A 143471-nucleotide genomic window follows, 5' to 3' on the forward strand; every position below is an offset into this window, starting at 1 on the left:
TTTCCTTACTACTGATTTTTCTGTATTTTACACTGTAAAATAGAATCTTTCCACAATTTTAGTTTTTCAGTAACTGTTTTTATCAATTTTTAACTGCATAGTTTATGTTGTACAGCCACAATAGAACATAGTGCTCTTTTCAGTTGACTATAGGGATCATGTACTAGGTACATAACTCACACTTAGCTGTTTTCTCACCTTTGACCTTACTGGGTTTGTTAATGGTGATAATATTGATCCAAATACTAGTAATAGTATACTACTCATTGGAAGGAGTTTAGTGATTTTTACTGGTAGGTTTTTCACCCTTTCCTCACCTCTTTTCCCTCAGGTCTTGCCTTGAGGGAGTAGAGGGGGGCAGAGTAACGGCCCGATCCGGCGGGGGAGAATGCAGCCCGTTCAGGCGGTTCTCCCTGACCTCTGTCCTCCTCGACTTACTCTTCTCTTCCCCTTTTCTTTTTTATGTGTAATCCTTAATAATCCCTTGAGTTTCATACCCTTAATGCTTGTTCTTGCCTAACACCTAAATTCACTGGGTGTTTTAATGCCTAAACTTAAAAATTTGGCTTATTGTATTTTGGGCTTGATGCCTAAAACCTAAAATTATTGAGTTTGTGTTTGATTAATAATTTTTTATATAATATTTTTAATATATATTTGTTTATATACTTTTTATCTTTCAATTTATGGCCTACCCTGATGTCTTACCCTAAACCTAAGGTCTCAGGGTTATTGCCTAAAACCTAAATTCACTGGGTGTTTTAATGCCTAAACTTAAAAGTTTGGCTTATTGTATTTTGGGGCTTGATGCCTAAAAACCTAAAATTATTGAGTTTGTGTCTGATTAATAATTTTTATATAATTTTCTTAATATATATTTGTTTATATAGTGATAAATGGCCGAAACACTCAATGACCCAGAGGTCCACTACTGATGATGTGTCTACTCCTTTAATGTTTAATCTCTAACCATTCAATATTTCATATTAAATGTTTACCATTTATGGTTCAACTATAGGCGTTTTTAACTTAATTTTGCTTCAATCCTGAGCTATTCTTCAATTTCATGTTTTCGACTGCTGTTCTTCTTTTCCTCACTACTGATTTTTCTGTATTTTACACTGGGAAATAGAATCTTTCCACAATTTTAGTCTTTCAGTAACCAGCCTTTCAGGACTTATCTTACAGTGGGATTAGGACCTCAGCATTTATTTAGTAAGTTAGCTTGTTTGAAGGAGAGCTTATACAGCCTTAGCATGTTATACAACTCTGACTTTAGCTCTTTATTATTATTATTATTATTATTACTATTATTACTACTATTTCCTCTGCTTGGGTGCGTCCAAGGACATGAGAGCTGCGGACGGCGTGCGACGGCCAGTGCATTACCTTTGACTTTCCAGTTTCAACCACTCAGTCGCTGGACGAGTTGGGGAGAGTCACCGAGAGAGAAAAATTGCCTAACCCTACCCTAACCCAATTGCATAAAGATATTCAGGGTTAAAAAGAGACAATATTAAAAATGTTAAAATGTCTGTTTTGACTAAAAACATAAAATATTAAATTAGTTAAGTTTAAAAAATTTTCTTAAAAACATAATAGTTTTAGTTATGTGTGCACGTTCTATGGTTCGCACACAGGATTCACATTAGTGATTTCATATTTAAAACAAACCATTCCTTTAAAAGATAAAAAGAAAAAAAGAAAAAAAAGGGGGCGGGTATAAATACAGCTGCACAGCAGCTCCGCTTCATTTCTGCTCTGACCTACGAAGAGACAACATATCCCTGGGGCTCTGCAGATCAGCTCATACGGTGCGCAGAAACCTGAAGAAGACCTGTATAGGTCGAAACGTCGTTTTGAGCGCACCTCTCACACATTGTTAAAAGGAATTTTTTTTAAAAAATTTTTGGAAAAAAAAGCATAAAAAAATTTAAAAATTTAAAAAAAGAAAAAAATATATAAAATTAAAAAAATATAAAAACGCGAAGAAGTGCATTAACAAAATACGTTTTTTTTCCTTTTGGAAAAGACTGCTTCCCCTTTGGGAAACACTACCTTGGTTTAACACCTTTCATTTAATTTGGCATAACAAATTTTAGTTCATTTACACACATATATATTATTTTTCTTAAAAAAAACAAGCTTTAGTTTACGTATTGTTTCCCCATTTGGGAAACCCTCCCTTAGTTGTTGGTTTTAATAATTTATAAAAACAAAAAAGCTTTAACCCACTTCATGGGAGACGAATGGACTACGGTCCGCTATGGTGGCGGACGACAAAGAGGCCGTCAACCAAACAAAAGTCGTTGGCGCGGGGGACCTGACGGGTTGATGGACAGTGCACCTCCCTTCTCCTACGGGAGGAGGAATCAGTTCCCCTATCCTAACCCTAAATTTTACTTTAATCTAACCCCAGCCGTGATCCTTACCCTAACCCTAAGTCCATGGGATTCTTGCCTAACCCTAATTGTTACAACCCTAAACAAATTCAGCCTTATCCTAAAAGAAAATTTTTAATAATTTAAACTACATGAAAAACATTAAAATTCCTAAAATTTAAAATCACGAACATTAAAAACCACAATTACATTTAAGGGAATAAAATTTGTATAGTTAAAAAAGAATATGCTTTAAAAATCACAATTACATAAAGATATTCAGGGTTAAAAAGGGAAAATATTAAAAATGTTTAAAATGTCTGATTTGACTAAAAACATAAAATATTAAATTAGTTAAAAAAGAACATGCTTTAAAAATCACAATTGCATAAAGATATTCAGGGTTAAAAAGAGACAATATTAAAAATGTTAAAATGTCTGTTTTGACTAAAAACATAAAATATTAAATTAGTTAAGTTTAAAAAATTTTCTTAAAAACATAATAGTTTTAGTTATGTGTGCACGTTCTATGGTTCGCACACAGGATTCACATTAGTGATTTCATATTTAAAACAAACCATTCCTTTAAAAGATAAAAAGAAAAAAAGAAAAAAAAGGGGGCGGGTATAAATACAGCTGCACAGCAGCTCCGCTTCATTTCTGCTCTGACCTACGAAGAGACAACATATCCCTGGGGCTCTGCAGATCAGCTCATACGGTGCGCAGAAACCTGAAGAAGACCTGTATAGGTCGAAACGTCGTTTTGAGCGCACCTCTCACACATTGTTAAAAGGAATTTTTTTTAAAAAATTTTTGAAAAAAAAGCATAAAAAAATTTAAAAATTTAAAAAAAGAAAAAAAATATATAAAATTAAAAAAATATAAAAACGCGAAGAAGTGCATTAACAAAATACGTTTTTTTTCCTTTTGGAAAAGACTGCTTCCCCTTTGGGAAACACTACCTTGGTTTAACACCTTTCATTTAATTTGGCATAACAAATTTTAGTTCATTTACACACATATATATTATTTTTCTTAAAAAAAACAAGCTTTAGTTTACGTATTGTTTCCCCATTTGGGAAACCCTCCCTTAGTTGTTGGTTTTAATAATTTATAAAAACAAAAAAGCTTTAACCCACTTCATGGGAGACGAATGGACTACGGTCCGCTATGGTGGCGGACGACAAAGAGGCCGTCAACCAAACAAAAGTCGTTGGCGCGGGGGACCTGACGGGTTGATGGACAGTGCACCTCCCTTCTCCTACGGGAGGAGGAATCAGTTCCCCTATCCTAACCCTAACCCTAACCCTAACCCCCTTGGCTTTGCGGCGGGTGGAGGCCCCTCCTGGCTTCATCCGATTCCTGGAATTACCTGCACGATCTTTGCCTGGTTCCTGGGCCCTTGCTCGCTCCCTGATGTGGTATTAGGATTGTGTTATTGTGTACCTTCCACCTGGGTCTAACATACGGAGATGAGCTCTTGAGTGACATGCGTCGGCCCGTGCCTTGCCTTTGACTCCCTACACCAAACTTTTTCGGTCATTAGACTGAATTAGGGGGATGTCATCGTGACACTAAACTCACCCTAACCCTAACCCTAACCCTGCAGTATCATAGGAGGGTTAAATTAAAATTATTTTTTGGTTTGGAGGAGAACTCCACTTACCAGCCTTTCGCTGCTAGATCCAACTGGTCACCTTCCATGAGGGATCTGCCTCCTGAAGTCCAAATTCTGATCAACAGGGACCTGAATTTTTTCAAACAGAAACCCAAATTAGACACATTGGAACCCAATTTGACCCCAGCTGAAATTTCAGCATTGGATGAACTCAGACGGCATCCAGAAATTGTGCTGAAACCAGCAGATAAAGGGAGAGCAATAGTCATCCTGGATAAGCAACAATATTTGTGGGAATGTGCCTGACAATTATCTGATTCAAATTATAACCACAAATTGGAAAAGCCTATCTACCCGGATACAATTCCTGTGATTGATCAGATTATCACTAAATTGTGGAAGAAAAAATTCATTTCGGCTAAGCAAAAAGAATATTGAGCCCCATTACTCCCAGACCTAGATACTTTTACATTCTTCCAAAAATTCATAAGGAACCAGTTAAATGGAGTATTCCTTATAAAATCCCCCCGGGTAGACCCATAGTCTCAGATTGCGGCAGTGAGACTTATGGCACGGCTGAATTTATAGATTATTTAAATCCCCTGTCTAAAAAGCACCAAAGCTATGTTAAAGATACATACCACTTTATTGACATTATCAAAAAGGTCCAAATTCCTGGGCATTCCATCCTGTTCACACTTGATGTGGACAGCTTATACACAAATATTGTGACTGTAGAAGGATTAAATGCAGTCCGGGATGTCTTTTTGAAATACCCTGATGAAGGGCGACCAGATGCTGCACTGCTCCAGCTGCTGGAGATTAACCTCCGCAGGAATGACTTCCTGTGGAATGGTGAGTGGTACCTTCAGGTTAAGGGGACAGCAATGGGGAAGCGATTTGCGCCCTCTTATGCAAACATTTTCATGGCTGCCTGGGAGACTGAAGCCCTGGAAGCATGCCTTAAAAAACTTGAACTTTATTTTAGATATCTGGATGATATCTGGGGTGTTTGGACTCACTCAGAGGAGGACTTTCAACCTTTCTTACACACACTAAATAATATCAATGCCTCCATCAAACTTAAATCGACCACGAGCGTTACAGCAGTGGATTTTTTGGATACCACCACTTATAAAGGCCCTAAATTTGGCACCACCGGAATATTGGACATAAAAGTATTTTTCAAACCCACTGATACACATGCCTTATTACACAAAACGAGTTATCACCCTAAGCACACTTTTTCCGGCATAGTTAAATCCCAAGTGCTTAGATTTTACAAAATATGTACACAACACTCTGATTTTTGTGAGGCAGTCAGAGTGTTGTTCTTTGCTTTGTCCAGCAGAGGCTACCAGAGGTCTTTTCTGAGGAGATGTTTAAAGAGCCTGCCTGAGTTTCCAACTAAACAAGAGAGGGAGGGCCCCCTGCTCCCCTTTCTGGCTACTTTCTCCCCCAAGAACCTGGAACTGTCCAGGGTTCTGAAAAAGAACTTTGCACAGTTCCAATCTAGCAGTGGAAGGCTGACCACGCTGAGGGTCATGCCTGCTTTCCGGAGAAACAACAACTTACAGGATGTGTTGGTTCATGCAAAAATAGATAGGGCCTTCTCCACATCCTTTTGCACACAGCACTTTTCAATTAGTGACTTTTAAACAAAAAAAGTGGCTACAATACCCAGTCAATCAGAAAGTTTATTTAGTTCCCCATCTAGGTGGGATGGAAACGCATAATTGTGTGTTTTTGTTGTCCTGTGCTTGTTGTGCTTTTCGTTTTGTGGGGGAGTCTGCCAACACACTGTATGGCAGACTTTTATTATTTCAATTAAATGTAATTCGACAACAACCTAAAAAACCACACCTTTTTGTAGAAAAACATTTTATTTCACACGGTTGGGAGGCAGCTCAGGTTATGCTTCTCCAGCACCATCCTGCCTGGACCAGGGGACAGCGCACCAAGGCTGCTAGGACCTGAAGGGCCAAGCTGGGGCTGACTCACCTTTAGTGATCTCACCTCTTGACCCTGCTGACCTGGGGATCTACCGACTAACTGAGTAGGGCCCATGCACTGATTTCTATCCTTAGGGTGGGGATCATTATTCTATTGTTGCCTCTAAATAACAAAAAAAGTGTTAATTCCATATTCATTTACACATCGCCCAATTCAATTCAGTTTATTTTGGTTCAATTCTGTTACAGTATGGTCCAGAACAGAAAATATTCCCTACAAAACATCTGTTTAGTCTCTTGGTTTCATTAAGGATGCGTGGAAGTTTTTTCGGCATCTCTTCAGATGATCATGGTTGAGTTTCTGCATTATAGTCATTTCTGTTAATGTCCCTGCTTCAGCTGCTATAGAATATTTCTTTTCTTGGGTTAGGGTTCTGAATCACTCAGGCCTATTTGTCTTCTCATGATTTTTGTATTATACCCTCCTGCAGTAAACCATAACACGGCGTTTATTTGTGTGTACTGATCAACCAACATCTGACAGCTTTCACTAAGAAACATGCTGACAGGATTTCCTCTTATCTTGGGGTATTCTTTGGTAAAACTGTTGACCACACGGAGGAAGAATCAATGGATGAGGAGGACTTGGGTTCAGAAGAGGAAGAAATGATGATGCACTGATTGATCGAACATTCCTCAATGCCCGCTCCAGAAATAGAAGAACAGTATAAGGGGTTGCAAAATGATCAACGTGATGATTTGGTAAAGCATAAAGCTGAAATGAATGAAGAATTAGAAGTGGAAAACCTTTTAGAAGTAAGAGGAAGATTAAACTGATGAGGAAGAACCTGTAGAAGAATATTTCTAGTCAAAATAGTGATATTGTGAATGTTTCATCCTGCAAACTGATGCATCCCATTGGGGTCTGGGAGCAGTACTTCTTCCAGGTCTAGAAAGTGAACGTCATCCTGTTGCTTATGTAACATAGTTAAAATGGTTCAGGTTAAATTCTGCTAAAATGCACCATCTGCTGGTCAAAGGTTATACTGCATTCACTCGGAGAGAGCAAGGTATTATGGGTAATCATCAAAGCCATGAGGATTTCTGACGAGGTGACACGTCTCTGCTATGTCATCCTGGGTTCCCTTAATTTTTGGTTCTATTATGACTGAGTCTGGTGAGTTAGATACACTTCTGAACATTAATGCAGACTAACATTACTGTTATATCTGCCCTTATTAAATATTTGAGGCAGCCTGTAACCCTGCAGATCAGGCCTTTCAGCCAATCAGTGAGCTGTTCTTTCTCTGATGTAACTAAAACTGACATTACAGCAAATGACTGTTGGTGGAACCAAGAGGTTTTTGAAAACCAATTTATTAATCTCTATGTGCTCTACATCTGCAGTATTTCAGCACAAAGGTTTGAATTATTACTGGACTCCTGAAAACCAAAAGACTTAAGTTCTGTGGTTTTTAAATTTTTCACTCAGAATCTGGTCCACCAGAGTCCTCTGTCTCACCTATGGTCTGTGATGAATCAAAACATTAATAAATATCATTAATTAAATACCACAGACCACTGATAGGTCTCACCTTAGTCACCCTTGCTGCAGCTGCAGACCCTGATCTCCTTTAACTTTTCTTCTTGAGTCAGCCGAGAGATGACTGATAACTGATGGATGTTAATAATCCTCCACAGCCGGTTGTGATGACAGGTTTTGTCCAGCAGGAGGAAACAGATATCAGAAGGCTGGGCTGAATTACAGTGAGGGATGCTGGGAGGATAAGAATAGGAAGAAGAGGAGGAGATGATGTAAGCAGAAGCAGCAGAGATGCTAACAGTGGAGTGACAGATGAACCCACAGTGACGGAGCCCAGCATATCGCGCACAGACCCAGCATCTACAGGCTGGCAGGGGAGGCAGCTGGAAGAAGGCTGATGCAGCACACATACACACACGCACATATACACACACACTGTGAGCTGCAGTGGAGCTAGCTTCTGACAGCATTATGCACAGGAGGCTGATCAGCACAAACAACGATGTTGCCTCCAAAACATCCTGATGCACGGTAAGTTCTGCATCTTTCTGCTGCTGATGTTGATAGCTGATCCTGATCCCATAGAAACAATCAGCCTGTCACTGTATCACCTGCCCTTCATCAAACAGATGGATCAGGAAGTCTCTGCAGAGTATGAATAAGTATAAATATGGTGACCCTACACAGATACAGCTGAGAAATCAGAGATACTACTACACACATACAGCAACTGAGATAACTGAGATATTAGAAATATTACTGACATACACAAACTGAAAAACTACACAAACACTACAGAGACAATACACTACACACATGCTATACAGATGTTTTACACTTTCTACACTATTACTATAGACATTTCTAGAGAGGCACTACAGCTGAGATACTACAAATATTACTTACAGTATTCACAAACTGAGCTACTCTACATACTACAATAATAGGGAAATGCAGATGAAATAGGGGAGAATTATTATTTGATTCCCAGCAGATTTGATCTCTCACAAAGACATATACTCTGTTATTTTATGTTAGGTTTACTGGAACAGAGACAGAATAAAAACACCCAAAAAGAAAAACATGAAAGTTAGGTTAAAAATGTATTTGTATTTTATGGAATAAAAAAAGTATTTTATCCTCAAACAAAATGTGACTGATTCCTCAACTCTTGTTGGCAGCAGAGGCCAGCCTTTTATTGTTGTTGGTCACCAGGTTTGCAGACATCTCTGGAGGGATTTTGGTCTGCTCCTTCTTACAGAAACGCTCCATATCCTGAAGACTTAGGTTTCTTGTAGTTTCAGCTCCCTCTACAGATTTTATAAGGAATTGGGGTCCAGAGATTGGCCAGACCACTCCAGGACCATATAGTGATTCTTCTTAAACCACTCCTTTGTCCCTTTATGGGTTGTTGTCATGCAGGAAGACCCATCCTGAACCAATCTTCAGTTTTCTGAGTGAGGTGTTTTCATCCAGGATTTTAAGATACATGGCCTGGTACATTATTCCCTCAATGCAGTGTAAAGTTCTATTTCCAAGCTTGATAGTAGAGATGGTAGAGATAGTAGAGATCCTTTGGTTCATATTCAGCAATTCTCTACCTCCATCCCCAGTGACTCAACTTGATGTTTAAGAGCTCAGTTATGCTCTTATCTTACCAAATCCTAGTCTCCCAATCTTTCTCAAAATCATCCAGGTGTTTATTAGCAAGCTTCGGACAGGCCTGTACATGTAGCAATGTTCGTCATGGTGACTATGGTTCCAACTGTTTTGAGGTCTTTAACGAGCTCATTCCATGTACTGCTGACTTCATCTTTCAAAGAATCAACATGACAACACAAGATGAAATCTTGGATGAAGCTGCAGAATAAGGGTGTTTCACTACTTCCGTTTTTTAATCAGCAGTGGTCTCTTTCTTCCCATGGTAAAATGGTAAGTGTAAATGGACTGCACTTGTGACACGCTTTTTCAAGTCCCGAGAGACCCCAAAGCACTTCACACTACAATCAGTCATCCACCCATTCACACACTGACAGTGGTGAGCTACAGTGTAGTCACAGCTGCCCTGGGGCACACTGACAGAAGTAAGGCTGCCAAAAGGCGCTACCGAGCCTTCTGACCACCATCAGCAGGCAAGGCGGGTTAAATGTCTTGCCCAAGGGTACAACAACTGAGACAGACAGAACGGGGGTTCAAACTGGCGACCTATCGGTTACAGGACAAATTCCTACCACTTGCCGACACCATCACCCCGGTAGTGTAATCTATTCCTGCATTGACCAGGTCTGCAACCTTGTGCCTGACTTCATTTGACCCATCTCTGGTCTTGCCCATGGTGGTGCAGAGATCAGACTACAACAGGTGGATTCTGTCACTGCTGTCTTGTATGCACATTACGAGTTGGGTACTTTCTTAAAAGTACTCAGCTCGTAGGGAATCAAATGCTAGTTTTATTCTATCAAATGCAAATCAGAGAATACTGCTATTTAAATATTTTTTTCCTGAAATTTTTGTTTGTTTTGTCATTCTCTCTTAAATTATACCAACCATAAAAGACCTGTAAGTTCGTTATAAGTTAAGAGAAGATCACATAATTTCCCTCACAATATCAGAAATATCCTTGAAACTATACATAAAACCTGATGAGCTACAGCACACAAATTACAGGCACATCTACACAGACATTGCAATGACACAATGCCTCATGCTGTAGTTCCTGGGTTTGTGTCTACACAGGCGCAGATGTAGTCAGAATTCAGGTTGACATTTAGCTGGAGGAGGGTGCGGAGCCAGCAGGTGTTGGTTATGTCAAAACGAGGAGTAGGAGGACGAGGGAAGGCAGAGCGACCAGATGCTATGGCAACACTTCAAGCAGCAAATGAGGAACTGAGAGCAAAACTAATGGAGATTCAGATTGAACTCCAGCAGGAAAAAAACAAGGTAAGGACTACAAATTCACAGTGACTGAATTGACTTTTTAGTAAATATTGTATTTGTGGTTAATTGGTGCCACATATTGGCAAGGGTTTGCAAGATGGTGGCATTGCATGTGGCTTGCCATCTGCCTCTGCCAATTTTGTTTGCGATAGTGCTTTTGCTGACTATTTTTGTGGAAAATGTCAGCTCCTTGCTGGTGTATGAATGCCAACAAAGGTCCAAACAGTATTGGACCTTTGTTTTGCTGCTCAGAACTTAAGAACAAACATCTGCATGTTCCCCAGTACTTCCAGAAGTACCAGTGCACCTGCTTAGAGCATCAGCTCCATCTGCCTGGAGGTGTCAGCAGAGATGCTGGGTCAAACGAAGTAGCCAGCAGGTAAAGTTAAAAACCTGTGTGACACTTACTGGGGGGATCACCCTCATTGAACACTGCTTCTCTGTCTCCTGGTGTTCGCTGAAGCCAGTTGGCATCTACCTGGTCCCCGTCGCTGGATTTAATGATCGTATGGAAATCTCTTTTGACGTTGCTGCCCCCATCTTTGGGGGCCTGACTCTGTGTCTACCTGTGACACCTTTCCTCCAGAGGGGCAACGTCCAAGCTTCTGCTGGCAACAATTTAATGCTCACCTTCTACAGATGATCCACATGGCCCTGTCTTTCAGTGTTTAACCCTTTCTCTCTCCTAGACATGGCTACTGACTGAGCTTCTACTGTGACTAACTCTATGTGCTCTCTTTCAGACTCTAACCTTGAAAACTGGATCAGAGTTTATCTGTTCTTTCTTTCTAGATGAAACGACTAAAGGAGCTACATCCATTAACATTTACTTTTCCTTCCCATAGAAAGGACTCCTGGATCAGTGCTTCTTTGTTCTCTTTGTGTCTCTGCTCTGTTCTCTCAAACCCCCAGTCGGTTGTGGCAGATGGCTGCTCATACTGAGCCTGGTTCTGGTTCTGTTGGAGGTTTCTTCCTGTTAAAAGGGAGTTTTTCCTCTCCACTGTCGCTACATGCATGCTCAGTATGAGGGATTGCTGCAAAGTCAACGCCAGTGACTGTCCACTGTCTCTACATGCTCATCCAGGAGGAGTGAATGCTGCAAGTCACTGACTGGATGCAATCTGCTGGGTTTCCTTAGATAGAAAAACTTTTTATCCAATTTGAATAAATAACTGAATCTGACTGCACTGTTCAATTGTTAGGATTAATTGGAATGTATGAACCTGACTGTTGTGAAGTGCCTTGAGACGACATGTGTTGTGAATTGGCGCTATATAAATAAAACTGAATTGAATTGAATCTTTGTAAACACGGAGCAAGTCCTTGGAACTTCGGCCACTGGCCTCCTGAGCGATTAACATTCTTCTGGCTCCACCAGGTGAGCCGTCTGGAGAGGGAGAAGAGTCAGGAGCTGAAGGCAGAGCATAACCGTACAACTGTCACCCTGACGGAGCTGAAGACCAAACTCCATGAAGAGAAGCAGAAAGAGCTGGCAGTTACCAGGGAGACATTGCTACGGCAACATGAGATGGAGTTAATGAGGGTCATTAAGATCAAAGATGGAGAAATCCAACGTCTGAATGGACTGGTCCAAAATCTGAGGGACGGATCCACAGAAAAGGTGATCACTGACTGATCATCAAGACATTTTGACTTCCATCCCTTACAACCATTTGTCATCCATCCAACCACCTAGCTATCCTTCCATCCATCCATCCACATCCATCCATCCATCCATCCAGCTATCCATCCTGAACGCATCACCTGCATCATTTGGAAGATTTGATTAATTGAATTAAACAATAAACACAGCAGCAACAAAGTAATGTATATTTTAAAGATACATTACGAACCTGATAGAAAAAACATCATATATTCTGAAAAATCGCTTTAACCCCTGCAGCCGTCAACAGTTGATAATTAAGTATAACAATATATTAGACTCACCAGTGACGTTCACTTCTTGAAGTGGAAGGAAGCTCAGCGGTCCTTCATGTGTGCAAACCTCTCTATGACCTTGCTGTTAAAGTCAAATAATCCATGTATAAGTTCATTTTCAATGGACAGCACTGCCAGGGAATTCAGTCTTTGCTGTCCCAATGTATTGCTGCTGTCCCATTGTATTGCGTGTAAATGTTTTTATCCTTTTTAGAGTGGAGAAGTTTCTCTCAGATTCAGTGCTTGTCATTGGTGTTGTGATGATTTGGATATGTTATTGTTGGGGCCATCCATTTGGTCGCAGCTCAAACGACGTCGCAGCTCTGACGTCACTGGAAGTATAAACCGGCTGAGATGCAGAGTCTCGGTGCCATTTCCGCCTGTCGCAGGACAGCGTATAGGAGGCGCATTTCAGGTGAGACGAGCTCGTAGGCGAACTTTTGCTCCACAAGGCAATTCCCGGAAGAGCTTGAAGGCTGGAAATCTGTCTGATACTGTTATGATTTGGGGTTGTTTGGTTTTTGGTTTCTGGTTTTTTCCTTATGTTTTTCACTGCTCCAGTCTTTTATCATGTCTCTGTTTATTATTTTCCTAGTCATGCTTTAGTTTTTGTCTTCTAGTTCATGTGCAGTCAAGTTTAGTTTTTGGATCTGGTTATGCTTTCGTTTCATGTTTTTCTAGTTATGTTTCTATTAGTTTGTTTCCTTGGATTTGCGTTCTGTTCAAGCCATGTTTTGCTCCAGTCACGTTTTGTTCTGTCAATTAAGTTTATTCGGTTCACCTGCACCATGTTAATCAGTTTTGTGTTCCACCTGTACCATGCTCCATTTAAACACACCTTGTTCAGTTAATCATCTCGGAAACATTTTTCATTTTCATGCTCATGTCCTGCTGTTCACACGAAGCCTGTCTTGCCAAGCCTGCCCATGTCTGTTTTTGCCGTCACCTCCTGTGAGTGAGTTTTTTTGTTATTAAATATTTTTCCACTTAAGATCATGCTGCCTCCTAGTCTGCATTCTGGGTTCGTCCACTGCTCAAGCCGTAACAGAATGTTTCCGCCAACCACGAACCCAGCGGACACGCACAAGGCAGATATCTTGGATCACTGGGTTGAATGGCAGAAGGAGGAGGCTATGAGGAATCTGCCGACCAACCTGGAGGTTGTGCCCTCTCCACTTTTCCTGGAGGAGATGGAACTCGCACCTTCTGGTCCTGGGTCTGGCCACGATGCGGTGGACCTCTTTACCTTCCTGTCTCGGGAGGCGGAGAAGTCGTTGCGCCGTTCTGCGGGGCTGTCAGTGCCGCAGTCGGCTTATGATGGATCCAGGTTGGCGATTCCAGTTCCAGGGATAGGTCCCCTTCGTCGCCTTTCTCCACTTGCTCCCCTGGCTGCGCACTCTGGTCCGGCAGTGAAGCCCTCGCCCTCCTCTCGCCGCAAGAAACGCCGGCGTGGAGCACCTTCCTGTGGTTTGGCTGGGGAGGAAGTGGTTTCCCAGCAAGCCTACGTGAGCGCTGCGGCAAGTAAGCCCGCATCTTCGCCTGCCACAGCATTGTCTCCCAGGCTCGCTGCACCTCCGCCCATGCCGTCTGCGCTCGCTCCAGCCCGGTGTTCTGAGGCAACACCTAACGAGCTGGAGCAGCGTTTGAGGTTCTACGCACGACAGATAAAGAGCTTCAGGAAGACCAGCCTCATGTATTCCTCTCCTGAGTTGATGGACAGAATCAAGCAGATGGAGAGGGATTATGAGGCTGCAGTAAGGCAGTTTTACTGCCGTCCACCTCCTTCCACGCCAGGACTCCAGGGAGCTGCTGCTGCTGCAGAGCAGCCCACTTCAGGTCTCCAGGAAGCTGCTGCAGAGCAGCCCACACCAGGTCCACAGCCAGGTTTACAGCCTGACACACCACAGCCACAGCCTGACACACCACAGCCTGACTCCAGGCCAGACACACGTCGCAGAGGAAGTCGTAAAAGGGACGCCCCGGCTCAAGTCATCGGGGGCCCCGGCGACGCCTCAGCTCACGTCACTGAGGGTGTCTGCGACGCCTCAGCTCCTGTTCCTAGCCTGCAGGGGTTCAGTGAGGAACTGGTCCTTGTTCTGGCTTCAGAACCCTGCGACGAGGGGTTCGAGGAGGAAGCGCCGCTGGACCCTGTTCCTGAGGGATTTAAGGAACGTTTTATCCTCGTTCTGGCCTTTGAACCCAGAGATGAGGGTTCGGCAGGCTCTGCTTCAGCCTCTGCTCACGTCACTGTTGGGTCCGGCTGACGCCTCAGCTCACGCCACTGAGGGTCCGGCCGACGCTTCTGCTCATGCCACTGAGGGTCCGGCCGACGCCTCTGCTCATGCCACTGAGGGTCCGGCCGACGCCTCTGCTCATGCCACTGAGGGTCCGGCCGACGCTTCTGCTCAGGCCACTGAGGGTCCGGCCGACGCCTCAGCTCACGCCACTGAGGGTCCGGCCGACGCCTCAGCTCACGCCACTGAGGGTCCGGCCGACGCCTCAGCTCACGCCACTGAGGGTCCGGCCGACGCCTCAGCTCACGCCACTGAGGGTCCGGCCGACGCCTCAGCTCACGCCACTGAGGGTCCGGCCGACGCCTCAGCCTCTGCCTCTGAGGGTTCGCCAGGCTCCACACCTCTGGAGTTCCACAGAGCTTCTGGGAGGTCCTCTACTCTGCTCAGTCGGCCTCCACGTCTTTGGTGCAGGCCTGGTCGCCCGCCGGAACTCTGTGCCCGTTGGGGACGACCTCCGGGTCGCCCGCCGGAACTCTGTGCCCGCTGGGGACGACCTCCTGGTCGCCCGCCGGAACTCTGTGCCCGCTGGGGACGACCTCCTGGTCGCCCGCCGGAACTCTGTTTTTGTTTCTGGGTTAGGGTTAGGATTTGCGTTCTGTTCAAGCCATGTTTTGCTCCAGTCACGTTTTGTTCTGTCAATTAAGTTTATTCGGTTCACCTGCACCATGTTAATCAGTTTTGTGTTCCACCTGTACCATGCTCCATTTAAACACACCTTGTTCAGTTAGTCATCGCGGAAACATTTTTCATTTTCATGCTCATGTCCTGCTGTTCACACGAAGCCTGTCTTGCCAAGCCTGCCCATGTCTGTTTTTGCCGTCACCTCCTGTGAGTGAGTTTTTTTGTTATTAAATATTTTTTCATTTAACATCATGCTGCCTCCTAGTCTGCATTCTGGGTTCGTCTATTGCTCAAGCCGTAACAGATACGAGAAGATCAGAGGATTTATTTGCCGATTGAAGACCACGCCACAATCTGCGCAGGTGAAAAACCTACAGAGGTTCTATGTCCAAGGAGAAGAGTTTCCTCCTTGTGTATGCAGTCGACTAAACAGTTCTTCATCTTTTCCCCTCGTGGACGGATGAGAAGTTACCGTTTTTTTTTCTTAATTCGATCACGGACGCATGATCCCCCCTCCTTTTCTTCAGACCTGATCCATCCTCAACCGGTGGAGAGAAGAAATCAACTTCAAAGTAATTTCGTTCTTTTCATATTAAACCGGATAGGTGCATTTAGAGGTCTGGGCAGGAGGAGGCAGTTAAGGTGTAGGATCACCTGTAGTTAATCTAAGGTATTAACTTGTTGCATGCAATACTGATTGAATTATGTTTTGCTGAGCTGTATTTTTATTTGCTGTGCAAGCACTGCGGAATCGTGGTTAATGTTTTGTCCGGCTGTTCCCAAATCAGCCAGGAGTTAGAAGTTGGACTTTTAAAAGTTTTTCATTCAAGGCAGCTGCGGTCTGGGCCTCGCCCAACCACTCTTTGTTGCAGTTTTATTGCTGGAGATTTTCCACTGGGTTCCCGCCTCAGAGTTTATGACCCTTTGTCAAGATTTGGGGCGATCAGACATCAACACGACAGGATGATTTCTTTCCATTTAACCCAAATTACACATTTTGTCCATAAAACTATGGGTTTGATCTTCATAGACACTAAATGCATATATATATTTTTCTTTTATTATCATTGTTAAGTAGTCATTTTTATTCCCTTTGTGTAGAACGGTGCTTGTTAGTTAGGTGAAGGTTTTGGACCAGAATAATGGTATATCAGGATTATTTGGCTTCAATAAATCTTCATATATATAATTAAGAGAAGCGTATGGGTTTATTTCATGCAAGAATGATTTATCTGTCAAAACAAGGTCGAAGTTCCTCCACCTTCGGTGAAGTGATTGAATAAACAGTGACAGTTGGTGGTTTTGGTTAATAATTTGTAATTATTAAAGAGCTTTGAGCCCATAATCACAACACCAGAGGATATCTCTGATTTCTATTCGTAAGTGATGATTTTTGGTTAAGAAATTAATATTTTTCAAATTATTATTTAAAATTATGATTCTTGATGAATATTAATTAATCAATAATCATATTCCTTACATTATGATTTGGGGTTGTTTGGTTTTTGGTTTCTGGGTTTTTGTTGGTCTTATTCACAGTTCAAGTTTTGAATCATGTTTCTGTTTGTTTTCCTGGTCATGCTTTTGTTTTGTCGTCTTGTTCATGTTTTGTCAAGTTTGGTTTTCGGATCTGGTTATCCTTTTGCTTCATGTGTTTCTAGTTTGTATTCAAGAGTCTCTGTTCTTGCTCCAACCACTTTCTATTCTGTCTATTCTATCTTTATCCGATTCACCTGCTTCAAACTAATCTGTCTCCTAGCTCCACCTGGTTTACTTTCCATATATACACTCCTGTTCCGTTGTTCTTCGCGGAAACATTATTCTGATAATACTCCTGTCCTGTAGTCACGCCACGCCTGTCTCGCGAGCCTGGCCATGTCTGTTTTTGCCTGTTCTGCCTGCCCGTTTGTTTTGTTCCTGCCTCTTTTGAGAGTGAGTTTTTGTTAATTAAATTGTTTTACTTACCGACATGCTGCCTTCTGGTCTGCATTCTGGGGTACTATATTTCGCAAGCCATAACAGAATGTTTCTGCCAACCATGGACCCCGCGGACACGCAGAAGGCAGACGTCTTGGATCGCTGGGTTCAGCATCAGAAGGAGGAGGCTATGAGGAATCTGCCGCCCGACCTGGAGGTTGTGCCCTCTCCACTTCTGTTGGAGGAGATGGAGCTCGCACCTGCTGGTCCTGGGTCTGGTCGCGATGCGGTGGACCTCTTTACTTTCCTGTCTCGGGAGGCGGAGAAGTCACTGCGCCGTGCTGCAGGGCTGTCAGTGCCGCAGTCGGCTTATGATGGATCCAGGTTGGCGATTCCATGTCCGGGGACAGGTCCCCTTTGTCGTTCTCCGCATGCTCCCCTGGCTGCGCATTTTGGTCTGGCAGTGAAGCCCGCGCCCTCCTCCCGCCGCAAAAAACGCCGGCGTGGAGCACCTTCCTGTGGTTCGGCTGGCGAGGAAGTGGTTTCCCAGCCAGCCTACGTGAGGGCTGCGGCAAGTAAGCCCGCATCTTCGTCTGCCACAGCACTGTCTGCCAGGCACTCTGCACCTCCACCCATACAGTCTGTGCTCGCTCCAGCCCGGTGTTCTGAAGCAACACCTGACGAGCTGGAGCAGCACTTGAGGTTTCACGCACGACAGATAAAGAGCTTCAGGAAGACCAGCCTCATGTATTCCTCTCCTGAGCTGATGGACAGAATCAAGCAGATGGAGAGGGATTATGAGACTGCCGTAAGGCAGTTTTACTGCCGTCCACCTCCTTCCACGCCAGGACTCCAGGGAGCTGCTGCTGCTGCAGAGCACCCCACGCCAGGACCACAGCCTGACACACCACAGCCTGACTCCAGGCCAGACACACCGCAGCCTGACTCCAGGCCAGACACACCACAGCCTGGGATAAGTCAGCCTCAACCCCCTCCACACGGCGCAGAGGACGTCGTAAGAGGGACGCCCTGGCTCAAGTCATCGGGGGCCCCAGCGACTCCTCTACCCATGCCACTGAGGGTCTCGGTGACGCCTCAGCCTCTGCTCATGCCACTCAGGGTCTCGGCGATGCCTCAGCTCCTGCAAACGCCACTGAGGGTCTCGGCAACGCCTCAGCTCCTGCTTACGACACTGAGGGTCTTGGCGACGCCTCAGCCTCTGCTCACGCCACTGAGTGTCTCGGCGATGCCTCAGCCTCTGCTCACGCCACTGAGGGTCTCGGCGACGCTTCAGCCTCTGCGCACGCCACTGAGTGTCTCGGCGACGCCTCAGCCTCTGCTCACGCCACTGAGGGTCTCGGCGACGCTTCAGCCTCTGCGCACGCCACTGAGGCTGTCTGCGACGCCTCAGCCCCTGTTCCTAGTCTGCAGGGGTTCAGTGAGGAACTGGTCCTCGTTCTGGCCTCTGAGCCCTGCGACGAGGGGTTCGAGGAGGGAGCGCCACTGAACCCTGTCTCTGAGTGGTTCAATGAGCAGTTTGTCCTTGTTCTGGCTTCTGAACCCAGAGACGAGGGGTTCGAGGAGGAAGCGCTGCCGGACCCAGTTCCTGAGGGGTTCAAGGAACAGTTTGTCTTTGTCCTGGTGTCTGAACCCAGATCTGAGGGTTCACCAGGCTCTGCCTCAGCTTCCGAGGGTTCGCCTGGCTCTGCTTCAGCCTCCGAGGATTCGCCAGGCTCCACGCCTCCGGAGTTCCACAGAGTTTCTGGGGGGTCCTCTGCTCTGCTCGGTCGGCCTCCTGACCAACCTGCGGGTTCCAGTCACAGGAGGCCGCCATGGTCTGTACGCTTCTGTCGGCCTCCACGTCTTTGTCGTAGGTCTCCACGCCTTTGCCGTCGAATGGCCAGAACTCTGTGGTGCAAGTCCTGTCGCCCTCCTGAACTCTGCCTGCTGGAGACGACCTCATGGTCGCCCGCCGGAACTCTGTGCCTGCTGGGGACGACCTCCTGGTCGCCCGCTGGAACTTTGTTTTTGTTTTTGGCCCTCCTACCGAGGCCCTCACCGCCCACCCTGGTCGGGTTGTCTTTTGTTTGGACTCTTGTGGGCGTCTGGTATCCGCCCTTAAGGGGGGGGGGGGGGGTTCTGTTATGATTTGGGGTTGTTTGGTTTTTGGTTTCTGGGTTTTTGTTGGTCTTATTCACAGTTCAAGTTTTGAATCATGTTTCTGTTTGTTTTCCTGGTCATGCTTTTGTTTTGTTGTCTTGTTCATGTTTTGTCAAGTTTGGTTTTCGGATCTGTTTATGCTTTTGCTTCATGTTTCTCTAGTTTGTATTCAAGAGTCTCTGTTCTTGCTCCAGCCACTTTCTATTCTGTCTGTTAATTATCTTTATCCCGTTCACCTGCTTCAAACTAATCTGTCTCCTAGCTCAACCTGGTTTACTTTCCATATATACACTCCTGTTCAGTTGTTCTTCATGGAAACATTATTCTGATAATACTCTTGTCCTGTAGTCACGGGTTAGGGTTAGGGTTAGGCCTGTCTCGCCAGCCTGGCCATGTCTGTTTTTGTCTGTTCTGCCTGCCCGTTTGTTTTGTTCCTGCCTCTTTTGAGAGTGAGTTTTTGTTAATTACATTTTTTTACTTACCGACATCATCACCCTCTTCATTCTGGGGTCCTATATTTCACAAGCCGTAACAGGAGAAGTGTCATGGTTTCAGATAAGGCCTCTTGGAGGTTGTTTTCATTAATGGACTTTAATAAAAGTGCGGTGTTGTCTTTGCCGAGTTCACTGTGCTGGTATAGGGACATCAACTCGGTTTTCAGCTTTGCCTTATTTGTTATTGGCCATAGTTTAATGGTACATTCCAGTTCAGCCTCTGGAAATGACTGCATAAACTTGGAGAAAAGGGTGCAATCAATGAGTTTTGCTGCCGTCAAATGGTCACTCTTAGTGAACCTCTCCTCCACTTGACTCATCACAGTGTCGCAGGTCTCTTTCATGACTGTAGCCGTGTTGGTTTTCCTCCTCTTACTTTCTTCTGGATTACTTTCTTGCACAATCACATCAGCTCGTTCCCTAAGACATCCTACATTTTTGTTGAAGGTTTTCATCGCGTGGTTGATGCCAGCTGCATCAATGTCCCGTTTTTGCAGTACACTGTAAAAAAATTTCACTTTTGGCATGAGCTTGGAAAAAAACTGCAAGAAGTGAAGGAACTTTGGTTCCTGCAGGTGTACAGACAGACCATAGGCCTCACTGATGGTCACCCTGTCCCATCCCTCTGTTGTGCGAATGTGTTCCAAACACTTCTTAATCTCCTGACGGCATTCCCACACAGCATTAACAGTTCTGCTTTTGAAATTCCACCGCGTGGCTGGAGGTCTGGGGATGCGGCTATCTGATGTTTCGGCAAGAGCAGCTGTTCTCTTGGGTGAACAAGAGAAAAAGGTGGCGAAAGCTGATAGATCAGCAAAAAACACTTTTAATTCAGAAATCCTTGCTGAGCAGATTTGTTGAAGTGTTAAGTTTAACTGATGCGCGTAACAGTGCACAAAATGCACGTTTGGATATCGCTCCTTCACAAGAGTCTGAACTACACGCACACCTCCGCTCATTACTGCAGCCCCATCATATGTTTGCACTATGAGCTTGTCAGTCAGCTTCAGAGGCTCAAGAGATGAAAATATGGCATTTGATAAACCAGCAGCCGTTTTGTCTTTCACCTCAATAAATTCCCAAAACCTTTCTGTCACTGTGCCATTTACCATATAGCGCAGCACAATGACCATTTGTGATTTACAAGGCATCGGTTGTCTCATCTGCCTGCACAGCAACAACAGGGTGCATTTGGCACCTGCCAAAAAACCTCATCCTTGTAAACACTGTACATACAATCTAAAAGTTCATTTTGAATGAAGGGATGAGAATCATAATGGCTCCTGAGTCTGGAGTCTCCCTCGCACATCATCTCAAATATGCATCTAATAATGTCTACGCAGGGCACTCTCACACTTTCTGGCAGGTTTTATACAGGTTATAATTCGGCTGAGAACATACCTGTTTTCTTCAGTCTGTCGGTTATGTTGTTCAATGCCACGTTGATATGCACTGTCAAGCTGCGATGCAACATTCGTTGTCCCTAGTAAAGCTAACTTGATACCATTATCCAAATGTGATGCACCACTTTCGTGTTTTACCAGCTTTTCTGACTGATGTTTTAAATCTTTAAATCCGGTTGGCATCCAGACAGTTTCCCCTCCAAAGAGAAGACAAGAAAAGCACAACAGGGATTTGTTCAAAATGCTAGACGTTAGCCACGTTTTCCTTTTGAACCACTCCTGGTTAAAGGATCTTGTTTTATCTTTACCTTCTTGAAAAATGGTAAAGTCATCCGGTGGATGTGGTCCCAAACGTTTCATTTCCAATTTCTCCTCCAATGACAAGGTGCGAAATTGAACGGTCGTTAAGTAGTCCACACGATTCATCATTAGTAGCCTACTGTATGTATAATTCGTATCAGTCCCTCATTAGCTAAAGTACAGCTGTCACAAAGGGCATGCCCGCCCTTTTGTATCAACCAATGGGAACACTTCAGGGCCCCTGGCTGCCAGGCCCTACTTATGAAATTAAAGTGCACGTTGAGCACGCGCAACAGTTTGTCCAGCTCATAACAGTGCACATAAAGGGCCAACTCTGCTGTGCCACACCGAGCAAAATCTGGCGAGCAGCATGGGCACAGAGACAAATTCACACACTACTACACTATTACCTTGTCTGATTTATAAAAGAAATTATAAAAATGTAAATCTTATATCTAATTAATAAAAAAAAACATACAGGGGATGGACAATAAAACTGAAACACCTGGTTTTAGACCACAATAATTTATTAGTATGGTGTAGGGCCTCCTTTTGCGGCCAATACAGCATCAATTCGTCTTGGGAATGATATATACAAGTCCTGCACAGTGGTCAGAGGGATTTTAAGCCATTCTTCTTGCAGGATAGTGGCCAGATCACTACGTGATACTGGTGGAGGAAAACGTTTCCTGACTCGCTCCTCCAAAACACCCCAAAGTGGCTCAATAATATTTAGATCTGGTGACTGTGCAGGCCATGGGAGATGTTCAACTTCACTTTCATGTTCATCAAACCAATCTTTCACCAGTCTTGCTGTGTGTATTGGTGCATTGTCATCCTGATACACGGCACCGCCTTCAGGATACAATGTTTGAACCATTTGATGCACATGGTCCTCAAGAATGGTTTGGTAGTCCTTGGCAGTGACGCGCCCATCTAGCACAAGTATTGGGCCAAGAGAATGCCATGATATGGCAGCCCAAACCATCACTGATCCACCCCCATGCTTCACTCTGGGCATGCAACAGTCTGGGTGTTACGGTTCTTTGGGGCTTCTCCACACCGTAACTCTCTCGGATGTGGGGAAAACAGTAAAGGTGGACTCATCAGAGAACAATACATGTTTGACATTGTCCACAGCCCAAGATTTGCGCTCCTTGAACCATTGAAACTGACGTTTGGCATTGGCATGAGTGACCAGAGGTTTGGCTATAGCAGCCCGGCCGTGTATACAGGTCCTTCTCAAAATATTAGCATATTGTGATAAAGTTCATTATTTTCCATAATGTCATGATGAAAATTTTACATTCATATATTTTAGATTCATTGCACACTAACTGAAATATTTCAGGTCTTTTATTGTCTTAATACAGATGATTTTGGCATACAGCTCATGAAAACCCAAAATTCCTATCTCACAAAATTAGCATATCATTAAAAGGGTCTCTAAACGAGCTATGAACCTAATCATCTGAATCAACAAGTTAACTCTAAACACCTGCAAAAGATTCCTGAGGCCTTTAAAACTCCCAGCCTGGTTCATCACTCAAAACCCCAATCATGGGTAAGACTGCCGACCTGACTGCTGTCCAGAAGGCCACTATTGACACCCTCAAGCAAGAGGGTAAGACACAGAAAGACATTTCTGAACGAATAGGTTGTTCCCAGAGTGCTGTATCAAGGCACCTCAGTGGGAAGTCTGTGGGAAGGAAAAAGTGTGGCAGAAAACGCTGCACAACGAGAAGAGGTGACCGGACCCTGAGGAAGATTGTGGAGAAGGGCCGATTCCAGACCTTGGGGGACCTGCGGAAGCAGTGGACTGAGTCTGGAGTAGAAACATCCAGAGCCACCGTGCACAGGCGTGTGCAGGAAATGGGCTACAGGTGCCGCATTTCCCAGGTCAAGCCACTTTTGAACCAGAAACAGCGGCAGAAGCGCCTGACCTGGGCTACAGAGAAGCAGCACTGGACTGTTGCTCAGTCGTCCAAAGTACTTTTTTCGGATAAAAGCAAATTCTGCATGTCATTTGGAAATCAAGGTGCCAGAGTCTGGAGGAAGACTGGGGAGAAGGAAATGCCAAAATGCCAGAGGTCCAGTGTCAAGTACCCACAGTCAGTGATGGTCTGGGGTGCCGTGTCAGCTGCTGGTGTTGGTCCACTGTGTTTTATCAAGGGCAGGGTCAATGCAGCTAGCTATCAGGAGATTTTGGAGCACTTCATGCTTCCATCTGCTGAAAAGCTTTATGGAGATGAAGATTTCATTTTTCAGCACGACCTGGCACCTGCTCACAGTGCCAAAACCACTGGTAAATGGTTTACTGACCATGGTATCACTGTGCTCAATTGGCCTGCCAACTCTCCTGACCTGAACCCCATAGAGAATCTGTGGGATATTGTGAAGAGAACGTTGAGAGACTCAAGACCCAACACTCTGGATGAGCTAAAGGCCGCTATCGAAGCATCCTGGGCCTCCATAAGACCTCAGCAGTGCCACAGGCTGATTGCCTCCATGCCACGCCGCATTGAAGCAGTCATTTCTGCAAAAGGATTCCCGACCAAGTATTGATTGCATAACTGTACATGATTATTTGAAGGTTGACGTTTTTTGTATTAAAAACACTTTTCTTTTATTGGTCGGATGAAATATGCTAATTTTGTGAGATAGGAATTTTGGGTTTTCATGAGCTGTATGCCAAAATCATCCGTATTAAGACAATAAAAGACCTGAAATATTTCAGTTAGTGTGCAATGAATCTAAAATATATGAATGTTCAATTTTCATCATTACATTATGGAAAATAATGAACTTTATCACAATATGCTAATATTTTGAGAAGGACCTGTATTGACCCTGTGGAGCTCCCAACGGACAGTTCTGGTGGAAACAGGAGAGTTGAGGTGCACATTTAATTCTGCCGTGATTTGGGCAGCCGTGGTTTTATGTTTTTTGGATACATTTCGGGTTAGCACCCGAACATCCCTTTCAGACAGCTTCCTCTTGCGTCCACAGTTAATCCTGTTGGATGTGGTTCGTCCTTCTTGGTGGTATGCTGACATTACCCTGGATACCGTGGCTCTTGATACATCACAAAGACTTGCTGTCTTGGTCACAAATGCGCCAGCAAGACGTGCACCAACAATTTGTCCTCTTTTGAACTCTGGTATGTCACCCATAATGTTGTGTGCATTTCAATATTTTGAGCAAAACTGTGCTCTTACCCTGCTAATTGAACCTTCACACTCTGCTCTTACTGATGCAATGTGCAATCAATGAAGACTGGCTACCAGGCTGGTCCAATTTAGCCATGAAACCTCCCACACTAAAATGACAGGTGTTTCACTTTCATTGTCCACCCCCTGTATATCTTGTTCAAAACAGCACCCACTGGTGGGGCCATGCCCCACGGACAGCAGTTTCATTTAGCAGCAACTTATAGCTTAGGAATCAGCATTATCAGCCAAACATGGTGTTCGGACATAATTCATCCACCATTAACCCCATCTGTCTTGTGGTTGTTTTCCTTCAGCTGAACTGGTGTCTATTTCTGCTGTTCTGTAACAGTTCCCATAATTTGTCCAAAACAGTCCATCTGACCAAGTTATGAACAGTTCAACAGTTACAAACAACATGGCTTTGAAGGTCGGGCTGAAGTAGTATCCTCTCCATTAGTTTCAGAGTGGCAATGGTGATTATCGAGATATGAGATTGTGATTGGTTGTGGTTGTTTCAGAATAATTTCTGATGGACTTCTCTGTGCAGGTGAGGAGCACCTTGATGGGGGAGGTGGAGGAGGCAAGGAGGAACTGGGAGGCGGAGCGCTGTCGCCTCCAGCAGGAGGTTCAGGAGGTGCGAGGATCAAAGAAGCATGCAGAGGAAGCCCTGGTATTGGCCCAGCAGGCCTGCCAGGCCCGTGCAGCTGAGCTCCGATCAGCTCATCACCAGCACCAGGAGGAGCTCAACAGAACCAAGAGAGACTGTGAGAGGGAGATCCGCCGACTGGTAGGAGGCGCTTTGTCACAAACACAACTGTTCACAAACTGACAGGATTGGTAGAATTAAACCTTTGACAATATACCACAGACCATTAGCTAAGTTACCTAAGGAATTATTTTCATTAAACATACTGAGTAACTCTGAGAAATACATTCCCAGTCATGATCATTTAAGCTTCATTTATCTGCTGATGTTTCTCCAGGTATTCTAACACATGAAGAAATCCAAATTATCCAATAGCGCTGCAGCTGTTAGTTTGCACAACTTTCCTCTGAAGGGTAATTATAGATCACTTTTCTGATCCACTGGATCCCAATAATGAGAATTCTGTTCAGTTTTAGAGTACAGAGCTGTGGGATAAACGCAGAACATGACTGGAAGACAGGAGCATACAGAGGATGGAGCTGGGCGTTTCTGTGATTCATCACACACAGACTGGTACTGCACTGCAACGAAGAGCAACAATCCAGCTCCACCAACATCCCATTAGATAGTGTTCAGAAAAGTCCTTGTGATCACTGCAGAAGCTCTGATTTCATCTAGGCAGGAGAGAAAATGGACATTAACTGGAAGTGAAACAGCTGATTCAGGTTCATTTAAGTCCTAAGAGTCTTAAGATCTTCAGTTTCAGAATCCAGGAATCAGTTTTGTCAGCGATATCCTGCCAGGTTCTGGTCCAGCTGCCCTTGGCATTTTATTTTTTCTTGACCTGTATTTACACAAGGTTTAGATGGTTCACACTCAAAGTTTTGGAACTGACATTTATCAAACAAAAATCATTTTACTTATTTTCTAGATTGTGCTTTGTAATAGGAGGTTGAAGTTCTAATCAAAAAGAGCAGAAGACAGTCAGGTTCCCATCCTCAAAATGGTCCGGTTTTCCAGCTGGACACACTCAGGATTTACACCTGGAATCAACCTGGTTCACCCAGCAGGAAACGGATTTTACAGCTGAATGATGTTTTCTTTCATTTTAATGATTTAACGACATCCAGCAGCCTGCATGCACTCATCACTGACCAGTTTTAATTCAAGAAAATTTAACTTCATGACCCCTCCCACCTGTTGGTTACCATGCCCTCATGGTTCTGTCTGAATGACCCACCACCACCTTTCACTCTTCCCCGATGTACCTCTCTGCTACCTGTCTGATGACGTGGACATACCTTACTAACCCCCCTCCACCTGTCTCCCTGTCTCTCACCCGTGTGCAGATGGATGAGATAAAGCTGAAGGACAGAGCAGTCAGTGTTTTGGATAAAGCTTTGGGGCTGCAGGCTGGACATGCCCACCGCCTCCAGTTGCAGACTCAGGCTGCTGAACAACAGATCGCTGCCATGAGAGATGCACAGAGGGTGGGGCTAAACCATCCTGCTTCTAACTCCACCCCTAACAATGCTCCTTTCATTGTAAGCCCTGCCCTTTTCCTGCTTCTTCAAAATGCATGTAAAGTCTCAGAAACGAGTTGATGGGATATCCTTTTTCTGCCCCCTAGTGGCGACATCCTTGTCATATTTTTTTTTATTTTCCTACAATACCACTACAGCAACTGATTAGCTGGGGTCAAAATCTTAAAATGCAAACACATTGAAAAGATGTCCATAGTGTTGAAAAATGTCTGTTTTTTATTTATTTTAATTGGTTTTCATATACTTTCATTGAAATGTAAACGAAACAGAGAAGAGCAGATTAGGGAAAAAAAGGTGCATTAGTTTGAAAAGTGTTATTAAAATGATTACAGGTTAAGTGACATACTCAATGAAGAGGGAAGGGGGGAATCTGTACAGCTATCATTTTTCTAATGTTTTTCCCCTTTTGAGGAAGCATGTATCCATGCAAAGGTCCATCTCTCCATAACATTTATTTCCTTTAAAATTCTGAGCCAGTTTCGTTTTTCAACCATTTTAAGATTGTTTTACTTCCTGCCAATGAAATCTGTTGCCGATTTCTAACTGGTTTCTTTCACTGTAATGGCAGATAAATTTCCTCGAAGTCTAGTACTAAATTTATCTTCACTATGTGTATAATTTTATTCACCACCTCTGAGTAGTATGTATGAACTCCAGGACAGTCCCTAAATATATGAAAATGGTCTGCTGTAGTGGTTCCACCCATTCTTCAGTAATCACCAGGGTCCAGGTTGCCTCACTGACAGCTCTTAATTTTCTAAGTTATTAAATCCCTAACGATGTTCTTCCTTATAAATTCCTTCCACGCCCCTGAGCTGAATGTGGTACATTCTGTGATACATACCCAGTCTTCATCTGAGAAATAAAGCTTAGAGATTAATTTCCTTCTAATTTTACCATTATATGGACTTATTAATAAGATCGTTGTTTCTTTTCTTCTTCCAAAGGTATAATGGCTTTTTGATACTAATGCCTAAATTGAATGTACCTAAAAATGCTGATGTCTCGATTTTCAGCGATCAGCTGGTAGAACAGTGAGGCTGCGCCCTTAGCCACTAACAGTTGATCGCCCCAAATCTCCAACAAAGGGTCATAAAAATCTGAGGTGAGATCACAGTGGAAAAACTCCAGTAATAAATCTGGGACAAAGGAGTGGTCAGGCCATGAGGCCCAAACCGCAACTGCAGTCTGCTTTGAATGAAAAACTTCTAAAAAGTCCAACTTTAACTCCTGGCTAATGTGGGATCAGCCGGATCAGCACTCACACAGCGAATCAAAACAGCTCAGCATAAAACACTTCAATCAGTATTGCATGCAACAAGTTAATACCTTGGATTAACTACTGGTGATTCTAAATCACCTAAACTATGCCTCACTTCTAAATCTATTCGATTTAACAGGGAAAAGAACCGAATTACTTTGACGTGGATTTCTACTTTTGTCCGGCTTGAAGTAGGTCTGAAGAAAACATGAGGGGGCTGGAGGGTCACGCGTCCGTGATCACTAAAAACGGTCAGCTTCTCCTCCATCCAGAACGGGGAAAATATAAGGAACCGTTGTAGTCGACTGAACAACACAAGGAGGAAAACTTGGCTCCTTGGAAACACCTCTGTGGGTTTTCACCTGCACTGGAGTGTCGGCGTGGTCTTCAGTCAGTTATGAATCTTCTGACCTTCTTGTATCAGACAGAATTCCAGCTTTGAAGCTCTTCTGGGAATGGCCACATGGAGGAAAAGTTAACTTGCCTGCTAGCTTCTGTCTCTCCAGATATGCACCTCTGCTGCGTTGTCCCATGAGACATGCTGGAAATGGCGGCGAAAACGTAGCCTGGGCAGGGCTAAACTCTGACGAACTCATACCTGTCTATGTCGTTCAATGAGGAAAAACAAAAATACATTCACATCATCACATTCTTTTGGTCATCAGCTTTGATAACCCTGAGACAAAGTGAAACAACAATAAAGGAAACAAAAATATCAAGATAACCAAATAATGGGGTCATAGCTTAGTCATGTATTTCCAGTCAGGCATGGGAATTAGCCTGTATCATTTGCACAGGTGGCCTATGAACAATGGTAAAACAAATGTGAGGGAGTCAATCCTGTTTTGTAACAGACGACACAGTGCGTTATCTTAAAACCAACATCTAAGACGGGTTTAGGTTTAAACACATTAGCTCCTTCAAATGATGATGGGATTTAACATAACTCATGTCTTTAAACCATCTAGTTGGGGAAAGGAAAAAAAACAACTATTGAATAGCAGTACTTAGGCTATAAGCCAGGTGTATTTGTGGAGGCTGCAAGATGTCTGCTGTGGTGGACTTTAGGATTTTCTCTACTAAATCCAGCAGAACCAGGCCAGTAGGTATCCGTGCCTCGATGGGGCTGTCTACAGATGAACCAACCTCTCTTAATAAGATTTTGCATTAAATCCCTGGCAGCGTGTGTGTCCATGAAATCATTCCTAATCACTTCTGTGCAGTGCATGCAGAGTGTTAATGGCAAAGTAGCGTGCAAACTTACATTTGAACACTGTGTCCTGGAGTTCGATGTAGAACTTCATCTGGTTCAGCAAAAGAGCAGCAGCTGGGATGACAGTGTCATTTGGTACTGACAAGAATTCAACCCATTTAATGAAGCTGCATGTCACAGTTCGGAGGAATTTGTTACTTCCTGCTTGTTTTGGAGCTGGTTTGACCCAGTTGGTCTGAAGGTGTACCAAAAGTAGTGTAACCCCCTTTCGCTGAAGCGGAGGTTGACTGAGTGGTTGGGATGGCTGGAACTGCCAGCAGGCTAAGCATCCTGGGATGTAGACCAGTCATGTAGGTGTCCATGACTGGCTCTGACGAGGGCCTGAGCTTTGCCAGAGGTTCTTTGGGCTCCTCTGAGCTAGTAACCTGTGTTGAGGTAAAATAATTCTATTACTATAACATCCAACCTCAACTTCACCCAGTCCGGGTGTCGTGAGAAAGAACAGAGAGAGCAGGAAATTAAGATTAACACAAGTTTAATTTGATATATAAATCCAATGATTTCCAATGCATACTTGAATACAAAAGAATAGAGATTACCTAAGGCCTTAGGGAGAGACTCGGATCAGCAAAGCTAGGCTGTATTCACCAAGTGGTCTTTCTCATTATCAGTGTTAAAGCTTTTTATACTGTTGAGGTAAAATAATTCTACCAGATATAATAATACGGCCACAACCTTACCAAGTACATAATCTAATTCAGTACCTCCATGTCTTTCAATGCATGAATCTGATGTTTCAGTCATTTTCCAGAGTAGATGACGACGGCTGCGGAAATTAGGACTGGAAGGGTGCTCACCACTCAGGAAACATCACACCACAAGAATATAATTATTCCCACAAGTGTCATTATTAAACCTCCCCCACATTTCCATCTCCAACTAACATCCCAAAAATGCATCACCATTTTTATTCTTTGTACCAGATGAATACCACTTACCCAGGAGCTTATAACCTGCTTATAACCTGGGATTTACTCAAGAATGTTGATTGAATATCATACATCAGATACATAAAACAACAATAGCATAAACAATGATCCAAAGATTAATCAACAGAGAAAGAAACACTACATTCAATGATCACATAATCAGAATCAAGAGTCACATATAATCCTGATTCCCAGTCCTGAATTTAGCTGTTGATTAGTTGAATGTAATTCAATTCAATTCAGTTTTATTTATATAGCGCCAATTCACAACACATGTCGTCTCAAGGCACTTCACAACAGTCAGGTACATACATTCCAATTAATCGTAACCATTGAACAGTGCAGTCGGAGTCAGCTTTTTATTCAAATTGGATAAAATGTTTTTCTATTTAAGGAAACCCAGCAGATTGCATCCAGTCAGTGACTTGCAGCATTCACTCCTCCTGGATGAGCATGTAGAGACAGTGGACAGTCACTGGCGTTGACTTTGCAGCAATCCCTCATACTGAGCATGCATGTAGCGACAGTGGAGAGGAAAAACTCCCTTTTAACAGGAAGAAACCTCCAACAGAACCAGAACCAGGCTCAGTATGAGCAGCCATCTGCCACAACCGACTGGGGGTTTGAGAGAACAGAGCAGAGACACAAAGAGAACAAAGAAGGACTGATTCAAGAGTACTTTCTATGGGAAGGAAAAGTAAATGTTAATGGATGTAGCTCCTTTAGTCGTTTCATCTAGAAAGAAAGAACAGATAAACTCTGAGCCAGTTTTCAAGGTTAGAGTCTGAAAGAGAGAACATAGAGTTAGTTACAGTAGAAGCTCAGTCAGTAGCCATGTCTAGGAGAGAGAAAGGGTTAAACACTAAAAGACAGGGCCATGTGGATCATCTGTAGAAGGTGAGCATTAAGTTGTTGGTAGCAGAAGCTTGGAGGATGCACGTCTCCAGAAAAGTGTCACAGGTAGACACAGAGTCAGGCCAGGTGTAGCTTCTAGGAAGAGAAAAGAGAGAGAACATAAAGTTTAAAAATTGAAATACCAGCAAAAAATGCACAATTGGAGAGTAGTGTGAGAATGTTGCGAAGAGGGTGAAAGTGGTCGTTATGTCCTCCAGCAGCCTAAGCCTATAGCAGCATAACTACAGAGATAGTTTCATTTCAGATTATTTAGTTAAACGGCGCTTATTTACAACAATGTCGTCTCAAAGCACCCCACAAAGGGTCCCACTGATGGTCATTGTTATACTAAAAACCACAAGGATTGAGATACCTCTCTCTGTCAGACTGATTATAACCATTGGAAAAGAGAAGGGGTCATACAAGTAGCAGAAATGGAGGGTGTGTTTGCACCTCAACCATAACTGAGCCGATTTAGGCTAAACCTGACTCCCCCTTACTCCAACCAACAGGGAGGGAAGAAGGTGGAGGTAAAAAATAAGGAAGATAGCTCAGGATAAACTAAGCCACTCTAACTATAAGCTTTATCAAAAAGGAAAGTTTTAAGCCTAGCCTTAAAAGTAGACAGGGTGTCTGCCTCACAGACTAAAACTGGGAGCTGGTTCCACAGGAGAGGAGCCTGATAACTAAAGGATCTGCCTCCCATTCTACTTCTAGAGACTCTAGGAACCACCAGTAAACCTGCAGTCTGAGAACAAAGTGCTCTGTTAGGAACATATGGACCAATCAGATCTCTGATGTATGATGGAGCTAGATCATTAAGGGCTTTATATGTGAGGAGGAGAATTTTAAATTCTATTCTGGATTTAACAGGGAGCCAATGAAGGGAAGCTAAAATAGGAGAAATATGATCTCTCTTTTTAATTTTCATCAGAACTCTTGCTGCAGCATTTTGAATCAGCTAAAGGCTTTTGACTGCATTTTGTGGACATCCTGATAGTAACGAATTACAATAGTCCTGAATATCCATCCACACAGACCAATCGGTATCTATATGCTCTTGCTGTGGATACCATGTCTGTGTAGGCAGGTTGGGTGTAGTTTTTAAACTTACCTGGAAATGGATGCACAGCAGGTTTTGGATTAAATTGTCCACAAATGCAACAGTTCCTGATCTTCTCTCTCACCATATCTTTTAAATATGGGTGCCACCATTGTTCCAGGTTGATAAGCATCTGTGGAATACCTACATGTGCCTTTCCATGTGCCTCTTCCGAAATGTGTTCTCTCATGTTTGGTGGCATCACAATTGTACCCTCAGGGCCTTTCCACAAGCCATCTTCTTCTTTTGCACTTTTTCTCTTCCACACAGTAAGTTCTTCAGGGGAGACCCCCTTTTGTTGTTTAATTTTTTCCAAAGTTGGATGTTCAAAGGTTTCAGCTTCAACACTTACTAAATTGTAGCTGAATGTATAACCCTGCATTTCCCTTTGCAGTCATACTGTTTGAGAAATCCTGACCTCTACACTTGATTACAGCTATCCTTTTAGGCAACAACAAAGCTTCTGCCAAAAATCTCATTTCATTTTCATGTTTGATCCACATCTCATCCATTGTTTCAAATCAACATGTACAGATCCTGTTACATAAGCAGAATCAGTAAAGATATTTACATCCTGGCCTTCTGTCAGCCTCAAGGCTTCAATTACTGCCACCAGTTCAGCTCTTTGTGCTGACTGAGCTCCAGACAGTCTCTCTGCATTTAACTGTGTGAATCCCTGCCGTGAATGCTCCACCACTGCATAAGCAGCTGTAAGGCCATTCATGTCATGTTTAAAACAGCATCCATCCGTAAAAATGTTGCGGACACTGTTTCCAGCCAGTGGTTGTGATTCCAGATCTGGCCTGACTTTCTCCTCTTTCTCAACCAGGGCCACACAGTCATGTGGTTCCCCCGTTCCCATTTGCTCAGCCATGTTTACCCCTTCATGTGTAAAAGTTAGATTTGGGGCCTGCAAAACCCTGCTAAGGTGCTGTTGTCATAATGTAGTTAGATTGAAATTTTCTGAGTTTACATATGCGACCACACTGAGTGATGTTAATACAGTGAGTGGGTAGCCCATAACAATATGTGCAGTTTTTTGAATAGCTTTCTCAACACCTGCTGCATGACGAGTGCAAAAAGGATGTCTTATTTCCATGTTATTTAGCATGCAGCTAACATACTGAAGCACCTGTCTGTGTCCCCCTTTCTTCTGAAACAACACAGCGTTCACGACAGTGGCCGTTACAGAAACATCCAAGTAAAAAGGCAGACAATACTCTGGGAGTGCCAATTGGGCAGCAGATGACAGCAGCTGTTTAAGTGTAATGAACACCTCCTCTGCTTCTGTGGTCCAGTTCAGTGTTGCATTAGGTTTCTCAGACCCTGCTCTTTTACCAAAAATCTCAGCGGCGTTGTCAAACCAGTGTAAATCAGGGATGCAGTGCTCAGCTAGAGGGAGGCAGAAGAAAGCGTTAGCAAGATTTATACATGTGAACCAACACTGTGAGGGGTCCAGTGATGCCAATGCAACATGTGGATTTGGAACAGTTAGTGTTGGTGTTTTCAGAACTCTGTTAATGGATCTTAAATCGTGAGCCATTCTGTATTTACCAGTACCTTTCTTTACTACCGGCAGAATGGGGGTGTTCCAGGCAGACTGGCAGGGTTCTAACACTCCTGCTCTTAACAGCCCCTCAATGGTGTCAGCAATTCCGGCCTCTGCAACAGTACAGTGTGGGTACTGGTTTTGCCAGATGGGCAGACATCCTGCAACATAAATTACACAGGGGCCATGTTCACATCCAACATCAGTGGGTCCTTGAGCCCATAGATGTGATGGACAACTGGATAAAACAGCCTCAGCCAGAGGGTGATCAGTTAATTCTCTGCCATGTTCTCTAGATAGCTACCGATGTTCTAGCACGGCAGAGTCAGAGGCAGTAACTGCAATACAGTAAGTGTTAGTGGAGGGAGAAAAAGAAAGGGCTGGGACAGCAGTAGGTTGCCAATCAGTAGCTGCAAGGCAACGTTTAACAATTCCTCCCAGTTCTTTAGCCTGATGATTTGGGTGCAAGGCTAGAGATATGTGAGGTACAGCTTCATCAGACATTTCATACCATATCTGTTGTTCAGGTTGGAGGTCAACAGCAGTAGCAACACCTTCAGTTGTAGCATAGATGTTTTTAGAAGAAATGGTCCATATTTTCCCCTCTAAATATTCCTCAAACTGTTCCTGATACCATTCGGTTGGATTTCTGTCGTAAAACAAAGTCACATGTGGTGGGTCGGGCGTTGGGCCGTAAGGAGCAAGGGCCTGAATCCAGGGCTTCCAGAGGAGGAAACTGGGCATCACCCCAGCACTAGAATGGGTTTCAGGCTCCCAATATATGTCCACACAATGCTCCTCTACAGACTGCAGTAAATACTGATGTGCTTCAGGGCCATCCGCTGCATGCAGTGTGGTTCCATCTGGAAAAGTCACAACCAAACCATCCATGGAACATAGTATTGTTGCTCCCAATGCAATCAAAATGTCTCTGCCGAGTAGATTCATTTGTGTGTCAGGCAAAACAACAAATGAATGCAACAGTTTTTGTTTTCTAACCATAGTGTGAAGAGGTGTAGACACAGGCAGAGTCTGTTTAACCCCAGAGAATCCCATCAGGCGACATTTGCCGAATGGCTCCCCCTCTCTCTACCCCTCTATCTTGTCTGCCTACTGTCAAAAAATAAAAATAAAGAAAAAATATCTTTAAAATCTCCTAATGCTAAAGTTACTCCGACTGACAATCTAACTCATTTAGCCATGGTCATGCGTCATCAGATAATTCAGGCAGTTTGTCTACCAGAAGCTGGACATCTCCCAGGACAAACGGTTTGTATTTATATCTGCCCTGTCCTGCACCGATCAGGGGGTAACTTCCTGCCGTCCCGCTACGACTACGCAGAGAGTAACGGGGTGATGATTGGTATTGGGCTTCATCTACACTTTCCTCCTCAGACCCATCATTAAGTTTATCTCATCCTGTTGTTTTTGATTACTGTTTGCTCTGTCCAGTAACTGTTCTGCACCCTTAAAGGCTTCAGTCAGCTGGTCCTGTAACAGCCTTGAAGCCTCCATACGGCGCTGGGCTTCTAATCGCATTCCTTCCACCTGCTCCGTGGTTTTTCTAATATTTGCCTCTTCAGGGGTTTCTTGTAATTCCCCTTTTAGCTGAGCATTAATACACACAATACACGGTATTCTCGTGCTGGTTGATAGTGACGATAGAGTGACGTATTTCCGTGATCCTTTCGTACTCCTCTTGTGATTCTCTCGGTGATCTAAACGGCAGTGAAGATGGATTTACTTCACTCGCAGTGGATTCAATTCTAGGACGCCCTTGAATCTTCTATTGACCACTGAAACTGTCCTTCTTCAATATTTAATAAGAGATGAAGAGTTTGTCGTGCTAGAATCAGAAGATGGATTATTAGGGTTGATGTACTGAGGTGGAGGCGGCACCTTTGGAACGGTATTCATGGCCTCGGTTCTTTCTTCATTTTTCATCAAACGGTGTCTGTGTTTAGTCCCTTGCCACACGAGCAAAAGCTGCATTAAACACTTACAATTTTTCTCCGCTTTTTCCCCGATGCAACACACCCACTCTATCCTTTACTGCGTTTGCTTGTTCCCTCTGTTGCACCTGTAGTTGTATGGCCCTAGGGGTTTTGGCTGTGTTATATCTACCCCCTTCACTTTGACAGCATTTTCCAGACATTCTTTCACTTTATTAACATCGTGTGAATCTGTTGCAATTGCAAATACGTTGCAATTCATCTATTTGTTCTGCAAGGGGTTTCCAACCATTTCCCCTGTCATCATTCTCAAACTCCCTGTAAAACTCCCCCTCCATATGAATATTTGATAACTGCAGCACAAAACCAATCAGTTTTCGAATCACAATGCTTGTTTCCTCAAGATTTCACACAGCTTGTCCAATGATGTCACCTCTCACACGCAGCCACACACGCATACACACATGCAACAAGAAGAGAAAAGGGAAATAAAAAGAAAGCAAAGCAGACAGTTGAAACCCTACGGTTACCGGCAACAAAGAGAAAGGTTCTCAGTTAACTGAGTGTAACATTTAGGTCCTGACCAAGGAAGTTACTCCTGACCTCAACGGCCAGACATTCTAATTGCTAGTCAACCCCGGCGGGACAAACCGTCCTATTTACTGCATCCTGTTCGAGGTGAGAGGAACCTCCAGGTGAGCCAACCTGTTTCCTGAGTCCAAACGTCCCCAACTAAACTATATCCACGTTTTGGGTGAGCCAAATCCCGGGTGTGGAACTCTCAGCACAATCCACAACCCACATCTGGCAGAAGTGGGGGCTAGGCTAACGACCAGCTCTGGGCACAGAGTTTTTTATCCTAACCGCTCTTCTAAACCGCCTCCGCGCGGCCCTTTAAATATACCTCAGGTTCATCACATCATACAGCGGGGAAACCGCCAAGCGAAAACCACTTACGTTCGTCCCCCTTGGTGATGTGATCTCCTTCGGTTGTGCTCATGACATCCGGGTCACGGCACCAAATTGTTGAGGTAAAATAATTCTACCAGATATAATAATACAGCCTCAACCTCACCCAGTCTGGATGTCGTGAGAAAGAACAGATGAAGAGCAGGAAATTAAGATTAACACAAGTTTAATTTGGTAAATAAGTCCAATGGTTTTCAATGCATAATTAAATACAAAAATAATGGTATAAAGAAAGAAAGATTACCTAAGGCCTTAGGGAGAGACTCGGAGATCAGCAAAGCTTAGGCTGTATTCACCAAGTGGTCTGTTTGACCACCAGTTTTAAAGGTTTTTATACTCTCAATGAACTTCAAAGCTGACTGTTGAAACCTCCCCTCCAAGAATTATTTACGAAGTCTGTGTCGCCGCTGTAAATTAGCCAACCCCCATGGGAGTACTTTATTATCTATACCATGCCCAACAGCTGGCATTTACTGCTTACAGCTGCAAGCAAACAGGGACCTAACTGGTCCTTCAAAGAAATTGACAAAAGACTAAATGAAGAAAACAAAAATGGGAGTGGCACAGGAGTGGGAGTCGTTCTAAATGGGAGTGGGATGGGAGTGGGAGTCAATTTACCAGGAGTGGGACGGGACAGAATTTTTTTCGTTATGCTGGCCTGGGATTGGGATGGGACAAGACATTTTTCTGTGGGAGCGGGATGGGACAGGAGAGAAAATCCACTCCCGTGTCACCCTCTACTTCTCTTGGCTGCTTTGATCTCCTTTGTTAGTTTGTTCCTGGCCTGCCTGTACCGCGCCCAATCTCCATTGCTGTGAGCTTCTTCCTTTTCCCTGTGCAGATTCCTGAGGTGTGGAGTAAACCATGGCTTGTTATTCCCAAAGTTGAGGCATCATAACACCACAGAACATGTGCCATGGGCTGAACCATACAAAAAATCTGATCCTCTGCCTTCATTATCTTACCATCCACTGACTGTTCGTTCTTGTCTTAAACTGTAAAGTTAAAAGGTCATGTGATCATATGATCGACCAATGAAAACCACCCTAATCACCAATCCTTCTTTAAACGGTGAAGACCTTCAATTTGACCTTCAAACACCAAATATTCTTCTATTTAATTGTCTGAACAGCTCAGCTTACTGTGGTATTTGTTCCCTAGCTTTTTGAAGTATGTATTGATCCTCTGGTCTTCTGTTGTGTGTAGTCTCAGGATGATCGAGATACTCGGAGGTTTCAGCTAAAGATTGCTGAGCTAAGTGCAGTCATCAGGAAACTGGAAGATAGAAACTCTCTGCTGTCTGAAGAACGTAATGAACTGGTAAAGATACTCTACCCACCAGAACCTGTCCATTTAAACCTGGTCACATTTTCCTTTCTTAAGCTGATTTCAGGTTTTGGAACTTTGATACGGCTTCATGATTTTTGCATTTATTTAGAAAATATTTTTGTCCTCTTCAGTTAAAGCGTCTGAGGGAAACAGAAAGTCAGTTTCTTCCTCTTCTGGATAAAAACAAACGTCTGAGCAGGAAAAACGAAGAGCTGGCTCTCTCCCTGCGTCGCCTGGATAACAAACTTCGCTTTGTGACCCAGGAGAACTTGGAGATGGCAACTATGGTAGCTATGATAACCACACATTACAACACACATTCTTCCCATTGAACCAGTTAAATAATACGATTTTAAAAAGAATTATCCAGCTGCAGAACAAGCACCAGAGTTCAGTTACTGTGTCCCATCAGCAGGTGTCCGGGTTCACCCAGTAAACCCAAACAGATCAAGATCATGGTCTCCTCAGCTCACAGTCATTGCTCAGAAATAAGGAAAAACATACAAATGATCCACACTTTAAAATGTTTCAGGTCCCCTGAACAAATGAGCACTGATCCACAGTTCTGTGCTGAAAAACCAACAGGACTGCCAATGACATGGTCGGTAACTGCAGAGTCTCTTTGTCTGTCTACAGAGGAGACCCAGTTCACTAAACGACTTGGACCGAAGCCACTCCACAAGTTATCATGGTTACAACCAAGATGAGAGAGAGATGGACTTTCTACGCTTACAGGTGGTGGAGCAGCAACATATCATTGATGACCTCTCCAAGGTACAACAAATACTAAAGTGCTACTGGAACTGCAGCTAGGACAAGCTTCCAGTCTGCCTCTGGTATCATACCGGTTTAAAATCTCAACTTTTCAGGCTCTAGACACGGCAGGTTATGTAAAGAATGTTATTGTACGTATTCTACATCAACTAGTACTACACCACCTGTGAGGTACTTTTTGTGTCATCCATGTAAAATCCCAGCTGTGATATCCAGTAAACTGATGAGCATTAGAACCAGAACACTGAAGATGAAGCAATGCTGTTTGGTTTGTTTTTAGGAGCGAGACTGGTTACTGAGGTACAGACGTCAGGAACCAGTGAGAAGGAGGAGAACCTTCAGAGCATGCAGGGTGAGAAAACTGCAACAACACCTGTGTTTGGTATTTTGTACTCACCACACGAAGCTTCTTCTGGCACTACCAGAACCACACGAGGAGGGGTGACTGTGGCGATGGCGGCAGGGGTCCGTCTTGTAACTGGTGGGTTGCCGATTCAAGCTCACGCTTTGTCCGTCTCAGTTGTTGTGTCCTTGGGCAAGACACTTCACCCGCCTTGCACACAGTTAACATAGCATCTCACTGTGTCGAGATCAAGTTGCAATAACTCCCACTGTTTTGGCTTTGAGCTGCAGTGCATCATGTGCGTTTGTGTCTGTAGGTCATAGAGACATTTTATGGTTATGATGAAGAGACGTCGATGGATTCTGATGGATCATCTTTGTCCTTCCACACCGACAGAACTCCAGACACTGAACCTGAAGAGGTAAACATACAGAACTTAAACCCAGATCTGTAACCTTAAACCCAGATCTGATTCAAACTCTTTTGGTAGAATATCTTAATGATCTCAGGAATATCAACCACATTTCTTCAGGTCCTAATGGTAACTCTCCATCGGAGAGATTCAGAGACCCAGAAACCAAGAGACTCAAAGTCTTTAAGGCGATAAGACTCAAACATGAAGACACTAAGGGCCTGATCTTCAAAAAGTTTGCGTGTACTAAACCACACACAAACCTATTTGCGTCCACAAAGCTGATCTACAAACGACGTGGTAATCGAATTACATGTGCAAAATCAGCAGAACAGTGGGCGCAAACGTTTAGCGTGTCTGCCTTCATGAATATGCAGAACACATGATAATGACCCAAACGTGCAAATGTATAGGAGGAGGATATGCAAATGTAATCCTTTACCACCCGCAATGCGATTTTCCAGACCTGAAAGGGATTCCGGACACAATTTTAGTGTGCAGCTTTAGCACGTTTGAAATTCAGGTGCTAACTGGGATGCAAAAATGTCTGCTGTCTTTGGCCAGAAGGAGGCACTGATAAAATGAAAGATGTGGATTAAGAATCTTCTGTACTTGTGCCAACAGATTCGGGTTGGAAAAAATAAAAATAGATGAGAATAGAGGATTCTATGTAGGATTAGCTAAGCTCTGATTTGGAGCCAATCACAAACAGAAGCAATGATATAGAAACTCCTTGAAACACTTTTTCTTGCATCTTGATCATTTCAGCGTAACATGTCAGTGAGATCTGCTGAACACGCACAAAGATCGTGGCAACATTGCAACATGGCAAACATTAATGATCAAGCGTGCACAGCCTGTTAACTGTAATCGCATATCATGCAAAAGACCCACTGTGCATAGATGTTGATAATATAATTAATAGGAAATAAATACTGCTGGCCCTCTCTAGCCAAGACCTACAGCATGCGCTGTGGCGGTTCGCAGCCGAGTGTGAAGCGGCTGGGATGAAGATCAGCTCCTCCAAGTCCGAGGCCATGGTACTCAACCGGAAAAGGGGTTCCTGCCTCAAGTGGAGGAGTTTAAGTATCTTGGGGTCTTGTTCACGAGAGGGGGAAAAATGGAGCGGGAGATCGACAGACGGATTGGTGCGGCTGCCACAGTAATGGGGGCGCTGTGCCGGTCCGTTGTGGTGAAAAGAGAACGATCTTTGGGTCATGACTGAAAGAACGAGATCCCGGATACAAGCGGCGGAAATGAGCTTCCTCCGTAGGGTGGCTGGGCACTCCCTTAGAGATAGGGTGAGGAGCTCGGCCATCCGGGAGGGGCTCGGAGTAGAGCCGCTGCTCCTCCACAGCAAGGTGCCTTGGGCATCTATACCGGATGCCTCCTGGACGCCTTCCTCGAGAGGTGTTCCAGGCATGTCCCACCGGGAGGAGGTCCAGGACACACTCGAGGGACTATGTCTCTCGGCTGGCCTGGGAACGCCTTGTACTCCCCCCGGAGGAACTGGAGGAGGTGTTTGGGGAGAGGGACGTCTGGGCGTTTCTGCTGAGTCTGCTGCCCCCGTGACCCGTTCCCGGATAAGCGGAAGACGTCGAGTACGAGGAAATAAATACAGACATAGTGCAGATTAAATCCTTAATTTGCAAACTAGATGCTAAAATTACTTCTTAGCAGATTATAAAGCATAATTTGAAGGCAGCGTTTCCATGTGGTGAAAAAGAGAAAGTATGCTTTAACCTTGTCAATGTCATTTTCAACACAGTTTTGACCCACATACAGAAAACACCCAGAAGTAACGTTTTAACGTGTTTTATTGTCAGCAAAGTAATAAGCCACGAGAACTGGAAACTCCATCTGTACGGTTACGTTGTCCGATGAGCTAACCCCTCCCTCCTACTTCCCTATGTCTAAAGGGATTGCTCAGTCCAGCTCTCCATCCAACGAGTCCAGACTTCCCTAAACCTGAAAGGTCTTACTAAGCAGGTTTACTGAAAGTTCTGTTTAAGCTGGTGTCGGGAAATGACTCGCCTAACCTCTGACAGCCTTCATCCAAAAGTCTCGCCCTTCTTCAACTGGAGGTCCGGGCAACCGAGTAGCCTCTCGCAGTCATCCACACCTTCGACAGTCACTTTTGTTCACGGCTGCTCATTCCCTAATTTACAACTGGCTCTTGGTATATTGTCTAGGTTAATTTTAGTGGCTCAGCATGAGCCCCAAGGGCGCCGTTTTAACAAACTTGACTAAGGCAACCTATGAAAACCTCCTAAAATATCTTAGCACCAGGCAACAAGACTTTTTTACCACCAATGAAAAACCAACAATACGGTGACTCAAATAATTGAATGTCCCCGATTTAACTAGAATTTTATATGCCTTCTTTAATTAGTAACGCTTTTGCAGGGGTCAGTAACAGCTTAAATTCAGCAACACAAAATAATTTCAATAATAGAAATGAATCAATCAACTCAACCTGTCTTTCCCTGATGCTGAAACTAGTAGGTTTGAAGAGGCTTTGAAGAAGGAGGCTCATCCATGCACCTGATGGAGACGGTTCTTCTGGTAACAACGAGTGATTTCTTGAAGGGAATACAACTTAATCTTCAGTTTTCTTCCTTTAAGTGGCAGGTACTGATGCTCCAGGCTTTGATAGTTAAACAGGATCTTTGTTGTCATATGTCTCCGAAGACAGTAGTTTCCAGAGGCTGAAGAGTTGAAGGAAACCCGGAGACATAAATGAGGTTGATTCAGGACTTCCAGAAGCCTGAAACTTTGAGCAATCAGCTGTTCACCGATCAAGTTCACTTCTGTTGTCTGGATAAAAAGGCTTTAGATGAAATCAGATTCTTAATCTTGAGGCACAGTCCTTTCTGGGCCCACGGGTTGATCCTCTTTTTAATGCAGTCGATCAGCTGGGTTGTGTCTCTGTCCCTTTTCCATCTGAGCTTCTTTTCTCCATCTGATCTTGTTCGATGGTCTTCTGCGAGGAAACAACAGTTCCCTCCTTCAGCATTGCCTTTATAGTGCCGATGCTTTCACCTGTCTGCCCCTTGTTAGGCTTCTCAGTTATTGCGCAACCTACTCTGCTCAGCTTCTTAGTTATTGCTCAATACTTAGTCATGGTCATCGTGACTTTCTGGTTCTTGTTTTTCGGCCTTGGAGAAGCCGGTAATAGCCACGCAGCTGGCTGTAGACTCATCCTTCCTTCCTTGCGTTGGTCTTCAAAAAGATTCTGTCAGCAGGCAGCTGGCTCTCGTCACTCCCAGTCATCCTACAGTTTTTTCCCTAATCTGCTCAGTTTTAAACTTTACACAGTATTACACATTCCATTCTCAGCTTTCAGCATTTACTTTTAAACACAGTTACAAAACCATCACTTCATTCTTTTTATTCATGCTTCACAGCTGATCAACATTATATCTCTCTCATTTATAGCTGATTTTACTTTAATTATCAGTTCTTAACCATATTTCAATCATACATCTTTTAACTTGATATCAAAGATTATTAATTTCATTTAATACTTGTAAAAGAATATAAAATCATCATACATCATTTCTTTGGATATACTTGTTTATATTTTTGCAAAAGATAAGACATATAACATGTGGCAGATAATACGTGGCTCCACACAGGCCTCTCCAGTCTCTCAGCTCCAGAATATGAGAACATGCTTGTTTCACTCCTCACTGCTTCAACTGGGTGTTTTAATAATTATTGCATGGATTACACATAAGGATATAAGGATATTCATTGTAATTTTTATGGAGTTAACTGTGAGCAGTTATTACATGTTGCATGGAAAGATCTCACCTTATTTTGACAACGGGAAGAAAGGAGAAAGGACTGGTGAATAAACAAACAATATATAGTAACTGATTTTGCTGATCTGAGAAATGGCTTACTAAATTGCTGTCGCTTGAACCACCAGGGGTAGAGGGATTCACAGTCTTAGCTTGTGAAGTGGGGTTGTCCAGTTGTCCTCTCAGTTGCTGGTTAGGTGCAAACCAGTTGAAGCACAGGTGCCGATGTTTGCGAATGAGGGAGGAACAGGGTACGCTTATGCCTTGGTCCTGGGGTAGAAGGAAGCAAGAAGCCGCCAGCTTGATCCGTGTCCAAAAGGTACAGACGGTAGGCAGAGAAATCCACAAGAAGGTTGATCCAGTACTCAGTAGATGATTATCCAGATTGTTCAGAGAACCTCCGGAATGAAGTCAGGACTCAGCAAAGTAAACAAAGCCTCAGGCAAAAACCTGCGAGGGAACAAATTCAAAAGTTACTAAGAGCACATGAAACGAAGCAAAAATCAGGAGAGGCTGAGCTTGTTACCACTAAGGCAAACACTCTGGCATCAAAGTGCTGCCAGCTTCCCGCTTAAGTACTCCTCCATGTAATCAGTAGATAGGTCACACCTGTCATCCAGCGCACCTGAGAACTTCCGGCACACTGAAGCCATGAAAACAAGTACACCATACACACACACACACAGACTCTGACAGTCACTAAACTAACAGCAACGCTAAACACATTGCATTATTGACAGTAACATTATGTCATTGCAGAGCAATCGGAGCTGGATCAGTTTGATTGTTTTTTAAATGTGAACATATTCCATGGGAGGGTTTTGTTTATACAGTAAAAAAAACTAAACCAAAAAAACAATTTAAACAATCAAACACGCTGTGTATCGTTAAAATATTGGCAAAAGGAACAAAATGAATTTAGTAAAATCATTGGAAAATAATTTATTTTTATGTACATAAATGTTCGATTTAAATTCTTTGCAGGACAGTTATGTGACATTATGTTTTAAAATTAGCAAAACTATAATATACTGATTGCCAACTCCTACAACAAATTATTTTTATGTTGCTAATATTACACAGAACCCGGTGAGTCTCCGAAAATAACTTAAAGATCAGGGAGGCAAACCTGAAATAAATGAATTGACAGACATGTTTGTTATATTGTTAATATTGGCCAATTTGTTGCAAGTTACGTTGAGCAAGAGAGGAGAAATAATTGGTCAAGAAGATCACATGCAACACGCCCATTTATTGCACGTGGAATTAATTTATAGTACAGGCAAATTAGCACGTGATTTTTGGGATCTTTGAAGATCAGGCCCTGTTACTCCATATAACCATACCAGATCAACAAACCAAGAAACAGATTTACATTTTGTAACTGGTCTGACTGGTTTTTCTGATTGTTGGTTTCAGACTTGTGTACGTGAGGAGGCAGAACTTCGATACCGTCAGCTTACTCAGGAGTATCAGGCTCTGCAGCGAGCATACGCTCTGCTGGCTGAGACATGTGGAGGAAACTACGATGCTGAGAAGGAGATCAAGGTGAGCTGGCCATTGAACAAGGCAGCAGTAGAGTGTTGAATTCCCTGTGACCACACTTAGGGTGATGGTTCTGTCCCATATATTTCAGACCAGAGAGCAGCTGCTGAATGAAATCAGTCGATATCAGAGCAGAGTGGCAGATCTGGAGTCAGCGCTGAAACATCAAGGATTGGTAACAGAAACCACAGGAACTCAGAGGGATATTAAGGTCATGATATGAGACACAGATTAGTCAGGGGGTCAAGTGCTTACCATCAGGTAGTGGGGTGGGGGAGGGATCTAAATCCTTTATTTCTTAGCTGAACTGAGTTTTCATTGGTTATAAATGTTAGCCCCCTGAGGAAGTCGATATTGATTAAATGAATAATGAGACACTGGTTTCACAGTACAACATAGTTTAAATAACCATGGTTCCTGCCTCTGTTTCTGCTGTTTGAGGTGTTTTCATGACTTCGCAGGTCATATAAACCATACAGAGATATCCCTGTTCTCCTTTAATTCTGTGATTAAGAGGGAAAAGCTCCAGAGCTTCTCCAGGAAGGTGGTTTAGAACCCATCACAGCAGTCATTGGGTGACAGGTGGGGAATGCCCTGCTCAAGTCCTGGGTCCGTCCTCAAAACCCAGAACCTTTCCCCTCCTTCAGAAATAGAAACAAATGATGCTGGCTATTTGCACAGGAAGGGTCAGTGTTTAGTATCATTGGGTCATTATAGCAGATAAAATGACCCACAGTCTGACATAAACTTAAATGTGCTACTTCTAATTATCAGAAAGAGGGAGAGGATAATTAATAACATTAGCTGATCCTGGAATGAGCAGGAAAAAAAACAGCGGAACATGGTGGAACGTGTCTGTTTGAACCTGAGAACATGCCTAGATATGAACTGCTGTCCTGTTCTTCAGTCCATCTCTCTATGTGTCTCTGCTGCTCTTAGGACGTGAAGTGGGTGGAGGAGAAGCATGCACTGTATCAGAGGAACCAGGAGTTGGTGGAGAAGGTGAAACATTTCATATTAACATATGCAAACTAGGAAAAATAGGTTTAAAGAAAAAAAGAAAGTATCATCTTCAGCAGAGTCCTAAATTATTCAGCAGGTTTGACAGAGCCATGGTTTCTTCAGAATGTCCAGTTTAACTGACGTTAACAGTGGAGATCTTAGAGTCACTCTGAAGGTGGCTATGGACCAGGAATCAGCCAGAGCTTCTGACTATGCCAGTTCATATCCGATCAGAGGTTCACTCTAGGTTGTGCATCTTTAAAGGTTGGATGGATCTTATGTATCACATTGATTATTTCATTAGTCTGCTGCAGACACCTCTGACTGGTGAGACACACTAGAAATATATGTCAGTCAACATTCGTCTTCAGTATCTGTGTAATGTGATGTTGTGGACTGATTTACTTTGGTGGGTTTAATGATTCATGAAATCCTAAATATTGTGACTGTGTTTGTGTTTTAAGTGTTCTGTGATTGACACTTGGTTGGACTCCTACTGAGCTCTCTGTGGCAAAACAAGTAAAATGGGCCATTATGATGTATTTAAGTGCCACAATTTAATTGTGTACAACAGATTAATGTCTGACTTTTATTACAAAAGAGTAGAACAGGATGGGTGTGATAAACACATAACATAATCTCCATCCAAACATGGCAGCAAAACACAAGTTTTTGACTGTAATTTCAGTCTGAATAAAAACAAAATATTTACAGCATCATCCTCTGCTGCTCACCGCATTAGTTTCTACTTCCCTGTAATAAACAAAGCATCTGGTTTCAAAGGAAAAGTCTAATAAATACATGAGACGCATGACATGTTTGTTTAATGTTCATCTGTTTTTCCAGCTGAGTTCGGCATGAAGGGAGGTTTTGTCCTGGTAGCAATATCTTTTACATGAGGTTAAAAGCAGTGGCAGCAGAATGCTTTTGATCAACAAGAATAAGTCCTGCTCTATCCAGGGTTCTGAGTCTGTAAATATGATCGAGATAATTAATGCAATAAATGGGCTGGATCTATAAAGCTCTTTTCAAGTCAAACAGACTGCTCAGCAAGTTTCACATGTTTTATAATGTTGTTCCACTGCTCCTTAAACAATTATGGTCATTATCAAAATCAGGCAACTTTTATTAAAAAATTGAGTCTTTACTCAATGGTTCTATGTGTTGGTCCAACTTCAACCTGTCATCAGAGCCACCCCAAGACACCTGCACCCATAAACAGACTGAATGACCTGTCCATGTATAACATACTGGACGTTTTGTCTAAAATCAGTCCAGTGAGCTATTTGGAGCCTAGCAGGAGAAACAAACACTGTCCTAATAAAGGATGAGGATGGATGTTTTTATTTACATACATGCTAAATAATTGTAGTTGTATCTGAAGCGTCATGGCAACCTGCTCTTACAGGGAACCAGTCCACCGATCTTCTGCAGTCCGGTCTGTGACGTAGTCTCTGATCCAACCACCAGGAATCACAGATGCTTAAGGATCAAAATGAAGAAAAAAGACAAATCTGACTTAAGGATCTCAAAAACTAAGTTTTGTTCCCCTGAGAATTACATCATTATCACAATAAAATGAAAATAGTGATCCTAAAAAAAATTCAGATGTACGAAACCGTGCGTAAACATGTCACCGCACATGTAGCCTTCATACATCCCAATTTGTGGCGAATTCTGCATAGCTGCACATGGCACTTGGACTTCTTGGACCCCGCCCCTGACTACATAAGCAAAGTAGTATAAATAGCCAGAAGGCACCCACCACATCACCGAATAACCATGGTAACGATGCTCTGACAGTCCGAATCGGTTCCTTTCGATGGAAAAACATTAAGAGAGAGACTGTGTCTACACATTATGTTTGTGATGAATTACAGCAAACCAACTATCTAGGGCAGTGATGTCCAAACTGGGGTACTCGTACCCCTAGTGGTACGTGATCACATTAGGGTTAGGGGAAATTAGGGAATTTTTCAAGTCATCTCGATCAAGCGAAGGTTTGTTAAGTAAAGGTTTAATTACAGCTAACTTAAAAGCCTGTGGTTCTGATCCATTTACTAAAGATAGATTAATCATATCTAAAATGGGGCTGGTAATAAGAGGGAACACTTCCTTAAATAATTTGGTTGGGATTGGGTCTAACATACAAGTTGAAGGTTTAGATGAAGCTAATATTTCTGATAACTCAGGAAGCTCCACAGGATCAAAACAGTCCAAACACAGATCAGGTTCTGCAGTTATTTCCAATGTTGTCTCACTTGGTGAGGATGAAGTAATCATCTTCGGGAGTATGTCAAAGATTTTCTTTTTAATAGAATCAATTTTATTTAAGAAGAATCCCATAAAGTCATGAATGTTGAGAGCTAAGTGAATGGATGGCTCAACAGAGCTATGACTCTGTGTAAGTTTAGCAACTGTACTAAAGAGAAACCTAGGATTATTCTTGTTCTCTTCTATTAATGATGAGAAATAAGCTGTTCTAACTTGGCGAAGTGTCTTTTTATACAACAGTAGGCTATTTTTCCAGATTAAGTAGGAATCCTGTAGATGTGTAGAGCGCCATTTTCTCTCCAATTTCTTAACATTGAGCTTTAAAGTACGCAACTCTGAATTAAACCAGGGAGCTAGCCTCCTATGAATAATTACCTTCTTTTTCAAGGGGGCTGCATTGTCTAATGTGTTCTGTTTTCCGATATGTCTATCTAATAGAATATTGAGGCTACACAGAAGCACGCGTGAGACATCTCCATCTTAGCTGGTACTCCTTTTATTTGCTCCCCTCCCCCAAACACAATGCAGCACAAAGGTTTCTATCTACCAATAGCCTGATATTACATCCCCCTTTCTGAATGGGATTTGTTATAAAGGTCTGTATAAAAACATGTAGAAACGTAAAATTAAATAACACACCAGAAAGATCCTGTGGGATACCCAAGATTAACTCAGTGCCTTACTAGTATTTGTTTTCCACAGCAGAATGTGCTAGAACCTTAACTTGTTATTACTGTTTATTTATCTATTTTACACTAACAGTGCAGAAACTTAAATCGTTTTCCAGTCACAGTCCAGCATCAGAACTAAGATATATATAAATCTCAGAACATTAAAGTAATCTCTATAACATTTAACTTTAGCTACTAAGTGGGAGGGGTGGACTACCCAAATCCTCTATCTGAGTGTGGGGATTATTTTGCCCCATGCAGGAAACTCATTCAGTTCCTATGAACAAACATAATCATCCAGATAGGCTGGGGGTCTCCTACTTCTCAGTGAAACTCGACTCTCAGGTGGTGGAGTCTGATGGGTAACCTCCTGCTGGTCTTCATCTGGAAGATGTTTGTGTGGAGAATTGTGAAGATTTTCTTCAGGTAGTGTCTCGTGTGGAACAGCATAAGTTTCAGGTGGAACAACAGATGTTCCAGTTGCTCCAGGAGTGTGTGAAAGGTGGTAGCTATTCCTTCTCAGCATGCCTCTGGTGTCTCGATGATGTAGGATCGAGGTGACCCTGCTCCAGACACTACTGTTCCTCTGGTTTGCAGATCTGTCACCCACACCTTCTCTCCTGGATGTAGGAGTGACATGTTGCGGGCCTGGTGCCTCCGGTTGTAGTTTTGTCTTTGTTTCTGTCTATAGTTGTATTCTGCAGTCCTGAGCTTGTCCATATTAATATTCTTTGGCGTTAGTTGCGATTGAGTAACAGGAACTGTTGTCCTTATCCTCCTTCCCATGAGAAGCTCAGTCGGACTGAATCCATTTGCTAATGGAGCGGAACGGTAGGCCATAAGCGCAAGATACGGATCCCCCGCCTTTTAAAGGAGAGTCTTGATAGTTCTGACAGCTCTCTCAGCCTCCCCGTTGCTCTGAGGAAAATTTGGGCTGGATGTTTCATGACTGAAACCCCATTCTTGTGCAAACCTTCTGAAGGAATCCGGAGCAAACTGTGGCCCATTATCAGAACGGAGACGCTCTGGTATGCCACGGCGTGCAAAGATGGACTTCCAGTGTTCGATCACTCCCTCAGATGTTGTGGAAGTAAGCTTTGCAACTTCAAAAAATCTGGAGAAATAATCCACAACCATACAAATATTGTTTGTCCTTAAACTGGAAAAGATCAGCTCCCACCATGACCCATGGTCTTTGTGGGAATTCAGTGGGCAGTAGTGGCTCTTTGTGTTTAGTTCTCTCCATACAACACGTGTCACAGGTCTCCAACAGCTTAATCAGCTCGCTGCTGAGACCTGGCCGCCACACTGAATGTTTGGCCCTTTCTCTACATTTAGTTATCCCCAAGTGACCCTCATGTAGCTTCGATAGAATGTCCTTTCTGAGAGAAGCTGGAATCACTATTCTGCTACCATAAAGAAGCAGGCCCTTTTGAACAGTAAGTTCACCTGGAAATGGCAGATAAGGTTGGAACCCTTTCTCAATAGAGTATTTATCTGGCCATCATTCCACACAGAACTTTTTCAGCTGTTTGAGTATGATGTTGCCGTCCTGATGTCTTTGGATTTCCCTCAGTCGTGGTTCCGTGGCAGGTAAACATGCAACGACTGAGTCAACATACAAGTTGACCTCCTCTTCTTGCAGTCCTCCCGATTCGTTGAAGAGTGGAGCTGTGGACAAAATATCAGCTGTAGCAATATTTTTGCCAGCCACATGGGAAATACTGTAAGAAAATCTCATTGGTCGCATTTGTAGTCTCTGTATGCGAGGAGGAAGCTCGTTTAGACTCTTCGACCCCAGCAGCGGAACTAGTGGCTTATGATCAGTTTCAATGTGGAACCTCTTCCCGGTCAGAAACTCTGCGAACCTCTCACAGGCCCATGTTGAAGTGAGAGCCTCTTTCTCAATCTGAGCATACCTCTGCTCCGTGTCACTGAGAGACCGTGATGCATATGCCGCTGGCCTCCATCCCGTATCAGCGTGTTTCTGGAGAAGAACTGCACCGAGTCCATATGATGATGCATCTGCTGACACACATGTCTCTGCATTCGGGTCATACCACGCTAGTCCTGGTGGTGTTGTCAGATCTGTTTTAACAGCGTCGAAAGCTTGTTGCTGTGGTGGACCCCATGACCACATGTTTAACTTCTTCAGGAGATCTCTCAAAGGTCGGGTTTTCTCTGCCAGGTGGGGGAGGAACTTCCCAAGATGGTCCACCATACCCAGGAAGCATCTCACCTCGTGTATATTTTTGGGCTCCTCCATGGCTCTTATAGCACTCGCTTTATCCGGGTCTGAGCTGACTCCTGATGCATCAATGACTTGTCCCAAGAACTTTATTCTGCGTTTAGAAAACTCACATTTATCATTTAACGTTACTCTCGCCTCCTGGAGTCGAAACAGTGCCTTCCTCGGTCTTTCATCGATGTTTTTCTCTCATGACGTATTTATTCAGTTCTGTGAGATCAATGCATATCCTCACCTTGCCCGAGCTCGTGGGGACAACCACCATAGGTGCACACCAGTCTGTTGGCTCCTCCACTCTGGTGATGACCCCTTCCTGCTGCATACGTTTGAGCACCTCTTTAACCTTAGGCAGTAGGGGGAGGGATATCCGCCTCGGCGTTGAGAGTGAGAAAGGCTGTGCATCCGGTGACAGAACAATATTATACTCGCCCTCCATCAGTCCTAGTCCTGTGAAAAGTTTAGGAAACTCCTGCTTCACAGCATCAATTGAGTCCAAATCTATTTGGTTTACCCTGGCAACCAATTTTAATGCCATTGCAGCACGCCCACTCAGTAATGATGTACATAAATCCTTCACAACATAAATGTCCTCCTCTGTACTAACACTGTTGTTGCTGAGTGTCGCTGTAAACATGCCTTTCACTTTTAATCCGGTGCCTCCCGGTCCCTGCAGGATTTTCTTTGGCTTATCTAATTTGCCAAACTGGTACTGAGAATACAGTGTTTCTGGGACAGCAGTGACATCAGCTCCTGTGTCTGTTTTAAATACAGTCTTATGTTTGCCCACCAGTATGTCCGTCATCCATGGATTGTCTTTAACTTCTGCCGAAAGCGAACCCAGAAAGGCAACATCCTTGTCTGTATCTGTGCTTTCTGTTGCAAACCCAGCATTCACTTCACATATTTGTTTATTTCTGCAGACCCTAGCAAAATGTCCCTTTTTCCCACAATAATTGCAGGCTGCTTCTCTAGCAGGGCATTGCTGCATACTGCGTCCTTTCGTGTCTCCGCATCTTCTGCACTGTGCCTTTTTATCCTGTGTTGCTTTTGTGACAACATATTTGTGCGGCGCCTTCGGTTGTCTGGAGCGCATGTTCCCGCTCGCATGAACGCAATCCAACTGCGCGCCAGCAATGTCTGACTTGAAGTTAGCATGAAGCATTTCCTGTTGCTTTTTTACTAGCTCGCTCTGACGGGCTCTGTTTAACGTCTTCTCTAGAGTCAGTTCAGCATCCATTTGTAGTTGTTCTGATAGTCTTTTGTTTCTCAGACCCACGACGAATCTGTCCCGCACCATCTCATCATGCAAAGTCCCGTATCCACAGTATTCCGCCAAACAGTGTAACGTGGTGTGAAACCCGTCAATGGACTCACCCGTCTCCTGTTGGCGCTGATTGAATTTCGCCCGCTCAAATATAACAAGTGAATATACGAAGTGAACATCCCTTAAGAGTTTCGTACTCACTCGCTTCTTGCAGAGTTAGATGCAGGGAAACCAGTATATCTTCTGCCTCATCCCCCATGGTGTATATCAGCGTATTTACTTGGTTTTCGTCCGCTTCTGTCTCTAAACCAGACGCGATACGAAACCTCTCGAAACGCTTTATTCATTTCAGCCAGTCTTCAGCTCTGAACGTGAACTTTTTTGGCGGGGCGACTTGAAACTGGTTCATGGCGTTGTACTTCTTTTTTTTTTGTTTTCCCCACTATAATAACCTTATCTGTATTTAACACTAAATCAGATAAAAAGTCTGAAAACTGATCTAAAAATTGAGAGTAAGGGCCTGGTGGACGGTACAAAACAACAAACTGAAGTGGTTTTAGTACTTTGCAATTTGGATGAGGAAAACTAAGGATTAAATATTCAAAAGAGTTGTAGCTATTGATTGGTCTGGGACTAATCAATAAATCCGACTGAAAGATGGTTGTTATTCCTCCTCCTTGCCCAATATTTTGAGGAATGTGAACATTTAAATAATTAGTAGGAGTTGACTCATTTATAGTAACATAATCCTCTTGCTGCAGACAAGTTTCGGAGGCAAAATAAATCAATCTGATTATCACAAATCAGGTCACTAACTAGCAAAGACTTTGAAGAGAGAGATCTTATGTTCAGTAAGCTACATTTAATTGTTTTATTTTTATTTTTAGTCTGAGTTGTGTTTATTTTTATTAGATTTTCCTGATTTCCTCGTTTTAGATTATTTTTTAATCTATTCAATTTTGGCCGTGGGCGAGACACTGTCTTAATAGGGTAATGGGTGGGTAGCAGTACAGAAGCTGCAGAGAGGAGTATTAAACTACGACCCTGCTTCCTGGTCTGAACCCTGGGTTGTCAGAGTTTTGGAGAACTAATAAATTCGGCCAGATTCCTAGAAAGAAGAGCTGCTCCATCCAAAGTGGGATGGATGCCGTCTCTCCGGATCAGATCAGGTTTTCCCCAAAATGTTCGCCTATTACCAGTGTAGCCCACATCGTTTTCTGGACACCACCTAGACAGCCAGCGGTTTTAATGACAGCATGCGGCTAAACATGTCGTCACTGGTCCGATCGGGGAGGGGACCAGAGAAAATTACGGAGTCCGACATTGTTTTGGCAAACTTACACGAAGCAACACTAACTTTAGTAACCTCCGATTGACGTAACTGGGTGTCATTACCGCCAGCGTGAATAACAATCTTACTGTATTTACGTTTATCCTTAGCCAGCAGTTTTAGGTAGGATTTGATGTCGCCCGTTCTGGCCCCTGGCAGACATTTGACTATGGTCGCCGGTGTCTCTAGTGCCACGTTTCTGACTATGGAGCTGCCAATTACCAGAGTTGGCTTCTCAGCAGGTGTGTCGCTGAGTGGGGAAAATCTGTTAGAAATGCAGATGGTTTGGTGGTGACCTGTGGGCGGGGATCTAGGACTATGCTTTCTACATACCATCACCCAGCCGGCCTGAGGCCCCGGCTGCGCGGGCTCTGCTGAAGGACTGTCAAGGGGAGCTACCCTCCACGCTGGCTAAGGGGCCTCAGTTATCTGCTGGTTTTTCAACAGCGCGGAGCCGGGCCTTCAATTCCGACACCCTCGCCTCCAAAGCTACAAAATGCAACATTTATTACACGTACCATTATCAATAAAAGAGGCAGAGGAGTAACTGAACATCTGACACAGAGAGCAGGAGAGAGGAGGAGACTCAGAGAGAGAAACAGCAGAACGGGTAGCCATGGTGGAGCTAAAGCTAACGCTAAGCTAGTGACCCCTTAGCACTACTAAGACACAGAAAGTCCCCAAATGTTAAATGCCACAACAGAAAGTATGTGTTTTAACGTGCTTATGTATTATAACAAGTAAGAGATATCACAATATAGAGAAATCAGATCAAACGAGAGAGCCTTCACACACCAAACAATCCACCGAGTGCAACAGCGAAAACAGGAAGTGACGAATACGCCTTACCACACCTTCACAGCATCCCTAAGGAGTTCAGGAGGACGGCTGGGAGGATGTCCCGTACAGACACAGAGTTCAGGCAGATGGCGGGGAGGATGTCTCGGCAACACCCAGAGTTAAGGCAGACGACCAGGAAGTCATCCTCGGCAGACCGGAAGTTCCGGAGGTCTGCGACAAAGCTTGTTAGGAAGCCAGTGTCAAAACCAGAAGAACCTGTGGAGCAGGTGGTCCGGAGGAAGGCTACGAAGGAGCCAGCGGTGGAGCTTGGAAGGCTCAGAACCACGGTGAAACTCTGAAGAGCGGTGCCTAAATCGCTGGAGCCCTTGGCGAGGGTGTGAAGATCTGTGGCGGAGCCCTGCAGACCTGCAGCAGAGCCCTGCAGACCTGTGGCAGTGCCGCTGAGGCACAGCTGATGGAGGCAGTGTGTTTCCGCACCCCTAATGGACGGGAACAGGAGGTGGAGGCAGCTTGTCTCCGAATCCCTCCGGGACAGGCGGAAGAGGCAGTTTGTCCTCGAACCTTCCGGGACAGGCAGAAGAGGCGGTTCGTCCCAGAACCCCTCAGGGACAGGCAGAAGAGGCGGTTCATCCTCGAACCCCACCGGGACAGGCAGGAGGAGTTGAGCCAACTTGTCACCGAGCTCCTCCAGAACAGGATCAGGCAGCGATTCGTCCCCATACCGCTCAGGAACAGGATCTGGCAGTGTAGGCAGCTCGGCTTCGAGCTCCTCCAGGACAGGAACCAGAAGTGGAGGCAGTCTGTCCCCGAACCCCTCACGGGCAGGAAGAGGATGTGACAGTGGCTCGTCTTCGGACCCCTCTAGAACAGAACTCAGAAACGGGAGCAAGATCAGGACCACGAACAGGAACAGGAGCCGGCAGCAGTGATGATGGCTACTTAGAGGAGAAGCCAGGAGACGAAGTGTCGCGCTTGGTGGAAGGGAAGTGGAGAAAACAGGATGGCCCCGCATGTGTGCGGCAATCTCCTCCAGAGCTTTCTGATGCTCTTTTTCAATAGTGAGGTGAGTTAAGGGATCCTGGGGAAAAAGGCTACCCCATTTCTCCAACCAGTCTTTAGACGGTTAGCTGCCTCTAATCTGCACCATGGAGAGCTGGGCGAAGTTAGGAGGTGTGAAAACAGTCTTGCGAGGATTTCACATCTTTTAAACTTCCTCTCAAACCTTCTCGCTTGGTCCTTTAGGCTGGTTCCTTCTGTCATGACGTGGGGTTTGTGGTAGGACCAAAGTGCAGAGAAGATACCAGGAGCCAGTGGAATGAAGGTAAGTCGGGTTTAATTCTTGTCCACATGGAATCCAGACAGCAGGTTTACAACGACCAGGACACCAGACCCGACACGTTAGAATGACATAGAAGACACATCAAGGAACCAACAGGGAAAAACAGAATCAAAGGGGCTTAAATACAAAACAGAACAACAGAGTGAACTGATGAACAGGGGATCCAGGTAATCAGGGGAAAAACAGAACAGGTGTGGGTTAGGCTGCAGGGAGACAGGGAAAACAAAGGACCAGACCAGGTAAATAACAAAAACACAACACAGAAACAGGCTAGGCATGACAACTACAGAACACGAATGTGACAGGAAAACAGATCATGGTGCTCTACATCAGACAGATGTGTGTTACCACAATGCCAAAGCGGAAAGGCCTCAGCAATGACTTTAGAACAGCAACTGTGGCTGCACATCAGTCTGGGAAAGGTTAGAAGGTAATTTCTAAACTATCTGAGGTCCATCCTTCTGCAGAGAGGAAGATCATTCCCAAAGGAAAACATCTAAGACAGCTGAGGATCTTCCAGGAGTGGACATCCCAGCAGATTCAGCCCATGGTCAGAGCTTGAAGCTCAGAAAAATGACCAAACACCTAAGAGCTCCATCTTAGACTCTACGGGCCTCAGTTAGCAGGTTAAAGGTCATGACACTGAACCAGTATGGCTGCTTGGAAGAGATTAAGAAGAAAGCTTCTTCTCTCTCAAAAACAATGTGGCAGCAGGACCTAGGTTATAAAGCTGCATCTGGATGAAGGAAGATGTTCTCTGTATACCAAGGTATTTCACAGTCAAATGTCAGTCTATCTGTCTGTCAGCTAAAGCTTGGTCCAGACTAGATCATCAACGGATGAATGATCAAAAACCCAGCAGCAGATCTCAGAGAGAATTACTGAAAAGAAGAGAAACAAAGTGCTGCAATGGCCTAGTCAAAGTCCATACCTCAGACTGAATCAATGATCTCAGCTTGGAGAATGTGACAAAGGGTTTAGCATTTCTCCCCTGGGTCCTCTGTTTACTCAGACGGCGAGGAAAACATGGAAAGGGAAGAGAGCCGGTGTTCTGTGCAGGACCCGCCTGAGACACTACAACCACCCTTTCCCCACTATCCTTCTTGCATTGTTCAGTCCCTGAGGACTAAACTGGATGACATGTGTGCACGGATGTTCTACGTACGGGACAAGAGGAATCGTGTTTTGCATCCCCAACTGTGCTGTAACCCCCGGAACACTTCTCCATCTACCGGCTTCTCAGAACTGAGCAATCAGTGGGTTGGGGGATAGGGACTCTTTCAAGGCCACAGATACACATATTTTAACAACCCACTGCACACCAACCCTAGAGTTGCTTACTATTACAGTCAGACCCTTTTATCTGCCCAGAGAAATTAAGCTCAGTGATCCTCACTGTAATGTACATCCCATCTCAGGCTGCTAAAACCCAAGCCCTGAATGAGTTGTATGGGATTATAAATAGATTTGAAAACTCGCACCCTGATTCTGCTTTCATTGTTTTGGGAAACTTTAACCAAGCCTAATCAAAAGCAGTTTTGCCAAAATACTACCAGCACATATCTGTTCCCTGCTAAGGGGGACCACTGTTACACCCCATTTAGGACAACTAAGAACCTCTCCTTCACCCTGCTTTTGATATAGCAGACCACAGTGCCAGTTTGCTGCTGCCTGTGTACAAACAAAAGCTCAAACAGGTAATACCGGTTTCAAGGGATATTTTCAAGTGGGACTATGCAGCTGATGAGGCCCTACAGGACAGCTTTGAAACAACCGATTGGCAGATGATTGCAGACTCATCTGATTAATGAGTACACAGATTCTCTCATAGGCTATATAGGAAAGTGCACTGAGGATGTTGTGCCAAAAGCCTCCATCTCCACTTACCCCAACCAGAAACCATGGGTCAGGCCTGAAGTAGGTGCCAAACCGAAGGCACTCACTGCTGCCTTTAAATCTGGAGATCCTGAGGCCTACAAAGCAGCCAAGTACAACAGCAAAAAGACTGTTAAGATATCGCAGAGGGAGTACAGGGATAGTGTCCAGTCTGCACAACAGAGCAACGACTTGAGGTGCATGTGGCATGGATTGCAATGCATCACAGATTACAGTGGGAGGAACAGGTCCAGGGAACTGTTGTGTACATATTTCCCGAATGAGCTTAACATCTGCTATGCTTGGTGTGATGTGGACAACACCACACCTGTCAAAAGACCACACGTGAATAGTGAGGACGTTACAAGCTAAACACAGAAATGGCTACAGTGAGACGGGCGTTCAAGAAAGTTAACCCTTGTAAGGCACCAAGGCCTGATAGCATCCCAGGATAGGTGATGAGAGTGTGCACTGACCAACTCACCGAGATGTTTACTAACATCTTTAACCTTTATCAAAGCCTGTCCATTGTGCCCACCACCCTCAAGACCCCCACTGTTGTCCCCATTCCTAAGATCCCTGCAGCTAACCATCCTAATGACTTTCAGCCCATTGCACTTACATCTGTCATCATGAAGTGCTTTGAGCAAATCATCAAGAACCACATCTGTGCCTCCCTTCCTGACACCCTGGATTCTCTACAATAATAATAAAAATATTTAGATTCATTTATTTAGACTTTATTGATCTCACAATGGAAACATTATTATCTGTATTTAACCCATCCCTTAGGGAGCTGTCGGCTGCCATTGTGCGGTGCCCAGGGAGCATTCAGGGGCTAAGGGTCTTGCTCAGGGACCCAGAGTGGCAGGCTGTGGGATTCAAACCTCGGTACTTGTGGCCTCTCCAAGATGCAAATGTCCTGCTCTCTAATCACTAGGCCACCACCAGTTCACATATAGAGCAAACAGGTCCATAGACAAAGCCATTGCTCTGGCAGTCCACACCTCCCTCAACCACCTGGAGAGCGGAAAACACCTTTCTGACAATACTCTTTATTGACTACAGGTCAGTATTCAATACCATAATCCCCTCCAAGCTGGTCACCAAGCTCGGCAGACACCTCTAATCCTTACTAGTCCTCAGCTCCAGTCCACCTAAGGGCTGTGTTCTCAGTCCACTCCTCTACTCACTCTTCACGTATGTACTGCCAGGCACAGCTCAAATGGTATCTTCAAATTTGCTAACGACACCACCGTCTTGAGCCTCATAACATAACGACAAGAGTGCCTACAGGAATGAGGTGAAATAAATGACCAGTTGGTGTCAGGAAAATTACCTCAGCAAAACTAAGGAGACAATAGTGCACTTTAGGAGACAGCATGAAGGCCAGCATTCCCCCATCTATATAAAAATGCTGAGGTGGAGTAGGTCAGCAGCTTCAAGTTCCTCTGCGTTCACATCACCGAGGAGTATATGCAGACACTGTGGTCAAGAAAGCCAGACGGAGACTCTACTTCCTGAGAACACTGAGGAAGTTCGGTATGAACACCAGCATCCTCACAAACCTCTACAGCTGCATTATTGAGAGCCTGCTGACGGGCTGTATCACAGTGTGGTACAGGAACTGCATGACAGAGATGGAAAGCACTACAGAGGGTGGTGCGAACGGCTGAGGTCTTCACTGGCAGCAGTGCCCCATCCAGGACATTTACTGTAGTCAGTGTGTGCGTAAAGCATGCAGTATCATCAAGGACCACACCCACCCAGCAAAAGGACTTTTCCATCTGCTACCTTTTGGTAGGCGGTACAGGTGCCTGCCAGCACTCACAAAAAGATTTAGTTATTATCCACAAGCTGAGAGACTACTGAACGCTGCACAATAATACTGCACCACACAACATTTGTAACACTTTATTAACTTATTGCTGCTGCATGATGTGTATTTTTTTTTATTGCACGCCATTAGTACTTTTGTTTTTATAGTGAGTTGAACGATTTGTCTTACTGAAATTCTTTTTCATTTAATTCAGCCTGCTGCAGATCGGTTTCATCAAAGGTTGACTCAGACATGTGTATGTGTACCCGTTGAAGCCAGCGGGTACACATACACATGTACCTGCACATTTCAGTGTTTATCCTGATGTGATGGTTCTTCTCAGATGAGGCAGATGGAAGGTGAAGAGCTGCAGCTGAAAGATGACATTCAGGATATCAGAGATCAAAATGAGCTGCTGGAGTTCAGGATCTTAGAACTGGAGGTAAAATCTCACTGATTTTATGCATGATCAATATACACTGACAGAGGGGTCACATAGAGTGATTTTGGTATTGTAATTACTGATTGATCCATAGCTTTCAATCATTGTCTCCATTTTTCAATGGAAACAGGAGAGGGAGCGCCGCTCACCTGGCATTAACTTCAAACAACTGCACTTCCCAGAAGGTCTCAGTCCCCTTCAGATCTACTGTGAAGTTGAGGGGATCACGGTAAGTAACACCTTATCTCAAATGAAGACTGTTCCTCCAAAACTTAAATTCACGAAACATGCCAGAGCACTTCTTCAGAAAGTGAAGATACGATACACCAGAACATTCATATTACCTCTAAAAACATCCGGAGATGCACCAGAACCTTCTACAACCACATCTGTATCTCCTTATGAACATGTGAACACGCCTGTAAACATGACCTGATTCTGAACCGTCCTGTCAGCACATGAACTCACCTGTAGAATAACTTGTGTCCCAACAGGACATTGTCATCAGTGAGTTGTTGAAGAAGCTGGACATTCTGGGGGATAACGCCGTAAGTGTATGTTGAATTTATCTTGTACATGTATGTGTGTGTGTGCTGTGGCACATGTGACCATCTGTGATCCATCCATCCATGTTTAACACGGATATTACAGTCGACATAACTTAAGACCGATGTCTTAATAGCCTTGTCAAATGCATTAAGTAAAACTATTTGATGTCCTTATTGCCTGTCACATCTCTGTAAAATAGAAAGAAATGATGCAACTGTCCTGATCTCAGAACCAGTAGAAACCACACTTCTGGGAACTCACTTGTGTCTGACTTGTTACTGATGTGTTGGAGACTCTCAGCTGGTCATTCTGATCCTTAAACAGAGAAAGCTGGTTTTGTCTCCTCTGTTTGGTTCTGAAGGACTGGAAGTTTCAGATACAACCTATCAATCATTATACCTGGGCTTCTGGGTTTTAAGCCCCGGATGTTTTTTGAACATCCCCAGATCTCATAAAAGATGACATTTAAAATTCATAGGTCTATCTCTTAAAAATCATCATAATGCCCCTAAAATATGATAAGAATTTTATGTTTCTTAAAAACCAACAATTTGTTTGTATTTCTTCTGTATTTCCTGCAGTAAGTCCACTGCACAAAACCCGTCACTATGGAATAAATAAAATACGCAGAGATACGGCGTGTTCATGCAGCTGGTGATTAATCACAACATCTTTTACCTCTTTACTCACGCTGATATTAGAAGATTTTCTCCTCAGTCAGAGAAGACAGGATCAAACTGGAGAAGAACCTGCAAAACTGAGCTGCTTCCTCCACAGAATCAGATTGGGTGGGTTTTATCGAGATCCATTAATGAAAAGGACCTGAAATGTTACTTTTATTATTCATGAACCCGTAATCGTACTCATTGTCTTTCGCTTCATCCGGGACCAGGTCGCGGGTGGCTGCAGACTCAGTAGAGACACCCAGAATTCCCTCTCCCCAGCTCCTCCAGGGGGAGCCCAAGGCGAGCCGAGAGACATAGTCCCTTTAGCGTGTCCTGGGCCGTCCCAGGGCCGTTATAATTTAAGAAAATATAACAAAATGTTGAAATAATTGAAGTTTTTCTTACTCCTTAATTCAGGCTGCTAACAATACAAAAATGAAGTAACTGGAAGTAAGTATTCCAAACATTTGTTATTTAGTTCATATTTATTAAAAAACACAGCCTATGGACCAATATCTGGATTATTTTTATATTGAATTACTTAAAACTTCGGCTACTTTTGTATTAAAGTTAAACTATTTTAGGATCCTAACAACATCCCTGGATCATAGTTGGGACAGCGGTCCTTTCAAGAGTCATGAGTTACTGAGCCACTGGTCCATCCTGCCATTGTTTGTGTCCTTATTGCTTACTGAAACATTGAGATATTTGTAATACTAAAACTGTCTGCAAGTAGCCTTAGTCCTCATCCTGTCAACTCAGAAAAGTTCACACTAGAGCTACATCACATCCTTCCTTTTCAAGGCACTCATCAAAGCTAATTTTCTTCAGACACATCATGCTAGGAACCAACATGTCATTGCTGTTGTTCACAAAGACAATGTGTTCAATGAAACCTTCTGCAACATCTGCTTGGATTTTAAGCCAGCTGAACCAATGAACCAACCAGAAGTCACAATGTGTTCAAGAACCAAAGTCTTTAAACACTAAACCATCCTTAGAACTAGATGTTGGACAGAGGTCCTAACCCTGACCTGGACAGATCTGACTAAAGCTGAAAGGTCCTCCAGATGCGTTGTCCACCTGCTTCTGTTGAAGCTCTAGTCTCAGGGGGAAACTTGTTCATGTGATTTTACCTGATGTTGACATTTTTTCATCCTGTAGAATCTGTCCAATGAGGAGCAGGTGGCAGTGATCCATGCCAGGACGGTGCTCACTCTGACAGAAAAGGTGAGAAACACCTGGGCTTACAGGTTCTAACTTCAACATAATTCAGTTTCAGTGTTTATACTTCAATAAACATAAAATGGAAAATGAAATTACTGATTACTTGTTAAAGGTTAGGTTTTGTTTCTGCTTGAGGTAACAATGGTACCTGTCAGTTGGAGGTAAGCTGAGAAACCTGCCTCACCATGAAGATGGCTCTGAACTCATCTAGATGTTTCATCTGGATCTTTGAATCCTGATTCAAACAGATATGGAAACATTCTTGTTTTAATTCAAATTCAAAACATCAATCAAATTTCAAAATTCAAAAATACTTTATTAATCCTAAAGGGAAATTAAATGTTGTTGTAGCTCATATTATGAAGGTTTCTTCAAAGAGCCGTTGTAGATGCTGATGGCTGTGGGCAGGAAGGATCTCCTGTAGCGCTCCGTCTTACAGCAGATCTGAAGAAGCCTCTGACTGAAGACACTCTGTTGTTGTAGGACAGTCTGATGAAGAGGATGCTCAGGGTTCTCCATAATGTTCTTCATTTTATGAAGAATCCTTCTTTGCACAATGATCTCCAGAGGTTCCAGAGGAGTCCCCAGAACAGAACCAGCCTTCTTTATCAGCTTGTTGAGCTTTTTTAAGTCCCTGGTTCTGATGCTGCTTCCCCAGCAGATGATGGCAGAAGAGATCAGACTCTCCACAACAGACTTATAGAAGATATCTTGCTGCAAACACCAAAGGACCTAAGCTTCCTCAAGTAGTACAGTCTGCTCTGTCCCTTCTTGTAGATGGTTTCACAGTTGCATCTCCACTCTAGTCTGTTGTCCAGGTGAACACTGAGGTATTTATACTCCTCCACCACCTCCACTTCTTCTCCCATGATAGAAATAGTTTTTGACTTATTCCTGTTTCTCTTAAAATCTACAATCATCTCCTTTGTTTTAGTCACGTTCAAAATGAGATGATTGTTTCCACACCATGCCACAAAGTGGTCCACCACCTTCCTGTACTCAGCTTCTTCTCCATCTCTGATCCACCTCACGACTGCAGAATCATCTGAGTATTTCTGCAGATGACAGGAGTCTGTCTTGTACTGGAGGTCTGAGGTGTACAGAGTGAAAAGGAATGGTGAGAGTACCGTCCCCTGTGGTGCTCCTGTGCTGCTGACTACCTGGTTAGACTCACAACCCTTCAGTCTCACAAACTGTGGTCTGTTTGTCAGGTAGTCTTTGATCCAGGAGATTGTTGAGGCCTCCACCTGAGTCTTCTGGAGTTTCTGACAAAGCAAATCAGGTTGGATTGTATTAAAAGTTCTGGAGAAATCAAAGAACATGATCCTCACAGTGCTGCTGGCTTTGTCCAGATGACAGCAGGTTTGTTGAAGCAGATGTTGGATGGCATCCTCAACTCCAACTCCACAGCAATAAGCAAACTGAAGAAGGTCCTAATAGTTCATTGTTCGCTTACTCAGGTGAGGCAACAGGAGTCTCTCTGGGACCTTTGTGATGTGGGATGTCAGGGCAACAGGTCTATTAGTCATGAAGGACTAATGCTGTAGAACCTTTCTTGTCCTGCAGAGGGAGCCATCAGGACAAGCGACTCCACAGTTATTCAGTGCAAATCCATCTTATGGTCTCTGTCTGCTCTTCCAGTGGCTGGAGTCCATCGAAGTGACAAAGTCAGCTCTGCAGCAGAAGATGTTGGACATTGAGAACGAGAAGGTAAAAATAAACCCAGAAACAGGAAGTACGGTCACATGACCTTTCTATTGTGACGAATATCTTCCTGACCATGTTTAACTTGGTGTGCTGCAGATTTAAAGCTTCAAACTGCCTAGCTGTTCTGTTACTATGTGGTGACAGAACCTTTTTCTATAGTTAAAACTTTTTTGCTAAGCAAGCTGTGCAATTCATTTAGCAGCAGCTTTTATCCAACAAGTCATCACAAGATGAACCTTCGGTTCATCCAGAACCAGTGGTATAACCATTAGAACCAGTGTAAAAGAAGAGTCTCAGCAAAACCTGATCAAAGGTCAGTGTGAGTGAGGGGTGTTTGGACAGCAGTTCTCTGAAGAAATTATCCTTCAACAGGAAGTGTCTCTAAACACTATTTCTTACTAATGACTTTAGTAAAAACTTTTGAGCTACTATGTAAAATCTGAATCCTTCCTCAGCAAGGAAGAGGAACCTATATTTAAACTGATCAAGAACAGAAGCATCTAACACATTTTTGGTTCTCAGAAAGGTTTACAGTAGCTCTTGTAGCAAAAAATCTGAATGTATGAACTTTAAGGCCATTAATAAATGAATGAATGCAGTCAGCGGTGCATTGAATCTGACACATAAATGGTCTGACCTGTCTCCAGGATCTCTTCAGAAAACAGAAAGGCTACCTGGATGAAGAGCTGGACTTTAGAAAGCAGTCCATGGATCAGGCCCATAAGGTCAGTCCTCAGCAGGTCCAGCTATATTTTCAGATGTATTTAAAAACAACAACTAAATAAAAAAGAAACCCACCCAAAACCATCCACGTTGAAACACCATGAGTCACCAAACTAAGACCAAAACTAACTAAAATTACATTTTTAACAACTGTGTTTGATTCAGAGGATCTTGGAGCTGGAGGCCATGTTGTTTGAGGCTTTGCAGCAGGAGGATGCTTCCAGGACTCCAGGACTAATAAAGGGAGAGGGTCGGCTGTCTGATTTATTGACAGAAGAAGAGAAAGAGGAGCTAAGGAGAGCCATGGACCAGTGGAAACGATGTGTGATGTGTGAGCTGAGAGAGAGAGATGCTCAGATCCTTCGAGAAAGGATGGACCTGCTTCAGCTCACACAACAGGTGAACATCTACATAACAGGTGACTGTGGCTCAGTGAGAAAAGTGGTTGTCTTGCAATCTGAAAGTTGTGGGTTCAATTCCAACTTCCTCCTACCACATGTTGATGTGCCCCTTGGCAAGGCACTTAACCTCAAATAGCCCACCGATATGTGTATCGGTGTATGAATGAGTGTGTCTGGGTGAATGTGGCTCTAGTGTAAAGCACTTTGAGTGGTCAGTATGACTGGAAAGTTCAGTCCTTATAAGTTCAGTCCATTTACCATAACTAACAGTTACTTTAACTTCCATCACAATCTGGTTCATAATCCATCAAAAAATCTAATTATAATGATTCGTTTCAAAAGTATTAGATTCATGTCAAGTAGTAAAAAGTTGTCTCAGGAAACCTGCAGATTTCAGCTCTGGGATTTGAGAGCTCCTACAAGAACATGGTCATGAACCAATATGAGCAGCTGGAGCACAGCCTCACAATGTCACCCTGATCCATCAACATTTCATTCCATTCTGCCATATAAGGACAGAAACAGCTCCATTTTATTTCTGGTGAGGCAGAGTCTCACTCCAGCCCTGAGGGATAACATCGCCTTTGTAACATCATACCAAAAACAGTTGAATCCTCATTCATTTAAATCAGGTTAATTTTTTATATATCACCAAATTATCCCAAAGATCATCTGAAGGCACTTTACAGGATATGAAGGGGTATGGGTCAATTTCAAACAGAGAAAGAAATAATCCTTAATCCTTCACACAGACCAGAGGTAGCCAACTCCAGTCCTCAAGAGGCTGAATCACCTCCTCAGCATGTCATTGGGTTTAGTACGAGCCAGGAATGGACCATTTAACCGATCCCGATGTGTTGGACCAGCAAACATCTAAACATGTAGGACATCAGCTCTTGGGTCTGGAGTTGGGCACCCCTTATATAGACAGATTTATATTAAATGACATACATTTTAATTTGATACAGTGCAGGAAGATTGTATTTAGAGAGCCAGTTTGTAAAACATTCTCCACCTAAGGAAGCCCAGCTGACTGCATGCAGTCATTGACTGTGCAGTAATCCCTTCTCCTGAACGAACATGAGTTAACAGTAGACAGCTGCTTGCCATGTGGTGTTAACTCTGGAGCAATCTGTCTTCTTAACAAAGATTTCATCAGTGGAAAGATAAAAATGCCTTTGAATAGGAAGAAACCTCCAGCAGAACAAGAACTTAGTGTTAGCACCCATCTGCAACTGGGGGTTGAGAACAGAGCCGTAACAAAAATGTAACACAGAACCAGGAGTACTTTCTATGTAGCTAAGCAGATGAGCTCAGTCTTTAGACTACTAAACCAAGAACATGGTTAACTGCAGTTTCTGATGTCTGGGGAGAGACTGGATTAAACACAGAGACAGGTGTATCATCTATGGAAAGAGAACTTTAAGTTATTGGCAACTATAGCCCATCCACTGGCTCCTTACAGGGACACTGGCTTAGATGTAACTTCTAAGAAGAGAAAAAGCAAACTTCTCATTCATAATGATGACCAGAATGATCTGCTGTGCACTAGAGGACCCGGAGGAAAGCACAGCTCTGAAAACCTCCATATGCAGCTTGATGACTTCCATAACTGCTTGTAGCTACTGCCAGTAACCTTCAGGCCATAGCTCATGGAGGCTCCTTCAGGACGAGGTAAAGCTGGCAATGAGGTGCAAGTTAATCGTTTCACATCCGGGTTCCTATGCCAGTCATTTGTAGGATGTCTGACATTCTTTTTTTTTTGACACCATTTTAATGTAATGAATCCTTGTAATAATGATGATATGTTTGTGTTGGACAGAGGAACAAGGAGCTGGAGGAGAGTATAGAAGCACAGAAACGACAGATTAAAGAGCTAGAGGAGAAGGTAAGAACCATCAAAAAGTAGAAAACCCAAAGCACCATCAACCCATTCCCAGTGTTAGTTCTACTGATTCTTTCCTTTTTTCCCAGTTTCTGTTTCTATTTCTATTCTTCTCTTTGGCCTTCATCCTCTGGTCCTGAATCCAGGTGAGTCACACATTACACAGGTGCAGTTCAGTTTAAGCTGGAGATATTTCAGGAGCACTGCCTCAGTGTGGTAGCAAATATTACCCAGATAACCATGGTCTAATCAACCAGTTTACTAAAGCTGGGGCCACACTACATGTTATTACTAACAGCCAATGAAAAAGAAGCCAGGACACGGCACCAGCTGCGATGTGACTTTATTTTTAATAACAATACAACATCATGAACATAAAGGCAATCACCTCTGGACATAATGCAAACTATCTAATTACAATCATTGAGTGATAAAAACGGACTAAAACGCAGTAAATTATGAATGACCCTATTAATAAACCAAACATTTTACATATTGAACGTAAGGCTATTTTCCACATAGAATAAATTTATTTCTCATTAATTCCTCTATGTTTGTTGATCTAGCCCAAAGATTATATTGTTTGTTTAGAGAGAAATAACATTTCAAGACTAAAGCCAACATTGACAGTCAATCTGACAAACCCACAAACAACTGCAGAACCTGAGATAAATCATCCAAACTCTCGACATGAATGGAACAAAGAACACAGTCAACACCATCAGAACTATGTTCACTTGTCGGATAAACTTCAACATATTTTAAAATTGCATCTGTTTCAATTTATGCGGCAGTGGAACAGAAATATACCCAATCTATGTTCTGAAACTATGAGGCTACGAGCTATTGGCACCACCTACTGGTTGGTTTGTGTCTTCAGAGTGTCACCCTCAGGGGAGTTTGATGCACTCCATTGGCTTTGGTTAGTTGGATAAATTCTGTAGTCTGGAATCCTCAGCAGTTTCAGTTGTTCAGTCTGGGATCCTCAATAAAACCTGTCTGTTAGTGGGATGTCCAAGAATCTTTGAAGACTAAAGGTTGTGTAGTTTGCCCCCAGCTTTTGGTAACCAGAGTTTCCCCAGGGGTTTAGTCTTTTTCTTGAAAGTTTTTACAGAAAGGTTTTATTTCTCTTTGTTCAGTCCACCAGAGACCACCAGGTGAACACTCAGCAGTGCAGGCTCAGTCTGGATCCAAACCAGGTCATTGTAGGATTGTGCAGGTCTGAAACCAGCCGCAACAAAGCACAACTCTACTCTTCTAGATGTCAACTGACCACTGCTTTGTTACAGTCAGTTTCTGCCTCGGAGATCAAGACTGGTTTCTGTGGCAACAAAGAAAACGTGGGGTTTGGTCTGGAAATACTCCGAATGAGAGGAAGATGTCAGGCATTAAGCTGAAACAGTCCATTCACTGGGATTTGAAAAGTTAAGTTCCATCTGCAACTGAAACTGCTCAGTCAGCAGCCGAGGATCACGTGTGGGAGTGCTGAATGAAGAACCTCACATGATGCAAATACCGATTGGCTGAATAACACCTGTGGACCGCAGGGAGCTTTAACAATTCTGCTTTAACGGTTCTAAATTTACATCACCTGAGTTCATCTTAGAACCAAACAGTGACAGCAGAAACATCTTTACCACATCAAGAGATCTGCTGAGGAAAGAAACTGAAACAGAAAGAAGGAATCTGGAAGTCCCATTAAAAACACAAACCTGCTGCAGCCCCATGTCTCTGCGTGATGAAGATCAGCAGAAAAGCTGGAAAGAGTTTAAATTAATTTGGAGATAGAACAAGTCCAAACTGAGTTCAAGAAGGAAACAACCAACTAATCCACCCGAGTATACTTTGTGCAGACATCTTCAGAATCAGAATCAGCTTTATTGCCAAGTTCGTGCATACAAACAAGGAATTTGACTCCGGTACACTTTGCTCTTTTGTTCTGTTTTTGCATTACAGAATATACAAATTTACAATTTACAATGTACAATATACAATGTACAATGCAATATTCTGCATTACAGAATAATCATCTTGTGATGATCCTTGGTGCTCAGGTCATATCTGATACCTTGAAGCTTTGCAGAAATGCATGCATGTCATGTACATGCATGCATTTCCTAACATGGATATAAAAGTGGCAGCAGCAGGTCTTCTTTAGGCCTGGAAGCAAAGACTTATTCCCAGAGAAGAAAGTTCAATGTTCGTTTCTTCACCAGGTGCTGGAGGTGGATTCAACCTCCTCTGTGTTTAGGAGATCCAACTTTGAGTGGAAACCTTTAAAATCCAAACAGTGTTTACTTCATGGAAAAACTTTTATGGTTTTATTCCCAATACTGATGATGGAACATAACTTCACAAAGTTTAAATGATTTATTAAAAAATATAAAGTTTTTATTCTGTTACTGGAGATAATCACATAAATCTGAAATGTAGACATTCACACACAAAAACTATTGAATATTTTGTACTTTAAGTCACTTTTTTTTTTTTTTTTATTAAAGTCACCCTTCAGATCAGTTTTTATTTTAAAATGAGCACTGTAGTTTTTGGTCATCATCAGTCAAAGAGTAGGAAGAGCACAAACTGTGTGTGGATCCATTGTCATTCTCAGTTCCAGCATCGTAGTCCTGGTTCTGGACTTTTATTATCCCAGATTCTATTTTTCTAGCCTTGCTGTGAGTCTGAAAATCTGAGGTCATCACTGAGATTAAAATGTTGGACACCAGAACTGAAGTGTTTCTGTTCTGTTGATGCAGTGAAACAGTTTCCAAGGTGAATTCAGGTTTCATTCATCAAACATCTGCATGAAGGATGGTTTGCACACACTGTTCTGACCACAGTGTATACAGTACCTCAGACACTGGAGACCGGACCACTGAGACCAGACCGATAGATGGTTACACTGACAGTTCTGATCAAGGTTTGTCTCATCTGCTCTGTCCTTTTAGACGAGATTTAGTCCAGTTGCTAAACTTCCACAGAGTCACAGCTTTGATGAGCCATACCTACCCTTAGCTCTCAGCAGACTTTATGGGATCACTGGAATCCTCCAGATCATGATTACTTCATTCTCAGTAAAGGAGACAGCATTGGAGGCAACTGTAGAACCTAAACTGTGTTTGGACTGTTCTGATCCAGTGGAGCTTCCTGAGTTATCAAAAATATTAGCTTAATCTAAATCTTCAATTTGAATGTTAGACCCAGTCTCAACCAAATTATTTGAGGAAGTGTTCCCTTTTATTACCAGGCCCATTTTATATATGATTAATTTATCCTTAGTAAATGGATCAGAACCACAGGCTTTTAAAGTGCCTTTGACACACTTTTCCCACAAATGCAGAAATTGAAAGAAAACAACATATTGAAGAAATTGGGCAGTAATTGACATATTAGGATTAAAGATGCGATAAAAAACAATTGTGACACAAAACAAGCATATATCGATGTTAAATTTTGCAAGTCCAAAGTCACACGGAAATGACGTCTAAGAGGGAGTCTCGGGTCATTCATTGTGTGAGCATCAATGATAAACGGTTCAGGTAGAAGCCAAGTTGCATTAAAAGCAGCCTTAATATGGTGAAACGGTGCATTGCTGGTGGTGGCAGCAACACTACGACAGCTACCGTTAGTCTGCCCTATTTTCCTAAAGTGAAGAGGATCAGAGCTGCCTGGATCAGAGCTGGAAAACGGAGGGACAGATGGGCTGGTCCCACCAAGCACAGCCAGGTGTGGTCAGATGACTTCTCAGCAAACTGCTTCGAACAAGAAACCTCTGAATTCACCACAGAAATTATGTCAGAGGTCATAATATCTGAATGACGAAGAAGGATGTTGAAACAGAGTCTATAGCCACGCTGATCAGAGCATCTGATGGGAAAAGATTGCCAAAGAAAAGGTTGTTGCTGCTGTTGCTGAACAGATCAAGGCTCAGCAGGTAAGAACACTTCCTTGTTGCAAAAGTACATTTAGATATGAGCAGTTATTGTCAATTGTTTTAATGAATAATAATTTCAAATTATTAAAACAAATATGGTTGTTTCACTCAGTGCTATATTTACTGTAACCCTGGATTTACACTGTATTTGCCCCAGTCTGGTCTGGTCCGCTGCAAAGCCCGGAGGAACTCCAAGAACCATACACAGATCGCGCAATAAAAGCCAGTGATGAATGTGGTCGCGTGTCCAAAACAACCTGTAGAGGCCAATCTGTTGTTCTGGTTTCATTTTTGTTCTCCATTTAACCTCTTCATTTTAATGACTGACACAGAACGTGTTTTATGCGTGTGGCAACTTTCATCCGTCGCAGCCCAGTAAAATTACCGTGATGCTCCATCAGCCATCATTTATTTTCTCTCTAGACAATTGAAGAACAATTTCTTCTTTGTGGGCAACAACAACAAAACAGCGCTCTCTTTAGCGAAATTACATACAAACACATTTTCTTCACCAATGTTTTTAAATCCAAAACATTACAAATGAAATCCATTTGTTTTTAACCGATTTATACAAAGCATTAAATACAAAAATTAATATACACCATTTATACGTCATTCATGAATGTATAAGCTTTACAAAATAGAGCTTACATTCTGGCCCCTAACTGTTACTGCTGGGGCACAACAGTTACCAGAATTACATAAGTGACATTTTAAATCCTTTCTGTAACTATAACTGTACTCTTAACTGCAAACATACCATAGTCTAATGGCTTTATACAAAACATCTTACTCATCCATTTTGATGGATGAGGTTAGATTTGTCTACTGGTCTTTCCAAATCACTGCTTTTTGTCTTAACCAAAACTTTTCTCAAATGACCATTTGAATCAGATTGATTTTTCAACCTTTCCTATTAACCATGAACCTGCATTGTCATCTATAAGAACAATATAACAGAGTTTCAAGTTTCTTTTCAATTTAACCATTTCTGTCTCTCTTGTAAAAGTGGAAGATACTCTTTGATCCAATATTTCCAAAAAATATTCGACAAGTATTGAACATGACACCATTGTCTTTTTAAGTCTTCCTTTTCAAACAAACCAGGTGGTAATACAGGTTGTCTTTTCATGAGAAGCAAATGATTTGGAGTTAATGCTTCTATATCATTAGGGTCGTTAGAAACTCTCGTAATGGGTCTGTCATTTATAATAGATTCCACTTCATAAAATAAAGTGTGAAGATGCTCATCATTAAGAGTTTGTTGTCTCAGTTACCAGGTAAGGATTCTCCTGACAGAATGTATCTGCCTTTCCCAAATTCCACCAAAATGAGACCCAGATGGTGGATTGAATGTCCATGTAACAGCTTTTTGCAAGTTACTCAGCAATTTTAGCCTTATTCCAACATTTGATTGCCTCACATTTCTTTTTCTGCACCTATTAGGTTTGTACCATTATCTGATCTCATCACAGAAACGTGGCCTCTCCTAGCCACAAACCTTCTGAATGTATAAATGCAAGAGTCCATTTCAAGCCAGTGAGCAACCTCTATGTGAATTGCTTTTGTGGTAAGGCATGTCAACAAGACGTTATACCTTTTCACATCACTTCTGCCGCATCTAACCTCAAAAGGCCCAAAGTAGTCTATCCCTACATTTGTTCTCATCCCATGAGAATTTCTTTCCACATAGTTCCTGCAGAATCACCTTTGCTGGGAGAATAACTGGGGCCTGGAACCCTAAGTGATCATAGACTGAAGTCTCAAATGACAGAATGCCACGCCTGGTTTGTGTTATTGATTTTTCATTGATTTTGAAGGAGTCTCAATGCACCAGTTTCAATGCACCTGTTTACTCCTAAGACTCGCTCATCTGGAAGGTTGTCGTGGCAGAGGTCTAATGCCTTAACCTCTGTTGCTCTTTCTGTTTCAGGAATGGAGGCAAGAACCACTCTGCTGTTGCTGTCCCATTTAATAAGATGAAAACCTCCTCTTGCATAGTCCTGTTAGCTCCTTTACCATAGTGCAGGCTTTGCCTTCATTTGACACAGACAAAAGGGAATCGTCTACATAAAAGTTATCCTACACTGCACTAATAGCCATAGGCGACACCTCATGTGAGGCATCCTTTGCTGTTTTCTTTAAGGCAAAGTTGGCGCAACTCGGTGAAGATGCTGCACCGAACAAATGCACTGTAATTTTGAACTCTTGCAATGGTTCACTCAGGTTTCCTATTGGCCATCATATCCTCTGGATAAACTTTCACTTTAACCGTGTCCTTACCGAGTTCATGAATTGTACATCTCCACAAGAGGATGTACAAAAATTGCAAAGGAGTAGTCTGGAAATGCCTTTTTAATGAGATTTATGACCACATACAGGGGTTGGAGAATGAAACTGAAACACCTGTCATTTTAGTGTGGGAGGTTTCATGGCTAAATTGGACCAGCCTGGTAACCAGTCTTCATTGATTGCACATTGCACCAATAAGAGCAGAGTGTGAAGGTTCAATTACCAGGGTAAGAGCACAGTTTTGCTCAAACTATTGAAATGCACACATTATGGGTGACATACCAGAGTTCAAAAGAGGACAAATTGTTGGTGCACGTCTTGCTGGCGCATCTGTGACCAAGACAGCAAGTCTTTGTGATGTATCAAGAGCCACGGTATCCAGGGTAATGTCAGCATACCACCAAGAAGGACGAACCACATCCAACAGGATTAACTGTGGACGCAAGAGGAAGCTGTCTGAAAGGGATGTTCGGGTGCTAACCCAGATTGTATCCAAAACACATAAAACCACGGCTGCCCAAATCATGGCAGAATTAAATGTGCACCTCAACTCTCCTGTTTCCACCAGAACTGTCCATCAGGAGCTCCACAGGGTCAATATACACGGCCGGGCTGCTATAGCCAAACCTTTGGTCACTCATGCCAATGCCAATCGTCGGTTTCAATGGTGCAAGGAGCGCATATCTTGGGCTGTGGACAATGTCAAGCATGTATTGTTCTCTGATGAGTCCACCTTTACTGTTTTCTCCACATCCGGGAGACTTACGGTGTGGAGAAGCCCCAAAGAAGCGTACCACCCAGACTGTTGCATGCCCAGAGTGAAGCATGGGGGTGGATCAGTGATGGTTTGGGCTGCCATATAATGGCATTCCCTTGGCCCAATACGTGTGCTAGATGGGCGCGTCACTGCCAAGGACTACCAAACCATTCTTGAGGACCATGTGCATCCAATGGTTCAAACATTGTATCCTGAAGGCGGTGCCGTGTATCAGGATTTCAATGCACCAATACACACAGCAAGACTGGTGAAAGATTGGTTTGATGAACATGAAAGTGAAGTTGAACATCTCCCATGGCCTGCACAGTCACCAGATCTAAATATTATTGAGCCACTTTGGGGTGTTTTGGAGGAGCGAGTCAGGAAACGTTTTCCTCCACCAGTATCACGTAGTGACCTGGCCACTATCCTGCAAGAAGAATGGCTTAAAATCCCTCTGACCACTGTGCAGGACTTGTATATGTCATTCCCAAGACGAATTGATGCTGTATTGGCCGCAAAAGGAGGCCCTACACCATACTAATAAATTATTGTGGTCTAAAACCAGGTGTTTCATTTTCATTGTCCAACCCCTGTATCTCAACAATTTTTCATTTCAGTGGCATGAATTTACTTTTAAAATATTTTATCAATGTTTCCTTTCCATGAATGTAAATGGATTTATCATGAAAATCTAATGTCACAGTCACTTCAAGGTAGCTGTAATTATACCTTTACTTCAGAAACCTCCTCTTGATCAAGACGACTTAATAAATTACAGATCATCCTTTCTTAATTTAAATTCTTCAGTTATTAATCAAGTGTGTGAGCATTTCCACAGCAATGATCTGTTTGAAGAGTTTCAGTCAGGTTTCAGAGCTTTGGATTATGTTTGATGTTTTTATGGGTTTTTGTCCAGTGATCTCTCCCTCTTCAAACTTTCTTGAATCTTTCACACTGCTGATTGTGGATGAAACGGTCGATCAGCTGGCTGATGATTTAAGCCCAGTTTCTCCTGTATGGCCACTACTGAGTATTAAGGCTCTCCAGTTGAAGCCTGCTGCCCGAAACATAGACAGCCAAGGCCTGAACTTTCTCCAACTGACGGAATTTGCTAAATGAGGCAGTGCATCGGCCAGAACCCCTTCTACGACTGGTTCCCTCTCCCCTTCCAACTGGACCAACACTATCCCACATTCATTATGTAGAGGACCTCCAACTAGGTCTGTGATCATAATGTGGGATCAAATGATACAACCAGATGAATGCATTCGATGTTTGCGGTCCAGTAGTATTCCTCTGCGCATTCTATAAACCGAAATGTAACAATTTCCAAAATATGCAAGAAACTCTTCTGTTGACTAAGCATTGCGGCTGAACTTCCAAAATCCCCCTTTCCAAAGCTGCAGTGGGCTTAAAACAAGACTAAATTAATGATGTTTAGGGTTTCTTGTTCTCACTTTATTCCATGTTGCACAGCCAGCAACTTCCCATTCACTCTCTCGGTCCAACATTCGAATCAAATTCAGGAGGATAGTTATTCATGTGCATTCATGTGTGAGTGTGCAGTCAACAGAAGTTTTCCCTGTTAACTTCACCCCATTCCTCTAGCTAGGTAAAGTGAATGAGTGCAGGTTTACGTAATCACAAAGCACACGCCGATTGTGTCACACCCCACCCACACACCAAAGTGCCAGTGAAGTGGCACACATAGCTGGGATTTACAGAAACACTTTAAATTTACTTGTCTCCTACAACCCATATTACATCAGTAGAGTCTGACAGGATGCAGTTTCTACGCACCCTAACCCTTCTGTTTGAAGGCAAGACCTGAACTATGAAATCTGTTAAGATGAAGGATGGACAGAGTCAAAGGCTGCTAAAAGATCTGACATGACAGAAAATCCCTCTGTCTGCAGCAGCCATGGCGTCATCGGAAATTGTAAGCAAAACAGTTACCCCAGCCCCAACCCTTTTTAAAAGATTGGCTGGTTTTCTTTAAAAAAAAACACTAGATGACAGCTTCTATAAAAAGTTCAGGGTCAGAGCTGGTTTGAAGGAGTTGTGGTCCACTATGTAGCGGTCACTCCAGTCAACGTCTTTCAGAAACAGAGGTTGGCCTTGGAGCTAATTTGGGGCCATAAAGTTTGTTAAAAAAAACAAAACATTTGAACCTGAAAAATTATTTTGAACCTCCCCCAAAAAAATATGAAAACTAAAAAAGTTTTGCAACTGAAAAAAAAACCAGATGTGAAACTGGAAAAAAACAAGTTCAAAACTACTTTTCAGAATCAAATTTTTTTTTTTCGAATTTGCAGGTTCCGTGTTGGAGATTCCCATGCTCTCAACATATAGCAAAAGAACCGCCAGGCTAAGCGACGTTATGAAACCTGATGCAAAACGAGCCGGTATTTTCCGAATATCCTTGCATAATTAAGCCTGGACTTGTTTTCACATGGACTGGACTCGGGTTTCGGTTTCTGGTGCATTTTTGATTTAAACGTGTTTGGTCTCCATTTAGTGAAGACATTTAGTGAAGTGACTCACAGCCAGGGGCAAACTGGCATACGGGGCAACTGAGGAAATCCCCGGAGGACCGCTGGCTAGGACATTTCTTATTTTGTGAATGTTTAGTTTTTAATAACCGCCTTTCACAGACGCAGGGCACTGGGCCGGTGATTTACTTCAGCCCGTGAACCACTGGCCCACCACCCCGCACAGACGCAGGGCGAGCGCGACATCAAGTACGGAAGAGGCAACAGTTTGTAGGGCGCTGATATTTTTCTGGACCATTGTGCCCTAAACTATGCCATATCAACCTGTTAAGGATAACCTTTATTTATATTACTCATAGCTGCTTTTCCCATTTATACCATAATGATATAAAGCATAAGTTCTAATGTTTCCTTTTTGTTAGAATAGGACAAGAATATTATGATTTGGGGTTGTTTGGTTTTTGGTTTCGGGTTTTTTCTTTATATGTTCTTCACAGCTCAAGTTTTGAATCATGCTTCTGTTTATTATTTTCCTGTTTATGCTTTTGTTTCATGTTTTTCTAGTTATAGTTCTATTAGTTTGTTTCCTTGGATTTGCGTTCTGTTCAAGCCATGTTTTGCTCCTGTCACGTTGTGTTCTCTGTCAATCAACTTTATTCGGTTCACCTGCACCTAATTAATCTGTCTTGCTTCACCTGGTTCACACTCCATTTATACACACCTGTTCTGTTTACACATCGCAGAAACATTTCTCAAATCATGCCTTGTTTTGTTGATCATGCCAAGCCTGTCCTGCCTGTCAGTTTATCGTTTTATTCCTGCCTCTTCTGAGAGTGAGTTTTTGTTTTTTATTAAATTGTTTTTCACTTACCATCACGCTGCCTGCTCGTCTGCATTCTGGGGTTCTGTCTCGCAAGCCCTAACAAAGAATGCTCATCGACACACATTACAAGGATAAATGGCCCAAGGTTTGTCATGAATGACCTGTGGCTGGGGCACTGGGTTTGATGGTGGAGCAGGCTGTAACTGGTTTGATTAGAAACCCACAGCACACTTAGATTAAGTATGGACACCCGCTACTACACAATCTACCAGATAGTCTACTGATAATCACTGAGGGAGGGAACATCCATTGCATCGGAGTGCCAGATATAAAACTACATGTGACCTTCTATCGAGGCTCTTCCTCATCCTTGCACAGACGCGACGGTCCGAGACGAGCCTCGGCGCTGATCTCTGTAATCATTCCTCTGCCTAATTTAGATTAAAGGAGCTGAAAGTTAGAAACTGTTTGAGAGTCGTTCCTCTAAGAGTCTTTAGATAGAGAGTGTGATCGCTTCTGGGGACCAAGGATCGGAGAAACTCCAAGAGGTCTGACTGCCAACAGGGTGCGGTAGCTCGGACAAACCTCTCCTCTGCTCCAGTCAGGCAGATCAGCTCTCCTGAGCGCTGGCGAACAGCTGATCTGTAACACATGAACATGCGCTGCAATGCGGCCAGCTGAGCTGACAATGAAGAGCGGAGATCAGAAAAAAAAGCCCGGGCTACTAAAACAAACAGTGGCACTTATTAAAAACTATATATATATATATATATACATATATATATATAGTTCTGGGGTTTCAACAGAGGTTTTAGCTTCTTTTGGCTTGGATACCCAGCAGTGAGGTCATGTAGCGGCTTGACGATTGTAGAGTAGTCCTTAACAAACCTCCGATAATATCCTGCAAACCCCATGAACGATCTCAGTTCTTTCAATGTCTTTGGCACAGGCCAGGATGTAAGAGTGGTGATCTTGTCAGGGTCCCTTTCCACACCATCCTTGGAAACAACATGACCAAGATATTTCACTGGAGTTTGGAAGAGCACACACTTTTCAATGGACAGCTTTAGTTCAAAATCCTTCAATTTGTTTAGAACTTCCATCAATCTTTCTTCATGTTCTTTGAGGGTTGGTGCGAAGATGATTAAATCATCAATATAGACCAGGACTTCTTCCAGGTTGAGCTCACCCTACTTTTTTCCATGAGGCTTTGGAAAGTGCTCGGAGCGTTGGTCACTCCCTGTGGCATGCAATTAAATTACCAGAAACCTAATGGACAAACGAAGGCTGTTTTGTTCTTGTCAGTTTCCTCCATTTCTATCTGGTAATACCCAGACTTTAGATCCAGCACCGAGTACCACTTAAAGCCAGCAAGTGCAGTAAACGCGTCTTCCAGTTTCGGGAGGGCATAAGCTTCTTTAATGGTCTGAATATTGAGTTTCCGGTAATCAATACAGAGGCGTACAGAGCCATTTTTTTCCAAACAACCACAATGGGTCAAGCAAATGAAGACTCCAACTCAACTGATTCCAAACTCAAATAGCTCTTGAAGATGCTTTCTCACAGCATCCACATCTTGTGGGTGTATAGGGCGTGGCATTTGTTTAAACGTTATAGGGTCAGATAGATTTATTTGATGTTTTACCTTCTCTGTTTGGTCAAAATCTAGGTCATGTTTGGCAAAGACCTCTGATATGCTGCCGAGCTTTGAGATGATGTGGTTTTTCCATTGTGGTGTCAGAGGTGATTCTCCGAAGTTGTACTGAAGCTGAGGTGTTGGTGGCTCTGCAGGCTTTGTCCAATACTTAGACGATGTGCTCTTCGGAGATAACATACTGATGTCATGGTATGACATCCTTGGACTTGGTTTGTGTTTTTGTGTTAACTGTGCTTAGGTCTATGTTTTCCTTTATTGTTAATTAGTTCCACCTGTCCCTTATGCCTCTATGTCTCCTTGCCACACCTGTTCTTAGTTCCTGTGATTACCTGCCTTTGTTTACTCCCTGTATATTAGTTGGTCTGTGTTCTTTGTTCCCTGGTGGTTCCTCTGTCACTATTCCTCATTCACTACCCCTGTTTATGCTCAGTTTTGCTACGGTACAGAACTATGTACACATGAAGGTTTTTGGCTCGACTCATGTTTGTAACTGCTGTGATTATGTTACGTTTTGGAGACCTTTAATTAAAGAGAAGCCTTCCTCTCATCATGCGGCTGCCAAGCTCTTATCTGCACTTTGGTCCGATCCAAACGCAGAATGTGATATTAGGAACCAGCCATAAACAGGACCAAGCAGACAGAGCTAAAGAACTTAAAATGTGGATAAAGCAGCAAGAGGAGAAGCTACAAGCTATGTATGGAGAGGGGATTGAGATTTTACCCTCGCCTTTGTTGCTGGAGGAGATGGGAGTGTTTCGTTGTATCTGACCGGGCCCCCATGGATGTATTACCGGATCGGAATCATACCTCTCCAGCTTGTTCCTCCTCCAAGCAACGTCCTCCTCGCCGCAAGCGCTCCACCCCAGCTACAGCAGCTCCGGCTGAGCTCAACCGGCCCACAGCTGCTTTGCCGGAGCCATCCACGTCAGCAGCGGCTCCTGTGGAGCCATCCTCATCTGCAGCGGCACCTGCTGCGGCCGAATTCCCCGCTGGTTTCGGCTCCCGCCCTGGACGACATCGTCGCCGCGGAACAGTCGCCATTGGGGAGGTTTGGATGGGCGTCTCCAACCCTTCTACGGAGGGTCCATCCGCCATGGCCTCCTCGCGGCTATCTTCCCCGGAGTTGGTGGGGGGTTGTCCAGCGCCGTCTGTAGTTCTCCAGCCGCCGGTGCAGCCTCCAGCCCTGAATTGGGATCAAGCCCGGCTGGAGAAAATGAAAGAGGATTTCATGAAGGGACGTTGCTGTGATTTTGTACTTCACTTAATGGATCATCCAGTGGATCTGAATCTGGTACACTCTGTTCTACAGGCCGAATTCATTGTGGAGGGATTGCTCGACGCTCCAGCTCCTCTTTCTGCTGGAGGTCCTTTCGACCCTCTTCTTGTGGCCATTAGACCAGCACAGAGCTCCAAGGATTCTGAGCCACAGCCGACCGCCGTCAAGCTTCATGAGCCCCAGCCTGCAGCCAAGCCTCTGGACTCACAGCCTGCAGCCAAGCCTCTGGACTCACAGCCTGCTGCCAAGCCTCTGGACTCACAGCCTGCTGCCAAGCCTCTGGACTCACAGCCTGCAGCCAAGCCTCTGGACTCACAGCCTGCTGTGAAGCTACAGATCCCAGAGTCCAGAGAGGGGTTCAATGGAGAGCCGCCTCTCATCCTAGTTCCTGAGTTTCCTGAGAGGTCCGAGGACGGACCGCCTCTCATCCTAGTTTCTGAGTTTCCTGAGGGGTCCGAGGATGGAGCGCCTCAGATCTTGGCTCCAGGACCCATTGACTGTGCTCCTGAAATGACCTACTGTGCTCCTGGCCAGACTGACACTACGACCAACCCAGGGCCAGACACGCCACAGCTAGACACACCAAAGCCGGACGCCAGGCCCAAGCCTCTGCGGGCCCTGCCTAGGCCCAAGTCTTTGCTGCGGTTCTGGCTTTGCCGCAGACCTGCTTCCACTTTGCAGACCGCCTGGCTCCTTGCTTCGTGGGCTTTCCAGGCATCTCCGCTGCCGGCATCCGGGCAGCCTGCATCCTCACCACTGGCTGCTGCGCCGCCGGCTTCCTAGACGCCTGCAACTCTGTCGCCGCCGGCCTCTGGATCGTCAGCTTCTTCGCTGGCTACTTCGCCTCAGACCTCCGGATCGTCGGCTTCTCCGCTGGGTACTTCGCCGCAGACCTCCTGATTGTCAGCTTCTTCGCTGGCTACTTTGCCGCAGAACTCTGTGGTGCAGGTCCAGTCACCTGCCTGAACTCTGTGCCTGCTGGGGACGACCTCCTGCTCGCCCGCCTGAACTCTGTGCCTGCTGGGGACAACCTCCTGGTCGCCCGCCTGAATTGTTTTTTGTTTCTGGCCCTCCTTCCGAGGCCCCCCTCCGCCCACCCTGGAGTATTTTTGTTTTGGACTTTGTGTTTTCTAGTGGTCGTCTGGGATCCGACCTTAGGGGGGGGGGGGGGGGGGGGGGGGGTGGCTCTGCAGGCTTTGTCCAATACTTAGACGATGTGCTCTTCGGAGATAACATACTGATGTCATGGTATGACATCCTTGGACTTGGTTTGGGTTTTTGTGTTAACTGTGCTTAGGTCTATGTTTTCCTTTATTGTTAGTTAGTTCCACCTGTCCCTTATGCCTCCATGTCTCCTTGCCACACCTGTTCTTAGTTCCTGTGATTACCTGCCTTTGTTTACTCCCTGTATATTAGTTGGTCTGTGTTCTTTGTTCCCTGCTGGTTCCTCCGTCACTATTCCTTGTTCACTATCCCTGTTTATGCTCAGTTTTGCTATGGTACAGAACTGTGTACACATGTAAGTTTTTAGCTCGACTCATGTTTGTAACTGCTGTGATTATGTTACGTTTTGGAGACCTTTAATTAAAGAGAAGCCTTCCTCTCATCATGCGGCTGCCAAGCTCTTATCTGCACTTTGGTCCGATCCAAACCCAGAATGTGATAACTGAAAGGCGGTGATCTCAGCAATGGCTGCTCTTGCTGGGATGATGACTACATGGTCTGACTCAGTTACCACAACTGGCAAATGACAAGGCCAGTGTTGAGGTAAATTAATGAGACAAGCCTTAACTATAAGTCCTCCAGGCAGTGGGAAGGAGGCTGGATGTTCAACGACAGCCACTTTCTTCTCCATTAGTAACTGCGGGGCAAAAAAAGTCAAATTCAATTCAATGTATCCAAGGTATGGTACGGTTTGGTAATTGGCTCCTTCAGCTTCCAACAGGTTATCCAGAGGCATAATTTCATGATCTTAGAGTTGAGCAAAAGTCTCTTTTCTTTCTGCCAAAAACAGACATTCAGATTTTTGACGGTGGTCCTTTGCAGTATTAAACCCTTATGAAGGCTTTTGAACATCCCATTGAATAAAGAACTTACAGTCCAAAGACTGTTTTTATTTTCTGGAGCAGTATACCAGAGGACACCATCTAGAGCTTGACAGAGCTTGTCAGCATTTGCCATATGATGCAGCTTATATCAAAGCAAACTCACTGATACAGGAACATTTTGGCATTCCACTAAATATTACTTTGGCCTACATGGAGGTTTTAGCATGTCCAGTAATAAGATCAAGAGGATGTAATGACTTTGCAAGGATTTAGTTTTTTGTTGTGCACCTGCTTCAATGTAATAGGACAACCAGGCTCTTTGCAGGAGTTGGATGTTGCTGTTAAAATGCAATCTATCAAGTCACACAATAAACTGCTCGGCGAGAAAAAGTCTAAACGTTGAACGGTTTAATATGCAACACATAGCTCCGAGCAACTGGTCCAGGGTGTATTCCCCTTCTTTGTCCCTAGAGAGTTTTAATGGCCTTTTTCTTTTGGTTTTTCCCAAGCTGCACGGGAAATTAGCTCTGCCTCCCCGTCCGACGCCGCCATGGCAGAAAGTGTGGGAAATGGATTAATTTGTCACCAGTAATGTAGGACATTGGTAGGCTCGACTATGAAGCCTCAAGTTTTCACGGACATGGCATGTGGATTTTGTTGCAATGTAGCTGAGGCCTTGGAACTATGGGAGATTGTAAGGAGTGTGAATGGAGGTCCATAGGCTATTAAAACCATCTTGTCTTGGGTTGGACAGTAAATGGTTCAACAGTCACACCACTACTCTACAGCCTCACCTTACTGTTAACAGGATTTCTCTTGTAAGGCTTGATGAACCTGGCAACAGCAGATAAAGGTTAATTTCCCTCAACATATTCAGCATGACCAGATCAACTTGTCAACAGAGAATCCTGTTTTCATGGAGTCTGCCAGAAAGTCAGTCAGCTGGTTGATGTTCATTACATTACATTAGTTTGCCTTTGAAAACAGATTATGTAAAAATGCCAGATAATAAGGTGAAAGCCAGTGTGCAATGAATCTCAGAGGGAGGTTTATGAACATCTGTTCTATTCTGATTTTACAGGCTTTATGAGTAATATAATTTCTAAGGGTTTTGCTGAAAGAGCACAAGCTGAGGATTTGGATCGATGTGACATAGAGTGTGGTAAATACCATATCATGGGGTCTACCACCCACAGAAGAAAATCATAACGGTGCAATAAGACCAAACATGAATGACGCAATCATAGCAAGTGGTTTACATGTTATCCCTATGTAGAGGCGCATTGAGGAGCAAAGCGATGCGAAGGACGCGTTTCTAGCGATGTGAGCGGCGCGCTTAGGGTGTATAGAGCGAAGTGAGCAGGTCCTCAAACTGGGTCCTTGATAGACGGAAGTACCACTGAAAGCGACCGTCATCTAGACGCATCTCCTGGAGTAGGTGGTGGTACTCTCCAAACTGGTTTCGTCTCTGGAGAATCTGGTGAACCCAGGGACATCGACGCTGGCTGCATTATTTGGCTTTTCCATAAATAAAGCACCGTCACTCAAACATACTATTAGACTTGTTTGTGGAGCTACATTTCAAGGAACATTTCTGAATGCTCAACTCTTGCAGGGCCCAGATCTTATAAGTTCCTTAGTCTGAGACCTAACTAGATTCAGAATGTAGATCTCATTGCAGACATTACATCTATCTTCCATCATGTTAAGAGTACCAAGTGCAGATGGTGAGCTGTTGAGGTTTCCACCGTCCCTTTTCCACTGGCTCCATTTAGCCTGGGTCCACTCCACTCGGCCCACTCTGCAAGCGTTTCCAATTACAGTTTTTTGGTCCCTGCTCCTGAGCAGGTTCAACCGGGTCTGAATATGGACTACATGTGACGTGGATGGACTACTGTTCAATTGGCCATGGAACCAGGAGAAATGAGAAGGTTTTCCATCAGGTAGTGCAGGTAGAGGTTAATAAAACTCAAGCGACTAGAATGATATTAAGGACCACAATAACCGGAGCGGGTCTAACCCAGATATAATTTTACTACTTACTAATCATAACCCATGCGTGAAGGCTGAAAGAAAAGAAAAAGGACACATTAGCTTTCTGAATGACATGGAGGTAGGGGGCGCTGTAGTTAATAACATCCTAAACCAGCTGATCACACATAAAATCAACTGTTCAGACACACAAACATTTCCCCCAAAACACACAAACAAAACAACCGCCATGAAACAGCGTGTTTGTTTCTGACATTTATTGATGGTCCTAGAGAGAACCAGTGTCTGCAAGACGGAGCAGGCAGAGAGCAGCTGCCCATAATTAGACTGCCTTCATAGAGTCAAATGGAAAGAAGACGCCGCTGAATCCATGGAGCACGTAAAACAAACTTCACTGCAGTCAGAAGTCTGCAGTTCAGAGCTTTAAAGTTCTTGTTCTTGTTTTTGCCATGGCTGAAACAAGAACTTCCTGAAACCCTGAGCCTTATTTTATAAGTTTTTACGAGTTGTGGTTCAGATAATTCTCCCAGTGGATTATTTTATACATGGAAAATCATATATGACATCCTTGCATATACAATACAAACATAATAAGTATTTAGTTTGTTTTTATTTTATTTCTTTTTATTGTTTCAAGCAGATGCTTTTAAAAAGGGGACATATGATGCTTTTAAATTCTTCCTTTTCACCTTACATCATCCAGCTGTGGTCTATATAAAGTGGAACTGCAATGCTTTGGTCTGAACTCCTTGTTCCTATAGCTCTACAGGGTCCTCTTTTACCTGTTCTGAGGTGCGTCTGAGAGCAACTCGTTTTGCGTGACCTTTCTGTGGGTGGGATGTTTTGTCAGCTGTTGCTCAAAAAAGATCAACATCTTGGCTACAGGAGTTAGATCAGCTTAAAGAGTTTAAGGCTGATCGGTGCTTAAAACCTTAAAACTCTGGAAAGACTGTCTCTGCTCAGTTACACAATTTGCAGATGCAAATCTGGGCAGATGTGGTACACTTACCTACCTTTAACTGCTGAACAGGTTCAGAGAGATGCATTGTACATTTCCTGATGGGAAAGGCACAGGTGGCTCCATTAAAGTTCATTACCATCCCTTGTATACAGCTGACAGCGGCTATAGTTGTAGGTAGCATGGACAGAAAGTGGAGGAGAGAGCTGCACATGGAGCTGCAGAAGTCTCTTTTTAGGACAGGTGAAATTTATGACCATATGTCTCAACAACTGTTCATTTCAGTGGCATGAATTTACTTTTTAAAATATTTTATCAATATTTCCTTTCCATAAAAGTAATCGGATTTATCATGAAAATTCGATGTCACAGGCACTTTAAAGTTGCAACACGGAGAACCCGGTCAGTCTGTGTGATTTAAGAAGAGCTGACAGAAGAAGAGCTCCAGTTCAAGCTGCAGGAACATCTCAGCATCAGCAAGAATAATCATTGACCCTCTTTCTGGCCCTGTTTTTCTGTCTCTGTGAGGTCCATTAGCTGAGAACTTCCTGTGCTTCTGAGGTCCGGCAGCTTCATGGAGAAACAACATTGACAGTATGACTAGTTTCCTGAGTCATACTGAAGTGTGTATGTGTGTGTTTTATCTTCCTGCTCACTAAAGCTGAAACAGTCGAGGTCACATGATCTCAGTCTGAACTCTTTTTCAACCAATAAATAACCATCAAATCACATTAATAATCTGAGAAGATTTTTGGAGTCTTCGGGGTTTACCCTGAACAAAGATCAAAACCAGAAACTCAGAACTTCGGCAGGTTTTCCAAACAGAACCAGAACTTTGTTTCTTTCCAGGTTTTAATTAGGTGTTTCTCTATCGTTACTTTGTGTTCGTCTCCTCTCTGGATCTCTTCTGGGTCATGTTTGCTCCCCCTCCTTCACTGCCTCCTCTTCCTCATGTCTTTTGGTTTATGCCTGCAGTCATAAGCCAGCCCAGACTTTCTCCTCCTCCTCTCCTCTTATCGGATCACTTGCTTGCAGCATGTCTGAGAAGAGGTTCTGTAAGGAGGATGACTGCTCCTCTCTCCTTTCCCGACTTGGTTCTGACTCACCTCGTCCTCGAATGAAGTTTGGAGGGATGTTCTGTAATGTGGAAGGGGCTTTTGAGAACAAAACTCTGAACTTTGAGTCCTTCAGTCCTCAGATGCAGCGACGTGGAGCTGCTCATACCCAAATGGGAGGCCAACACGAAGGAGCCTCAGCAGGAGGACGGACAGTAATCTTTCCATCTGGACACACCCGGGAAAACTACAACAAGAGAGAGGTTCATGTCACTGATTTTTACCTGTAGTTATTTATAGAAAATAGAAAAAATATTCTGTAGGATGTTGAAGGCCTGATAAGTCAGAAAAACCAACAGAACTCGCGCTGTGGGTTCTGGAAGGTTACACCCAAATCAGTCAGTCAACTATGATCAATATGGTTCAGATTAGACCAATGGCTGCAGGGTAGTTGCTGACTGGTCCTGGGTTTGGTTCTGTGTGCAGGAAGTTTTTCATCCTGCAGTGATGTCAGAAAGTATTTACCCCCTGACAGAGTTCTGCCATGTTTAAAATGTTTCTGATTATCTAACAAATTTAACATAAAAAAATCAAAAGGATGTTTTCAAATAAGGATTGAATTTATTAGGGGAACAAAAGTCTCCAAACAAACCTGGCTCTATGTGAAAACGTATTTACCCCTTAAACCTAATAACTGGTTGTTCCCCATTGTCTTGTGTCATGATGTATGTTTGGATGGGTTGTACTGGATTTCTAATTTCCCCTCAGGGATCAATAAAGTATCTTTGAATTGAATTGAATTAGCAGAAACAGCTGACAACTGGTAATGAATCTTTATCACTGGTGAAGAATTCTGACCCACTCTGCTTTGCGGAATTGTTTTAATTCAGACATGTCTGAGGGATTTCCGGCATGACCTGTTTAAGGACATACAACATCCAAACTGGAAATCTAGGCTTTGACTAGGCCACTCAGGTGGAAAGTGAACTTGCTGTTGTGCTTTGGATCATTGTCCTTGGAGTGGTGTGGGGATAGAGCAGGAGCTCCATATACAATGGCTAAAATCCTCAATACAGCTACACTGGGTTTGATTCCTGACTTTGAGACCTTTGCTGCATGTCTTCTCTCCGTCTCTCTCTGCCCATTTCCCATCTTGTAGCTGTCAATAAGGCCTGTAGTGCCAAAAAAAAGACTGAGATGCTTGTTCTTGATTTTCTTTAAATTAGGCAGTGAACAGAGCAGATGAGACAAGTTTTAGTCTTCTTCCCACAAGACGAACCATACCCAAGTGTAGATAATTCACACAACTCACTTCAAGTATAACTGAGTAACTGCAACAGACAGCCCTTTGCATCAGTCCCAATCACAAGATGGCCAGAATATCCTTTAAACATGACAGCGTTGTATTTAACATGCCCAGTTTAACACTTTTAGCACATTTTAAAATCTTTTTTTATAGATGGCCTTGGTACTTTAAACCACATTAACCTGAACTTCAGTAAACACCTAAACACCTTGTCCCTTTGTCTTAAACTTTTTAAATTGTCAGCAATACAAAATATAAATGAGCTTTTAGCTCATTTAACTGTTTTTACTATTTTATTCTGCACTATGAACTGCCTCTTAAAACTCAAGCATTTAACCATTAACTGTTCCCATTGTCTTAAAATTAGTAACAGTTTGTCTCTTTTGAGGCATCAATGTCAACACTTTACTGACCAAACAACTGAAAAAGAGTAATGCTCATTTAACAGAGTGTCTCTCACCAAGCTTTATACACAGGCAGCCATTATTCACTCAGATTACACCAGTTTATCTGGTTTTGGCAATCAACCATTAAAATAATGTCAATTCTACAAAAAAATACTAATTAAAAGAATATCAGTACTGTTTCTGTAAGTGTAAAGCGAAAAATATTGAAAATGAATTCATCAGTCCAGTTACCGAGTTAGTTTAATACACAATTTTTAAATCCGCTTGCATTAGCATGAGCTACCATACAGCAATAAGCCCCGTTTTCAACAAGCTACTCATCAGAACCCAGGTCATGTAAACCCACTGGTTGTCTCCCGGACAAATAATTTGTTTAACTCTAAAAGTCAACAATATGAGACACATTTACTGACCTGTGGCACAGGACAGATGAGGCAAACGTTGAGCTTCTTTCAGCATTTCAACTAGAAGTTTTAATCTTCTGCCTATAAGCCTCCTTTATGCCACCAACGCAACAGGCGCCCTCTAACGGCTGGATGTTGAATTGCGCTGCAAAAACAACAGAAATAACACTACTTATCAAAAGTAGATGCAGAGGATGGAAACTGACAATAATGTTGAGGTGCCTGTTTTCCCCCCTTGAAGCTCATTTAGAGCTTTCATTTACTTAGAACTCATCCCTCTACATACTGTACAGGAGTGACCTGGTGCCGTGACATGTCAGTGATGGGGGGTGGGGCAATTGGGGGACCAATCCGATTTCAGGAGGATTCAGTGTCCGTCCGAACCCTTATCCCCCTTCCACCCACCAACCCCGCCCCACACCCCCTGTCGAGGTAGGAAAACTTTACTGGCCGTTCGTTAACTCTTACATTACTCCTCACCTCTCATCGACTCTCTTTATTTGGCACCCAAATGACAATCCTCAGTCAGAGATCAGTTGTACGTTTCCACAAGTTTATTAAAACCAATCTGAATTCAGAGAGGGAGACATCACACTTACACTGGTACCTGGAAACGTCTGTGTGTTGTCTCACTGGGGGCTGCGCCATATTACATTTTATACCCCACGCTGCTATGCAGTACACAGACACAATCATTCTGTCTGTGGATGTCTCCCCAGCAACAGTATCAAAGAAACAGAGATACATTTCATCATTTAATTAAAGAATTGTTTCCTACACGTCTTCAGGAATCTTCAGTGAGAGGAGTTACCATGCCTCCCTAATATACTGCCAGCTTCTTACGATACAGACAGAAAACACCTGCAACCTTTAACCTTGAATAATAAACACTCATTGTGTAAAAACTGGACTCTATAATACTAGAGGCTACTGTTAAGATTTTTTCTAACTATCAAAAGCATAACTAAAAACCCTTAATAAAAATTAATCTATAAACAGCAAAGTCCCAAATATATTTTAGTCTTAGCTACTAATAATAAGGCATTTATATTTCCACACCCCCACCTCGGCCTTCCCTCTTGCTTCGTCTCTGTTTGGGCCTATAATTTCAGATATTAATGAGGCAGACAGGATGATTTGGGTCAGCAAGGATTGCTTTGGCCTTCCTTGTGATTCTGGTTCTGAAAAGCTGGGGGAGCTACTGGAATTCCTCACATCTTTACAATGCTGTCTAGTCTGTACTTAGTTTTAGGATTTGGGACTCAAACGGACAAATAAAGGAAAATGCTTAAACTGGTACAGTCAGAAGTAAAACATTTTCATTAAAAGAGCGTCAAAATCAAAACTTCAATTCAATTCAGTTTATTTAAATAGCTCCAATTCACAACACATGTCGTCTCAAGGTTCTTCACAACAGTCAGGTTCATACATTCCAATTAATCGTAACCATTGAACAGTTCAGTCAGATTCAGTTATTTATTCAAATTGGATAAAACGTTTTTCTATCTAAGGAAACCCAGCAGATTGCATCCAGTCAGTGACTTGCAGCATTCACTCCTCCTGGATGAGCATGTAGAGACAGTGGACAGTCACTGGTGTTGACTTTGCAGCAATCCCTCATACTGAGCATGCATGTAGCGACAGTGGAGAGGAAAAACTCCCTTTTAACAGGAAGAAACCTCCAGCAGAACCAGAACCAGGCTCAGTGTGAGCGGCCATCTGCCACGACCGACCGGGGGTTTGAGAGAACAAAGCAGAGACACAAAGAGAACAAAGAAGCACTGATCCAGGAGTACTTTCTATGGGAAGGAAAAGTAAATGTTAATGGATGTAGTCCTTTAGTCGTTTCATCTAGAAAGAAAGAACAGATAAACTCTGATCCAGTTTTCAAGGTTAGAGTCTGAAAGAGAGCACATAGAGTTAGTTACAGTAGAAGCTCAGTCAGTAGCCATGTCTAGGAGAGAGAAAGGGTTAAACACTAAAAGACAGGGCCATGTGGATCATCTGTAGAAGGTGAGTATTAAGTTGTTACCAGCAGAAGCTCGGACGATCCCCCTCTCCAGAAAGGTGTCACAGGTAGACACAGAGCCAGGCCAGGTGTAACTTCTAGGAAGAGAAAAGAGAGAGAACATAAAGTTAAAAGCTGAAATAACAACAAATAATGCAAAATTGGAGAGTAGTGTGAGAATGTAGCGAAGAGGGTGAAAGTGGTCATTATGTCCTCCAGCAGCATAAGCCTATAGCAGCATAACTACACAGATAGTTTCAGTTCAGATTATTTAGTTAAACGGCGCTTATTTACAACAATGTCGTCTCAAGAAACCTCACAAAGGGTCCCACTGATGGTCATTGTTCTACTAAAAACCACAAGGATTGAGATACCTCTCTCTGTCAGACTGATTATAACAAAACATTCTCACTTCAACACAGATGGGTTAAAGTCAACATCACAGCTATGATGCCGGAAATGGTTAGGATTTAGAAGATGTGAGTCCATCAGGCAAGATCTGACTTCCTGTTTTCACTTATTAATGTCAACGTGTGCTTGAGGTTTCTTCAGAACCAGCTCTTCACAACGATGCAGCAGATCACCGAAAATAATGAAGTTGTTCTGCTGTTAAACCAAATACAAGCATCAGATTACAGAAACTCGTTTAAAACGAGTCAACTGGACCTCTCTGATCGTCACCATGGCAACTGTAAAGCAATGCTGTCATCCTGAGGCTTTTGTTTTGAAGATCCACACCGGAAGCGGTGTCTATGTGTATTAACGGGATAATGACGTAATAGGCGGCTGGAACAACAATAGCTACGTGTTCGCGTGAGGGCTGCAATCAATCAGCTGATGAGGATCGATCCAGATCCTTCAGGATGTCCTTCCAGGCCAAGAAGAAACCCGCGGTAGGTCCAATCCGAGCCGATCCGAGCACAACCAAGGTGGGAGATCCGGCTTACTGGGCCGGTGATGCTGAAGCTCCACCTGTCTGACAAGGAGTTGTCAGGAGACAGGCTGCAAACAGGAGAACCGCACCGAGTCAAACCCACCCGAACCAAAGAGAGAGTGTGTCTACAGCTGCTGAGACCCTCAGCTCACCATAGTTCAGCTCTGTTTGGTTCGGTTCGGGTTGTCTGGCGAAGGTCCGATGTCTGCAGCGCGCTGCGTTCTGGGGGTTGGGACGTTTCATGTTCCTGCAATAAAAGCAGACCTTGAGGCCTGCTGCTGGGTTCTGCTGCTTCGGTTCTACAGACGTTTAAGGTCTGGTTTTATTTTTCAGCTTCATATCAGAACCGTTCTACAAGCAGAGGTTGATTTGGTGTCGATTAAGAAACATTCACATCGTAATGATGTTGGAAAGGTAAAGTCATCATATGGAGCTGTGTTAAAGAACCCAAAGAGAACCTTTCAGTGGTCCCTGTCTCATGGAGACTGCATATAATCAGGATGTTCTGGGGCATTTAAAGGGAACCTTTTTCTGACTGGAAGACACCGTGTTTGTGATTCATAAGTTCCTTTGGAAATGTTTTCTCATGGATACCATGAATATTAGGTTTCAAATATGTCTGAGGTTTCGTCCAAAGGTTGGAAATAAAGTCACATTATTCTCTGGATCTAAGGAAAACTCCAGGTTGAAATTGAGATCCCATTGTTTGGTCCTGGGATTGAATCCAGTACATCTGATCCGGTCTAGGGATGCAGTGTTGGAGAAGGATGACATTTGAAGGCTTTTCCTTTACTTTAACAGTAAACTTCCAGGATATTCCAGACAGAAACCAGGAAAACCTTCCTTTCCTTGGATCACTCCCAACACACTGGAACTCTCCGACACACCAAATTGAAAAACATGCCATCTACAGGCTCTAAGTTGAAATATTGAAAGCACAGATCCAGAACCAAAACCATCTCCAGGACCCATTTCCATCTCAACAAACTCAGAACCCAGAGACCCAGAGCCTGGTCACGTGGCTGGTTCTGTTCAGTCCTTACTGGAAATTCTTGATTCGGTGTATACACAGCAGTAACTCTCATGTTGCCTCAGAGAGGAAAATCCTGATCCAGGTTAGAAGAAATCTCTGTTCACCTCTGGAACAAGGTTAGGGTTCAGAATGAGCAGATGTTGGCTTCAGGAAATCTCCAGTTGTTCTTGGATCATTTACATATAAGAGAAGTTCCTGAGGTCCCTGAATGGAAACAAAGGACTTTCAGGTCGGAATGTGTGAGGTTCCTTAGAGGCTTCCTTAGTTCCGAGCTACATCAGGTCATTTCATCTCAGCCAGGTTCCTGACTGGTTCCTGCACTAGCCAACATCTCTTTCACTGTGAACATCCATTAAAGGCTAAAAAACACTCAATCTGTCCAGTCCTTTACCCTTTAATATTCATGTATCATACTCCTAATCACATACCACAGAGTGGGTCTCATTGAACTGAACTGGGTCGTGCTGAGCCGAGTTGAGCTTGGTATATTCTGTAGTTGTGTTCTGTTCAGTTGGATTGGGCTGGGTGACGGGCCGTGCTGAACTGTGTTTCCTTGGATCAAATTGGGTTGAGTTGAGAATCCTGGACGTCAGCAGCCATCTCATCCTACTCTTCTGGGAGCTCCTCCTTCTCTTGATTTACCCAGCAACCTCTCTGTCTGTTTCCAGGGCGACCGTCTGATCATCAAAGGAGGAAAGATTGTCAATGACGACCAGTCTTTCTACGCTGACATCTACATCGAGGATGGGACCATCAGGTAAATATGTGGCTGAATGATCTCACCTGGCGACCAGGTGTCAGTGTGATCACCTCTGACATGATCTAATTTCCTGTTTCCTGACAGGCAGATTGGGGAGAACCTGATTGTTCCACCTGGTGTGAAGACGCTGGATGCGTATGGTCAGCTGGTGATCCCTGGAGGAATTGACGCCAACACCAACCTTCAGACTCCGCAAAAAGGTCTGAACCCATCCGATGACTTCTACCACGGAACCAGAGCTGCCCTGTCTGGAGGAACCACCACCATCAGTCAGTGACAACCAATAATCGATCAATATTCCCCTGTCCCTGGACACAGGCCTCATTAATGTCTCTGTCTGCAGTCGACCACGTGCTGGTGGACCCAGGAACTAGTTTACTGTCAGCGTTTGATCAGTGGAAGGAGGCGGCAGAGCAGAGGGCGTGCTGCGACTTCTCCTTCCATCTGGACATCACTCGATGGCACGAAGGCCTTTATGAGGAGCTGGAGACACTCGTCAAAGATAAAGGTGATCAGTAAAAATTACAGAGGCGGATGAGATCAGCTGATAATCAACAATGATCAGTTTATAGAAAATCTCTGAAAATCAGTACTCAGCAGAGTGTTCAATATGATGCATCATAATTATAATCATGATTATCAGGGTAACTGGAGTATTCTGGCAAGTTCCATGTATTTACACTCTGCATCCCAGTAATGTATGGGGACCTCATCATGGGAAGGACTCTGGACATGATTCCCAGACCTGATCTGGTGAAATAACCTAGCTGGGTTTTAAAGTTTAATCAAACTTCAGAATACTTCAGAAGCAAGGCTCAGATGCTCTGCTGTTAATCATTCCAGTGGTCACACAGCAACCTCTGCAGAGATGCTTCCCAGTTCTACCAGATCACTTGACACAGTGAATGTGGCTCTAGTGTAAATCGCTTTGAGTGGTCTGTATGACTGGAAAGGCGCTATGTAAGTTCAGTCCATTTACAACAGACAATCATCCTCAAACATTGAAATAAAACAAGATTTGATACCCTTTCAGAGGAGAAGGATAGTTGCAGACTAACACCTGGGAAACATCCAGGGAGCCAATTACTGCTGTTTGATCGGTTACATACTAACAGATGACACAAACTTTCAACTGCGGACGTGCAGGATTTATTCTGAGAGAAAAACAATTCAAATTCAATTCAAAAATACTTTATTAATCCCAATGGGAAATTAAATGTTGTTGTAGCTCAGCCATCAAGTCATCTCTGATCAAAGGAAATCATCAACATGGTGAAATCAGCTCCTCTGAAGAGCTAAGATCTTCACGTAGACATCAGCAGAACATCAGCAATGACTGTCAGATTGATAGTACTACTGACTATAGACCATACAATAAATGTGACTGTAGATCTCACTCTAGTACTGACTATAAATGGCATATGCTTGGCCTGTAAATATACTAACCAGTACTGACTGTAGTACTGATTGTTTGATTTTATATTGATATTTTATAATGGATTCACAAGCACAGTTCATTCCTACCTAACTTAGTGCATACGAACACGTGATTGTATGACACTCTTGGATCCAGTTTGAGGAGTTGTGTCTGTTTGCCAGCAAAGCGACATTAGTGCGCTGTGTCTCCTTCCAGCTCCGCTGGGAACCTGCGTGTCTCTTTGTTGGAACGTGGGATTTTTATTAAAACAGTGACTTCACTGGAAATCCGCTGTTAATCCTCCTGTTCCTGGGCAGAGCTCGGCGCAAGTTAGTGTGCATTAAAGCTGCAAAAGGGATTCATATCAAAATGGACTATCCAGTCCATGTTCCTCCATGTTTAACTTCATGGCTGGGTCCCAACAGTAGTATTGATAGTAGTACTGACTGTAGGACTGATTGTAGTGTTGATAGTGTACTGATTGTAGTACTGTGTTTCAGGTGTAAACTCCTTCCTGTTCTTCATGGCCTACAAAGACCTATACCAGAGCTCTGACTCTCAGGTGAAACACACAGACATGTCATGTGTTTATTTGTTGTTTCTACTTCCTGTTTATTTAATCCTGTCTAACTGCTTCCTGGTCCCTGGGGCTCAGCTTTATGAGGCGTTCGGGGTCCTCCGAGAACTTGGAGCTATTGCTCAGGTCCATGCTGAGAACGGTGACATCATTGATGAGGTAACACACCCTGAGCTCTGACTCGGATCATTTATTCAGTTACATGAAAACAAAGAATGGTTTTCTGAACCCGTTCAAACTGGGTCTAACTGGTCTAAATTTGTCTGTGTTTCAGGAGCAGAAGAAACTTCTCAGTGTTGGTATTACTGGACCCGAAGGCCATGTTTTATCCCACCCTGAAGAGGTAAAAGTAGCTGAACCCTGTTTGGACCCCGCCTGTGTGTTCTCTGTGGGCTTGTTCTGACTCATTGGTTCTATGGGAGTGATGTTGATCCACTGGTGGCTCTACCTGTTGTTGCTCTGCTCCTAAAGATGTGTTTGAAAACCTGCTGATAATTTTCAGCTCAATCTACCTGATGAGCAGTTTTAGCTACAGATAACCCCCACCTGGTAATCTGTGTCTGACTGCTGTTTGGTTTGTGTTTCAGGTGGAGACAGAGGCAGTCTACCGGGCAATCATCATCGCCAAACAGGCCAACTGTCCGCTCTATGTCACCAAGGTGATGAGCAGGTCTGCTGCTGATGTCATTGCCAAGGCCAGGAAGAAAGGTGACCATTCCACCATACGTTAGCTGAGCTCCTGCAGGTTAACGTCAGATCCTGAGGTGTCAAACTGTTTCCCAGCGAGTCATGGACCCCTCCCTTCACTGACTGCAGGTTTAGCTGGTGTGCTTCAGAGTAGCCCAGGGTGGAGCTGTATTCTGGGTTCAGGTGTGGAGGAAATGCAGTAAGGTGTAGATCAGACTTGTAAAAGAATGTCTTCTGACCATTGATCTTGAGGTGAACATTTTACACCACACCTAACACCCGTTTCCACAGCTGTTGGGCTACAGCTGCAGGTCCTGTCCAAGCTTTGGTTCAGTAGGTAAAGAGCAGTATCGTATTTAGACTGTCGATCCGACTTACTGGGGAAGCTGTACTGGTGTCACATCTTTTGTTTAGTGAATGCTGCACCTGTAGGAGTCAGCTTGTTGCACTTGCACACAGGTTCTGACCCTCAGCTGGGTTCAGGTCCCAAATTCTTCCACACCAGACCTGCTCCACCTTGGAAATAAAATCCACCCAGCTGTAACCCGTTCCTCTTTGCATCCTCAGGCGTGGTTGTGTACGGGGAACCAATTACAGCCGGTCTAGCCATTGATGGCTCTCACTACTGGTCCAAAGACTGGGCCATGGCAGCAGCCTTTGTGATGAGCCCTCCCCTGAACCCGGACCCTTCCACGCCACAGTACCTGACCTCTCTGCTAGCCTGGTGAGTGTGCACCTCTCTGCGTCCACCCGAGCCGAGCAACAGGTGAGGCTGACAGGTGCTTGTTTTCCAGCGGCGATCTCCAGGTGACTTCCAGCGCTCAGGCCAGCTTCTCCACGGCTCAGAAGGCTGTCGGTAAAGATGACTTTACGCTGATCCCAGAGGGAACCAATGGCATCGAGGAGAGGCTGTCTGTGGTCTGGGACAGAGCTGTGGTAAGATTTCCTCACCTAAGGCTGCTCCGACAGAAGACATGTCATCCAAGGTGCTCCTCAGCTCCATGATCTGTACCTGTTAGAAGAAAACCAGCGAGCTCTGCTAGTAGAAGTCTAGGTTTAATGCCACATCAGCAACAATTTATTTGATAGGTTATTGAAAACATTTGATTAAACTACATAAATAAAATAGTCAGATTGTTTACATTAATTGCAGTAAAAAGTTAATGAGGTCGACCCCTGCTGGGAGAACCTTTAAACAACAGATGTGTTCGTCTCAGAGGCTGTTGCAAACTCGCATGTGAGTTCTCCTTAGAACCCCTGTTCTGATGAGGTGGGATGAAAGTTCTGATGAGCTGTGACCCAAAACTTTATACCTTAAGCATGAACAGCTTGTGCTGTAAAATCGTCAATAACTTCAATGACCTGAGTCATGGTCTTGGTTAATAAAACAACACATGATGATAGTGGGTGTTCTGATGGTTTGCAATTATGTTCTGATCCATAAGATCAAACAATTTTTAACAGAGCTGTAAACTGGATCTGTTCAGTTTAAATCTGAGCATGGGGGTGGATCAGTGATGGTTTGGGCTGCCATATCATGGCATTCCCTTGGCCCAATACTTGTGCTAGATGGGTGCGTCACTGCCAAGGACTACTGAACCATTCTTGAGGACCATGTGCATCCAATGGTTCAAACATTGTATCCTGAAGGAGGTGCCGTGTATCAGGATGACAATGTACCAATACACACAGCAAGACTGGTGAAAGATTGGTTTGATGAACATGAAAGTGAAGTTGAACATCTCCCATGGCCTGCACAGTCACCAAATCTAAATATTATTGAGCCACTTTGGGGTGTTTTGGAGGAGCGAGTCAGGAAACGTTTTCCTCCACCAGTATCACGTAGTGACCTGGCCACTATCCTGCAAGAAGAATGGCTTAAATTCAATTCAATTCAAAAATACTTTATTAATCCCAAAGGGAAATTAAATGTTGTTATAGCTCATATTATGAAGGTTTCCTCAAAGAGCCTTCTCTTTGAGGAAACCTTCATAATATGAAGGTTTCCTCATAGCTCAACAAGCTGATAAAAAAGGCTGGCTCTGTTCTGGGGACTCTTCTGGAACCTCCGGAGATCATTGTGGAAAGACGGATTCATACACCTGCTTCAACAAACCCACTGTCATCTGGACAAAGCCAGCAGCACTGTGAGGATCATGTTCTTTGATTTCTCCAGAACTTTTAATACAATCCAACTTGATTTGCTTTGTCAGAAACTCCAGAAGACTCAGGTGGAGGCCTCAACAATCTCCTGGATCAAAGACTACCTGACAAACAGACCACAGTTTGTGAGACTGAAGGGTTGTGAGTCTAACCAGGTAGTCAGCAGCACAGGAGCACCACAGGGGACGGTACTCTCACCATTCATTTTCACTCTGTACACCTCAGACTTCCAGTACAAGACAGACTCCTGTCATCTGCAGAAATACTCAGATGATTCTGCAGTCGTGGGGTGGATCAGAGATGGAGAAGAAGCTGAGTACAGGAAGGTGGTGGACCACTTTGTGGCATGGTGTGGAAACAATCATCTCATTTTGAACGTGACTAAAACAAAGGAGATGATTGTAGATTTTAAGAGAAACAGGAATAAGTCAAACACTATTTCTATCATGGGAGAAGAAGTGGAGGTGGTGGAGGAGTATAAATACCTCGGTGTTCACCTGGACAACAGACTAGAGTGGAGATGCAACTGTGAAGCCATCTACAAGAAGGGACAGAGCAGACTGTACTTCTAGAGGAAGCTTAGGTCCTTTGGTGTTTGCAGCAAGATGCTGCAGATCTTCTATAAGTCTGTTGTGGAGATGGAATGTCTGTTTGGCTGTGAGCAGGAGAGGAGGATGCGAAGCTTGTTTCTGAACTGAACCTATTGAAGAATGTGTTCAGTTCATTGGCTCTGTCCAGACCTTCATCGGTCTGATCATCCTTCTGCTTGGAGCCTGTGATCTTCTTCATCCCTGTCCACACATCTCTGATATTGTTTTGCTGGAGCTGCTCTCCAGCTTCTTCTTGTACACCTCCTTGCTGTCTCTTATCTTGACTTTAAGTTGCTTCTGTATAATCCTCAATAATTCTCTGTCTCCCTCTCTGAAGGCTCTTTTTTTCTTGTTAAGCAGGTCCTTCAGGTCACTGGTGATCCAAGGTTTGTTATTGGGGAAGCATCTCACGGTTCTGGTGGGGATGATGTTATCCACACAGAAGTTTATATAGTCAGTTACACACTCAGTCATGGCATTGATGTCCTCTCCATGTGGCTGGCACAGTGCGTCCCAGTCTGTAGTGTTGAAGCACCCTCCCAAGGGGTGTTCTGTGTGTTCGTTTATTCACCGTAAGCTGAAAGAATTCACAAGACATTATAATAAATCACACGGAGACAGCTGTATGTTATTCAAATACCTGGCCAGGGGAAGCTCTCGCATGTGGTAAAACAACACACACCGAGACGTCTTCGGAGCTTCTCAATAGGGCCATTGCTTTTATTGAAACACACATGAAAATAGGCAGCAACCTGTCCACGGTTTTTTCACACATGTAGTCACGTTACACACATTTTCCTGCCTACCATATTAGGACATGTTCCGGTCTCACAGCTGCATTCCGTATCTACTGATATAAGCAGGGAGTAACTCTATAGTTGCATTATCACTAATTTTCCCACACATGCAGTTCTTCAGTATTTTCTGCTTCATCACACTCAAGGCCAAGTTTGTGCAACAACAATTCTGCAGGCCACAATGTCTTATACTAACACAGGTTATACATTTCATTTCCCACACTGTTTATGAACATAATAATAATTAATGTAACACACATAATATATCTCCACAGTAGCCTCAAAGCAACCTTGCAGAGCTTCTTCAGCTTCCTGTGACCATTTTCTCACAGTCCTTTTTATTACAGGTTGCCTCTGAACAAGGGGCTTATATTTCGAGCAGAGAAAAACAAGATTGTGATCTGATTTGCCTAGAGGAGGTCTTGCTGTAGAGATGTATGAGTCCTTGACATTTGCATAAAACAAATCCAATGTTTTGTTTTCTCTGGTAGAGCAGCTGACAAACTGTTGAAACGTTGGAAGTGTAGCAGAGAGTGAAGCATGGTTAAAATCACCAAAAATTGCCACAAAAGCATTGGGGTTTTGTGTCTGTAGCTTAGCAACAACTGAGCTGATGGCATCACATGCAGTGTCAGCAACAGCGGAAGGTGGAACGTAAACTGTTGCCAAAATAACACTGGTGAACTCTCTGGGTAAATAATATGGACAAAAACTTACTGCCAACAGTTCAATATCTGGACTGCAGAGATGACACTTCACAGTTACATGTCCTGGATGACACCATCTGTTGTTCACAAGTACTGCCAGTCCACCTCCTTTACATTTGCCGCTCCTCTTTAAATCTCTGTCTGCTCGTATGGTTAAAAAGCCCGGCAGAGAGACGCTGGAGTCGGGGATATGATATGATCCTGCAGCCATGTCTCAGTAAAACACATGATACTGCATGCCCGGTACTCTGGCTGGGTCCTTTGTAGGGCTTGGAGTTCATCCTACTTGTTTCCCAACGATCTCACATTGCCCATCAAAATCGACGGAAGAAATGGTTTGAACTTCCTCCTTCTCTCTCTTCTCTTAGCTTCTGCTCTTCATCCACGGCGTCTCCTTTTCAACTCATCAGGGATTTGGGGTTGTAGCTGAAGTATTATTTGAGCTTTTGAGATATTAATTAGCTGCTCCCGGTTGTAAGGAACAACCCCGTTGCCATGGCAATGCATCATAACAAATATCCAAAAATAGAAAGTATTAAGAAAAATCCTCGAATCTGCACAGCATCCGACACTGGAGTGGACAGTCATCCAAAAAAAATCAACTGTATCCACCACAAGAGGAATAGTTCCCAAAAAAGAATAAATCAGAATCAAAAGTAACAGAGCTACTCCAAGCTGCTGCCACCTTGAGCGGCGCAATTCCCTCTGACCACTGTGCAGGACTTGTAGATGTCATTCCCAAGACGAATTGATGTATTGGCCTCAAAAGGAGGCCCTTCACCATACTAATAAATTATTGTGGTCTAAAACCAGGTGTTTCAGTTTCATTGTCCAACCCCTGTACATAAAGATTATGACATTGTTCAAAAGTAAGCATATGCATTGCCCAGTTGCCTAGCAACAGTTTTATTCTCTCCTGTTGTCTCCTTTATTCATATAAACTGTATTTTATAGTGGTTGAATAACCAAAGTAGCTGCCCTCATTCACCAATGTTAATGCTTTTATCACATGAAAACAATGATAACATTCAAGGGGGGGGGGGCTTCATTCAGGTGTTTGTTTCTGTTCATATTTCTGTCTGTAGTCCACAGGAAAGATAGATGAAAATGAGTTCGTCGCAGTCACAAGCACCAACGCTGCTAAGCTCTTCAACATGTACCCACGCAAAGGTATTTAATTCAGTTCACTTTCTTTCTACAGCACAGTTTAGGCTTGATGGTAAATGTCCTCCATCTAAGAAGCCAAGCTGATTGGATGGAGTCACTGACTTCACATGAAACCCTCCAATGAGTGAATGTAAATAATCAAGCTTATGTGCAGCTTTAATGTCTTGACTCACATGGAGGCTAAAATTAAACCTCAATAATGTATGAGGCACAGAAACAGAACAGAACTTCCACCTGATAGTATGAGTGGAAATAGTTTGACATGTTTACAGTGGCTTGTAAAAGTATTCACACCCCTTGAACCTTTCTACATATTGTCACATTTCAACCACAAAGAGAAATATATTTTATTGGGATTTTATGTGAAAGACCACAAAGTGGTATACAGTTGTGAAGTGGAACAAAAATTATACATGATTTTTTTTTTTACAAATAAAAACTGAAAAGGGCATTGTGCAAAAGTATTCAGCCCCCTTGAATCAAGACTTTGTGAAACCACCTTTTGCTGCATTTACAGCTGCAAGTCATTTAGGGTATATCTCTACTAGTTTGCACGTCTAGTGACTGAAATTTTTGCCCATTCTTCTTTCCAAAACAGCTCCAGCTCAGTCAGATTAGATGGAGAGCGCTGGTGAACAGCAGGTTTCAGATCTTGCCACAGATTCTCGATTGGGTTTAGGTCTGGACTTTGACTGGGCCATTCTAACATATGAATATGTTTAGTTTTAAATCATTCCATTGTAGCCCAGGCTTTATGTTTAGGGTCGTTGTCCTGCTGGAAGAGACTCCGCCCCCGTCTCAAGTCTTCAACAGGTTTTCTTTCAAGATTGCCCTGGATTTGGCTCCATCCATCTTCCTATCAACTCTGACCACCTTCCCTGTCCCTGCTGAAGAGCAGCAACCCCAGAGCATGATGCTGCCACCACCATATATGGGGACAGTGGGGATGGTGTGTTTAGAGTGATGTGGAGTGTTAGTTCTCCGCACACATGGCGTTCTGTATTTTGGCCTTTGTATGTTGGTCTCGTCTGACCAATGCAGCTTCTTCCAAATGTTTGCTGTGTCTCCAACGTGGCTTCTGGCAAACTACAAACGGGACTTTTTATGGTTTTCTTCTAACATTGTGTTGGGACCCAGCCATGGGTTACAACATTAAAGGTTAGTAAGAACTTTTCTGGTATTTTCAGTAACCTACAGTAACCTACTCCTAACTCAGCCCAGGAACAGGAGTAACAGCAGACTTCCCGTGACGTCACTGTTTCATTAAAAGCGTTCCAACAAACAGATCTCTTTCCATGCGGCTCCCCACGGGAGCCGGACAGGAGAGGCAAGTGCGTGTGTCTCCTTGCTGGCAAGCAACCCTTCCTAGAGTGTCATGATCACACGATCATATGCAGCAAAGTTAAGTAATGATTTGCTTTTTGAGTATCTGGCATTCATTTATATAAAGGGTGTAATAAAACAAGCGTGACTTGGCTTTTCTTCTGAGGCCTCCAGAAGCTTCCCTAATTGACCCTAATTCAGCTGGGCTGGCTAAAAGTTAAGTCAAGTTTATTTATATAGCACTTTTCAGCAACAAGGCAGTCAAAGCGCTGAAAATGGCTAAAAGACCTTCCCCACAGCTACGGATGTTAGCTGCAAGCTAACCCTTTGTTTACCCACACAAGGATGTTTCCTCAACGCCCAGGACAACTCCTCCTCAGCACGGTTCATGTAAGAGGTAGTGTTTGGGCAGAGAAGATCGGTTTAGAATGAAATAATCGAAACAATGTTGGTTTCATGACGTTGGGTTTTTGTTTGTGTTGTGTTTGTAAAGTTAAGACAAGCTTTATTTAAACATAGACCGGCCGTAACCCGCCTTCCACACTTATGCTTTTTTACCCTTTTATTAGTGGTATTTTAAAGGTATGTGTTTGATTCTGGTAACCAGCTATTAGCTTCTTTTGTTAGCTCCAACGGCTAAGAATACGTCCTCGTCCACTTTATGTGTCTGCTGAAGATCATTTACCCAGAAAGGTTGTTAGTTTCCAATCTAGAAAATAATATTTCCCTAAATATTATTTTACTAAACGTGATAACTAATTAAACACCATTAAGACCCATTTATCCAAAAGGTTTGGGTTTTATTCAAAATAATATTTTCTTTATTATCATTTTAATATTTTCTTAATGATATCTCCATAAATATTATTTTAATATATAAAGGCAGCTAATTAAACACCATTGAGAATTAGTCATCCAGAAGGTTGGTTTTATTCAGCAAATCATTCTTCAAACGTGTTATTTTATTAAAATAATGTTTCATTTGATCTTGCATTGTGAATGGTTGTTTGAAGGTAAACCAATTATTAGTTGGTTCCAAGACTAACTTAACTTCACTTCCTGATTCTTCAAGATAATCCTTGGTTCTCAAACATAAATAACATTGCATGGTAATGTTGCGGGCTGCACGGTGGCGCAGTTGGTAGCACTGTTGCCTTGCAGTAAGAAGGTCCTGGGTTCGATTCCCAGCCTGGGGTCTTTCTGCATGGAGTTTGCATGTTCTCCCCGTGCATGTGTGGGTTCTCACCGGGTACTCTGGCTTCCTCCCACAGTCCAAAGACATGCCTGTTAGGTTAATTGGTAACTTTAAATTTCCCTTAGGTGTATGAATGAGTGTGTGCATGGTTGTTTGTGTGTTGCCCTGCGATGGATTGGTGACCTGTCCAGGGTGTACCCTGCCTCTCGCCCATAGACTGCTGGAGGTAGGCACCAGCTTCCCACTATGGAATAAGTGGTAGAAAATGACTGACTGACTGGTAATGTTGCATCACTCTTTCAGTCATGGTTTCAATCATCTTTAATCAACTTGTTTATATTGTACATAGTCCATTAGTCTTCATTATTCTTTAATTCTGCATGGTAGATAGTTGGATTGTTTTAGCAAAGTAAAGAGTTTGTTGATTGAAATATGTTTGACTTTGAGTTGACTTATTTTTGTTAATAAATTCTCGTATTTTCAGAAATTGTGTGAATTCATTCTGTGTGTGCAGAGTTTGGCTGTTCAATAATGCCGCTTGTGTGTTCCTTGGACTTCATGATGCTGTTTGCTCCCCAATATTCTCTTGACCAACCTCTGAGGCCGTCAAAGAGCAGCTGTATTTGTACTGAGATTAGATTACACACAGGTGGACTCTATTTAGTCATTAGCAATCATCAGGCAACTTCTGAAGGCAATTGGTTGCACTGAATACTTTTGCACACTGCACTTTTGTGTTTTTTATTTGTAAAAAAATAAAAAAAATAAATCATGTATAATTTTCTGTCCACTTCACAACTGTGTACCACTTTGTGTTGGTCTTTCACATAGATTTCCACTAAAATATATTTCTGTTTGTGGTTGTAATGTGACACTATGTGAAAAGGTTCAAGGGGTACGAATACCTTTACAAGCCACTGTATTAATCGACTGCTCCTTATAGCACAAACAAACCTAAACTACAGAACTGGTTTGGATTAAATAGTGATTATGTTGTCTGCACCACAGATTGCATCCATAAATCACTGCATTCGTGAACCTCAGGACAAAATGTCAAAAACAGTTTACATGCAAGCAGTTCTAAAGGATATGTTTACTGAGCCATGTGAACGAGATGCATTGTAGAAATCAGGGATGTTTCTAAACAGGAAGTCACACTGGGGGCACACCCCCCAGCTGTAAAATGTAGTAGTTTTCATACAGATAAAGGCACTGGTTCTGATCTAACACTTTATAAACTAGTAATGTCACAGCACTGCCCCTGACGTTTCTAATTTCTGTCTTCATCTCTTCTACAAGCCCGTATTCACAAAGATCCTCAGAGTCTCTCAGAGAGCTCCTACCCTAACCTAAAATTTCCTGCCAAGGACTCCCAGCTGAAGAGTGATTCAGTTCTCTGCTGAGAGCGACTCTGAGCTAAGGCAGGATAGAACTTCCTATCTTAGTGACGAGGTGTTGTTGGTCCTGTTGCTAGGTGTGACGCTGTCTTCTAAGGGGTCACCCTGGACAGGTCGCCAAACTATCGCAGGGAAACACAGAGAAACAGGACAAACAACCACGCACACACACACCCATTCACACCTGAGGCCAATGTAGAGAGACCAATTAACCTAACAGTGATGTCTTTGGACTGTGGAGGAAACCGGAGTACCTGGAGAGAACCCACGCATGCAAGGAGAGAACATGCAAACTCCATACAGAAAGACCCCCGGCTGGGAGTTGAACCCAAGACCTTCTTGCTGCACGGCAACAGTCCTACCAACTGCACCACTGTGCAGCTCACAAAAAAAAAAAAGTGCTCCCAGTAATCAGTGGAGAGAAATGAACCAACGATAGAATTTAGACTTGATTCAGAAATGTTTAAATCATGATGATGAAACTTAGCAAGATTAAATTGTCACACAGCATCAACATGTTTGAATGTACAGTACTGGTCAAAAGTTTTAGATACACTTTCTCACTTAATGAGTCTCTTCATTTTCAGGACTATTTACATTGTAGATTCTCAACAAAGAACGTCCCAGCGGTTCATTGAGAGACGGCCAAAGGTCAATATTTCCGTCATCACAGCAAAGGGCGGCTAATGTAAGGAATCTAAAACATATTTAGAGTTCTTTTACAATTTTTTGTTTGCTACATAATTTCATAAATGTTACCAGTTTTGGTGCCTTCAGTGAGAATCTACATACAATGGAAATAGTCATAAGCATAAAGAAAACAATTAAAGGAAAAAGTGTGTCTAAAACGTTTGACCGGTAGTGTAGCTTATTTACATGCTCACCGTTATTCTGATTTGCTTATTATGTTGACTCTCCATGCTGGTCGTTTTCATACCGCATCTATTTCATATGAATTAATTTCATATTAATATTAAATTCAGCGTTTTACTCTGATCTCCTTCTTGTTTAATGAGGTTTAGTTTGGTAAAATGACCAAAACAAACTGGAGAACAAAGGGTGTAGAAAAGCGAAGTGAACAGAGGAGCAGAGCCTGCTGGTGGAGGAGAAGAGAAGAGTGTTAAAGGTAGATTTGGTTCTGGGATCACGGTGGGAACCAACAGACATTCCCAGTAGATCAACGCATCGTTCCCTCTGCTTTCAGCACCAGCCTGGAATGTGAGCAGCTCTGGTTCCTGCTGCATTCAGAAGCTAGAGAGGAGATAGCAGCACCAGAGAACTTCTCCACAGACGGGGAGCGTTGGAGATAACCATTTAGGCTGAGGCTGCTGACATCATCATGAACAATACAGCAAATACTGATTCACCTCATTTACATCTTCCTGCTCTGGATATAGAGCTCAGATTATTAGACTGTTGGAGACACTTTCTGTTTATGTATATCTATATTTTCTTTGAAGCATTTTACAGTCTGTAAATATTTAAATAATTCTTTACTATATTGTTTGTAATTTTGTTCACTTTGTATTCATGGTTATTTATTATTATTTCTATTATTTATTGATCCTTCCTAATATCACCTTACTAGAGGTTGACCTTTAACCTGTCCTGCTGCTGAAACTATTTAATTTCCTCCTAGGGGGATGATAAAGTTAATCTTATCTCTATATTAATAATTATATGATTGTTCTAGAAGTTTCTGTTCTCATTGACTCGACTGTTTAGGGGTTGGATCTCTGCACCATGGAGCTGGTAGCGTTTTATTCATTCTCTGTTGTTCATTGGAGGAGAAGATCTCTCCTTTCTCTCTGTCTTTCCTCCATCTTCTCTGCTTCAGAAAACAAAAGTCCTCCTCACAACATCTCCTCACATTAGGAGCTCTCTGAAGGCCTCAGATGCTTCCTGAATAACTTTTATCTTATCGAGGGGAAATTACATCACTAGAAGCTATTTTTAGTCTTAGGACATTTTGGGAATATGGGCCCTGAAGTACAAACTTATTTAAAGCTTATTCTGGTGACTTTCAGTTCTGGTCCATGTAAACTCACAAAAACATGAATAACCCACATCAGGACCCTGGCTGGAAATCCCTGAAGTTTTGATGTTTCTGGATGTTTTACAGGAAACTGGGGATTGGATTTTAGTAATCAGTAATCCCAGCAGACTGTGTGTGTGTGTGTGTGTGTGTGTGTCTCTTCAGGACGGATTGCTGTTGGATCTGATGCTGATATTGTCATTTGGAACCCAAAAGAGACTCGAACCGTTTCTGCAAAGGCTCACAACCTGGTAACTGCTGATTTGATCTGTCAATTACTCTAATTAGTCCAAAGTAACTGGTGTATCCCCACCACACTTCTGTTTGCAGACCTTGGAGGTAAACATCTTGGAGGGTTTGGAATTTCGAGGTGTTCCAACAGTGGTGATCAGTGGTGGCCGTGTTATCATGGAAGATGGAGAGCTCAACGTCACTGAAGGTTCTGGACGATTTATCCCAAGAAAAGCTTTTCCTGACACCGTCTACAAGAGGATCAAAGCCCGCAGCAAGGTAATCACCAGGTCAACCAGTGATTACCAACCATATAACTAGTATAACTATTACTAGAAGTCATTACGTTTAGGTTAACCACTAGTTTTTTTTTTGTTTAGATGGCAGAGGCTCGTGGCGTTCCTCGCGGTAACTACGATGGGCCAGTCCATGATGTCATCAGTATGACCAAATCAGTCCCACCAACTCCAACCACCAGGGGGCCTACCGGTCCTAAAACACAAATTGGCCCCCGAAACCTTCACCAATCAGGATTCACCCTGGCAGGTATGCTGTTTTCTGCTCAGTTGAATCCTTTCGTCACGATTGGCTGGGTGTGGTGCATTCTGGGTAAACACAGGCAGTCAATAAAAAAATTAATGTGATAAACTGTTCATTTTCCAGGGGCTCAGATTGATGATCACATACCCCGTCGCTCTGCCCAGAGGATTGTGGCGCCACCTGGAGGACGTTCCAACATTACATCGTTATCTTAACATTATTGTGTTAAATGGTGTTTTTTCAACAAAGTTTTGAGGAACTTCTGTTACTACATGATACACTTAAATTTAGCGAACCTTACAGGTGGTTCCACTCTGGAACTGTCTGACCCTTGAAATTCTGATCTGTAGCTCTGTAGTTTAATTCTTCACTGGAAATACTCAGACGTATTGCGTCCCCTGAGTTTATATACCTTACAGTAGTTCTTAATCCTTAATCAACCGCATGTAACCCCATATTGGTATAAACTGGTTCCAAGGCAACAACTCTGAATGCCCTCTGCAGCCTCAGTACCAGATTATAAAGCAACATTTCACCTGACCAACCACAACAGCAGCATTAGAAGCATCCTGTGACTGGAAAGATGTCTACTGAGCTCCAGTACAAAGTGACACTGCAGCAACATCCCAGCAGCAACCTCACAGCGACAACACAGTGAAATAGCAAGGAACACTGCAGTGACATCACACTTACTGTATACGGTAATACCACTGTGAAACCGGTAATGCTGAAATACTAATACAAATCAGGCATAACATTAAAACCAGTAAATTACACCAGCCTCCTTCATAAAACACTTCCAGGTTGAATTGGGCACCTATTTGGCATCTCCATGGCTTTGTGTGAGAGGGGTTTAAGTAAGCCTGTCACTGGTAGACCCATGACCCACCAATTGAGGTAGTCACGACAATGCATTGATCAGATACTGTTCTGCTGCTGTCCTAATCAGCCTTTATCTCTCAGTTTGGCTCCACCATAATGAAATACAAAGCCTCTCTAAACCAAACTCAGAGTGCTGCCCAGATGACGGGTATTTTTGGGTTCCATAGCCTGATAAACATTTAATCCACAGTACCCTTACAACACCATTCCTACAGATAGGATATGTTAAAACTATCTTAGTTTTAACATATCCTATCCAGTTTAAGCAGAAGGAGCACTCGTAGTTGTTGTTTGGGAAATTCAGATTATCCCATAGCTGAGGTCATTCTTCATATTTAGATGTTCCCAACTGTTTGTGTCATTAAAAAAAAAACTTCATAAACTGTTCTGCAAATCAGAGATAAATGTTGGTATTCCTCTGACTGCTGATGGTGCTAACTAACACAGCGGTAGCCAAGCAGTAGCATTCTTTTTTGAAGCCAGGCACCCTGGAATCAACTGAGGGCTTTAATTTGAAAGGTCTTGTCTTTGAGGGACGGAGTTCACAGCCTTATCCTGTAGCTAGATGTTCATTGACATCATGTGACTGCAGCCTGTGATGTCACAGAATCACATTTTTAATGTAATGTTTTGTACAATTTTGTATTTTTACTGTTTTTGTATCTTGGCAGTGATTGATTTGTTGTTCGCATCATGCGTTATATTTATGTTCAGGGCTAGTCCAGTTATTTATTGACCTCATTCTGAATAAGACCCGCTTCTGATGAACAATGACCGGATCCGCTTACCTTTGACGACAGAATAATGCCCCCCACCCACCAATAATGTTCCCAGTGCAGGTCACACATCCCTGTCCAGATCCATGGCGCGTCGGGCAAGATGGATGCAGAGAAACTTAATCGCAGTTTTCATCTACAGTCACAAGTCAGTGACTCACCCTGGGTTCTGGGGTGTGGTCGGCCAGGTGTCAGGTCGGGACTTATGTTATGGATACCCTGAGACTGGGTTTGGGTCAAGACTTGGGTTCTGGGTTTGGTAGGTCTGATGTGGGGTAAGCACTCATGTCAGGTTATGAGTGAGGTGGGACTGGTGATGGGTCAGGACTTTGAGTTTTTGGGTGCAGCGGGACTAATGTTGGTGTCTTATGTCTAGATATGTTGGAACTGATGTTTAGGGACTTGGTTTCAGGGTTTGGTTAGACTGGCATTGGATCAGGACTTGAGTCAAGAGACAAAAAACAAGCTTGATCTACTTACACCATAGGTTCTATAGAAGGTTGCAGCCATCATTGAAAGAATTACAGAATCTGCATATTTATTTGTTTTATGAGAAAAGGTGCATTATAGCGCTGTCAAGAGGACATCAGGAGAATTCCCCCACCAGTACATGGTCAGGTTGCTTAACAACTACAGCCTTCAGGACTTTCCAGTTCTCCCACGGAGATCTCTAGGCTTCTAGCTGGGCTCTTATGATCCGGTCAGGGGGGTAAGAAACATGCCGGGTTTTATTTAAACTGAGGTCATTAACAGAGGTCTGTAAAGCAGCGCAATCATTGGCTTGAAATTAAGGTGGGTGGAGTCACCTGGTCTGAGGTGAAGCCAGCATCAGCTCCACCTTGCTGTTCAAATATGGTAACTTCTAGACCCAACCCAATCAGCCCACCTCATTGCTTTACTCAACAGATAGTATCAGTGTAAGCAGCGCTGCTCGCATGTTGGTGTCCAGCTGTTGCTATGGAAACATGTCAATGTGTTGACTGATTTCAGAAGGGTCCTCAAATAGACAGTTCAACTTTTAATAAACAGGCTTTTCTATAGGACACCATGTCCACTGGTCACATGACCAGCAGGTGCCGAGTTTGGTCTTCATGTTTGAATTGATCTAATCCAGGTTTATCTAAACTCAGATTGGGTGGCTTCTGGTCGTCTTTCTGTCCTCTCACTCCTGCTCAGTGATCATAAACACCACCGAGTATCAACCACACCTGTGATGAAGTAGGTCTTGTGATGGATGCAATTTGTAGTTGTATTGATAGTTGCATGATTAAACTGTGAAGAGAAAAACAGAGAGATGTCCCTTATTTTACATAATCTTTGGTTAAACTTCAGTTTTTAGAGAAGCTGCATCCTCCATTCTCAACCTTTCTAGAGACAACCATCCTGGTTGATGCAGTAATAAAGACACGAGGAACCTTTCTAGGGAGGTGGTACCCTGATGAAAGTTTGATGGACATCAACCAGGTCAGACAGCATCACTTTAGTTCATCAGGAGCTGTTATGGGTGGTAAAGTGTTTTTATATTCCATCTGAAAAATCAGGAGCTCCATGACAGGGTTACCTATCGTCAAGTATCTTTCAGGTGATCACAGAGTTCAGCAGACCACCGTGGGGGGTTATCAGCAGAACTGTTCCCATCAAGTGATCCTGCTGTTGGATTCTGAAGATGGTCTAACTCAACAGATGAAACTCTCAGGACAACCAAATATTCTGCCAGAAAAAAACTTTTATTTCACATTTATTACTTTAGCATTTAGGACAAACGGCTACATTTTCTTTTCTTTAACAGCAAAAACATTGTTTACATAAAAACCATTCAAGTTTTATTCTGAAAAAAAAAAAACTTAAGCATGTCAGTTCAAGCTTGGGAGGGCCAGTACTTCGTGTTGGTCAGTTGGGTGAAGTGAAGAACTTTCTTCCAGGCTCTGGTGGATCTCTGAGAACAAAACATTCAAATTATCATGAATTATAGCTGATAAATGTAATATTCTTGAATTAACTCCTGTACAGTTTAAATGTGAAACCGCTGAAAAAGAAAGCTGAGACCTTAACGAGCTAACTGATAGGAAACCCAAAGCAAGTCGTCAAATGAAACACTGGAAAGGGTTCTAAAGCTCCTCTGAGAATGGAAATTAGCTCAGTGTAGACAAAGATCCTGGTTGTTCCCAGTCTGCTGAGTCCCAACAAAATGTTTAGGTTGGTAAAGGAAGACATCCAGGGAGACTGAGGAAGACAAATACATCAGGAAAGAAAAAGAAAATAGACACCAAACAACAGAAGAAATGACAAAGGACCAAATAAACGGACCAAGAAACTACGGTACAAAGCCAGGTAATGTTAAAAAGTTTATATATGTCTTAATGTCGTTAATATATGCTCTTGGTCCGTCATCTTGGCGCTAGTGCTGCTTCTTCTTTTTCCCCTTCTTCTGCTGGCGGTTCGCAACAAATTCAGAGGTGCATAGCGCCACCTACTGTACATCATTGTATAACTCCACCCACTATATTCTGAGCCTGAGATCACGTGACACCAAGTCGCTGATGTAAATTCGTATTCTCAAAGAAAAGAAATCGTATTCACAAACTGTTATAGCATATTGTATTCATAAAGAATAAATCACAACTGTAAACTTGAATTTTGTTTTTGTAATTTCTTGAAGCTGTAACATTTTATTTTGTATTCTTATAGAGAAAATATCCAAAACCTCTTTTGGATTTTACTTATGCACAACTATTGACTAATATGCACACATTTCCATCTTTATACACACATTGTTTTTGACAGCGTTCTTACTCCATACAACACCAGTGACTGTCCACTGTCTCTACATGCTCATCCAGGAGGAGTGAATGCTGCAAGTCACTGACTGGATGCAATCTGCTGGGTTTCCTTAGATAGAAAAACTTTTTATCCAATTTGAATAAATAACTGAATCTGACTGTTTGATAGTTAGGATTAAGCTGAATGTAGGAACCTGACTCAGAATCCGAATGATTGGACTGAACTGACTGTGAAATGCCTTGACATGCGTTATGAATTGGTGCTTTATAAATAAACTGAATGGATTATAATTTAACAAAACACCACCCCCTCATACCCCCCATCATCCTCCACATCACTGTGTCTGCTGTGGACCACTTCTGGTTCCTAGGAACTACCATTTCTCAGAACCTAAGATGGTCTTCACACATAGACGATGTTCAGAATAAGGTCCAGCAGAGACTGTACTTCCTGAGGCAACTCAAGAAGTCCAACCTTCCACAGGAGCTGTTGGTCATCTTCTACACTGTCATCATTCAGTCTGTCCTGTCTTCATCCATCTCAGTGTGGTTTGGATCATCCACAAAACAGGACAGGTCCAGACTGCAACGAATAATCAGGTCTGCAGAGAGAATAATCAGGGCTGACCTTCCCTCCATCCAGGACCTATACAGGTCAAGGGTCAGGAAGAGGGCAGCTAACATCTCTGCAGACCCCACACATCCTGGACACAAACTGTTTAGGCTTTTACCTTTAGGTGGCGCTACAGAGCGCTGTCTGCTAAAACCAGCCTCCACAGAAACAGTTTCTTACCCCCAGGGTAAAGCAGAATTTTTCAGGACCGTTTTGCCACCTTCTTCTAGTCAGAAATCAGTCTACAGGTACATCTAAAACAAATTAAAAGGTGAAACTGTTCTTTATTTTGGTCCCTCATGTCAAAAAGTGAAACTCATATTGATTCATTCCACATAGTGAAATATTTTAAGCCTTTATTTCTTGTAATGTCGATGATTCTGGCTGGCAGAGATTGAAAACCCAAAATTCAGTGAATCAGAAAATTACATCAGATACAAAGATATTTTTAACAGATGTCAGCCTTCTGAAAACTACATTAATTTCTATTCACTCAGTACTTTGTCTGGACTCCTTTTGCATGAATTACTGCATCAGTGTTGCAGAAGAGGTCCGTCTGTGGTTCTGCTGAGGTGTGATGGAAGCCCAAGTTGCTTTCATAGCAGCTTTCAGGTCAACCTGTACCAAGTCCTACTGCATAATGAAATCAGCATCTCCATCAAGCATGTTTGAATACAGCACTCTGAACAACCAGCTTCTTTGGTAATGACCTGTTGGGCTTCCCTTCCTCATGGAGGGTTAGTGACTGTCTTCTGGACATCTGTCCAGTCGGCACTATTATCCATGATTGGTCTCTCCTACTGACCCAGACTGAGACCATCTAGATGCTCAGGAAACCTTTGCTTATGTTTGGAGTTACTTAGCTGATTGGGCTAGGACACCAGGAGTCTTTGCCATTTAATTTTTGCACAATATTCAAATTTTGAGAAAAACAAAACTTTGGGTTTTCATTGTCTGTCAGCCAGAATCATCAGAGAGATGAGAAATAAAGGCTTCAAATATTTTACTGTATGATGAATCAGTTTCTTTTTCTGAAATGAGGGACACAAACAATTAACCTTTCACTATATTCTAATTTTTTAGATGTACCCATAGCTCAGAATAATAATGTGAAAACATCCTGGTTCTATTCATGGACAGACAACCAAGTACCCCGAGGCGTAGAGGACCTTTAGTGGGACCTGGTCTGCTGTGATCTTACGTGTTGCTGATGGTGCATCCCATGTTTCCGATTCTTCCTCGCACTGATCCCGGACTGGTCATTTTGTAGAAGTTGTTTAGCTCTGGAGAGGTCAGTGGCTGAAACAAGCGACCTGAAAGGAATCACATTAGAACTTCAGTGGATCATCCCAGTTCTGAATTTGCACGTGTATTTAGGTTTGGGCTGTTTCCATCATTTGCTCAGCAACAACCTTTCAGGTTTCGTTAAACCCGCTGAGTCCTTCATTTCAACTGATCTTACTAGAGGAGGATGTAGACGGGTTCTGGTCTATTCCCACTGTGAGGACTCGTCTCCAGTAGTCTTCAGGAAGAGACAGCAGGCAGCAGACAACCTGAGGACATGATCAATCAGGGGATCCAAATTCACTAAAGGAACTAGAACCAGCTCAGAACCAAGGACCCATCAGTTGGTTCTTTAAAAACAGACCTTTGGCTGAATGGTGGCATCTCTCATGATGGTTGTTGGAGATGGCTCAGATATGCTGTGACCCACTATGGTTGGTCCAAACACTCTGGCCAAGTTGTTCTGGTCCATCTGACAAGGTGGACTCCTCATCACTCTGACATTCAAAGAGGACAGGTCGGTTCAGTAAATCTGACATGACGACAGCAGCCTGAGGAAGCTGAAGTCCAGGTACTGTCTGCAGACCTGGGTCTGCTGAAGGTTCTTACTTGTGTAAGTGAATCATGAGGAAAGCCAGGGTGTCTCTATTGGCCTTCGGCAGTTCAGAGATGGCTCGGTACAGAACAGCAGAACCGCTGTCCTCATCCAGCTCTAGAAGACAGACATTAAATTCAGTGGATGACTAAATCCAATTCTGAGCCAAATTTGGACATGGTCCTGCCACCTGAAGCCTCCATAAAGGTCCTGTGTAGCCTGAAGGTGATTAGGGGTTCCTTCAGTCTCCTCAGGACATCCTTCAGGAAGCCACAGACTACGTGGATGTCCTGGACTTTACTGAGCATCACAGATGATTTCCCCTGAAGGATCCGATCTCTGAGATCCCTCACAGGACGCTCGCCTCCGGGAACCCGGTAAAGACCTCTCTGAGGATTGACAGTTCACGCAACATGACTACAGGGCAGAAAACACAGCTGGGACAGTTCTCTGGTGGATCAGAGTTGAAGAACCCTACACTCAGACTAAGGAGCGGGTTCAGTAGCTCCACCATCAGACAACTCAGCTCTTCAAGCATCAGAGCTTCTAGAGCTCCTGAAGACTGTTGGGACCACCCTCATTTGAAAGTGTGAGAAGTGGTTCTAGTCGAGCTCTAGTCAAGCTGTCTGATCTCTGCTGTTTTCAGCAGAGATCAGACAGCTGACTTCAGACAAGCAACAACAGAGGAGGTCTCACCTCCTGCAGACCCCTCCTCTCTATTTCAGCCACGCAGTCCACGATGAGCTGAGGAACTCTGGGATGAGTCAATGGAGCAAAAGCCTCCAGAGAGTCCTGAAACAGAGCAGAGCTTCAGTCAGAGCTGCTGTTCTGTTGGTGTTCTGATGATGGTCTGATGGCACTGCAGCTTAGTTTCTGACCAGACCGTCTCCCGACACACCTATTCAGTCCAAAACTAGGAGGTTGTTGTGTTTGTCTGAACCTACAACAAAAGGTTCTAACCCAGCCCTGACAGGTGTTCTGTATGACAACCATTCTACACCCTCACCTTGTCAGCATAACTGCAGGTGCATCATGTAAAACTGTTTGCTCAGGTAAATCAGAAATGCTGCTGATGAGACATTCTCTCTGAAGCTAACAAAGTAAAAGTTGGAGTTTTCAGACTGAATCAGGAGAAATCCTGCAGAAACATCCAGCGTTCTGGATTTTCGCCTACTTCCTGCAGGGTAATCTGGAGCCATGTCCTGATCTCTGTCCCAGAGGTTCACCTTATGTTCGACACGGACCTGGAAGTGAATTAGCTCCATAAGTCGAAAACATCACAGCGGGTCCAGCCTGTTGGATCAGTAACAGGTTGTTTATCATTCAGCAGGCAAAGAGAGATGTTCTGACTTTAGGTACCATCTGAGATCCACTTCCTGTAACACCGCTGGAGGTCGAGCAGCCGTTTAGGAAATTCTGTTTGCACTCCGGATGAGCAACCAGCCGACAGTTCCTGCATTTTACAGCCATCTTCCCAAAGCGGATCCTCTTTCCACATGGCACGCAGGTTTCTGGCCGGATCACCTGGAAGAACACCACGGGTTACTCAGAAACATTAAACAGAGGGTACCAGACTAGGTCCAGTAAGACTTCTTCACCGTTTTAGACAGAAACACATGTCTTAAGGTCTTCTGAGGTCTGCCGGTTGGAAGGTTTCTGTCCTCTACAGGAGCTTGAAGCTCCACCAAGGTCTCGTCGTTAGAATTCCACAAGGATGTTTGATCTAAAGGAAAGACGAAAGGATCAGAGACCAGAACCGGCTTCTCATCACCAGTAAAAGATCTCCCTGGTTCAATATGAAGCTCTGTGTTACAGACGGGATACATTAACTTGGACCTGGTCAAGGACCAATACCAAACCTGCAGGAGCTCTGGTCAATTCTGACAATTCACTAGAAAGTAAAGCTACTGAGTTTCAGGTTTCGTGGTGTACAGTAGTCCGGCACTTGTTCTAGTCCAGAACACAGTTCTTTACACCTGAGCTGATTTCCTGAAGGGTCTCCATCAGCATTAAAGTGAGTTTTAACTTCAACCAGCAGATTAATAGGAGGTTGGTTCAGCGAAGAACCAACACCCTGATGTTTTAACAGAGAATCAAAGTGAATGCTGGAAGGATCAGAACCAGAACTTTACACGTAGTATGATTTAGTAAGAAATAAGAAATTTGTCTTTATGAGGTGCAACAAGCGTATATAACAGAGTTTCTAGGTTCTGACCCTCTGGACCATAGGAAGGCTGTTGTTGCAGAAGAAGATCCATAAATACAAATGTGCAGTTATAGACCCTGGTGGCTGTAGGCTGACCCGTTTCTGTGTGTCACACACTGAACTCTGATGGTTGTTCTCATGCACAGCATTTTGTATTGCACTCTTCTCAGCTCTTTGACCCATATACCAAAGTTCTGATGGATAACTCCTTCTGAACATTTCAGAATCTAAAAATGTGACTCAAATGTAAGAACAGCTCACCTCCTCCTCCCCCGACTGAAACAGCAAACTCCTGGGTGAAGGATCGAACCGGGTTATCAGGACTTTCTTGTGTAATTCCCAGAACCATGTGGATCTGTCCACCTGCATCAGGAGTTGTCACGGATGCCTTCACAATGGTTTCTACTTCCTGAGTGGAACAGAGGTCTCAGATCAGCCAGAATCAACAGTTTCCCCGCTAGGTTCTGTTAGTTTATTCAGAATATCAGCCCTCAGCAACGATATTAATCTTCCATTAGTGATCCTGTTGGTTTCTGTGAATTAGAGCTAATTTTTGTCTGTTGGATCCCTTCAATAAACCCAGTTTTTACTTGTTCTCTGAACCTGGTATTCAGTCTCTTCCTGCTGGTATGTGATCAAACATCTGACTGTAAGAATAGTGGAGAGGAGGATGCACTCTAAATGTACCTGGATCACAGTACCATAACCACAGGACCAACTTCCACAATGCAAGCATCAGCTCAGGTGGTAGCAATGCTTCAACTGAAGCAGGATCCTGAACTCAGAACAAGGAGGAAAATTCTCCAGCATCCATGTAGGGATCTCTGAAGTTGCTTGTTTTAGCATTGGTTACACTGAAGCTAACATCTAACCCTGAAAGTTTGACCTTTACGACTGTCCTACATGTCTGTAGTTAGTCTGGCCATATGTTCTCCAAGCAGAAATGTTTATCAGTTGCTGCTTTTCTTAATAATTGTACAGTTGTTGAAAATGAAATGGAGGTTGGAGGGATGCTTGATCCATTCAGCTGAAGAGTGTAGAACATGATCCGGCTCTGATTCATTGATCGGGTCAGAACGCAGCTGTTTAATTTGACACCGAGATTTTGCTTCAGTACGTTCTCTGAGGTTTAGTCTCATCTGCAGATCATCAACTGGTTTCTGTCAGGAAGTTGGTTCAATGGGACCACTGACCCAAGAGGTTCTTAAATAACAGCTTGGAAATGAAAACAGACAGTAGAACCACCAACTATCTGTTCCAGAGCATTCAACAAGAAAAGAACAGGGCCCAGACTGGAAAAAAAAGGACCCAAGGGCAGAACTCATGACAGAACCAGTATAGAACTTAGGACATACTCCATTTGACACCTGTTTTGCATTTTATCCATCTTCGACACCTCCAAAACTCAATCTGTTCATAACTCTGGTGGTCATTTCTCTGCAGATTTTTGTAATGGACCGTCATGTAACTGTCTCATGAGAACTGTTTGGAAGGTTCTCATCAAAACCCCATTGGCCTGTTAATCCAAGAATTCTGAAAGGGGCTAGTAGATTGCTGAAGATGCAAGAGCTGCTTCAAGACACCTTCATGAGGACGACACAATTGAGGTACATGACGTCGCCTGGTACGGTGGAGCCGGGGTCCCACCCTGAAGCCAGGCCTGGGTCGGGGCTCATTGGAAAGCACCTGGTGGCTGGGTTGCTCCTCGCAAGACCCGGTCGGGCCAAGCCCGAACGAGAGACGCAGAGCCATCCCCCAGTGGGCCCACCACCTGCAGAAGGAACCATGAGGGAACGGTGCAAAGAGGATCGGGTGACGGACGAGGTGGAGACCTCGTCGGCCCGATCTCCGGATGCTTAGGCTGGCTCTAGGGACGTGCTTGTGCCAGAGGTCGAGAGATATCGACTAGAAATAGTCGGGCTCACCTCCACGCACAGCATGGGCTCTGGAACGCATCTCCTCGAGAAAGGCTGGACTCTCTTCTGCTCTGCAGTAGCCCGCGGGGAGAGGCGGCGAGCCGGGGTGGGTTTGCTTGTTGCCCCCCACTCAGCCGTCTTGTGTTGGGGTTTACCCCAGTGGATGGGAGGGTCGCATCCCTGCGCCTTCGGGTTGGGGACAGGTTTCTGACCGTTGTTTCGGCCTACGGGCCGAGAGGTACTACAGAGTACCCGGCCTCGCTCTTGGCGTCCCTGTCGGGGGTGCTGCAAAGTGCCCCTCCCAGGGACTCCCCGATCTGAGTGGTGTTTTATTATTGGACTTCTGTGCTAGTCAAGGAATGTCCATAATGAACACCATGCTCAAGCATAAGTGTGTTCATCAGTGCACTTGGCACCAGGACACCATAGGCAGGAGGTCGATGATCGACTTTGTTGTTGTGTCTTTCGGTCGCATGTTTTGGACACTCGGGTGAAGAGAGGGTCTGAGCTGTCCACTGATCACCACCTGGTGGTGAGTTGGATCCGCTGGAGGAGGAGAAAGCTGGACAGACTTGGCAGGCCCAAGCATATGGTGATGGTCTGCCAGAAATGTCTGGCAGAGCCCTCGACCAGGAATGTATTCAACCGGGTTCGGGGATGCTGTCCAGCTGAAGAAGGAGTCCTATCGGCTGTGGTTGGCTTGTAGGACGCTTGAGGCGGCTGACGGGTGCCATGAGGCCAAGCGAGCTGCGGTCCGGGCTGTGGCAGAGGCAAAAACTTGGGCCTGGGAGGAGTTCAGTGAGGCCATGGAGAAAGACTACTGTTTGGCCTCGAAGCAATTCTGGCAAACCGTCCAGCTCCTCAGGAGGGGGAAGCAGTGCTTCGCCAACACTGTTTACAGTGGGGGTGGGGAGCTGCTGACGTCGACTGGGGACAGTATCGGGCAGTGAAAGGAGTATTTTGAGGATCTCCTCAATGCTGCCGTCACGCATTCCCTGGTGGAAACAGAGGCTGGGGACTCTGGGTTAGACTCTTTCATCACCCAGGCTAGTCACCGAGGTGGTTAAAAAGCTCTGTGGTGACAGGGTGTCGGGGGTGGATGAGATCTGCCCTGAGTACCTCAAGTCTCTGGATGTGTGGGTTGTCATGGTTGACACACATCTTCAACATTGTGTGGCCATTCGGGACAGTGCCTCTGGACTGAAAGACCGGGGTGGTTATCCCCATTCATAAGAAGGGTGACTGGAGGGTGGGTTCCAACTATAGGGGAATCACACTCCTCAGCCTCCCTGGTAAGGCCTATGCCAGGGTATTGGAAAGGAGAGTCTGGCCCATAGTCGAACCTCCACCTCAGGAGGAACAGTGTGGTTTCCGTCTCGGCTATGAAACACTGGACCAGCTCTACACCCTCTGCAGGGTACTTGAGGGTTCAAGGGAGTTTGCTCAACCGGTCCACATGTGTTTTGTGGACCTGGAGAAGGTATTCAACTGTGTTCCTTGTGATGCTCTGTCAGGGGTGCTCCAGGAGTACGGAGTCGGGAGTACTGGGGCAGTTCGCAGCAGAGTGTGAAGCAGCTGGGATGAAGATCTGCTCCTCCAAGTCAGAGGCCATGGTCCTTGACCAGAAAGGGTGGCTTGCCCTCTTCAGGTTGGAGGCGAGTTCTTGCCTCAAGTGGAGGGGTTCACATATCTTGGGGTTTTGTTCACAAGTGAGGGGAGAAATGAGCAGGAGATCGAGAGACGGATTAGTGTGGCTGCCGCAGTGATGGGGACATTGTGCCGGTCCATGTTCCTATCCTCGCCTATGGCCACGAACTCCCAGATACAAGCGGCTGAAATGAGCTTCCTCCGTAGGGTGGCCGGGCACTCCCTTAGAGATAGGGTGAGGAGCTCGGCCATCTGGGAGGGTCTCTGAGAAAAGCGTGTGTTCAGGACAACCTAGTCTTAATGATGCTGGACTTCAGTTTAACATTTGACTCTTTGACTCACTACAAACACCAAAAGTGTGTATCTGGGAAAGTTCTACAATTGCTTGCGTCTTGATCTCATTTATGAGCAAATTTAAATATTTCTATAGCCCAAACATGGAGTTCCACAGAGTCCTGTTCTTGGTCCTGTTTTATTTCTGCTTTATTTTTTATTTGTATTTTATCTCCTGTCACTGCGTTGTTCATGATGTTCAGATTTTTACTACTTATAACCAGGGGTGAAAGTAGTTTTAAATTGTTGCCGGTACTTAGGGGCGGAGCTAGAGGGGGGGCTGGGGAAGCACTGGGTGTATTTTACACACACACATACAGGTCCTTCTCAAAATATTAGCATATTGTGATAAAGTTCATTATTTTCCATAATGTCATGATGAAAATTTAACATTCATATATTTTAGATTCATTGCACATTAACTGAAATATTTCAGGTCTTTTATTGTCTTAATACGGATAATTTTGGCATACAGCTCATGAAAACCCAAAATTCCTATCTCACAAAATTAGCATATCATTAAAAGGGTCTCTAAACGAGCTGTGAACCTAATCATCTGAATCAACGAGTTAACTCTAAACACCTGCAAAAGATTCCTGAGGCCTTTAAAACTCCCAGCCTGGTTCATCACTCAAAACCCCAATCATGGGTAAGACTGCCGACCTGACTGCTGTCCAGAAGGCCACTATTGACACCCTCAAGCAAGAGGGTAAGACACAGAAAGACATTTCTGAACGAATAGGCTGTTCCCAGAGTGCTGTATCAAGGCACCTCAGTGGGAAGTCTGTGGGAAGGAAAAAGTGTGGCAGAAAACGCTGCACAGCGAGAAGAGGTGACCGGACCCTGAGGAAGATTGTGGAGAAGGGCCGATTCCAGACCTTGGGGGACCTGCGGAAGCAGTGGACTGAGTCTGGAGTAGAAACATCCAGAGCCACCGTGCACAGGCGTGTGCAGGAAATGGGCTACAGGTGCCGCATTCCCCAGGTCAAGCCACTTTTGAACCAGAAACAGCGGCAGAAGCGCCTGACCTGGGCTACAGAGAAGCAGCACTGGACTGTTGCTCAGTGGTCCAAAGTACTTTTTTCGGATGAAAGCAAATTCTCCATGTCATTCGGAAATCAAGGTGCCAGAGTCTGGAGGAAGACGGGGGAGAAGGAAATGCCAAAATGCCAGAAGTCCAGTGTCAAGTACCCACAGTCAGTGATGGTCTGGGGTGCCGTGTCAGCTGCTGGTGTTGGTCCACTGTGTTTTATCAAGGGCAGGGTCAATGCAGCTAGCTATCAGGAGATTTTGGAGCACTTCATGCTTCCATCTGCTGAAAAGCTTTATGGAGATGAAGATTTCATCTTTCAGCACGACCTGGCACCTGCTCACAGTGCCAAAACCACTGGTAAATGGTTTACTGACCATAGTATCACTGTGCTCAATTGGCCTGCCAACTCTCCTGACCTGAACCCCATAGAGAATCTGTGGGATATTGTGAAGAGAACGTTGAGAGACTCAAGACCCAACACTTTGGATGAGCTAAAGGCCGCTATCGAAGCATCCTGGGCCTCCATAAGACCTCAGCAGTGCCACAGGCTGATTGCCTCCATGCCACGCCGCATTGAAGCAGTCATTTCTGCAAAAGGATTCCTGACCAAGTATTGAGTGCATAACTGTACATGATTATTTGAAGGTTGACGTTTTTTGTATTAAAAACACTTTTCTTTTATTGGTCGGATGAAATATGCTAATTTTGTGAGATAGGAATTTTGGGTTTTCATGAGCTGTATGCCAAAATCATCCGTATTAAGACAATAAAAGACCTGAAATATTTCAGTTAGTGTGCAATGAATCTAAAATATATGAATGTTAAATTTTCATCTTGACATTATGGAAAATAATGAACTTTATCACAATATGCTAATATTTTGAGAAGGACCTGTATATATATATATTATATATATACACACACACAGTACAGACCAAAAGTTTGGACACACCTCATTCAGAGTTGTCTTTATTTTCATGACTATGAATATTGTAGCTTCACACTGAAGGCATCAAAACTATGAATGAACACATGTGGAATTATATACTGAACAAAAAAGTGTGAAACAACTGAAAATATGTCTTATATTCTAGGTTCTTCAAAGTAGCCACCTTTTGCTCTGATTACTGCTCCACACACTCTTGGTATTCTGTTGATGAGCTTCAAGAGGTCGTCACCTGAAATGGTTTTCCAACAGTCTTGAAGGAGTTCCCAGAGATGCTTAGCACTTGTTGGCCCTTTTGCCTTCACTCTGCGGTCCAGCTCACCCCAAACCATCTCGATTGGGTTCAGGTCCGGTGACTGTGGAGTCCAGGTCATCTGGCGCAGCACCCCATCACTCTCCTTCTTGGTCAAATAGTCTATTCAGTAGGACTATCAGCTGTGTACTGTATCCACCTCCTGCACAACACAACTGATGGTCCCAACCCCATTTATAAGGCTTGAAATCCCACTTATTAAACCTGACAGGACACACCTGTGAAGTGAAAACCATTTCAGGTGACTACCTCTTGAAGCTCATCAACAGAATACCAAGAGTGTGGAGCAGTAATCAAAGCAAAAGGTGGCTACTTTGAAGAACCTAGAATATAAGACATATTTTCAGTTGTTTCACACTTTTTTGTTCAATATATAATTCCACATGTGTTAATTCATAGTTTTGATTCCTTCAGTGTGAAGCTACAATATTCATAGTCATGAAAATAAAGACAACTCTTTTAATGAGAAGGTGTGTCCAAACTTTTGGTCTGTACTGTATAAATAATTTCAATTGTTAAAAGAACTGCCATGCATCAAACAATGATAAACTATTTTCTGATGCATAACTTTTCATCTTCAGTTTCCGTCTTTTCTTTTGAACAAAGAAGTTATTGTTCTTTGCATTGTGGTCAAGTTTTGATTTCATCTAAATTAAAAATTTGACATTGCGGTTGTTTTATTTTTTATTTAAGTCTGTAGATGGTAAGTGATTTTTTGTTCGTCCTGTCCTAACGCAAGCGGCGGTTTTTTATCTGTGCACCACCTGTGTAAAATCTCCCAGTCCATTAAATCGAACGCACCAATCTCCATGGCAACTGCTCTGTTTTGGAGGTAAGTGCGCATGCGCTCTCGTGTAGTGTATGTGAAATCTCTGGTCATAAACGGTGTTTTCGAGCTGTAATGTGTTGTAATTCAGGAATATAACATGAAACACAACTAGTTTCTCTCCCTTTGCTTTTAACTGGGTTATTTAGCGAGCAGACAGACATTAAACGTAGCGGTGCTCGTTTTAAATGGTCGTTCACAAAAACCTCGAGGGGAGAGAAATGCAACGCAAGAGCATTGAGGCTCCAGCATAACAGAACAGTTCAGAAACTATTTGGAATCAGGGGAAAATAACTATATTTATAAACAGATTAAGTCGTGTTTTAGACTGCCTATTGGTAGCGGATTTGATGTTCTTTGTGTGCTCGTGAATGTTTGCAGCCGTAACTGGTTCTGGATGACTGCTTCATAGCAGACCCGTTCTTCCCTCTTCCCGGTACTGTGTACCGGCGCGGAATCTTTTAGTGGTACGCAGTACCAGACCGTACCGGCTCACTTTCACCCCTGCTTATAACCCTCAGTGTGTCTCCAAACGTTCAGTAGTTACCTGCAGTTGAACATAAACAAAAAAATAAATACCGTATTTTCCGCACTATAAGGCGCACTTAAAAACCTTTAATTTTCTCAAAAAATGACAGTGCGCCTTGTAATCCGGAGCGCCTTATATATGGATCAATTGGTTAATTGGTTGATCCATACTGGTTGTACACGGCGCTCTGTCAAAATGTTTCAGTACGACTGGTAAACTACAAAGCCGCACCGCTTGCAGCATTACGGCTACCGTAGTCAGGGGCGTCGCCGAAGTAATAGCGGTAAACACCTGTACTGTGCTTACTCCTAGTCCAACACCACTTGTGTGTGTATAACGACCCCAAAATGGCACTTTTCAAGAGACACGCTTACGATGCTGAGTTCAAACTCAAGGTTGTCAGCTACGCAGTCGAACATGGGAATAGAGCAGCAGCGAGAGAATTCAACATTAATGAATCAATGGTACGGAAGTGGAGGAAGCAAGAAGATGACCTGTGCCAAGTAAAGAAGACTAAAAAGAGTTTCCGAGGGAATAAAGTGAGATGGCCACAGTTAGAGGACAAACTCGAATAGTGGGTTGTTGAACAGAGAGCAGCAAGTAGAAACGTCGCTACAGTCACTATTCGTATGAAAGCAACAGCGCCCCACTAGTGGATGCATAACACAACCCCAGTCAAACGTTTGACTGCAGTAGCTTCTATTCTATGCGCCTTATAATCCGGTGCGCCCTATATATGAAAACAGTTCTAAAATAGGCCATTCATTGAAGGTGCGCCTTATAATCCGGTGTGCCTTATAGTGCGGAAAATACGGTAAATAAAATACAGGAATCAAGGTTCTGATTGGTGCTCCAGACAATTGGAAACCTGAGGTTCACTTTTTGCACACAGTAAACCCGCCATTACCAATTTTTTATTTTTTTTAACCGTGTCCTGTCTGGCTGAGTAGTTCAGAACTGTTGTCTGAGTGCCAAGAAGAAGCCCAACAGATTTACTTTCACAAGTGGAGCATTACGGCCAACGCTTTAAAGCTCTGCTTGACATTTATATAAAAAAAATTAAAAAAACTTTATTAGAAACTGCTTTGGGATTATTTCAATTGTTACAAACACGGAGACAGAAACTAGTAGGAAAAAATAAGAAGCACGAAAGAGGGAGTTGCAACAACGAACCCACAGGCCCCAGTGGCAGCAGCCTACACCCAAGTAAATCCAGCCATGGACCCAGAGACCTGAGTCCCCGGGACATATTACTCCCCAAGCATAGGCCCGACCGAGCCCAGAGATCCAGGCCCCAGCAAGCAGCCACTGGGAGTGAGCCGGCACACACCAAAGCACTCAGCCCCGGACACAGAGAACCACAAGTACACCAGTGACACCAACCACCGGGAGGTAGTGTGGCAGGGAGGAAATAGGCCCCACATTTGATGGGGGGCGTAAACTGATCCAGGAGAGGGAGCAGCCCAAGGCCTAACCTGACACAAAAACAGGCACACACAGACATAATAACACATTCCCACCCTCGTGTACACATAAAAACGCTCACACCCACACATCCAAGGTAAAGAACCACAATGGACGCCGTACATTCACACACTGCCATTACCAATTTAAAAGACATTTGATTTTAATTTATCATTAGGCTTGTATGTCCAATTTAAACCTGTTTTCATCATTTTAAATCAATATTGGCAAACATGCTATTAGTTCCAAAGTTGAAATGGAGATGGTTCTTCAAATTCACAGCCATCAGCATCTACAACGGCTCTTTGAGGAAACCTTCATAATATGAGCTACAACAACATTTAATTTCCCTTTGGGATTAATAAAGTATTTTTGAATTGAATTGAAATCTCCTCTGAGCCAGATGATTCTAATTGTACTTGCCTTAAAAAAAAAACTCTCCTGATCATCGGCAGCTGGTCCAAAAGGTGCTGCCAAGCTATTGCCATTATTTTCCAAGTGCTCCCATGTCAAACTGGAACTGATGGGGCTTTTCCGCCAGCCACTAACCAGCAGGAAGTGGAATACCCATTAGAGACAGCATCTTTCAATGTGACAGTTTAATTCTTGTTTTAACATTTTTATTTTTTCATTTTGACCGATCAAAAACAAAACTAAAGTCTGGGGTTTCAAACATGGCTATCACAACATTTTGATTGGCTGCTGATTTTGAGACTCCAGCTCCTGAAGAAATGGTTCTTTCCTCTGGTCCAGAAGCTAACTGTTGATGGGTTGGCACCAGTATTTTGGGGCTAAAGAACTGGTGCTTAGTTCATTTTAGCACCAGGAATTTGTATCCTCAAAGATTATTTTTAAAACGTATGTTTGTTTTGGACCAAAGTAAGAAAAGCTGTAATTACATCATCTACCACGGAAGACCCAGATTTTATATGTGCTTAATTAGATTTACTTGTTTTGTATAATGCTGGTGAAATGCTGACTGAATGGCTGCAGGTTGCTTTGTGTGCCAATTTGGTCATTATTACTGGTCCCATAAGGACCAGCATGAAGAGGAGCTCTGCAAACCATTATACCATCACCTATCTTCTGCCCTTTCTTCCTCTGGTTCTAAAAACGTGTTTCAAGATGCGGCACTGCTTGTTAACCACTGCTGACCTCATAATAAAGTTATACTTGTGTCACATAGTCCAGATTCATGCATGTTTGCATATTAATATGAGCAAACAATATTCAGTCCAGTACCAGCTGAAAGTCTGGATCTATCCACTAAGAAGCAGGACTCCTCATGTACCACTGCCTACCTGACCCATATCTCACCACACCTCAGAATAAACCGCAGATTGGTCATAACAGTCAGCAGTTACCAAATATGGAACTTGGCTACAAGTCGGTTCTGCTCAGGAAGAGAGCCTTAATAAGTTCTGGTATTTCCACCTGTCAGGAAGTCTGAGGTTCTGTTAAAGTCTTTCTGAATCAAACATCTAGCTTCAAGTAGAAATCGAACCAATTCAGGGTTCTCCTTACCTTCTCAACCATTTTTCTCTCCTGAAACTCTGCAGACACATTTGCACTTCTGTTCCGCTTCCCAACTGGACCTCCAACCACCAGGCCCATGGAAGAGCGCTTCACGGAACCAACAGGAAGCAACAAGATTAAAGATAAGGAAAGAGACAGAAAAAGGGACAACAGGATGAGAAGAGCGAAGCTCAGCACACTGACATCACAGTGATCTGATGAGAGAACCTCTTGCGAGGACACGATAAAGACCAGGAGGAGAGGAGAAAATCAAGAAAGTGGGAGAGATCACAGAAGCAAGAACAGGAAACTAAAACAAACAGACCAGAAACGTTTCTGTCGGAGCTGTGTGAGGAACATGATCACAGGTCTCTCCATATTCTTGACAAGAGGATCATTGTCTCCTTTACCGATTTAAAATCAAACAGGACTCACCCTCCGCTCTCGGGCTCGAGACCTCAGAGGTTTGATCACAGTTGTGTCCAAGTCCTGAAACAAAAAGACAATCATCCTGTCAGACAGTCTGCTGATCCCAGCGGGATAGTCCTGTCCGTGTGTTTGGATCTTACCACATCGTCATCGGTGCGGTCGTAGCTGATGTCGGAGTGAGACAGGAAGGATGACTCATCAATCACTGACAACCTGTTGGAGGCATGTTTGACCTGATCAATGACGGTGGACTCAGTCGAACCTAATTCTAAAAATTCATTCTGGAAGTCCATTTGTCCTGGAACTCAGAACTGGGATTTACATCCCATTTGGGTGGAGGTGTTTTGTTTGGAACACCATTGGCATCAACTGTAATGGCAGTGTACCACAGTCAAATCCCTTGTTTGTTTGTACAAACTTAGCAATAAAGCTGATTCTGATCTCAAACTCCAACTTAGAGTACAAAGGGAATGCCCTTTAAACCTTGATTTGAGGAAAACCGTGATTCCAGCCAGGATCACAGGGGAACACTGCAGAAACTAAATCTTTACGGCTTTGCCAACTATTGGTCCTCTGGTTCTTGAAATGGTAAATCAGTTTGCTGCCAGGTGTGGACCCTAGAGATTTCAATCATGCAGTAGTAAAACCTCTAATTAATAAATAAATTATTCTTATTAATAACCTAATCCTGCAGTTCATGCCATGGTCATCATACTACAGGTCTGTCTTACAAACTGCCTTTTCCTTCCAAAGTCCTTGGAAATATGGTACACAGCCAACTAAAGGCCTTTCTGGAAACGCGAAATATTTTAGAGATTTTCCAGTCTGGTTTTATATCTTTTATACGGCACTGAATCAGGACTTTTAAAAAGGTTTTAATGACATATTTTTAACTACTGACTGTGTCGACTCTGTTGTTCTTGTGCGTTTAGATTTAACAGCTGCGTTCGATACAGTGGATCAGGCCATTTCACTCTCTTGTTGGAGCAGTGGGGGGTTTTAAGGTCATAGCATTGAAGTGGTTCAGATCCGCCCAAGCGGAATGAACTTTGGGATTAGTCTCTGTGACCACATGTCCTCGTCTGCTCCTGTGTTGTGTGGAGTCCCACAGGGCTCACTTCTAGGCCACCTCCAATTTTCCATGTATTTTCCCCACTTGGTTTAACAGTTAGGCTACGTTCACACTGCAGGTCTTAATGCTCAAATCCGATTTTTTTCAGAAATCCCTTTTTTTTTTCTGTGGTCATTCATATTACTTTGAAAATTTTGCGGCTCCAAACTGACCCGCGTGAGTATAAGAACAATATGAGCGTCGTCAAGCGTAGCAAAACTGTAAACACGGAGAAACCGGTGTTATGGTTTAAGTGTACAAGTCAGTGCTGTGTGGGAAACATGTCTTTAAACTGGCACTCGGAAGTTTTAGCACCCCCCCCAAACCCCCCCCCCCCCCCCCCCCCCCAAACCCCCCTTTTGTGTTCCCTTTTGTTTCTTTGTAACTTGTTTAACTGTACAGTACCTAGGTCATGTGCTGGTTGTTAAAAGTGCTTCAGTAAAAAGTCAAGTTGGATTGGATTCAACAGACAACTGGAAATTGCTAACGTTAGCCAGGCAGTTGACCAGTCTCTACAATGTTCATTAATTGTTGTTTACTTCTCTTTTCAATTCAAACCAGGTTTTTACTTTTATTCTGGAAACTTTAGAAGTTAGAAATAAAATATTTTCATTGTTCCTCAGTCCCTAACCTACCCCATGATTGGCTACATATGCTCCAACCCTGCTCTGTGATAGGCTGGCATGTCTCGACCCAACCCTGTGATTGGCTGACTTACCGCTTGCTGCTCCTATGCAGAGTAATGTTGCCTCCACGGTGGTCGAAGGTGGCTAAGAGGGATTTTTGCTCATCATTCAGACAGGCGCTGGATTTACTGTCCTGGACCAGGATGTCACACATGAGTTGCATCTGCCTCTTCTGTAGGAGAAGAGTCGGAGCCATCAGAACCCCCTGCAGGTAACGTCTACTCTGATTTAGTCAGAAACATGTTAAACCTCGTCCTCCTGCCTAGAGTTATCCCTTACCAGGTATTGGTAGTCGGCCTCGATCTTGTGCCGTTTCTTCATCTCCACATCCAACTGGTTCCGAGCGTGTTTAAGCTTGATCTCCAGAGCAGCCTTGGCCACGTCAGACTTCACCAACAGCTCTTTGTACTTCTTCAGCTCCAGCTCTGCTCGCAGCCAGCTCTTCCTCACTGACTCAAAGTTCTTGACCACATCGAGGAAGTCTGCAGGGACACCCAGAGCCATCAGGCCCAGGGCTGCAACAGAGCCACCCAACTCTAACAGGACAGGATATGGTCTGATTACCTCTCTCTCCAGCCATGCTGCTCTCCTCCATATTGATCCTCTGCAGAACGAGAGCAAGCAGGTCCTCCACCTGGAGCCGAGAGTCTCCCATCACCTAGGCACAGCTGGACGACGCAGCACACATGGGAGCAGAGTTAAACTGGAGAATATAAATTAACCAAAATATAAAGTTGAAGCAGTATTTTAGCTCTGAGAAACATCAGCTGATACTTGGTGACTAACTGAAGGATGAAGCATCCATTAAGAACTGGATCCAGTTTTTCAGCTACTGTACAACTGCTGGAAAAGGTTCTTTAAGCAGAATTGGCTTCTTGTGGCCGACTCCAGTCCAGTTTCCTCTGAACTTCAACATCAGCTCATAGTCGAGTACAAGAAGCTGTGAGAAAAACAGCCCAAAGTCCAGAAGAAAACTCTGACAGACCTTCAGACAACCTCAAGAACTGTTCATCCAGACCACTACAGAAGATTCCAGGAAAACTTAGGTCTCAGGAATGAGAACCGCTTCGTTCTGCATTAAAGAAAACAATTGTTGTCTCGTTTTAGGTGTTTGAGTGGCTCCATTCTGGATCTCTGGTTTTATCATAAACAGATTCAAAAGGATCTGATCTATCTGATTCAGAACAAGCAGCAGAAACACCATTCATAGATCTACATCTGAAACCTGCAAACAGTCAGACTGGATCGCTGATCGGAACATTCCCAGTTTCCACATTTTCCTTTCAGAGCAGTCCAAACTGGTAACATTACCATTCACAGCATCTCAACAGAACATTTCCCTTCAGAACAAAGAATATTCCTAATCTGTTCTGACTGTTCGAAGAGAAATGATCCAAGTTCAGAGTCAGACGATTCTGAACACTTCCTGCAGGTTCTGAGGGATGGAGATCTGTGGGAGAATAACAAGATCATAGGATCAAATGTTTCTGAAGTTGGGGAACCAGAGTTCAAGTGATGACTTGGATCAGGTCCAAACAGAACTAAAACTGGTCCAACAAATTCCATGAAATTCTAAATCAGCGGCTGAATGTTTCCATCAATATTCAATAAGTGAGGACCAATATGAGTTCATGTCAAGTTGAATTGGTTTCAATCATAGGAGCACAGATGGTGGGGGTGTCCACAACAGGTTCCTTTAAACAAGTTAATGTTTAATTTTTAAATATTCCTATCAATGTTATAATATCTACTATTTGAGTTAATAGAACCATCCGACCTCTTGTCCCCAATCATTCTTTCAGTTGGTGGTTAGTAACACCCAACACCAAAATGTTTTGGCCTCAAACTTCTGACAGAGTTCAGTCTGGTCCAGAAACATATCTGGCGCTCAGAAAAGAAAGCAGAGAAGAAGAGACTAGGTCCAGCTCCAACTTCTATTAGTTTATTCCTCAGGGTGCTTTCACACCAGGATGGTTCCAGGGACTCGGTCCAGTCCAGTTGGGTCAGAAATACTGCCTTCATTTGGTTTGGAACTCTCACTGTCCACTTTGAAAGCGGTCCCGTTACAACAGCTGCTCGTCTTGGGCCCGATCAGAAGATGCTGCCCAGTATGATCAGCAATGGAGTAAGGCAAGCCAACTTGATGTTTTATCAAAAACACACCCATTTGTAATTCATTCGTTAATTTCAGATATCCACCATTACAATGATATCTGATGTAAGTTTCTCTCTAAGTTAAAACTCAGCAGCATTCATCTCCAATGTTCACTCGCTAGACAGGAAGAATGGATCTGTGGACCGGTGCAGCTGCAGGTCCAATAAAACTTAATTTAATCGTGATGTCATTTGTCCCAGGAATATTTGTGTAACCAGGTTATAGTAAAAAATACTCAGAAAACCACTGGGTCTGTTCAGAACATTTGACTACATTCAGGACCCCTTTTCTTCTTCTGTGGTATTCTTTAAACTCTAACCTCCCTCCTTTTGTAATACTCTCCTTTGAGGGATGGGGTGCTCTTTATTTTTCATCCAAACCCATCCAGTTGATTCATAACTTTCACTGATATTTATGTCATAAAAGAGCTTCACAATCATCACTCTAAACCCACCAGAACGCAGCAGGTACACAAAGAAGACGTCATTTATGGATATTTGGTTAAAGATCCTCCCTGGCTAATTAAGGTAAAAATGTTTTGCCATAAGTGAAGCAGCAACCCGTTAGCCTGGTGCTCAACATGAGCCGAATGCAGCAGAAAACAGACAAGATGCAGCCTACTGTGGTAACAGAGGTGGTACAATGAAACTGGACCAAACTGTTCTGCTGCAAAAATGCCCTGAAAGACAACAGGTTCCCCCTGACAGAGACAGCCAAGTCCAGTAGCTCCATCAGAGTGGAGGACACAGAGAGGAGAACAGGAAGACTAATTTTTATTATTTTCATCTGAAAAACTAATTCAGACCCTGTTATCTTTTGGCATCAGAAGCAAGTAACCAGGTGTGCCACATGGCTTTTTGGTGGTGCACTGATCCACTTGTTTATGTTTTGGCTCACAGCTTCAATCAGACGCCCCATGGACCATATCGGTTCCATTTTCAGAACCGTGAATTTCTCGATATCTTGCAACAGCAAGCTCTACCCTGATTTGGTTCTGGTTGATACAGGATGGTGCGTCAGGCCCAACAGCTCAGTTTTGGTTGTTAGGCCATGCTCTGGTCGGGGAGCTCTGCATCAAGCATTTTGGTGGTAGTAGTTTAAAGAAACGAGAGATTGAGGCATAGATGGTTCAGAGCGTCAAACAATCTTCTCAGGAAGGAGTAGGTCAAGTGGTAAAGTCCAAAGATAGGATGGTGGGACAGAAACCTCTCACTCAAGGGCACCTTAAATGATAAATACTATAAGAACAGCAATAAAACAGCAGTAAGACCGAGACAAAACAACTAAACACTACAGCAGAATAAGAATAAAACAAGTTAGCATCACCGTGAATCGAGGTGGATCAAGAACCAAAAGCGGTCAATTAACATGTCTTCGATGGGATCCAAGGAGTGTGAAAACATTGAGAAGAACACAGTTCCAGAGCCAATGGATGGTGTAACAGAAAACTCTGGGAAGTTCAGCACACTCAGAGTTCTAAACTACTTCATATCCCAATATTAAACTGTTCTAGAACCAAGCAGTAGAGCACTGCTTGGTTCTGGAAAGCTGTGTGCAAAGCTGTGGTTTGCTGCTACAGTAGTTGCTCTCCTGGCCCACCAGGGGGCGGTGGAAAGGCTGCTCATGATCACCTTCAGTTTGTTCAGGGTCCAAAATTAGGTGGACGGGGACAGATGGACAATAAAAGAAAATATGGAAAGCAGAGGTGTTCACACGATCAACTCCAATGTTCCTCCTCGGATATTTGTAGAGGTCAAAGAAGACTCAAGTCTCTTTGAAGAAGAGAACAGCAAACAAATGATGAGTTAATAAATACAGTTGTTGGTCATCTCGCCCATCCATCTTCCCTTCAACCCCACCTTTTAGGCTTGTGGTCATTTTTCTCTCTTCATATTTGTCCTGATATTCCCACTTGGTTTCCTCATCACCATGTGGTTATAATTACTTTAACCAAATAAAGTCAGTTATGCAACATGTGGAACAGTTCACCTTCTCCTGCTCTTGTAGAGAAAATCTACCCTGACACAGTAGAGGCAACCATACCCACCATTCAGCTGTCAGGACTAGAGATGTGAAACCAAAACCAAAGAAAAAAATCATCTGCTGAAACGTTTCTACAGGTAGGTAAAAAAACTTCACGGAGATTTTCAAAAGTAAGCAGCAAATATGGGAATTGGTCAACACATCCCTGGACCAGAAGTACCAATATTCAAAATCACCAGCAGACCATGATCCATTTACTATTGGTCTTCAGTGGTAGGAGGAGGTCAGACCAGACAGGGTGGTGGGTTGATCAGATCTTCTCATCAAAGCTTTTCTATGATTATCAAAACTGCAGGAAACAGGTGGACTGTTCTGTTGGGAACCACCAGTCAGAAAGGTTGGGCTGAGGATCAGAAATGAAGATCTGTCACAAGAAAACAGGAGGACAATGAGAAGAACATCATGTTCTCTGGTAAACTCTTGCTTTGGTTACGTGGATTTCTTTTAGTTCAGCAATAAACCAACATTAGTTAAAATGTTCCGTTTAACTAAACTTTGTGATTTTATGCAGAGATTTTTAAGAAGAAGACACAGGTTCTGGAGCTAACAACCTTGTTCTGTTAATAATTACAGGTTCTAAAGAAACTGACCCAGAAGCTCAGAAACTGCCTGCTGATCGATCAGAGTCTGCTTGATAAACTGGTCCAGGGGCGGTTCCGATCGACCATCTGCTTCACCTGAGCTCAACTCACCTGCTCACACGTGCACTAGGCCGCTAGTCCGTACCGGAAGTTTGGGGGCTCGTGCGTGAGATGCGATTATGAAGCGTCGCGTCACGTGACCATGTGACGTTTTTTCATTAGCTAACCTCATCGACAACTTGTTGTCCTCCCGGAGGTTCTAGAAAGTTCTAAGCAGCAGTCCGAAGAGGTTCTATCAGAACAGGGCCCAGAAAACCCGCAGCAGGCTTTCAGCAGGTCAGATTCTGATGGGCTCAGAGGCTCCAGAGTCCAGAATACCTCCACGATCACATCCCAGCAGTCCTTGAATCCCTGCACTGTTTCCCAGTTTGGAAGAGAATTTAAATTCTCATTTCTGGTCTACAAGAACCTGACTGGTGTTGGTTCTGAATCTGTCTCAGAGTTCTGTACAGGTTGAAAGACCTTCAGAGACCTGTTCACTCAGTGCTTCCAGCAGCAGAACTTCTCAGCTCTTTAACCTAATCCCTGAGAACTGATCCAGACCCAGTTGGCTCCTTCATAGCAGTACTGGAACCTGAATGGTTCTGGATGCAGTTTGCTGGGTCAGCTGCAGATTTATTTGGTTAAACATTTTCTATGTTGAACTTCAATTTCATTCATTTAACTGTATTCAGGTTTTAATTGTCAGAACTTGGGCTTATTCTGCATCTTACCCAGTAGAACCTGAGAAGTCTCTGGTGGTTCCATCTACTGCATGCAGGTTTGATCTGAACTGGACCAGTTTTATTCCTTTAAATGAATCCAACTGTATTTCTGGAGCTGTTTTTATGTAGCATGGTAGAACCAAGATCTGAATGGATATCAGAATCTTGTTTCTTTAGTAAAAAAGTTCATTTAAAACCGAACTGAATGAAAATTAGATTTTTAATTTAAAGATGCTGATTTTCTTTCTTTTTCTTTTCTTTCTGTCAAAGTTCCACTGGTTCAGCACAAGTTTCTATTTGCTTTCATTCCATAAAGATGCTTGTTGATTAAAGGTTTCTGGCAGCCGCATTAATATCAATATGGTCAAAAATATGATTTAATATCTGGTAAAAGTGTTCAGAACTCAAACGGCAATAATAAAACCAAACAGAACCAGCCTGAATGAATACATTGTTTTATCAGCTACTCTCAGGTACTGGTCCAGATCATCTGCTCCAGTTCTCACTTCAGGGTCCAGTGGGATACTCATGCCAGAAGGGCTGATGGGTCTGCAGAGCCTGCAGGATAAACCCAAACCTGATAAAAAGGGTGGGCCATGAAAAACTTTTTAATAGCAGTAGAACCAGTTTAAAATGGACCAGTAGCCAACCCAGAAAGTTCTCCTTCTGATCCTCATCACGGTTCCTGCAGCTGAATTCTGTAGCAGCTGTAATGAAGCCGGAGTTCCTAAGGAAGACCTGGAAGCAGAGCATACCACGATCAGTTCTACAAATTAGAAAATCAGACAGAACCTAAAACAAGAGTAAAATCAGCAAAGGTGTGGCAGGAAGGTTGTCGGATTGAATCCTACAGGTCGGAATTAGAAACTGACCGAAACATTAACCTGAAGGTTCTAGAGATCTAGAAAAGGCCCGGGCTCAGATGCACATCCAGACTGCTGCGTTCAGCTAAAGGACCTAGAACCAGAATATTTACCATCGGGATGTAAACACAGCTAACAGGAAGTTCTACAGAAATTCACAGGTAAGACCCAGAGGAAGCACAGATCTGTCTGAGCTGAACATTACGTCAGATTCCAGGTTCTTCTAGAATTCTGTCTACAAGAGAACCAAAAACGTTTCTAGCCTCCTGATTGGTCCACACATCTGTCAGTCATGGTGGCAGACAGAACCAGCAGGGTCAGGGGTTAGGGTGTGGCATTTGAATCTTCCTGTAAAATCTGAACTCGGAGTGTCGGATGAACCTGCAGCAGCTCGCTGCTCCATCCTGGAGAGAAATCGATCCCGCTGATTGATCCATGGTCACATGACTAGACTACAGGGTCAGCAGCCTCTCTCAAGTTACACAACATTGGGATCAATACCGGGTTCACTTGATGGTTCTCCATCATGAGCAGCTTGCAGGACAAACATCACTGGTCCATTATCAGAAGCAGCAGCTGAGCCGGGTCATGTGACCTCAGGATCAGCTTCCTGTCTCATCAGCTTTCATGAAGACAGGGCGGAGTCCTTCCCACCTGATTGTCACATGCCACTACCGGGTCTCTCTGCTGGTTACGTAACTGGGATCTGAAAACATGACAGGATTAGGAGTCAAAGGTCAAAATGCAGCAGGATTAAAAAGTTAATCTGCAGGATGGAAAATCGGCAGCTGCTGTTTTCCTGCTGTTCGGGCCAACTAGCCAGAGTTCTGATGTTTTCCAACAGTTTTTTTCAGATTCCAGAGGTCCGAATAACACATTTCAGGCATTTAGTTGCAGCTTCAGGTCCGTCCTTCTGGCCCGTCTCTAGACCCGCCTTCTTCCTCTGATGTCACTCCTGAACCTGAATTTAACCCTTATTCCCCTTCAGTGACCATATAAGTAGAAACCAGAGAGCTTAGACCACAACACTTTTATTGCCTGCCACATTCCACCCCTGTGAAATTGAACCAGTCAGCTGGTTCTGATCCATCTCGCTGAGAGTCACCTCAGATAGGAAGACTACAGAAATATACAAACAGTTAAAATCCCATCATAATTTCTCTTGTGCTCACAAGGCTTGTAAGGTCTGAGCATCACCGATGAACCCCGAGTTTGGATCAGAACCACGGCTGGTGTGACAGCTGATGGATAATTCCTGACTGATCTGGAACTGACCCGTAACAGAACCCTGCAGAACTCTAATCAGATCACTGAGAGGCAGACAAACCGATAGGGTTGGTGTGATGCCGTTTCCACAGAGAACTGATCAAATTCCATTTGGTCAGCAGTTGATCCTAACAGAACTAGTTCTAGTGGTTCTGACCCGTAAGTGTTTGTTTCAAGATGGCAGAGTCAAAAAACCCAACAGATGGAACCTTTGATTGGGTAATTGTAATGTTTATGGGTTGGTTAACTAGTAGGTAACTGGTTAGTTGTTTGACTGGTACTAACCAACTCATTGGTTAACTGGTTATTGGACTGATTGTATACCCGACTGGTTAACTAATGGGAGGGCTCAATAGCAAGTTAAGTGATTGGATAAAGGGTTGCTTAATTGCTGGCTAATTATTTAATACCTTAATTGTTTGGTTGACTAATTGTTTAACTGACTGGTTAATTGATTGACTGGATAGCTAGTCAGTTCAATGATAGATTATAGAGGTAATAAACGAGGAACATAGGAGTGACCTTTATTAAACTTTATTAGCTTTTATTAAACTTTTGTTCTGAAAGAACACAAAAGGATCAGTCAGTCCTCATTGTTACATTACTTCCTGTCACAACAGGAAGCTACATTACATCATCATACTCATTCTGTTACAGTGACATCACTAATGCAAAGATAACATTCTGTGACTATGCCCACCCTGAAGCTTCAGCAGCTGGAACTTGAATGCAGCACGAGGCATTCAGTGCCCATTTGAAGATTTCAGCAACGGCAGGGTGACCACAATGTTGACATCCACCTAAAATACACATTCACTTCATATTTCCTCTCTCTTAAACACACACACACACACACACACACACACATATATATAGGTAAGAGCACTGCAGCGTTTTCTGCTATTAAGGGCTTCAGGAAGGTGAGTTACAGCAGTTACCATGACAACAAGGATTGGAGACTTTAGCTTCAACCAAAAATAAACTTAAACTGTCTGGAGCAACACCTGGACCACCTGTCCAACAAGACACCTGTATAATATCTGGACCACCTGTCCAATGGGGGACCCTGGTAAAGCACAGAGACTGGTTCTGATCTCCTGGTTGTGACCCCAAGAGTGGTTCTGGCTTGTTCTGATTTGCTGTTTCTGACCCACAGTGGCTGAAAAATCCTGAAATTAATGCTACTCACTGGTTTCTCTTAGTTCAAGTCTAGATGGGTCAGAATCTCAGTCAGTGTTACCAGAAACAATCCAGCTATCAACAGTTTCAAACAGACCTGCTGCTCACAGTCGAAACAGGAACCCACATCAGTACACCAAAACAAAATATTAAGGATCGGCTAAAATCCAACATGTGAACTTGTGACATACTCATGTTACAACACACCAATAAGAGTCCAGGGTGTTTTTAAAATTCCAAAACCTGGTTCTGGAGAAGTCTTGGTACAAAAACAAAAAATCTTTAAAAACGTTCCCAGCCTCCCAACCTCAGTGGAAAGTCGTCCCTGTTAGGTTGGGATCAGGATATCTTCTTGACAGAACAGTTCCAAAGCCCAACTATGGAACTGGTTCCAGTCGTGACGTCAGATGTGAACATGATGCATCTCTGAAAGGTTGATGTGGGATACAAAAATGGTCTCCAAGAACCCTGAACCCAAAAAGACTGCTTTGACAGAATTCTGATCTGGCGGAGGTCTCAGAGGACCAGAAATCATCTGACGTGACATCATGAAGAGAACAAAGCATGGATCTTTGGAGTCTTAGGTCAGAACACTACCATGAAGCAGAAGTGTCAGAAATGATCCTGAACAGTGTGGAGTTCTGAGCTCTCGAACTCACTAGGGACCTTTGTAGGTCATTGAGGTCTTCTCCTTAAATCTCCTGAAGGTTCTCCTAAACGTTCAACTTGCATACTTCGAAAGCTTAGAAGACATGGTTTACCAAGGTATCCCTAAGTTTTTGTTCCTGAGAATCCAGCGTTGGTCCTGTTCTGGTAACATCAGGGGCAAATGTATGATGGCTCTGAACCCGGACTAATTCCCAGTGTTTTGTTTAGATACTTGGATCCGTTTTGGTTCTGGTGCATCTTTGAGCTCTGACACCGATTGTAATGAACTGTAATCAGATGGCAGCAGAGATCAGGGTTTCTCTGGAGCAGGTTCCTTCAGAGGTTCTGGTGCCTCTTTAGTTCTGACTCTGTGACCTAGATGGAAGCAGAGTTCAGGGATCCTCTGGAAGAGGTTCCGGACTTTCAGGAGGTGGAGGGATGGGGTTAAAGCGGTGATCTGGTCTACAGGATAACGCAGAGATTCCAGTGCAGGATAAAAATCAGTCTAACTAAAACCTTCTCTCACCAGTAGGGGGCACTGGTCTCCACTCGACCCCAGCTCTGCCACTCAGGAAATATCCCTGTTGACATCCGGGGACTTCCAAAAGGATCAAACTCCATCTTGTCTTTGTTCTGTCCACTGCTGTCCCTCTGAATCTCCCGCCGTGTGCTCCTTTCAGAAACCCAGTTTGGACAGCCGGTCGGATCCACCGTAGACAACCGGTAGTTGTTCCCGAGGTTGTTATCCCAGTAAGTCTGGTCCTCTGTCTGGTACTTGATGCAAAACTCCACTCCACTGGGCGAATCCCTGTCCGGCAGTACAGAGATGGAGAAGGTGAAGGTGTCAGTGTCGGGGGAGCCGTAGACATTGTTCAGGTACTGGCACTTGATGTCCCGGAAGGAGTTCCAGGAATCAAACGTGATTCGGACCAAGACAGACTTCTCAAAGCAGATGTTCCGGACCTGAATGGTACCAGAGAGAAGGTGGTCCTGTACTGAACAAGTCTCCAGGCAAACCTGCTGCACTTTAAGTCGGTTTCTCAGGTCCAGATAGTCTGCAGCTGGTGGAGTAAAGTCCAGGACCAGGCCAGAACCAGATTCTGCTGAGTCTGGAAGGAAAGCAAAACCAGAGAGCAAAGTGCGAATGAAAACACATTTCAAATCTAGTTAATGTATCTGATGGTTCACCTGGAACTGCCCTGGACTGGACCCGGTTTCCAAATGTTTTTGACTAACATTTAATCTAAATTCAGAACCACACTGAAAGGTTTGGAAAAAACAGAAAATACCTCATTTTCTTGGATTCTTTCTTCTGTCAGAAAGAATAAAGATGAAAAGGTTTCTGGGATTTTTAAGCTTTCTTTGGTAATTTTTATCACTCCTGCATGTCAGGATGCAACACAAACAGCTGATTGGAATTCTGGTCTGGTCCCGAAGCAATCTTCATGTCTGGATCTTTGAGCAACCAAGATGTTCAGAGGATCACCAGGTTCAGAAAGACAGGTAGAGGTTTACATGTCTATCCCTCTGCAGAGTAGAATATCATGCCATATCCAAGGAATCTGGAGGAAGTTCAGGGATCAGCCTAAGATGGACAAACTGATCGCAGGTATTGGGAGAAGAAGGGAAACGTTGCTGATTGAAATCCCAGTGAAACAAATATTTATTGAAATGTGTTACAGCCCGAAGTGCAGGAGTGGAACACACCATGAAACAGGATTTGACTGAGAATGTCTGACAGGAACTAAAGAGCTGCATCCCAGAACGTCTGCATCAGTAACACAAAGATTAATCAGACAGATTTCTGTTCACTGAATGATTAATTCACGTGTGATTGATCCGCTGTTCTTTACCTTTGACGTTTTCCAGACACAGTGCTTCAGTGGCGCCCTCCAACTCTGTCAGGTGGAACTGCAGCTCCGCCAGCGGGTCATACTCGTCCTCGGTGAAGACGTAAACGGTGGTGAGCGCCAGACCCTGAGAATCCGCAAACATCACGCTCTTCCTCAGGCTCCTCTTCGGCGGCACAGCTTCTGGCGAGGCCAGGGTTTCCGCTGAGACGGAGCTGCAGCAGACAGAGGACAGGCATGGACGAAGTGGCGACACGACAGCTGGCATGTACCGATGGTTGTCATGGTTACTGAGGAAGGAGTAAGGTGGAGGAGAGCTGGCGAGGCAGATCCTTATGGCCATGTCGACAGGCATGATGGGAAATGGAGTCTTGAGGACAGAACAGAACAACAACCTGTTACACATTATTATCTGTGGGTTTTAGATGAGACATGAGCGTTAACAGGGGGCCAGAAGCACAGGAAGATCACACCATGTAAAACCAGCTCTGCTGCATTCTCCTACTGCTCTCCATTCTTCCCTCCAGCAGGTCCAAAAGGTAGCCACTCATACCGAGTCTGGTTCTCCTTTTGTGCTGCTTGCAGAGGATTTCTACAAAGTTGATAGTGTGATGCGAACAGCTGAGCTTCCTAAAGTTAGGGACACACTGGATGACTTTCAGTCTTCAAAGATTTTGAAAAGACTTGGAGTTCACACAAACAGGCTGTTTTTTGTTTCACGACTGAAAGGCTGAGGATCCCAGACAACAGAATTTACCCGACCAACTAAAGCCAACCGAGCACATCAGACTGGATTATAACCATCTGTGTCTGTCCCATTTATTGAGACCGGTTCTATTCTCATCTGGACTTGAGCATTGAAAGTTTTCAGTAACCAGCAAACACCAGATTTAGAAACTTCAAGCCCACAATAATGTTTCAAACAGGTTAAACAGAACCTTCATGTCCAGTTTCTACAAAACCATTCAGAGCTGAAATCTATTGGGAGTGAATGAGAGTGTATAATGGAGAAGGAGAACCTGGACATCTGGAAAATGACTAAATCCAAAATGTTCTGAATATTTCAGAACCATCATCCCACTCTAACCTGAACATCCTGTTGAAAATCTGAAAAAAATAAAATCCTCAAATTTAAACTGTGATTGTGAAAAGGAATCAAAATGATAACTGGGTCAGGTGAAGTCTAACTTTCTGTAACACGTTTAAACTTTCAGTAATGCTCAAGGTATGGAAGTTAGATATGATGCTGAGCAGTGAAGCCAGATAAACTTCCCTTGACCAGTCAGAACCACTGGTCATTCCTGATCAACTTGCATGTTTCTCCGGGTCATTTATGGGAGGATTCATCCTCTCCAGGTGTTAGCAGCTCCTCAGGAACCAATTGCTGGTCAGGACCAATAATCGGCTGACTGATCAATGAACAACCTCAGTGTTAATAAATTTATTTCACATTTCTCATTATAAAAACATTCATATATTTCCAGTGTTTCCTTACACCATCCACATCTTCTATAATTGATGGATTATCTTCATTTTATTCTCAATATAATTATTTGTTGTTTCTGTTTGTTTTCTTAAATGGGTCATTTTACTGTAATTAAAGAGTTAACTCTTCGGTTTTTAACCTCTCTAAAGCACTTTGGGTTGAACCTGTCTCTATAAATAAAGTTTGATTCAACATAAAAACAGCAGATTGAACATATAGTCCAACTGGGAGCAGGAAACTGGTCCCAGTGTGGTAAACTAGTCTGGGTCTGTAACCAGTGAAAGCAGATGTCTGCAGCATTTACAGGTCCTTCTCAAAAAATTAGCATATTGTGATAAAGTTCATTATTTTCCATAATGTCATGATGAAAATTTAACATTCATATATTTTAGATTCATTGCACACTAACTAAAATATTTCAGGTCTTTTATTGTCTTAATACGGATGATTTTGGCATACAGCTCATG

The 143471-nt window shown here is 43.6% G+C and overlaps 4 protein-coding genes and 2 long non-coding RNA genes across 26 annotated transcripts in view; 3 read left to right on the forward strand and 3 right to left on the reverse strand.

Moving 5' to 3' along the window:
- Positions 1 to 7736: 7736 nt before the first annotated feature.
- jakmip3 (Janus kinase and microtubule interacting protein 3) lies at positions 7737 to 70048 on the forward strand. Of its 6 annotated transcripts, none has more exons than XR_007040097.1 (23): positions 7737 to 8025; positions 10231 to 10434; positions 11810 to 12052; positions 25318 to 25557; positions 26766 to 26960; positions 38096 to 38209; positions 38350 to 38505; positions 38855 to 38992; positions 39273 to 39344; positions 39652 to 39756; positions 44973 to 45101; positions 45190 to 45273; positions 46038 to 46100; positions 60065 to 60163; positions 60294 to 60392; positions 60658 to 60717; positions 62542 to 62607; positions 64246 to 64314; positions 64959 to 65036; positions 65200 to 65452; positions 67258 to 67323; positions 67410 to 67466; positions 68460 to 70048. XR_007040097.1 is itself a non-coding variant. In XM_047377964.1 (23 exons), exons 2-22 carry the CDS (start codon positions 10300 to 10302, stop codon positions 67458 to 67460), a joined length of 2496 nt encoding a protein of 831 aa, XP_047233920.1. In that variant the 5' UTR covers positions 7737 to 8025; positions 10231 to 10299; the 3' UTR covers positions 67461 to 67466; positions 68460 to 70048. The 6 variants fall into 6 exon arrangements, 5 of the variants coding, with proteins under 5 accessions (XP_047233920.1, XP_047233921.1, XP_047233922.1 ...); XM_047377964.1 differs by having other exon boundaries at positions 65200 to 65433; XM_047377965.1 differs by having other exon boundaries at positions 60658 to 60711; positions 65200 to 65433.
- Positions 70049 to 86377: 16329 nt separating this feature from the next.
- On the forward strand, positions 86378 to 111232 carry dpysl4 (dihydropyrimidinase like 4). 2 transcript variants are annotated; one of them, XM_047376238.1, is made up of 15 exons: positions 86378 to 86870; positions 93368 to 93456; positions 93544 to 93728; positions 93803 to 93967; positions 95377 to 95438; positions 95532 to 95612; positions 95728 to 95796; positions 96041 to 96161; positions 96708 to 96864; positions 96935 to 97076; positions 101483 to 101567; positions 107680 to 107765; positions 107845 to 108024; positions 108126 to 108291; positions 108409 to 111232. In XM_047376238.1, the coding sequence occupies exons 1-15, from the start codon at positions 86589 to 86591 to the stop codon at positions 108498 to 108500; spliced, it is 1962 nt and encodes a 653-aa protein (XP_047232194.1). In that variant the 5' UTR covers positions 86378 to 86588; the 3' UTR covers positions 108501 to 111232. The 2 variants fall into 2 exon arrangements, with proteins under 2 accessions (XP_047232194.1, XP_047232195.1); XM_047376239.1 differs by lacking the exon at positions 86378 to 86870 and adding an exon at positions 91461 to 91625.
- On the reverse strand, positions 86718 to 91342 carry LOC124874749. Its single transcript, XR_007039876.1, has 4 exons — positions 91145 to 91342; positions 90757 to 90830; positions 88734 to 88869; positions 86718 to 86854 (listed from the first exon to the last, which is right to left on the reverse strand). It is a non-coding gene; the product is annotated as an uncharacterized LOC124874749 (long non-coding RNA).
- Positions 111233 to 111649: 417 nt separating the features above from the next.
- Positions 111650 to 135551, reverse strand: si:ch1073-416j23.1 (rac GTPase-activating protein 1). Of its 13 annotated transcripts, XR_007039875.1 has the most exons (20): positions 134958 to 135108; positions 134544 to 134731; positions 130734 to 130837; positions 130449 to 130651; positions 130202 to 130374; positions 128513 to 128585; positions 128379 to 128432; positions 127953 to 128051; positions 117683 to 117830; positions 116814 to 116938; positions 116575 to 116739; positions 116442 to 116459; positions 115912 to 116007; positions 115406 to 115604; positions 115230 to 115332; positions 114985 to 115117; positions 114799 to 114889; positions 114538 to 114649; positions 111990 to 112166; positions 111650 to 111879 (listed from the first exon to the last, which is right to left on the reverse strand). XR_007039875.1 is itself a non-coding variant. In XM_047376243.1 (19 exons), exons 3-19 carry the CDS (start codon positions 130822 to 130824, stop codon positions 111834 to 111836), a joined length of 1929 nt encoding a protein of 642 aa, XP_047232199.1. In that variant the 5' UTR covers positions 130825 to 130837; positions 134566 to 134731; positions 134958 to 135108; the 3' UTR covers positions 111650 to 111833. The 13 variants fall into 13 exon arrangements, 12 of the variants coding, with proteins under 12 accessions (XP_047232199.1, XP_047232207.1, XP_047232197.1 ...); XM_047376243.1 differs by lacking the exon at positions 111990 to 112166 and having other exon boundaries at positions 134566 to 134731; XM_047376251.1 differs by lacking the exon at positions 111990 to 112166 and having other exon boundaries at positions 130202 to 130341.
- On the forward strand, positions 134658 to 136044 carry LOC124874750. The gene is made up of 2 exons (XR_007039877.1): positions 134658 to 134779; positions 134941 to 136044. It is a non-coding gene; the product is annotated as an uncharacterized LOC124874750 (long non-coding RNA).
- A 2315-nt stretch (positions 136045 to 138359) lies between these two features.
- Positions 138360 to 143471, reverse strand: part of LOC124875108 (protein phosphatase 1 regulatory subunit 3C-B-like) — a 7043-nt gene continuing 1931 nt past the window's right edge. The window contains exons 2-3 of one of the 3 annotated variants that reach the window (XM_047376959.1): positions 141522 to 141913; positions 138360 to 140777 (exon numbers count right to left, since the gene is read on the reverse strand). In XM_047376959.1, the coding sequence (XP_047232915.1) occupies positions 140191 to 140777; positions 141522 to 141913 (979 nt within the window). In that variant the 3' untranslated portion in view covers positions 138360 to 140190. The remainder of the gene's footprint in view (positions 140778 to 141521; positions 141914 to 143471) is intronic. The other 2 variants (XM_047376961.1, XM_047376960.1) reach the window with 2 other exon arrangements.

This window comes from Girardinichthys multiradiatus, chromosome 10 (assembly GCF_021462225.1).
Source record: "Girardinichthys multiradiatus isolate DD_20200921_A chromosome 10, DD_fGirMul_XY1, whole genome shotgun sequence".
Classification (NCBI taxonomy): domain Eukaryota; kingdom Metazoa; phylum Chordata; class Actinopteri; order Cyprinodontiformes; family Goodeidae; genus Girardinichthys; species Girardinichthys multiradiatus.

What these genes read in the sequence shown, in the direction of transcription:
- jakmip3 (XM_047377964.1), top strand. Translation starts at nt 10,300, where the DNA reads ATGTCAAAACGAGGAGTAGGAGGACGAGGGAAGGCAGAGCGACCAGAT. An exon ending in GGGACGGATCCACAGAAAAG is followed by an intron (nt 12,053 to 25,317) that starts GTGATCACTGAC and finishes TTCTCTGTGCAG; the next exon opens with GTGAGGAGCACCTTGATGGG. An exon ending in TGCTTCAGCTCACACAACAG is followed by an intron (nt 65,434 to 67,257) that starts GTGAACATCTAC and finishes TGTGTTGGACAG; the next exon opens with AGGAACAAGGAGCTGGAGGA.
- dpysl4 (XM_047376238.1), top strand. Translation starts at nt 86,589, where the DNA reads ATGTCTGAGAAGAGGTTCTGTAAGGAGGATGACTGCTCCTCTCTCCTT. An exon ending in ACGGTGACATCATTGATGAG is followed by an intron (nt 95,613 to 95,727) that starts GTAACACACCCT and finishes TCTGTGTTTCAG; the next exon opens with GAGCAGAAGAAACTTCTCAG. An exon ending in CTGACCTCTCTGCTAGCCTG is followed by an intron (nt 96,865 to 96,934) that starts GTGAGTGTGCAC and finishes CTTGTTTTCCAG; the next exon opens with CGGCGATCTCCAGGTGACTT.
- si:ch1073-416j23.1 (XM_047376245.1), bottom strand. Translation starts at nt 130,824, where the DNA reads ATGGGAGACTCTCGGCTCCAGGTGGAGGACCTGCTTGCTCTCGTTCTG. An exon ending in CTGCATAGGAGCAGCAAGCG is followed by an intron (nt 128,586 to 130,201) that starts GTAAGTCAGCCA and finishes TGCCTCCAACAG; the next exon opens with GTTGTCAGTGATTGATGAGT. An exon ending in CTCGAGCCCGAGAGCGGAGG is followed by an intron (nt 128,052 to 128,378) that starts GTGAGTCCTGTT and finishes GGTTCCGTGAAG; the next exon opens with CGCTCTTCCATGGGCCTGGT.